Consider the following 144,179-nt stretch of genomic DNA (forward strand, 5'->3'; position numbering starts at 1 on the left):
AGTCAAGTCAAGTTTATCAAGTCAAGTCAAGTTTATTCGTCACATACACATACAAGATGTGCAGTGAAATGAAAAGTGGCAATGCTCGCGGACTTTGTGCAAAAAGACAAACAAAGAAACAACCAAACAAACTACAAACAGAATCACATATAACCCTCCTATATGTATCTCCTGGGCAACATTTAGTCTTGACCTTCTGTATTAATTAGGCACAGATCATGGAAACTGGCCTTGTGCCTTTTAGACAAGAGGGATATGGGCCAGACGTAGGCAAATGGGCCAAGTTTAGATGGGACATAATCTGTGGAATTCATTGCCACAGACGGCTGTGGAGGACAAGTCAATTAATATTTTTTAGGTGGAGATTTACAGATTCTTGATTAGTACGGGGGTCAGGGGGTTATGGGGCAGAGGCAATGGGATGAGGTTGAGAGGGAAAGATAGATCAGCCATGATTGAATGGCTTAGACTTTGGGCTGAGTGGACTAATTGGAGAGGACGGGACGCGGTAAACACATGACGGGTAAGATCAGACAGTGTGATGCTTGCAGGATGTCGGAGGACAGGGACACGGATGGAGCCTCTGGCTGCTAAAACTGTGGCAAGTTTGTCCAGGTTCAGCTCCTGAAGGACCGTGTGGGGCACTGGAAAAACAGCTTGATGACCTCAGGGCCATCCGGGAAAACGAGAGTTTCCTGGACAGGACCTACAGTGAGTTTGTCACGCCAAGGATACGGGAAGAACGAAGGTGTGTGACGGAGAGAAAGGGTGGAAATCGTGGAGTGCAGAAGACCCAGTTGGCCGTGCCTAATGAAACCAGGTAAGCCCCCTTGGGAACTGTCCGGGGAGACAATGTTTTCAGTCCGAGCGGCGGACACGTCGGTGGCTCCAATCCTGGAGATGGGACTCGACCGGCAAGACCGACGTTGGGCAGAGCCCTAGTGGTCGGTGACTCCATTGTCCGAGGTGCGGACTGGAGATTATGTGGCGGCATGCAAGACGCGAGGATGGTCTGTTGCCTCCCTGGTGCCAGGGTTCAAGATGTCACAAACCGAATTCAGAACATCCTCGAGAGGAAAGGTGAACAGCCGGCAGTAGTTGTGCACGTAGGCACGAATGACATCGGGAAGAAGAGGAAGGAGAGCCAGTAGATGTAATGTACCTGGACTTTCAGAAAGCATTTGATAAGGTCCCACACAAGAGATTAGTCGGCAAAATTAGGGAACATGGTATTGGGAGTAGAGTTCTGACATGGATAGAAAATTGGTTGGCAGACAGGAAACAAAGAGTAGGGATTAATGGGTCCCTTTCAGAGTGGCTGGCAGTGACTAGTGGGGTACCGCAAGTCTCGGTGCTGGGACCGCAGCTATTTACAATATACATCAATAATTTAGATGAAGGGATTCAAAGTAACATTAGCAAATTTGACTATGACACACAGTTGGGTGACAGTGTGAACTGTGAGGAGGATGCTATGAGAATGCAGGGTGACTTGGACAGGTTGGTGAGTGGGCAGATGCATGACAGATGCAGTTTAATGAGGATAAATGTGAGGTTATCCACTTTGGTAGAAAAAACAGGAAGGCAGAATATTTTCTAAATGGTGTCAAGTTGGGAAAAGACGAAGTACAACGGGATCTGGGGGTCCTTGTTCATCAGTCAATGAAAGTAAGCATGCAGGTACAGCAGGCAATGAAGAAAGCGAATGGCGTGTTGGCCTTCATAACAGGAGGAGTGGTGTATAGGAGCAAAGAGGTCCTTCTGCAGTTGTATAGAGCCCTAGTGAGACCACACCTGAAGTATTGTGTGCAGTTTTGGCCCCCTAATTTGAGGAAGGACATTCTTGCTAATGAGGCAGTGCAGCATAGGTTTACCAGGTTAGTTCCAGGGATGGCGGGACTGTGATATGCTGAGAGAATGGAGCGGCTGGGCTTGTATGCTCTGGAGTTTAGAAAGATGAGAGGGAATCTTTTTGAAACAAGAGTTCAAGAGTTCAAGAGACATTTATCATCACATGCACCAATTGGTACAGTGAGATTTGAATTACCATACAGCCATACGAATAAAAAAAACACAACACACGATAGAATTTAACATGAACAACCCCTCAACGTTTCCCATGGTGAGGGAAGGCAATCAAGTTCAGTCATCTTCCTCTTGTTCACCCGTGGTCGGGTCCTTCAGGCCCTCTCGCCGGGATGATCGGAGCTCTGGCGTCAGAACGGAGAACACTCTCAGCGGCTTGGAGTATCCGAATCGGCCACTTGCTACCGGAGACCGTGGCTCTCGAAGTCCACAGGCCGAGCTGGGCGGAGATTCAATGCTGGCGACCCCGGCAAGAGATCCCCAAGACTCTGCGATGTTAAAGTCAGCACCGCGCGCGGCTGGAAGCTCTGCAAACCACAGCTCCACGGGCCGAAAAAGTCAAAAGTCACCAACCTGAACGACTACCGTCCGGTTGCCCTCACTCCAATACCCATGAAGTGCTTTGAAAGGCTGGTCCTCTCCCACATCAAATCCAGCATCTCTGCCTCACTGGACTCGCATCAATTTGCATACAGGGCAAATAGATCCACAGAGGATGCCATCTCTCTGGCTCTTCACACTGTCCTGACTCACCTGGAAAGATAGGGCACGTACGTGAGGATGCTCTTCATAGACTATAGCTCTGCCTTCAACACAGTCATCCCCACCAAGCTCACCACCAAACTCCACCAGCTAGGCCTCAGCTCGCCGATATGCGACTGGATCCAGAATTATCTGACGGAACGACCGCAGGCAGTGAGACTGGGGCCGCACCTGTCCTCCACTAACACCCTGAGCACCGGCACACCATGTACTGAGCCCCATGCTCTACTCCCTCTTCACACACGACTGTGTTCCTGCATTCGACACCAACACCATCGTCAAGTTTGCAGACGACACAACGGTGATCGGGCTGTTCACCAATGGTGATGAAACATACTACAGAGAGGAGGTGCAGAACCTGGCGGACTGGTGCTCACGTAATGGTGGATGTTAATATGTGTTTATTGTTGTTTTTTATTGTATTGTATGTATGACTGCAGGCACGAAATTTCGTTCAGACTTCGGTCTGAATGACAATAAAGGCTATCTGTATCTGTATCTGTATCTGTAACAACTTGTCCCTAAGCACCTCCAAGACCAAGGAGCTGATTATCGACTTCAGGAGGACACATAATGGGGAATACGCCCCAAACACTATCAACGGGGACAGTGTGGAGAGAGTGTCCAGCTATAGGTTTCTGGGCACACACATTTCAGAGGACCTCACATGGTTCACCAACACCGCTGCGCTGGTCAGGAAGGCACAGCAATGACTGTTCTTCCTGAGAACATTGAAAAAGACTAGTCTGCCCCAACAGCTGCTGACAACCTTCTACCGCTGCACGACAGAGAGCATACTAACGTATGGCATCTCTGTGTGGTATCTCAGCTGCACGGAGGCGGAGAGGAGAGCTCTTCAGCACGTCGTCCACAGAGGGCAGAAGATTATTGGGACACAGCTATCTGCCTTGGAGGGCATCTACTACACACGGTGCCTCAGGAAGGCCGTCAGCGTCCACAACGACTCCTCACACCCTTGTATTAGACTGTTCGAACTCCTACCTTCCGGCAGACGTTACAAGGCCCTCTACACCCGCACCTCCAGACTCAGGAACAGCTTCATCTCCAGAGCTATAGCTGCTCTGAACCGGCCCTGCTGAGTGCCCCCCACCCCCATGAACTGTCTCCCTCGGATGGTCACGTCGCACATCGACCCGGCACAGACATATTTGCACTTTAGACTGTTTTACTGTTTTACTGTTCTTTTTATAAATCATGTTTCTCGGGGTATGTAAATCTAAATTTTATTTAAATTTTATGAGTTGGAAGCTGCATACCAAATCGCGTTCATAGTTCCCTGAAGGTGGAATCTCATGTAGATAGGGTGGTAAAGAAAGCTTTTGGTGTGCTAGCCTTTATAAATCAGAGCATTGAGTATAGAAGTTGGGATGTAATGTTAAAATTGTACAAGGCATTGGTGATACAAATTCTGGAGTATGGTGTACAATTTTGGTCGCCTAATTATAGGAAGGATGTCAACAAAATAGAGAGAGTACAGAGGAGATTTACTAGAGTTACAGAGAAAGGTTCAATAAGTTAGGTCTTTATTCTCTGGAGTGCAGAAGGTTAAGGACTTGATAGAGGTCTTTAAAATGATGAGAGGGATAGACAGAGTTGACACGGACAAGCTTTTCCCATTGAGAGTAGGGAAGTTTCAAACAAGAGGACATGACTTCAGAATTGAGGGACAGAAGTTTAGGGGTAACATGAGGGGGAACTTCTTTACTCAGAGAGTGGTAGCTGTGTGGAATGAGCTTCCAGTGGAAGTGGTGGAGGCAGGTTCGATTTTATCATTTAAAAATAAATTGGATAGGTATATGGATGGGAAAGGAATGGAGGGTTATGGTCTGAGTGCAGGTAGATGGGACTAGGGGAAAATAATTGTTCGGCACGGACTTGTAGGGCCGAGATGGCCTGTTTCCGTGCTTTAATTGTTATATGGTTATATGTGCAATGACAATAAAATATATTAATATAATTATTATTATTATGATTATTATTATTATTATTATTATTAAACAGCGGTCCAACACTCGGGAGCTCCACATGGCGATCCCCGGTAAGGCATCGTCCCGCTCCGCGATGGAATCTAGTGCTGCGCTGCTGCTGAAGCTCTGGCTGGTCTCCGGTAAGAAAGGCTGCACCAATCCAGTTGGTAGGCCGCGAGGAGGGGGCGAAGTTGCGACTAGGAGAAAAGACGCATCCTCGACCAGGAAGTGACTAACAAACCGGTTTCCCCTCTTCCCCCTCCCCCATAAAAAAGACTAAAAGACCTCCAAAAACATACTTTTACACACTCAAAATAACAAAAAGGATGAAAGGACTGACAGCTGCTGGCGAGGCTGCCGCATGCGGTGCCACCCAATGACGAACATATAAGAATATTAAGGGTTTGGACACGCTAGTGGCAGGAACCGATGTTGGGCTGGTCCAGAACCTGGAGCCACAGTTTAAGAATAAGGGGTAAGCCATTTAGAACAGAGACGAGGAAACACTTTTTCACACAGAGAGTTGTGAGTCTGTGGAATTCTCTGCCTCAGAGGGCAGTGGAGGCCAGTTCTCTGGATACTTTCCAGAGAGAGCTAGATAGGGCTCTTAAAGATAGCGGGGCAGGGGATATGGGGAGAAGGCAGGAATGGGGTACTGATTGGGGATGATCAGCCATGATCACATTGAATGGCGGTGCTGGCTGGAAGGACTAAATGGCCTACTCCTGCACCTATTGTCTATTGTCTATTGTCTTAATTCTGCTGTTAGAACTTATGAACCAGGCATGATGACCAAAATACCCCATCTAAGCTTGTCCTATTTGCCTTTTTCTGGTCCATATGCCTCTACATTTGAAAGACACAAGGTGGTGCAGTGGTAGAGTTGCAGCCTCATAGTGCCAGAGACCCAGGTTCGATTCCGACTACAGGTGCTGTCTGTACGGACTTTGTACGTTTTCCCTGTAATCATGTGGATTTCCTCCGGGTGTTCCGGCTCCCTCCCACATTTCAAAGACATGCAGGTTTGTAGGTTAATTTGCTTATTTAAACTGTCTCCAGTATGCAGGATAGAACTAGTGTGCGGGGATCGCTGGTCAGCGTGGACCCGATGGGCCGAAAGGCCTGTTTCCATGCTGTGTCTCAAAACTAAACTAAACTAAGCTACAACTGCAGGTGCCGGAATCTTGAGTAAAACACAAAGTGCTGAAGGAACTCAGCGGACCAGGCAGCATCTGAAGAGGGAATGGACAGATATGTTTTCAGTCTGAATAAAGATCCTGATCTAAAATGTCACCTGTTCACAGAGTTCCTCCAGCATTTTGTGTTTTGCTCCCTCTAAACCTTTCCAATCCATGTACCTGTCCCAATGTCTCTTAACTGTTGCTATGGTACCTGGCTTAACTACTCACCCTAGTATCATACGAGGTTTACAGTCATCCTGTTGAGTTCCGCTATCTGTATAACTCGTTACCACCTATCCCTCAGCCAATCATGGATCATTGTGGGCTCCACATTTCCTTCATCATCATTGCTATTTGCATATCTTCCATTCATTTGTCCTAAGTACCATCTATATCTCTTGTCCCCCTTTCCCCGACTCTGAGTCTGAAGAGGGTCTCGACCCAAAAAGTCACCTATTCCTTTTCTCCAGAGATGCTGCCTGAGTTACTCCTGCTTTTTGTGTCTGTCAACTGCTTCCTCTGCAGCTTGTTCCATACACCCACCACCCTGTGTGTGAAAAGGTTGTCCCTCAGGTTGCTATTAAATCTTTCCCCCCTCACCTTCAACCCATGTCCTCAGGTTCTGCAGATGCTGGTTTACACTGAAGATAGACACAAAATGCTGGAGTAACTCAGCGGGACAGGCAGCATCTCTGGAGAGATGACTGGATGACATTTCGGGTCGAGACCCTTCCTCAGACTGAGAGTTAGGGGAGAGGGAGACATAGAGATATGGAAGGGTCAGGTGTGAAAACGAGAGATAAAAGGGGACGATGTTCAAGGAAATGTAGAATGGTTCATTGTTAGCTGAGGGGAAGGTGACAACAAGGCATACAATCAGTAAAATATAACCGGCAGGGCAGTGAAGCTAGTCAGAGAACTTGGATGGAGAGGGACAGAGAGAGAGGGAAAGCAAGGGTTATTTAAAGTTAGATCTCTCGTTTTCACACCTTACCCTTCCATATTTCCGTGTCTCCCTCTCCCCTGACCCTCAGTTTGAAGAAAGGTCTTGATCCAAAATGTCACCTATCCCTTCTCTCCAGAGATGCTGCCTGTCCCGCTGAGTCACTCCGGCATTTTGTGTCTAAACTCTGGTTTTTAATTCTCTTCCAGATGGCGGTCAGCTGGAGAATTCTCTATTATTTCTGCCTCTTCCCTGACAATGAGTGGTGATTACAACTATTGACTCTCTTGACTCTTGATTGACCCAATTATGTAGAGCGGAGAGCAGCAATTTGACCAGCCTATCATCTGCGCACTAATTGCAACGCGGGGACAGAGGGGTACAAATCATTATCTCACCGCGGAGAGGCATGAAGATCACGCGGGACACAATGACAGCTGCAGGATGCTGCAGGGAGTGGGATCAGAATAATCTGCCCCAAAACCTGGCAACAACAGGACAACAATCTCTCCTCTCATGGGACCACATAAATCAACTTATATAGGGAGGGTAGACACAAAGTGCTGGAGTAACACAATGGGTCAGGCAGCATCTCCGGAGAACATGTATAGGTGATGTTGCAGGTCTGAACCCTTCTTCATTGGTTCAAAAGTGACAGGAGCAGAATTAGGCCATTTGGCCCATCAAGTCTACACCATTCAATCACAGCTGATCTATCTTTCCCTCTCAACCCCATTCTCCTGCCTTTTCCCCATAACCCCTGACACTCTTAATAATCAAGAATCTATCTATCTCTGCCTAAAAAATATCCATTGACGGCCACCACAGCCTTCTGTGACAATGAATTCACTGTACTGAGGTACAGTGAAAACCTTTGTTGTGTGTTAACCAGTTAGTGGAAAGACAGTACATGATTGAAATTGACATCCACGTTTAGTGCATGACAAAGCCAGCAAAGACCGATCAAAGATAGTCCAAGGGTCTCCAATGAAGACTTTGGGTTCTGGGCATGTACTCGCTGGAGTTTAGAAGGATGAGGGGGGCAAAACTTGTTGAATAGTGAAAGACCTGGATAGAGTGGATGTGTAGAGGATGTTACTCTACACTAGTGGGAGAGTCTAGGACCAGAGGTTATATCCTCAGATTAAAAGGATGTTCCTTTAGAAAGAAGATGGGAAGAAATTTATTTAGAGAGAGGGTGGTGAAGATGTGGAATTCATTGCCATAGACGGCTGTGGAGGTCAAGTCACTGGGTATTTTAAGGTGGAGATTAACACATTTTTGATTAGTACGGGTGTCAGGAGTTATGGGCAGAAGGCAGGAGAATGGGGTTAAGAGGAAAAGATAGGTCCGCCATGATTGAATGGCGGAGTAGATGATGGACCAAATGGCCTTGGTCTGATTCTAGCACTTACGAACTTATAACATAGAACTAATGTGAATGGGTGATCAATTGTCAGTGTGGACTTGGTGGGCTAAATGGCTGTTGCCATGCTGTCTCTCTAAACTAAACTAAAGACCCTGGGGCCGGTTTGAGTCCTTGTCCTATAATGTGGTGAGAAACCTGTTTTGTTACTTCTCTTGCTGAAGAGACTGCATGACACTTTCCGTGGCTTAGTGTACTGAAGATCGGACTCAGGTTGGTAATTGTATCCCCCAGGAGGAGGGATCATTTCAATTAAAGATGTGTTGCTACGTGCAGTTAAACATAAACCATTCTCCCCCCCCCCCCACTCCCCCATGAATTCACATCTGGATTGAGTGCCCCGGTTACTTTGAACACAGAGTGTTTCTGTAATCACGCTGGCTCTTACTTCCTTCCTTCCTTCCTTCCTTCCTTATTTACTGTTACTTACTCAGTTACTTACTGACTAACTGACTGACTTAAGGGCCTGTACCACTTTGTGATTTTTTCGTCGACTGCCTGCATAATTGACTGACGTATCAGGTCTCCGAAAGATCTGTGGCGTGATGCGGTGGTGACGCGGCGGTGACACGGCGTGGAGACCTTTATTTTGTCGCCGCTGGATTTTGAAACGTTCAAAATCTTTTGGCGACCCTGATATGACGCCGGCAGTCGCCGAAAAAATCACCAAGTGGGACAGGCCCTTTACTTACAGGAGATGCGGAGGCCGAGGAGCCTGAAGCTTTTGACCATCTCTACAGCAGCTCTGGTGATGAGGAGAAATCTGTGTTCACCCTCTCATGTCCTTCGGTTAACGATCAACGCTTTTTGGCTTGCTGAAGTTTTGGCTAATTGGCCTCTGTAAATTGTCTCTTGTGTGTAGGGATTTGAATGGAAAGTTGGATAACACAGAAGAAGTATGAAGGGGTGATAAGATGGTCGGCATGGACTTGGTGGGACAAAGGGTCTGTTTCCATGCTGTAGTTAACCTCATTATGGTCTATGCTACAGCTGGTGATCACTGAGGCAGGTCACTTTACTTTTCTTTGGGACTGAACTGATGGAGGTTTCCTTGAAGCAGGTAGAGTACAGCAGACAAGAAACACAAGGAACCGCAGATGCTGGTTTACGAGAAAAGACACACAGTGCTGGAGTAACTCAGCCGGTCAGGCATCATCGTTGGAGAACATGGACAGGTGACGTTTTGTGTTGTGACCCTTCTAAAAGTAGGTTGAAGTGAGAGCATAGAGTCATAGAGTAATACAGTGTGTGAACAGGCCCTTAGGCCCAACCTGCCCACACTGACCAACATGTCCCACCTATACCAGTCCCACCTGCCTACATTTGGCTCATATCCCTCTAAACCTTCCCTAACCATGTACTTGTCTAAATGTTCCTTAAATGAGAAGTTGGGGGAGATGTCAGTGAAGGCAGCAGAAGGTGGAATTTAGCTTTCTATCCCAGATTCAGGAGCAGTTTCTTCCCAGCTGTTATCAGGCAACTGAACCATCCTACCACAACCAGGGAGCAGTGCTGAACTACTATCTACCTCATTGGAGATACACGGACTATCTTTGATTGGACTTTACTGGCTTTATCTTGGACTAAGCCTCGTTATTCCCTTTATCATACACCTGTACACTATGGATGGCTCGATTGTAATCATGTATTGTCTTTCCGCTGACTGGTTAACACGCAACAAAAGCTTTTCACTGTACCTGAGTACATGTGACAATAAACTAAACTCAACTAAACTCAACCATATTGCTGGCATTGAAGGGACGGTGACGGAGGTGGTGAATGCTAAAGTTAGCACAAACCCAGAGGAGGCAGCGAGTCTCACTGATTAGCTCTTCAGAGGCATTTAAGCAGTCAAGTGGCTTCTATTCCATGCCTTCCTTTGACATCAGAGACCTGTAATCACCATCACCAAGGGCGGAGATTAATCTTCCCCCCCCCCCTCCAACCAGTCAGGGACTGAGAAAAAACAGTTCCAAGTGCTGGCGATGACCCAGGCTGGTCTCAGTAGCTGGAAGATCAGCAGAGCTGAGCCCATGGATGCTCCAACAATGAGCAGGATGAAGCACACAGCTCTTTTCCAAATCTTTTCCCTCTTCCTCGTGGTGAGTAGCATCCTCCTTACACATCGCTGCTAATCCACTGGTTACCCTCGGACTATCCGTGATCGGACTTTACTGGCTTTACCTTGCCCTAAACGTTTTTTCCCTTATCCTATATCTGTACACTATAAATAGCTCGATTGTAATCATGTATTGTCTTTTCGCTGACTGGTTAGCACGCAACAAAAGGGTTGTAGGGTGGATCAGTGGTAGAGTAGCTGTTTTACAGCGCTTACAGCACCATTCCCAGATTCGATCCCGACTACAGGTGCAGTCTATATGGAGTTTGTACGTTCTCCCTGTGACCACGTGGGTTTTTTCTGAGATCTTCGGTTTCCTCCCACACTCCAAAGACGTACAGGTTTGTAGATTAATTGGCTTGGTATACATGTAAATTGTCCGTAGAGTGTGTAGGATAGTGTTAATGTGCAGGGATCGCTGGTTGGTGCGGACCCAGTGGGCTGAAGGGTCTGTTTCCGTGCTGTATCTCAAAAGCAAACTAAACTAAACTAAAAAACTGAACAATAGCTTTTCACTGTACCTCGGTACACGTGACAATAAACTTAACTGAACTGAAGTGAACAATCACCTCTCGGACCTGCCGAGAGAAGTCCTGCTTGGATCAGCCAGGGTCTTATTTCCCAAGCACCTGCTGGCAGCGAAAGGCTGGGAATTTTGAATCGTTCTCCCCTTGACCGCGTGGGTTTTCTCCGAGATTTTCGGAATCCTTCCACACTCTAAAGACATACAGGCTTGTAGGTTAATTGGCTTGGTATAAAATGTAAATTGTCCCTAGTGTGTGCAGGACAGCGTAGGTGTGGACGCGGTGGGCCGAAGGGCCTGTTTCCGTGCTCTATTTCTAAGCTAAACTAAAACTGTAGATGCTGGTTTCCAATAAAAGACACAAAATTCTGGAGTAACTCAGCGGGCCAGGCAGCATCTCTGGAGAACATGGATAGGTGACAGTTAGGGTCGGGATCCTCCAGAAATGGTTCAGATATAGATTGAAATAACTGGAGAGTGTGGCTGATAGATAGTCCTCTAAAAAGGGTAGGGGAATCACGAACCAGAGGACATAGGTTTAAGGAGACATTGGCACTATTTCATAGTAACCTGAGGAGCAACTTTTTCACTCTAAGGGTGGTAAGAGTATGGGACGAGCTGGCAGAGGAGGTAGATGAGGCAGGTTGTATGATAGCATTTAAAAGACGCTTGGACAGTCAAATGGATAGGAAAGATTTAGAGGGATAAGGGCCTAGGGGGACTAGATTTTGGTCGTCATGGACGAGTTGGACCGAAGGGACTGATTCCGTGCTGTATGACTTACAACATGACTTGACAAATGAAATCAGAAAATGCTGGGAGCACTCGGCAGGTCGAGCAGTATCTGTGGAAAGGAGAACCGAGGTAAAGTTTTCAGTTGAAGACTCTTTGTTAAATCCAGGAAGGGTCTTTGATCTGAGATATTAACTGTATCCGGCGGTGCAATGGAAACTGTGATGCAGACATCGAGAGGGCAAGGTTGTTAGTTGAGGGAGACAGGGACCGGGGTAATTGTCTTTCTTTGCTGGGTTCTCAGTGTTGATTGAACTTGGAGCCTGGCTTTGAGGCATGTTGACCTCAATTTTGATCTCAGGGATATAAATTGCACGGTCGATCATTCTTCAATGCTGACTGGCTTAGTTTTAACTCAATTAACATATTGTTTAGTTTAGTTTAGTTTAGTTCAGTTCAGTTCAGTTTAGTTTAGTTTAGTTTATTGTCACATGTACTGAGGTTCATCCAGATGTTTCCAATAAAGATAAGAATGAAGGGTTGACTGCTGATGTAATCGAGTTGGTTAGGGGACGGGATCTAGTGATTAATGAGAATGTCTTTCCGGGGGGGGGGTAAAAAACAAGGGAATCTTAAATCCAGCAAAGGACACAAAGTGCCGGAGTAAAGCAGTGGGTCAAGAAGCATCTCTGGAGAACATGGATAGGTGACATTTTGGGTCGAGACCCTTCTTTAGATGGAAGTCCGAAATTTCAGCTAGTCTGAAGAAGGGTCTCGACCTGATACGCCACCTATCAATCTTCTCCAGAGATGCCGCCTGGCCCACTGAGTTAGTTTAGTTTTAGAGATACAGCACTGAAGCAGGCCCTTTGGCCCCCTAAGTCTACATCGACCAGCGATCCCCGCTCGCACTATTCTGCACACAGTTACTCCAGCACTTCCATCTTAAAATTAGAGGCAGGTTATTTAGGGAAGTGTCAGGAAGCTTTCGTTCACACAGAGGGCATCGGGAATCTGTAGCCCCCTTGACCAAACTGCTTTTGTGGATGGGGTCCATTGACCCCATGCTGTGATTTATATCTGAGATAATGGTTTCAGAACTCAACTGGGCAGATGAGGTAAATTGAGAAATAATTGAACTTAAGAGTGGAACTGCCCCAAGGGGCTGAACATAGAAACATAGAAACATAGAAATTAGGTGCAGGAGTAGGCCATTCGACCCTTCGAGCCTGCACCGCCATTCAATATGATCATGGCTGATCATCCAACTCAGTATCCCGTACCTGCCTTCTCTCCATACCCTCTGATCCCCTTAGCCACAAGGGCCACATCTAACTCCCTCTTAAATATAGCCAATGAACTGGCCTCGACTACCCTCTGTGGCAGGGAGTTCCAGAGATTCACCACTCTCTGTGTGAAAAAAGTTCTCCTCATCTCGGTTTTAAAGGATTTCCCCCTTATCCTTAAGCTGTGACCCCTTGTCCTGGACTTCCCCAACATCGGGAGCAATGTTCCTGCATCTAGCCTGTCCAACCCCTTAAGAATTTTGTAAGTTTCTATAAGATCCCCTCTCAATCTCCTAAATTCTAGAGAGTATAAACCAAGTCTATCCAGTCTTTCTTCATAAGACAGTCCTGACATCCCAGGAATCAGTCTGGTGAACCTTCTCTGCACTCCCTCTATGGCAATAATGTCCTTCCTCAGATTTGGAGACCAAAACTGTACGCAATACTATAGAACATAGAACAGTACAGCACAGGAACAGGCCATTCAACCCACGGTCCCCACTGAATATGATGACAAGTTAACCTAATTGCATCTGCCTGCCCATGATCCATATCCCTGTATTGCCCACATATCCATTTGCCCATCCAAAAGTCTCATTAATGGCACTATCTTATCTGCTTCCACCACCACCCCCAGCAGCGTGTACCAGGCACCACCACCCTCTGTGTAAAATAACTTGCCCGCACAACTCTGTTGAACTTTTTCCCTCTGACTTAAACCTCTGCACTCTAGCCTTTGACATTTCCATATTGTGAAAAAGGTTCTGATTGTCTACCCTATCTATGCTTCTGCTAATGTTCTTCATTTTGCCAAGTCTCCTCTCAACCTCTGGCATTCTGGAGAAAACAATCCAAATTTGTCCATCCTCTCCTTGTAGCTAGTAACTCAGCGGGACAGGCAGCATCTCTGGAGAGAAGGAATGGGTGATGTTTCGGATCGAGACCCTTCAGAATGAGAGTCAGGGGAGAGAGAAACTAGAGATATAGAGATGTGAAAGCAGACGATGATGAAGGAAATATAGAATGCTTCATTATTGGCTGAGGGAAGATGATAACAAGGTTAAGGGGGGACTTGATAGTGGTCTTTAAAATTATGAGAGGGATAGACAGAGTTGACGTGGATAAGCTTTTTCCATTGAGAATAGGGAAGATTCAAACAAGAGGACATGATTTGAGCATTAAGGGACAGAAGTTTAGGGGTAACATGAGGGGGAACGTCTTTACTCAGAGAATGGTGGCTGTGTGGAATGAGCTTCGAGTGGAGATGGTGGAGGCAGGTTCGATTTTATCATTTAAAAATAAATTGGATAGGTATATGGACGGGAAAGGAATGGAGGGTTATGGTCTGAGTGCAGGTAGATGGGACTAGGGGAGAATAAGTGTTCGGACAATATGGACTAGAAGGGCCGAGATGGCCTGGTTCCATGCTGTAATTGTTATATGGTTATATGGTTATACAATTAGTAAAATTAATCAGGAGGACAGTGAAACTAGTCGGAGAACTTGGGTGGGGAGGGACTGAGAGAGAAAGCAAGGGTTACTTGAAGTTAGAGAAAACAATATTCATACTGCTGGGTTATAAGCTGCCCAAGTAAAATATGAGGTGCTGTTCCTCCAATTTGTGTGTGACCTCACTCTGACAGTGGAGGAGGCCCAGAACTGAAAGCATCCCAACACGTATGAACAGAAAGCATCCTACATGTATGTTGTCATGTGTCTGGCTGAGGTGATGGGTCTGTCTGTAATCTCCCTCCCAAGGTTGTACACGGCTGGCATGACCTGGACAACAGTGAATATGACTGCTGGCCCATGAAGAATCCTGATGAGCAGAACATGATTGACTGTGCTGGTAAGGCCTGTACGCGATAAGGTATATTGATGTAACGCAGTAGAGGGTGGCACGGTGGCGCAGTGGGAAGTGCCGCTGCCTCACAGCTACAGACACACGGCTTCGATCCTGACCTCGAGAGCTGCCAATGTTTGCACATTCTCCCTGTGACCGCGTGGGCTTCCTCCAGGTGCTCTGGTTTCCTCCCACATCCCAAAGATTAGATTAATTGTAGATTAATTGGCCCTCTGTAAATTGCCTCTAGTGCATGGGGTATGGGTGAGAAAGTCAGATATCATAGAACTATCATATATCTATACACTGTAAATGGCTCGATTGTAATCATGTATTGTCTTTCCGCTGACTGGTTAGCACGTAACAAAACCTTTTCACTGTACCTCGGTACATGTGACAATAAACTAAACTGAACTGAACTGAACAAATGTGAACAGGTGATCTATGGTCAGTGTGGACTCGGCGGGTCGAAGGGCTTGTTTCCATTCTGTATATCTAAACTAAACTAAACTAAACTAAACTAAACTAAACTAAACTAAACTAAACTAAACTAAACTAAACTAAACAAAACATATATTGGAATACAGTGGAAAGCTTTGTTTTGAATGCAACATAGAACAGCATAGCACAAGAACAGGCCCTTCAACCCATCATGTCTACATTCACCATATCGCCAAGACCAACAACTGCCTGAACATAATCCATATCCCTCAAATTCAGCATATTCCAGAAACCAAACGTTTCTTAAACGCCACTATCGTATTTACTTCCACCACCACCCATGGCAATACATTCCTGGCACCAATTACTTTCTGTGCAAAAAAACATGCCCAACACATCTCTTTGTTACATCCCTCTGATCTTAAAGTTTTCTAGAATTTGATTTATCAATCCTGGAAAAAAGGTTCTGACTACCCCTTTCTATTTTTCTCATAATTATCATAATTCTGATATACCCCAAATACTCTCCCCAATCTCTAGAGTTCCAGAGAAAATAATTCAAATCTGTAGGTAATACCCCTGAATCCAGGCATTATTCTGGTAAACAGACGATAATTAAAATGCTGGAGTAACTCACCGGGACAGGCAGCATTTCTGGAGAGAAGGAATGGGTGACGTTTCGGGTCGAGACCCTTCTTCAAACTAGTCAGGTGAAAGGGAAATGAGAGATGTGGACAATGATGTGGAGAGATATAGAACAAATGAATGAAAGATATGTAAAAATGTAACAATGATAAAGGAAACAGGCCATTATTAGCTGTTTGCTGGGTGAAAACGGGAATCTGGTGCATCTTGGGTGGGGGAGGGATGGAGATAGAGGGAATGCATAGCAAGCTATACTCGAAATGCTCTTCAATCAGATTAGATAATACTATGCAAAACTACAAATGTTCTTACTTGAAGTTAGAAATATCAATATTCACACCACTGGTAAGCTGCCCAAACAAAATATGAGATGCTGTTCCTCCTATTTGCGATTAGCCTCACTCTGACAATGGAGGAGGCCTGGGACAGAAAGGTCAGTGTGGGAATGGGAAGGGGAATTAAAATGTTTGGCAACCGGGACATCAGACTGAGCGAAGGTGTTCAGCGAAACGATCACCCAGTCTAAATCAGGTCTCGCCGATATATAAGAGTCCACATCTTGAACAGTGGATACAGTAGATAAGGTTGGAGGAGGTGCAAGTGCACCTCTGCCTTACCTGAAAGGACTGTCGGGGTCCTCCATCCTCATCTACTGCATCCGTTGTTCAAGATGTGGACGCTTATACATCGGCGAGACCAAAGGTAGACTGGGCAATCAACATGCTGAACACCTTCTCTCTAAATCACTACCAATATCTCTTGTTTCCCTTTCCACTGACTAGTCTATAGAAGGAACTGAATATAATTCTGGTAAACTTCCACCGCATTCTTTCCAAAGCCTCCACATCCTCCCTTTAACGGAACGATGAGAACGCAAGCAATACTCAAAATGCTCTTCAATCAGATTTGATAATCTATACTATTACTAAAACTCTCATCCTGACCACTTCCTGTCTGCGTTGTAATTAAATTTGCGCAAAAACGATCTCCCATAGAGCCATGATTTTTGGCCACCTTACTCACCATTCTCCTCTGCTGCAAGTCAAATAAGTTTTGTTCCGATCAGTAAAATAGTACAAAAGATATGAAGGTTTAAAAATCGTAAAAACAGCCCCTGCCGGAACCCACTGTCAATAACGCGGCTAGGAGATTAAAAAGCTGAAGGGGCGCAGAGCGTGCAGCCCGCGGGAAGCGTGCAGAGAGGGAGCAGTTTACGGTCAGCTTCTGCGGAGACCAGCATGACCAGCTGCTGAGTTGAACCAGATGCCTCCGGGTGATGCCGGAGTGGGACCGGGATCTACTGCGTGTGGCTGAAACCTGAAGGTGCGCGGTGAGCAGAGTGTGAGCCCCCCCTCCCCACACCCTCCTTCCCCCTTTCCCCTACTTCCCTTTCCCCACAGCCCTCCCCTTTCCCTACATGCTTCCTTTCCCCACACCCACCTTCCCCCTCACCCACCCCCTCTTCCCCACACCCCCTTCCCCACAGCCCCCCTTCCCCACACCCCCTCCCCCTCACCCCCCCACACCCCACACACACCCCCCTCCCCCATCCCTCCCACATCCCCCCACACACCTCGCCCCCACACTCCCCCTCCCCCACACCACCTCCCCTGAGTGAAATATTGCGTTGGGAGAAGGGGTTGCGTTGGGGGAACAGGTGAGTGGTGGAATATTGCGTTGGGGAATGGGTTGTGTTGGGGGGGACGAGACCTCCCATGTGACTGGGTCCCAACGGTTCCCAGCTTTGAAGAACATTTAGAAAAGGTGCTATACTTGCAGCTACTAATTTCACTCAACCATCCTACCAAAAACTGGAGAGCAGTCCTGCACTACTATCTACCTCATTGGTGACCCTTGGACTATCTTTGATCAGACTTTATTGGCTTTACCTTGCACTAAACGTTATTCATGTTATTTCCTTTATGCTGTATCTGTACACTGTGGACGTCAAGACTGTAATCATGTATTGTCTTTCCGCTGGCTGGTTAGCATGCAACAAAAGCTTTTCACTGTATCTTGGTACACGTGACAAATACTAGACTGGAACTGAACTGATACTGATTGTAATGGGACGACTACTCCGGCATGCAATACACATGATTGAATGATTGATCAGCCATGATCGAATGGTGGAGTAGGCTCGATGGGCCAAATGGCCTAAATCTGCTCCTGGAACTTACGAAATGACAATCAGATTAGATAATACTATAAATAAATACAATCAAGTCAAAAGTACGATATAGGAAAGGGATACACAGAATATAGTTCTTGGCGTTGTAGAAGATTTAGAAAATGTGCTGTACTAACAGCTACTAATCTCACTGTGATTTCTGTCCATGTTCTTCCAGGATTGGAGATGAGTTGGGTAGTTAGACCACCGGAGAAGGTGCGGAGTGGAGAGGAGTTTAACGTCACCTACGCTGTCAGTGCATCCAATGCCTTCTATGAAATGGCTGTGAAAAATGGTATCCTGAAGCACAGGTGAGGAAGAAGCTAGAACATAGAACAATAGAACATGTGTGGCACAGTGGCGCAGCGGGTAGAGCTGCTGCCTCACAACGTCAGAGACCCACAGTGCCCGGTTCGATGCTGACCTCGGCTGCTATCTGTGTGTTGTCTTTGCATATTCTCCCTGTGACTGCATGCTCCGGTTTCTTCCCACATCCCAAAGACGTGCGGGTTTGTACGTTAATTGGCCCTCTGTAAATTGCCCCTGGTGTGTAGGGAGTGGATGAGAAAGTGGGATAACATAGAACCAGTGTGAAGGGGTGATCGATGGTCGGCACAGACTAGGTGGGACAAAGGGTTTGTTTCCATGCAGTATCTCTAAAGTAAACTTCATTATGGTCAATGTTAGAGCTACAGGGCGGTGGGCACTGAGATAGGTCACTTTACCTTTCTCGGGGACTAGAGTGACAGAAGTTTCTTTGAAACAGATGGGCTACAGTAAACTGGAAACACTAGGAACTGCAGATGTTGGATTACAATAAAAGGCGCAAAGTGCTGGAGTAAGTCAGTGGGTCAGGCAGCATCTCTGGTGAACATAGATAGGTGGTGTTTTGTGTTGGGACCCTTGTAGACTACGGATGAAGTGAGATCACAGAGTCATAGAGTCATGCAGTGTGGAAACAGGGAGTGGATGAGAAAGTGGGATAACATAGTAGTAGTGTGAACGAGTGATCAATGGTTCGTGGGCCGAAGGGCCTGCTTCCATGCTGTATCTTTCAAAACATTTTTAAAATGTCTGCTTTTTCGCTTTGATGCAGCAACGCCAGCGAGGCCAAACGGTTCTGTGAAGAAAACGAGTGCCCATCTGAGTGGAAACACGCGACAGAAAGCAATTGTTGCATTTACCACGCCAACATCCACTCCTGCCCAATGGCATTCATGGTGGGTGGCTCTTTATACACTCTCACCATTATTCACTGGACATCCGTACCCCCCTTCTGTCTCCGTGAACCCCTCCAGCCCTACGTTCCCTCAAAACTAAGATGGAAAGTGTGCACACAAACCAACCTCCCTTCCATTGACTCCATCTACACCTCACGCGCCCTCAGCAAGGCCAGCAGCATAATCCAGGACCTGTCTCGCCCCGGTCACTCCCACTTCTCACCTCTCCCATCCGGCGAAAGGTAAAGCAGTGTGACAACGCACACCTCCAGATTCTGGAACAGTTGCTTCCCAGCTCTTATCAGGCAACTGAAACATCCTATCACCAACTGGAGAGTGGTCCTGAACTACTATCTACCTCATTGGAGACCCTCGGATTATCTTTGATCGGACTTTACTGGATTTATCTTGCTCTAAACACTATTTACATTATTCCCTTTATCATGTATCATCTTAAAAGAGAGTTAGATGGAGTACTTGGGCCTAGCGGAATCAAAGTGTATGAGGAGAAGGCTTATTGATAGGGGATGATCAGCCATGATCACAATGAATGGCGGTGCTGGCTCAAAGAGCCGAATGGCCTCCTCCTGCACCTATTTTCTTTGTTTCTATGTTTGAGTTGATTGAGTCTTGTTTATTGTCACATACCGAGGCACAGAGAAAAACTTTTGATGTTTGCTAACTAGACAGTGCTAACTAGACAGTGGTAAGACTATACCTGGTTGCAATAGAGCCATCCACAGAGTACAAATACATAGAAACATAGAAGAGTCAAGAGTCAAGAGGTGTTTTGTCGTCATATGTCCTTTTATTTCTTTTCATTTTTCTGAATTTTTGTTATATTATTTATTATAATTACATATTCTGTTGTGCTGCAGCAAGTAAGAATTTCATTGTTTTAACTGGGACATATGACGCAGAACGCAGCCGCCCGACTCATCACCCACACCAAATCCTGGCATTACATCACTCCAGTCCTCAAACCACTTCACTGGCTTCCCATCTCCCACCGGATCACCTACAAAATCCTGGTCCTCACCTACAAAGCCCTCCACCATCTGGCCCCCCCATATCTCACTGACCTCCTCTCCCCCTACCAACCCTCACGGTCCCTCAGATCCACATCAGCCGGTCTCCTCTCCATCCACAAATCCAACCTCCGCAGTTTTGGGGACAGAGCCTTCTCCAGGGCAGCTCCCAGGCTCTGGAACTCACTCCCCCAACTGATCCGCAATTCCGTGTCCCTCACCATCTTCCAGTCCCGCCTCAAGATCCATCTCTTCACCTCTGCCTATCCTTAGCCCCACGTCCCCCTCCCTTTTCATCTGTGCTTGAATTGCCTCATATTGTGTTTTGAATTGAATTCTGTCTTTAATTTGTATACTAGTCATGTCTCTACTATATATTTCATTCCACTTACATGTTTTTCCTCTACTTGCTAAATTTTTGTAAGGTGTCCTTGAGACTCTTGAAACGCGCCCATAAATAAAATTTATTATTATTTTTATTATTATATGACAATAAAACACTCTTGACTTGACTCTTCTACATTTCTATGTATCTGTACTCTGTGGATGGCTCTATTGCAACCAAGAATCGTCTTACCGCTGTTTAGTTAAAATGCAATAAACGTTTCTCTCTGTACCTTGGTATATGTGACAATAAACTAGACTCAATCAACTCAACTCAGAAGATTTACAAGGATACAGGGGCTTGAGGGCGTCAGCTATAGGAAGAGGTTGGGCAGGCTGAGGCTTTATTCCTTGGAGCGCAGGAGGCTGAGAGGTGATCTCATAGAGGTGTATAAAATCATGAGGGGGATAAATAGAATGAATGCACAGAGTCTTTTACCCAGGGTAATCAAGAACCAGAGGGCATTGGTTCAAGGTGAGAGGGGAAATATTTAATTGGAACCTGAGGGGAAACGTTTTCATACAGAGAGGCGAGCACTGTATATGGACCGAGCTGCCAAAGGGGGCAGTTGAGGCAGTTTGAAAAGACATTAAAGGATTGAAAGGTTTAGTGGGAGATGGACCACATGCAGGCAAGTGGGACTAGTGTAGATGGGGCAATTTGGTCAGCATGGGCAAGCTGGGCTGAAGGGCTTGTTTCCATGCTAACTGACTCCATGAGATTCCTGCCTTTGTCCATTACCAGCCTCTGTCTCCATCCCTTCAACACTGGTAACAATCTTCTGTTCCTGACCACTCCACTATCTTCTAGCATTGCCCCCAACCCTGACCCTGTGACCCAGAGCTGTAGATGTAGCCCGGTCCATCACACAGACCAGAACTTAGCTTCAATCCCTAGTGTTCTCTGTTTCAGAAAAAAGGTGGAATCTGTGGCCCCTGGGTTCCAGATGATGGGAAACTAATGACCCACACCGTGTCGCAAGCTGGGAAGATGTCCCACCAGAACTGGACAACTAAGGTACAATCTCAGGACCGCTTGGGTTGGTAATTTGACCCAAGTAGTTGCCTTGCAACAGTCTGTCTTGTCCTTTTCTTCTTTGTTGTTTTTGAGTATGTGTTAAATGTATGTTTTAGTGGTCTTAAGCTTTGTTTTATGTGGGTGGTGGGGGGGTGTTGGGGGAAACTTTTTTAAATCTCTTACGTCATTGGAGATGCGATTTTGTTTCCGTATCGTATCTCCGTCCGCACTGTGGCCTAACATCGAGGAGCTGGATGTCTCTTGCTGGGGATCGAACTCGGGAGCTCCAACCGCAGGAGCCTGCGGTCTTTAAAATTGTGGAGCTCGCGGTCCCTGGTTGGGGACCGACTTCAGGAGCTCCAGGCCGTAGGAGCTTCGACCGCCCCGATCGCCGGAACTTTGACCGCCCCGACGTGGGGGCTTCAACTGCCCTGACCGCGGGAGAATAAAGAGTGAAGATTAGATTTTATTGCCTTCCATCACAGTGAGGAATGTGGGGAATCCATTGTGGCGGATGTTTATGTTATCTTTTATGCAGTTGTGTGTCTTGTTGCTTTTTTTAGTATGGCTGTATGGTAAATCGAGTATCACTGTACCTTAATTGGTACACGTGACAATAAAATACTCTTTTAACCCTTTGATCCACATTGTGTGGCTTTGCTAAGATCGTAGACCAGGCAGAGGCTTGATGCAACTGACTCAACTCCTTTCTGCTTCCAGGTTGTGCTGGTCCAGACTGGGGTGACTTCAATGATTGCACACGTCAAGGTGGGACGAATGCACGGGGCCTTGGAGGCAAAGACAAATGTGCAGAGCGCACAAGGTAACAAGCTCTTTGCTACTACTGGGGCATTCCTGGGCTGTTTCACGCTTGTAAGTGGAAGTTTTATCTTAGACACACCTGCACTTGCACTTGCACTTGCACTTGCACACATACACACACAATTATACACACATGCACATACACACGCACGCACGCACACACAAAAACACACATGCATTTCCACTAGTGGATGAGTCCAGGACCAGAGGGCACAGACTCAGAATAAAAAGACGTACCTTTAGAATGGAGACGAGGAGGACTTTCTTTAGTCAGAGGGTAGTGAGTGTGTGGAATTCATTGCCACAGATGGTGGAGGCCAAATCATTGTGTATTTTAAAAAGCGAGATTGATAGCTTCTTGATTAGTAAGGGCATCAAAGGTTATGAAGAGAAGACAGGAGATTGGGGCTGAGAGGGAAAACTAATCATTATTGTATCATTGTGTTAAACCTCCTCTGAACCCTCTCCAAGCCTTCATATCCTCCCTGCAATGGGGCGGTCAGAACTGTATGCAATATTCCAAATATTCCTATAACCAAAGTTTTATAGAGCTGCACCATGACTTCATTGACATCATTGGTGACCTTCAGATTATTTTTGATCGGACTTTACTGCCTTTGCCTTGCACTAAATGGTATTCCCTTATCACGTATGAATGAATGAATGAATTAATAAGTTTATTGGCCAAGTATTCACATACAAGGAATTTGCCTTGGTGCTCCACTCGCAAGTAACAACACGACATATAGTAAACCATTAAGGATAAAACATAAAACATTAAGAATAAAACATTATAGTTTAAACATGTGAATTTAATAAAATACCAGAGCAAAAGGAGACTACAGACCTTTGGTTATCGAGTAGAGCCAGTGCTTGTGGAGAAAAAGCTGTTTTTATGGCTGGTTGTGGCGGCTGACAGTCCGGAGTCGCCTTCCAGAGGTAAGTGATTCAAAGAGTTTGTGGCCAGGGTGAGAGGGGTCAGAGATGATCTTGCCAGCTCGCTTCCTGGCCCTTGCAGTGTACAGCTCCACAATGTAGGGAAGGTTGCAGCCAACAACCTTCTCAACTGATCGAACGAATCGCTGCAGCCTCTGGATGTCGTTCTTGGTGGCTGAGCCAAACCAGACCATGATGGAGAAGGTGAGGACAGACTCTATGATGGCAGTATAGAATTGGACCATCATTGCCTATGGCAGATAGCGTTACCTCAGCTGTCGCATGAAGTACATCCTCTGTTGGGGAGAAAATAGGAGTAGGCCATTCAGCACTTTGAGCCAGCACTGCCATTCAATATGCTATTGAGGGAGTGCAGCATAGGTTCACACGGTTAATTCCCGGGATGGCAGGACTGTCAAATGCTGAGAGAATGAAGCAGCTGGGCTTGTACACTCTGGAGATTAAAAGGATTAGAGGGTATCTTATTGAAATATAAGATTGTTAAGGGTTTGGACACGCTGGAGGCAGGAAACATGTTCCCGATGTTGGGGGAGTCCAGAACCAGGGGCCACAGTTTAAGAATAAGGGGTAAGCCATTTAGAACGGAGACGAGGAAAACTTTTTCTCACAAAGAGTTGTGAGTCTGTGGAATTCTCTGTCTCAGAGGGCGGTGGAGGTAGGTTCTCTGGATGCTTTCAAGAGAGAGCTGGATAGGGCTCTTAAAGATAGCGAGTCGGGGGATATGGGGAAAAGGCGCTGACTGGGGATGATCAGCCATGATCACATTGAATGGCGGTGCTGGCTCGAAGGGCCGAATGGCCTACTCCTGCACCTTTTGTCTATTGTCTATTGTTTATTGTCTAATATGATCATGGCCGATCATCCAAAATCAGTACCTTGTTCCTGCTTTTGCCCTATATCCCTTGATGCTGTTAGCTCTAAGAGCTGTATCTAACTCTCTCTTGAATATATCCAGTGAATTGGCCTCCACTGCCTTCTGTGGCAGAGAATTCCACAGATTCACAACTCTCCGGGTGAAAATGTTTTTCCTCATCTCAGTCCTAAATGGCCTGCCCCTTATTCTTAAACTGTGACCCCTGGTTCTGAACTCCACCAACATTGGGAAATGTTTTCATGCATCTAGCCTAACTCTGCACTGTAAATGGCTTGAATGTAATTATGTATTGTCTTTCAGCTGACAGGTTAACACGCAACATAATCTTTCCACTGTACCTCGGTACAAGTGACAATAAACTAAACTGAACTGAGCTTCTTGTCGGTGTTGGTGAAGGGGGAGTGGGTCTCCAAGGGGCAGATTGTAACCTGTGTTTTCTGTTTCCCATTTGACCTCAGTGTGCGATGATGGTGTATGTGACGTGGATGAGCGGTGTGACACTTGCCCGGCTGACTGTGGACCGTGCCCCATGACCATCGGCATCAAAGCTGCCATCGGCCTCCCAATTGCCCTCTTCAGCACTGGGTTCATCCTCACAGTGGTGGTAGGTGGACTCCATCCCCCGACCCACTCTTCAGTCAATCACTGGCTCAGTGATGAGATCGTTGACCTCTTGTCTAGAAAGGAACTGCAGATGCTGGTTTACACCGAAGAAGGACACAAAATTCTGGAGTAACTCACCGGGACAGGCAGCATCTCTGGAGAGAAGGAATGGGTAACGGATTCGGGTCGAGACTCTTCTTCAGACTGAGAGTCAGGGGAGATGGAGACACAGGGATAAGGAAGAGTAAGGCATTGAAAGCGAGATATCAAAGGGGATGTAGTTCAAGGAAAATGTAGAATAGATCATTGTTAGCTGGGAGATGGTGACAACGAAGCATACAGAGATAAAATGTAATCAGGGGAACAGTCATTCTGGTCGGAGAACTAGGAAGGGGAAGGGATAGAGGGAGAAGGAAAACAAGGGTTACTTGAAGTTAGAGAACTTGACTTCTTTTTTGTGATCTTTTTATTTTATGTTCTATTGAGTGACGAGTTTACAAACCTGAAGATCAGCATAAAAAGCTGGTCAGGCAGCATCGCTGGAGAAAAGAAATAAGCAATGTCCTCAGTCTGATGAAGGGTTTTGGCCAAAAACGTCACCAATTCCTTTTCTCCAGAGATGCTGCCTGATCCACCGAGTTATTTCAGTGTTTTGTGACTATTTTTGGTTTGGTTAAATCAGCATCTGTGGTTCCTTTCCTATACATGTTTGCAAACCTATAGTGTTGCTGCAAGTGCAAATTTCATTGTTCTGTTTCGGTACTTAAGACTATAAAATACTCGAGTTGACTTGAGCTGCCTGAGGTGATCATTGAGTTATAGAATCATAGATTCATACAACACAAAAACAGACCCTTCGGCTCATCTCGTCCATGCCGACCAAGATATTCCATCCCATCTACCCAAGTATGGTCCATATTTCACTAAACATTTCCTATCCATGTACCTGTCCAAATGTATTTTCAATTCTGTTATAGCACCTGCCACAACTATCTCCTCTGGCACCTTGTTCTATACACCCACCATTATTTGTGTCAAAAAGTTACCCCTCATATTCCTACTAAATCCTATGTCCTCTGGTTCTCGATTCCCCTTCTCTGGGCAAGAGATACTGTGCGTCATTCCGATCTATTCCTCTCATGATTTTATACACCTCTATAAAATCAGTCCTCATGCTCCTGGGCTCCAAGGAATAGTGTCCCAGCCTACTCAACCACTCCGTATAGCTCAGACCCTTGAGTCTTGGAAACATCCTTGTAAATCTTCTCTGTATCATTTCCAGCTTGACAACATCTTTCCAATAACATGGTGCCCAGAACTGAACACAATACACTAAACGTGGCCTAACCAAAGTCTTATATGACTGCAACATGACCTCCCAACTTCTATACGCAATACTCTGACTGATGAAGGCCAATGTCCCAAAAGCCTTTTTGACCATCCCATCTACCTGTGATGCCACCTTCAGGAACTATGTACCTGCACTCCTAGATTCCACTGCTCTACTCTGCTCCCCAGAGCCCAGCCTGTATAGGTCCTGCCCATGCTAGACTTCCAAAAATGCAACACCTCCAAAACTCTGCTTTTATGTCCTATGATCTTATGGTCTGATGAACTGGTTGAGCAATATTTTTTTGTTTCCTCTGGGTATGTGAGTACTCAGGAAAATGACAATAAAGATATACTGATACTGAACTGCACTTTTCGGACAAATGTATCTCAATGAGCCCCTTGGCGATTATCCCTTTACCCCGTTCTTCTCAACTCTGCGAATGCCTGTGCTTTCAGTGGCTGCAATACCAGAAGCGGAAGATGCTGTGGGATGAGAGCTGGATCATCAACCTGAAGGAGATCAGCACAGGTACCTGAGCCCATTCACAATGCCTCACATACGTTCTCCACTTGTGTTCCCCCTTTTCTCACCTCATGTCCCAACCGTCCCATTTCAGGCAGCAAGTTCCCTCCGGGAATCGGCAGTACCGTGACCATCCAACAAGCCAACGGCACCTCCGTCCCAAGTCTCCATGACGACTCGGCCAGTGGATACATTGACAGCCCAGACAACAAGCAGGGCTTCATACAAAGCGGAATCTAGTAAGTCCAGCCTCTGGTTTTAATGCAAGGTGCACATTTTATTGAACCTTATTTTGGTTTATTAATGTTATCTATTGTGTACAGTTGTGCTATGTTGTTATGCTGCTACAAGAAAGAAAATCATTGATCCATTTTGATACCTATGATGATTAAACACTCTTGACTTGACTCTTGACAATATGGGCAATCATGATTCAGTCTCCACATGTGTAAGTTAAACACACGTGGAATATCTGTGGAATTATTTCCAGTAGAAGGCTGTGGAAACGATCAATGGATATTAATAAGGCAGAGATGGATACTTGAGGTTACCTTGATTAGTATGAGGATATGGCAGGAGAATTGGGTTGAGGGAAAGATAGATCAGCCATGATTGAATGTCGATGGGTCGATAGACTCGATGGGTCTCCTCGCTCTCCCCCCCTCCCCCCCTTCTCCCCTTCTCCCTCTCCCCTATGAATTCCCTCACCCTCTCGCACTAGTCTGGGATTGCCTTAATCCAAAAGTTGGATGGTTATGTAGCGCCATTTACTGGTGCCCTCCCCAATTCTCAATTTACTCAATAGCTAGTTAGTTAGATAACCATGTAGCTGGGTAACCTGCTAGCCAGATAGCTAGATAGGTAGATTGATAAGGCAAGGCAAGGCAAGGCAACTTTATTTATATAGCACATTTCATACACGAGGCAGACGCAAAGTGCTTCACATAAAAACATGTCATACAATAAATGAAATAATAAAATGAAATAAAATAGAAGAACTAAAAGAAAAGAAAAGCAAAATTAAAAATGCATTATAAAAAGTGCAAAAGTTAAAAGTGCAATGTAGTTAAGATTTAGCTGAAAGCTAAAGTAAACATAAAAGTTTTCAGTCTTTTTTAAAAGTGGTCAAAGTTGAGGCAAGTCTTAACTAACTAAGATCTTAACTAGATCTTAACTAGATCGATAGCTATAGATCTAGATTGTTGATGGTTAGTTGGATTGCTAATCAGCAGGTTAGATAGCCTGGTTGTTTGTTAGCTAGATCAACAGTTCTATGTGGTAGTGTACTGTCTCTCTCTCACTTGAAAGAGTGAACTAGATAGATCTTGCGAACTAGATCTTGCAAACTAGATCTTGCGAACTAGATGCAATTAACAGAGGGCCAATAAACCTACATCTTTGGTGTTTCTCTTTCTTCTAGTGACGGTCGGACAGTGGCCATCAAAAGGATACGGAAGAAAACCTTTACCCTCTCAAAGATCGTCCGCAAGGAAGTGAAGCAAGTGAGGTATGGCACACACCAGGGAATTTAGCAATCCTTCAGATTCCTATTAAATATTTTCCCCTACACCTTGAACCTATGTCTTCTGGTTGTCGATTACCCTACTCTGGGCAAAAGTCACTGTGCATCTACCCGATCTATTCGTCTCCTGATTTTGTATACTACTATAAGATCTCCCCTCATCCTCCTGCGCTCCACGGAATAGAGACCCAGCCTACTCAACCTCTCCCTATAGTTCACACCCTCTAGTCCTGGCAACATCCTCGTATGCCTTTTCTGAACCCTTTCAAGCTTCACAATTTCTTTCCTATAACTTTTCAAAAGTCTTTTTGACCTTATGTATCTGCGACTCGACCTTCAAGGAACCATGCACCTGTACTAGATCCCTCTGTTCTACAACACGACCCAGAGGGCTACCATTTATATTTGACGTCCCAAAATGCAACACCTCACACTTTTCTGTATTAAAATTTATCAACTATTGCTCCACCCACCTGGCAAATCAGTCCTGATCCTGCTGCAATTGTTCATAACCATCTTCACTATCTGCAAAACCACTAACTTGTGTATCATCAGCAAACTTGCTAATCTTGCCCTGTGTGTTCTCATCCAAATCATTGATGTAGATGACAAACAGTAATGGGCCCAGCACTGAACCCTGAGGCACACCACTAGTCACAGGCATCCAGTCCGACATGCAACGTTCCACCACTACCCTCTGCTTCCTTCCATGGAGCCAATTTGCTATCCATTCAGCTATCTCTGCTTGGATTCAATGCGATCTAACCTTCCAGAGCAGCCTACCATGCAGAACCTTGTTGAACGCCTTACTGAAGTCCATGTACACAACGTCTACAGCTCTGCCCTCATCAACCTTTTTGGTCATGTCTTCAAAAAAATCAATCAGATTTGTGACACACGACTTCCCACGTACAAAACCATGCTGACTATCCCTAATCAGCCATTGCCCATCCAAATGTCTGTATAACCTAGCCCTCAGTATACTCTCCAGTAACTTCCCAACTACAGATGTTAAGCTCACCGCCTATAGTTCCCAGCATTTTCCCTGCAGCCCTTCTTGAAAAGAGGCATAATATTTGCCACCCTCCAGCACCGCTCCTGTATTTAAGGATGACTCGTAAATGTCAACCAGTGATCCCACAATTTCCTCTCTAGTTTCCCGCAATGTCCTCGGATATATCTGATCAGGCCCTGGAGATTTGTCTACCTTCAAACATGACAGTGCCTTTAGTATTTATTTGACGGTAACACTGACTGCTCTCAAGGCACTTCCATTGACTGCCCAAAATTCTTCCGTCCTACTGTCTTTCTCCTTGGTAAATACAGAGGAGAAATACTTATTTAGGACCTTGCCCATCTCCTGTGGCTCCTCACAGATGTGACCACTTTGATTCCTGAGAGGTCCCACTCTCTCTCTAGTTACCCTTTACCCCCTTACGTATTTATAAAATCTTTTGGGATTGTCCTTAATGCTACCCGCCAGAGCTATCTCCTGGTCCCTTTTTGCCCATTCTGAATTCCTTTTTCAATAAACTCCTTAGTTCCTGAAACTCCTCCAGGGATGCACTTGATCCCAGCTGCCTATACCTGTCCATGCTTCCTCCTTGTTTTTGACTAACGTCTCAATTTCCTTCATCTGCCAAGCTTCCTTAAATTTGCATGCTTTGCCCTTCACTCTAACGGGGATGTACAACTCCTGACTTTCTTCAGTACACTCTTAAAAACATCCCACTTGGCTGATGTTCCTTTCCCCTCAAATAACCTGCTCCAGTCTACTTGAGTGAGACTTTCTCTCATACCCTTTAGTTGACTTTACCCCAGTTGAGCATTTGAACACGTGGACCCTCTCCATCTCTATCCATAATTGCACCCCATCTAAACCCTTCACACTATGTTTTTCCCAGTCTATATTGGGATAGTTGAAATCCAAGTTCAAGTTCAAGTTACATTTATTGTCACATGCACCAATCGGTACCGTGAGATTTGAGTTGCCATCCAGTTGCCATACGAATAAAAAGAACACAATACACGATAGAGTTTAACATAAACATCCCCATGTTTCCCACCGTGAGGGAAGGCAATAAAGTTCAGTCAATCCTCAACTACAACAATCTTATTTGAAATGCAGCTGTCTGCAATCTCCTGGCACATTTGTTTCCCGTTGACTATTCAGGGGTCTGTAGTACACCCCCAACAATTGATCATCCCTTTCTTGTTCCTCAGCTCCACCCATATAGCCTCACTAGCTAAACTGTCCATAATGTCACCTCTGAACATAGCCGTGACATCCTCCTTAACCAACAATGCAACGCCTCCTCCTCTTTTTTCCCTCACCCCTGTCTCGCCTGAAGCTCCCATACCCCGGAACTGAGTTGCTAGTCCTGTCCCTCTGTTAACCAGGTTTCAGTCATGGCTGCAACGTCCCAGTCGCTCGTACCTATCCATGCCCAAAGCTCATCTGCCTTACCCATCAGGCCCCTTGCATTAAAATACGTGTAGTTTAAACCAACCCTCCTTCCTCATTCTCCTATCGTCCACGAACCTTTCCCAAACCATACCATCCTCTAGCCTCTCACGTGCCTCTGGCCTGCACGAGATTCACCACCCCTGCCAATCTAAACCCTCATGTTGAAGAATACTTGAAGAATCTAGTTTTATTAATCTCTAAAAACTGTGTATGTTATCAACATTGATAGAATCTATCAAGACCATCGAGACTATCTCTCCCAGCTAAAACAGTTATTGAAAATAACTCTACATCCTCGTGCACTTTGATTTCTATTGTTTGAACATTGAAGCTTCTAAGCTTAACAGGTTCTTCCCAGTGGCCATCAGGCTCCTAACCCAGCCTACGATAGAGTCACAGAGTCATGCAGCATGGAAACAGGCCCCTCAGCCCAACTTGTTCAAACCAGAACCATGCTCCATCTCAGCACAGTCATGGCCGCTTGTATTTTGGTGGCACTATGTACTTCAGTTTGCTAGGAAATGGATGAAGAGCTGGAGGTGAGAAAAGACCAGGTCCATGGCCGGCAACAGATGACCTCAGGCAAGGTAAAGTGAATTAAACTAAAGTGTGCAGCAAAATGGTTGCTGAGTTTATGTTTGGTCTCGCTGATGTACAGGATCCACAGATGCTGCTCAATCTGCTGGGTGTTTCCTGCACTCTGTTTGCTTTGCACCATGACACGAGTTGTGATGAGGATGTAGGTCGGTTAATGGACCATGCGGGGCTCAGAACTCAAAGCTGCTCTGTGATAAATATTGCACATTCCATTTGTTGCTTGCACTGTTCTACTACTGCTATATACGTACTGTATCTGAGATGCTTATCTAAGATGTATCTAAATGCTTAGGTGCAGTGATACTTGTACTGAACTGTATATAAATGAATTTCACTGTACCTCGGCACATGTGACAAATTAAGTACCATACTATTTCTCATTGTTCCAGGGAGCTGGATCATCCAAACCTGTGCAAGTTTATTGGCGGCACCGTGGAGGTCCCCAACGTTACCATTGTCACCGAGTATTGTCCTAAAGGCAGCCTGTTTGATGTCCTCTACAACGATGACATTCCCTTGAACTGGGGGTTCAGGTAAAACCCTTCATCAACTTCTTCCCCTCATCAGTTCTTGAGTCAAGGGAGAAGAATTTGGCCATTCGACTGATCGAGTCGACTACGCCATTCAATCATGGCTGATCTATCATTCCCACTCAATCCCACAACCCCTCACCCTGCCTTCGCCCCATAACCTGAGACGACCTTACTAATCAAGAACCTGTCAAATTCTGCTTTAAAAATACCCAATGACTTGGCCTCCACAGCCATCTGAGGCAATGAATTCCACAGATTCACCACCCTCTGACTAATGACATTCCTCCTCATATCCTTTTTAAAGGTACATCCTATCATTTTGAGACTATGCACTCACATCCTAGACACTCCCACTAATGGAAACATATATCCTCTGTCTCCCTCTGTTTTTAGGCTTCTGATGGTCCTTCCATAAGCTAGGGTTCTGTTTGATTCACATATAGACCATTGCGAACTTTGGACTTTGTCTCTGGAACTGATGCGCTACAATACTGAGAGCTATATTCTGCACTCTGTATCTTCCACTTAGCTCTAACTGTGGTACTTGAGTTTGACAATTATATTTATGTATGGTATTGGTATGTCTGGTCTGTTTGGATAGCATGCAAAACAAAGCTTTCCACCGTGCCTCGGTACACATGACTATAATAAACCTAAACCTACACCAACATTACCTTCCCTCCAAGCCTCTACCTTATACTTCTCTTTCTCCTCAAAGTTCTCCTCAAAGTTCTCCTCATGGTGGGAAACTTGGACACTCTTTCCTACCCTCCCTCCCTCCACTCCTCACCCTCAACACACCTCTCGTCCACTATCCCCATCACCAATATCTCTTTCCCCTGAGACAACCTGTTGGTCCATCTCTTGCTCACATTGCTAAAGGCAACGTACGTGGTCTCAAGGCACAACGTTTATATAGGTGGGGGGGCTTTGAACAGCTTTCTCTCTCTGTTGATACTACTGTATGACTGTGCATCCTTATTATTGCTTCAGATTGTCCTTTGCCACTGATATTGCACGTGGCATGGCCTACCTTCACCACCACAAGATCTACCATGGGAGACTGCAGTCAACCAACTGTGTCATCGACGATCGATGGGTGTGCAAGATCGCAGGTAACCTCAGCGCGTATGTGTCCCTGGCATCTCACCGTCCTTACCACCTGGAGACATAGAGCAGAACAAACAAACCAACCTCCCTTCCATTGACCCCATCTGTATCTCACGCTGCCTCGGCAAGGCCAGCAGCATAATCAAGGACCAGTCTCACCCTGCCCACTCCCTCTTCTCCCCTCTCCAATCGGGCAAAAGGTATAGAAGTGTGAAAATGCACACCTCCAGATTCTGGGACAGTTTCTTCCCATCTGTTATCAGGCAACTGAACCATCCTACCAACAACTGGAGAGCAGTCCTGAACTACTATCTACCTCATTGGAGACCCCCGGACTATCTTTGATCAGACTTCACTGAAGTCCTTCTTGCACTAAACGTAATTCATGTTATTCCCTTTATCTTGTATCTGTACACTGTGGGTGGCTCGATTGTAATCATGTATTGTCTTTCCACTGACTGGTTAGTACGCAACAAAAGCTTTTAACTATACCTCGGTACATGTGACAATAACCTCAACTCAACTCAACTCAACCCAAAAGAAATGGTGCCTTTAGCCTACTTAATCCGTGCTGACCAAAGTTGGCAATTTGGTCTAACATGGAATAAAAAGGAACTGCTGATGCTGGTTTACACCAAAGATAGGCACAAAATGCTGGAGTATCTCAGCGGGTCAGGCAGCATCTCTGGGGGAAATGGATTGGTGACATTTCGGATCTGAAGAAGAGGTTCGACCGGAAACGTCGCCTATCTATGGTCTCCAGAGATGCTGTCTGACCTGCATCTAGTATTATGTGTCTATCTTTGGCAAATTGGGTCATTCCAATTTACCTGCTTTAAAAGGCCATCAATTATACCAGTGCCCAAGAAGAGTAAGGTGATGTGCCTCAATGACTATCGACCAGAGACACTAACATCTGTAGTGATGAAGTGTTTTGAGAGGTTGATTATGACGCATATCAACTCCTACCTCATCAAGAACCTCGACCCACTGCAGTTCGCTTACTGCCACAACAGATCAATGGTGGATGCAATCTCACTGGCTCGCCACTCCGCTCTGGACCACTTGGACAACAAAAACTCATATGTCAGGCTGTTATTCATTGACTACAGCTCGGCGTTTAAAACCATCATCCCCTCCAAGCTGGTTACCAAGCTGTCAGATCTGGGTCTCTGCGTATCCCTCTGCAATTGGATCCTCAACTTCCTTATCCACAGATCACAGTCTGTCTGTATTGGTGGAAATGTGTCATCCTCGATAACAATCAGCATGGTAGCACCTCAAGACTGCGTGCTCAGCCCCCTGCTGTACTCACTCTATACTCATGACTGTGTAGCCGGACATAGTGTGAACTACATCATCAAGTTCGCCGACGACACCACTGTTGTGGAACGAATCAGTGATGGTGATGAGTCAGAGTATAGAAGTGAGATCAACCAATTGACCAAATGGTGCCAGCACAATAACCTGGCTCTTAACACCAGCAAAACCAAGGAACTGATTGTGGACTTTGGAAGGGGTAGGATAGGGACCCACGATCCCGTTTATATCAACGGGACGATGGTGGAAAGGGTCAAGAACTTCAAATTCCTGGGCGTGCATATTTCCAAAGATCTTTCCTGGTCACAGCACACTGATGCAATTATAAAGAAAGCACATCAGCGCCTCTACTTCCTGAGAAGATTACAGAGAGTCAATATGCCAAAGAGGACTCTCTCGGACCTCAACAGGTGCACAGTAGAGAGCATGCTGACTGGTTGCATCGTGGCTTGGTTCAGCAACTCAAGTGTCCAGGAGCAGAAAAGAATGCAGAAAGTTGTGACCACTGCCCAGTCCATCATTGGCTCTGACCTCCCACCATCGAATAGATCTATTGCAGTCACTGCCTCAAAAAGGCGGCCAACTTCATCAAGGAGCCACACCTGGCCACACACTCATCTCTCTGCTGCCATCAGATAGAAGGTACAGGAGCCTGAAATCTGTTACATCCAGGTTCAGGAACAGCTCTTCCCCACAGCCATCAGGCTATTAAACTCATCATCAAACAAACTCTGAACTAAAACAGCCTATTGCACTTTATCTGTTTATTTATGTGTATATATATGGTCTATGCTGCATTGACACACTGAACTGTTCTGTATTTATGCTTACAATACTCTGTTGTGCAGCAGCAAGCAAGAATTTCATTGTCCTATCTGGGACACACTACAATAAACTCACTTGACGATATCCCTCCAACCCCTCTTTATCTGTATATCTGTGAAAATGTCCTTTAAACTTTATAGTTCACATCTGCCTTATCAACTCACGCGGTGATCTGTTTTTTTGTGTAGATCATGGGCTAGCAGTCTATAGGAGGGATGATTTCGAAGACTTGACCGATGCCTTTATTCCAAGAGCAAGCCGCATTCACTGTGCTCCCGAGGTGATTGCAGGGATCTCATCGAACATGTGCCCAACAGTGGATGTTTACAGGTGAGACCTCTGTAGCTTCAACTCCTTTTCCCATTGCAAAAACCAAAGTAGGCTGAAGAAAGCTGGAAGAGAGGTGAAGGTGGGACAAAGCTTGGCAAGTTATAGGTGGATATATGTGAGGGGGGAGGGGGGAGGGGGGGGGGGGGTATTGGTAGATTGGTGGAGTAAGCGTAGATGCTGAAAACATGAGATAAAAAATAAATACTGGAAACATTCAGAAGGCCAGGGAGCATCTTTAAAGAGAGAATCAGAAATGACGATACATCAAATTAGAAAATATTGGAGACACAAGAAACTACAGATGCAAAAAGCAAGAGTTTAGTTTTTAGTTTTTAGTTCAGTTTACTTTAGTTTTTAGTTCAATTTTGTTTAGTTTAGTTTAATTTAGTTTAGTTTAGTTTAATTTAATGGAACAGCATGGAAACAGGCCTCCAGCCTGCTGTCCACACCGACCATCAATCACAGTTCACTGTAGTCCTACATTATCCCACTTTCTGATCAACTTCCTACACACCAGGGGCAATTTACAGAGGGTCAATTAATCTGCAAACACACACGTCCTTGGGATTTGGGTGGAAACCAGAGCACATGGCAGAAACCCACTCGGCCACAGGGAGATCGTGCAAACTGCTCATGGACAACATTCAAGGTCAGGATCGAACTTGGGTCTGTGGCGCTGTGAGGCAGCAGCTCTACCCGCTGCGCCAGTGTTTTGGAGGAACTCAGTTTGTCAGGCATATGTGGGGGGAATGGACAGGCAGACACAAGAAACTAGTCTAGATTCGTAGTGTAGATGGGGCACCTTGGTCAACATGGGGAAGTTGGGCAGAAGGGCCTGTTTTCGTGCTGTACAACTCTATTAACTGCAGATGCTGTATCTTGAGCACTGATTGTAGAATTTCCAGCACAGATGCTGCCTGAACCACTGAGGTCATCTTGCACTTTGTCTTTTGGAAATGACTGGTGTTTCCCAATAGACTCAGTCTGTAAAACCAAGATAGAGCTGATGCCTTCTTCATTGGTGGAAGGGTGTTCATTATTTATAAGACCTAGATTGTTTGATTGCAGCATAAATTGTATTTGTTTTTATGTTGTTAGTCATACAGCACAGAAACAGGCCCTTCAGCCTATTTTATCCATGCTGACCAAGATGGCCTATATACACTAGTCCCATTTATTACATGACCATAAGCTAGCAACCTTCTAAAAAACTCAGTATTGTCTCTGTATTTCTAGCTTCTCCATAATACTGCTTGAAATCGCAACACGGAGTGACCCACTGCCGGTACGTACAATACTTTCTTGATTATCAATTTTAAAGCAAAGTCACGTGAGTGACTACATGAAGAGCCCACCAGCCCGCATGCGCGTCAATATGTCAACGCATGGTGTGAGAATAGGAGCAGTTCGAAACTGCTCTGGCAAGTAAGGGATTTTTGTTTCAGGAACGGGTCGCTGGTCCGAAGATAGGTGCAGCGGGCCCGGAGAAGCTGGCACAGCCTGTGCAGTTGCCGCCGTGGAGGCTCCTTAAGGGGCTGGCGGCGGGAATTAATCGGCTGATGGCTCGGCCGGTGCAGTGACATTCACAGGATTCTCCAGTCAGATGCCTGTGGAAGCAACACCTGGCTCAGGGTTGTGTTATATATCTCCCGCTCAGAAGAGGGGAAGCAATACCTGGCTCAGGTTTGCGTTACAATATCTCCCGCTCAGAAGAGGGGAAGCAACACCTGGTTCAGGATTGCGTTATTTTATCTCCCGCTCACTAGAGGGGAGTACTGGAGATTATTACATAAGTAACTCCGACTATGGGGATGTCGTCAAGGAATTCGAATCCCCTGAACTTATGGGGGATATGCTGCAGTTTAATCATATGAAGGAGTTCCGGCTCTTGTCACATAATTTGGAATCCCTTCGGGGATAGGAGATCCACTGGAGGAGATCTGGCGAAGAGCATCAGTGATTTAACTCCTCATCAGCTAAGGAGGTATGTGTTGGATATGGCTGGGAAATATACCAGTCCAGATGAACTGCCAGACTTTGGATGTTCCAAAAGTCAATCTCACCATTTGGGATATCTCAGTGGTGATACGTGGGCAAGAATTAAAATTTCAGTGTATCCAAAGACTATTAACTGATGTCATTTCGGCCTTTGCAAGGGCAGTAGATAGGTTCAGCTCTCGATAGTGCAGAAGATGCTTTAGCACTTCTATGTAATACGCAGTTGGAGCTAAATTGCCTTCGCAAAATGCTATAAGGCCTGAGGTAATTCCCCCAAAATTGCTCATTCATGCAGGGCCAGTAACATGCAGCCTGCAATGTATCTCTTCGGAGAGGACTGATGTTAGCAAGTTTAAGACTTGCATGGAGAAATTTAGGCGACTGCGGGGGTGGTAGAACCATCCTATATGGGTAGGGCACCAGTATCTCGGCGGGCATATCACCTATATATATAAACTAACAGCTGGAATCGCTGCTCTGAGGCTGGTTGGAACACCAGTCCTACTTAATTCAGATCTAGCCAGAGGCCTTTATTAGGCCCAGGGCCAACGCACTCACCTTGGTGAAGAGAATGTGTTGAGCTCTCGTCGACTGAGATAGGTCGTTCCAGGCAGAGGACTGCGTCAGCAATTCCTGGTTTAGGGTTGCATTATGATATTTTCCACTCTGAGGTTGACTCTGACTGTGAGGAGTCGACAAGGAACTCGTGTTCCCACACCAAGCGGCTGCTACGCTTCAATTCTAGTCGCATAAGGATCTGATGTATGTTCTGATCCAGTCAGACACTGGAGGTTGTAGGTTAATGCCATCAGTTAAGGCAAAATATAAGTCGAAAGGCTTTAACCTCAGAAAGTTTTGAGACTTCTCAGGGAAGGATTCACCTTGTACAAGGTCAGTAGAGGGTCTTCTGTGTTATACGCAGTCTAAGCTCAATTCGGCTAGGATGGTATAGGCCTAAGGCCTATCCAATTTATGCTAAAATTTCTCAAGAGTAAGAGGATACCGCTCCACAGTGGCTGGTTGGAGCACCAGGCCTACTCTTCTATCAAAGCCTGCTTTTACCCGCAGGTTCAGCGCTCACTATGGTTGCTGTGCTCTCTTCATACTCAGTATTGTCCCCAGCGGGTCATGATGTATGTGCAAAGGGACAGAGCAAAGTCTAGGATCAGCTGACTTAGTCTTCTGTCTGATGCCAAGGATCTTCTTGGTGGATTTTATAACAAGTGCTTTCTCAGAAACTGCCTTGATCTCATCTTCAGTCATCGTCTTCTCATGGACAGCAAAGCAACATTGAGCTGAAGGTGGTTTGAGTATGCAAATGTTATTACATTAATCACATGAGAACTGCTGTCGATATTTAAGTCAGGGTTCGACAAACAGGTGGGGACAGATAACCTCTGGAATTTTTCCAGTTTACAAATCACAACCAATTATAAGATTCATTTTCTGGTTGATCATTCCTCTGCGGCAAGAGAAGCCAAAAATTCTGTCCTTATGGGCAATAGAGGAAACTATGGCTATCCAAGTGGAAACAGTGACATCTCACAAAGGATGAGTAGTCTGCCCAAAAACAAGAGGGGTATATTTCTAATATTTTCTCAAGGTTGAAGAAAAGTGGAGCATGCCAAATCAGGTGATGATTTGGCTAGTCTGATCATGTGTTTGGTTAACCAGTTTAAGATGGATAATTGTCTTTCAGCAATTTAGCTGATTCAGAGGATTTAGGGCCTCAATCGATCTTGAAGGTGCATACTTTTCCATATCTATAAGGCACAGGGATATCTGGTGTTTTTGACTACAAAGCCAGTGGTGGAAATTTTAGGCTCTAGCTAGAGGTTGTCTTCAGGCCTAGGCTATTTACAAAGATTCTAAAGCTAATGCTGCCCTACTCAGATCAAAAGGGCATTGTGTCATGGAGTTTATAGATGACATGCTTTTGTAGCTGATAAGACCCAGGGATTTTATCAGTATATGGCTCTTACGATATTAAAGATGAGGCAACATGAATTTTAATAGTGTCAATTTGGCCTACTCATTCAGGGTGTCTATTGTAAAAGGTGGCTGAAAGAAGGTCCTATTTACTTGAAGTCACGAGTGATGGCTAGTTCAGCCTATTTCTCGTGCAGCTAGCCCTGCACGGTTGTATGGAAAGTTTGTGAAGAAGACACATGTGAGATACTTTTAAACAGAAGTAGCAGAGGTTTGTGGTTCTTTCAGTTTGGGCTTAGAGAAGTGATTATGTTATCGCACAATTGACACTGCTCGTGCTGCTTTGTCCTTCTTTCTCATACTATGTGGGACAATAAATGATTGGTTATTCACCCACTGTTGACTAACGTTATGCAAGGTGCATTTTATATGAACATTCTAAAACCTAGACTCATAGTAGTGTGGAATGTGTATCAGTAAAAATTATTATGCAGATATTCATCTACTGTATTCCTAATGGTAGCAGTATCTTTTAAGTTAAGTATGCTTTTAGCAACTGATTTCAGCACAAAGAACACAGTATTTACTCAATCTCAAGCTCGGTCTCTGGGTTATAACTGACATGGGGGTAGCTTGTTCTGGGAATGATCTCATAAAGCAAAACGGGCACGGTTGGGTACAATTTGGAGTTGACAGCATACCTACCAGATCGGAGATTGTGGGTGTTATTATGTATACAGGTACACGGCGCTTACTAGTACCTATGAGATGAAGGATAGTTTCTTCATTGTTATTTAATAATTTTCTCAAGAGATGGCTGGTGCAGACTATCTCAACATGAATATAGTGTAAGCTGCTAATAGCGGGTGTGAATTCAAATAATTTCAAGTCTCACTCTTCCAAGGGGGCTGGCTCATTAGCAGCCAATAGAATGGATATTCTCATTTGATCATCTTGCAACAGCAGGAGGCTTACATAGTGCACTTTCAGAAGTTATAACATTTGGTTGAATATGTCTCGATGATTGCAGATAGAATTCTGAACAGTGTTGCATTAGCTATTGTCTAACTCAAAGCCAATTGGGACCGTGGTCCAATTATGGGCAAGGGACATGTATGTAAGTTAGCATCATGTTGTTAATAACCCATGTCTTTTCTACCATTTATGGTTTATCTGTTTAAGTGTTTCACACACAGATTGGTTCACTGGATGAAACCACAAAGCTTCGAAGGCTTCACGTAGTCACTCGCGTGACTTCAATATAAAATAGAAAGATTAAATGAGAACTTACCGTTTGAAGTTTGATCTTTATTTCATGAGAAGTTGAAGTGAGGGACTACATGTCCTCCACTCCCAACCCTGAATCTCATAAAGATCACATGGTAAGTCAAGGATTATTAATCTTTCTATAGTTTAAGTTCGTGCAAGTGGTCTGTGGTTTCATACAGTTGCTCTGAAGATTGACGCGCATGCGGGCTGGCGGGCTCTTCATGTAGTCCCTCACTTCTCATAAAATAAAGATCAAACTTCAAACGGTAAGTTCTCGTTTAATCTTTCTATTTGATGTTACAATTCATGTACTAATTTAATTTAATTTAGTTTAATTAAGTTTATTGTCACATGTACCGAGGCACAGTGAAAAGTTTTTGCTGTATGCTAACCAGTCAGCAGAAAGACAATACATGATTGCAATCGAGCCATTTACAGAGTATAAGTGCATGATAAGGGAATAACGTTTAGTGCAAGGTAAAGCCAGCAAGGTCTGATCAAGGATAGTCCAAGGATCACCAATGAGGTAGATAGTTCAAGGATCACCAATGAGGTAGATAGTTCGGACCTGCTCCCTGGTTGTGGTAGGATAGTTCAGTTGCCTGATAACAGCTGTCCCTGAATCTGCAGGTGCGCGTTCACACAGCGTACAGATACAGGATAAAGGGAATAAGAAGAGCGGAGTTAAATTAAGAAATGCTATTGGAGTAAAGGTTTAAAAGAGTGGATTGTGATCATGAATATAATGCGTGATTGCAGATCCACTTCTGTGACTAGCACACAAAGAGTCGCCCGGCTTAGTTTATTATTGTCACTGGTACCGAGGTACAGTGAAAAGCTCTCTTGTTGCATGCTATCCTGTTGCTATTGTCTGTTAGCACGCAACAATAGCTTTTCACTGTACCTCGGTACATTGAAGGGTGTAGTGGGGACCTCATTGAAACTTACCGAATAATGTAAGGTCTGGATAAAGTGGATGTGGAGAGGATGTTTTCACTAGTGAGAGAATCTAGAACAAGAGAGCACAGCCTCAGAATAAAGGGACATAACTTTAGAAAGGAGATATGGAGGAATTAATTTAGTCGGTGGTAAATCTGTGGAATTCATTGCCATAGAAGACTGTGGAGGCCAAGTCAATGGATATTTTGAAGGCAGAGATTGATAGCTAGATTAGTATGGGTGTTTGAAGTTATGGGGAGAAGGCAGGAGAATGGGGTTGAGAGGGAAAGATAAATCAGACTCGATTGAATGGCATTGAATTGAATTGATAGAATTGAGGGGTCGAAAGGCCTAATTCTTCTCTCATAATTTATCAACTTATGAAATTAAACTCAAACTAATCAAACTAAACTCAAACTCAAACTATCCAATCAGCAAAAAAACTACACATGATTAATCAAGCCGTCCACAGTGTACAGATACATGATAAAGGGAATAACATTTATAGCAAGATAAAGTACAGTAAAGTCCAATTAAAGATAGTTTGAGGGTCTCCAATGAGGTATATGGTAAGTCAGGACTGCCCTCTAGTTGTTGACAGGATAATTCAGTTGCCTGATAACAGCTGGGAAGATGATCCCACACCAATTTGTGTTTTCCCTTTCTGTGTCAAGGACAATGTTGACCTGGCCAAGGTGGAGTTGACCTGGCGACCCAGTCTTCCCGAAATATACACCAGCAAGTCCGACAACGATTGTCCCAGCCAGGAAGAGTACGCTGAGGTAACTCATCAGAATTTTGGAACTAGGTCTTCTGCACACTTGCCTTCATCGGTGGTGTATAAGAGTTGGGGCACCATGCCATGATTGTCCAAAACATTAGGTAAATTGCACTTGGAGCACAGTGAGCAGTTCTGGTCGCCACACTATAGGAAGGATGTGACAGGGTGCAGAGGAGATTCATCAGGATAGGACACAAAGTGCTGGAGTGACTCAACGGGTCAGGCAGCATCTCTGGAGAACATGGATAGGTGACTTTATGGGTCAGGAACCTTCTTCAGACTGATATATCTGGATATATACTTTCCCTACACTCACGGAAACCTTATTTAAGGAATCCATTGTGGGGTTGTGCCAGCTTTTACTAACAAGGTCAGGACCCTTCTTCAGATTGATTGTGATGTGCAGGGGTGGGGGGGGGGGTGAGAAGGAGAGGTGGGGGCAAGTCAAAGCCTGGCAAGTGATGGGTGGATACAGTTGAGAGTTTTTTCGATTGCCAGAAGTTGGACAAAGAGTAAAACTTAAAATTAAAAACATGCAAGATAGGGTTAGAAGGGGCATGACATGTGAAGTCAGAGGAAGGAATATAGGTGGAAGGGGGAAAGAGTAAGGGGAGAGGGAGAAATGGGTGTTTATTCAGGTGTAGTACAGAGAAGAGGGGAGAGGGGGTGTGTTCCTCCAACATTCCTGAGAAAACAAGTCAAGTTTGTCCAAATTCCCCATACAGATATTACCCTCTATTCAGGTGGCATTCTGGAAAACCTCATACATTCTCTCCAAAGCCTCCACATCCTTGCTGCAATGGGACGACCAAACCTGCATGAAATACTAAAGGTTTATCGAACTGCAAGATGACTTCCTGACTATTACAATCAATGCTTCGCCCAATGAAGTTAAGCCTTGTTTACCAGTCAGTCAACTTGTGCTGCCACTTTCAGGCAGATGTGAACTTGGACCCCAGGATCCCTCACCAAGATAAATGATTTGGTTCTGCTTCAATTTCCGGTTCCACCAAGATGCATAGAAACATAGAAAATAGGTGCAGGACGAGGCCATTCGACCCTTCGAGCCAGCACCGCCATTCATTGTGATCATGGCTGATCGTCCCCTATCAATAACCCGTGCCTGACTTCTCCCCATATCCCTTGACTCCACTAGCCCCTAGAGCTCTAACTAGCTCTCTCTTAAACAGCAGTACAGAATGCTACAGGAGATTCTTTGTCCCTGTGGCTATCAAACTGTACAACTCCTCCCCTACTGTCGTGGGGTAGACCGACTCTCCCCCCCACCCCCCCACCCCCATCCCCCCCTTCCCCTTCACCCCCTCCCCAATCTATGCACATCCCCAATCCTTTCCACTCATCACTTTAATTTCATGTTTCATGTATCTTGTGTTTTATGATTGTTGGCAGACCAATTTCCCTCCTGGGATAAATACATTTATATCGTTTGGTATCATATTATATCGTAGGTTCTTGAATGCCAAAGTTAATTTGACAAATTCTTCAAAAACCCACAGAGTGATGAGAAAAGAGAAAGAAGCCAGGGACTAATTGGAGCTCACACGAAGAACTAGCATTGACTCAATGGGCTGAATGGCCTCTTTCTGTCTTGGGTCATTGTAAGATTCTATGGGACAATCCCAAAAAGTATTCATTTGATTTTAAAGGCTATTATGTAGGTATGTTGCAAAGCCTACCTGAAGCGTTGCTGAAATCTGTCGCTGCGGGTGTGCGCGATTTTGGCGCCGTTTAGAGGGGGGCGGGTTTAAAACGCGATTTTCTCTAGGCTGTTCAAATCGAAGATGTTCAGCCTAGTTAATTATTAACGAAAAATTGCTGGAAGACCCCGTCGCAAAAGCTATTATTAGTTTTAAAGGCCTCGTATAATAGTTATAGTAGTTTAAAAATCAATCTCTAAACCCGCGACCACCGGCAGCTGTCAGGGTCGCATAGAGCAAATAATAGAAGGTATGCTGCTTATTTTTACATTAAAAAGGGCTTCTTAAGATCCCTTTATACAAAGTTTAATATTGCGAGAAGCTCATTTTGGGCCCATTATATCCCGCAGTATTTTTCTGGGCATTTGAGGGCACAAATCTACCGCAATGTGAACGTTCTAAACCAGCGCGTTCACAGGATCCCACTAGAAAGCTGATTTAAAATGGACTTTAATTTACAGCAATTGAACACTAAATTCCTTCCATTTGGCCTATAAATTAATGTAAATGACATTTAAAAATCATGTTTTATTGTGTTATTTATGAATATTATTTGGACACTTAGGCTATTTAAAAATGTTAATCATTTATTAAGAAATGGATAGATGTTTAGATCTAGTAATTGAAGTTTGAAATTAGCTACACTTGGGTAACTAACTAATGATATGCTTTAATTTCAGGTCATCCAAGTAAGATTATTTTATATTTGTTTCAGAATGGTTCAATCTACGATAACTGAAAATTTCATTCAGTTCTCTTAATTTTTAAGAAGGTTATGGGCTTTTGACTGTCCACGATCACAGCTTTTTTGTTATGTCCATAGAAAATCAATAGGGAACAAGATGCTAATTTCCGAGTATGAAAATGGCCATAACTTTTTAAATACTTGAGATATGAAAGTGAATTAGGTGTCAAATTAAACTTCTTTTTATGTGTTTATCTGATGGGATAAATTACAGACTTGATTTTTTAAATCTCAAAATTTTGTAACATTGCTACATTATGATATATTTTTCTATTTTCTTTTTCAAAGTTGATAAAGAAGTGTTGGGCTCATAATTCTCTCCTGCGGCCAACGTTTGAACAAATTAAGAAGATGCTTGAGAAGATGAACCCCAATAAAGTCAGCCCGGTGGATATGATGATGACCTTGGTAAGAACCTTGGATGTTGCATCCTTCTCCTGTGGGTATGTCAGGTGATAGGAGCAGAGCCCATCAAGTCTGCTCCTCCATTCAATCGTGGCAAATCTATCCTCCCTCCTAACCCCATTGTAAAGCCTTCTCCCCATAACCCCTGACACCCGTACTAATCAAGAAACTATCTATCTCTGCCTTCAAAATATACATTGTCTTGGCCTCCACAGAATTCATGGCAAAGAATTCCACAGATTCACCACCCTCTGACTAAAGTAATTCCTCCTCATCTTCTTAAAGGTGCGTCCTTTTATTCTGATAAAAGGACATCCACTCTATCCAGGCCTTTCATTATTCGGCAAGTTTCCATGAGATACCCCCTCATCCTCCTAAAGGATGAGCAATCCTTCTGGTTGATCTTGTGTGGGCCAATAGCTACTTAGCTGGGATCATGGACCAGTCTCATAGGACCACAACATCCTTCACTCGGTCACAGGATCTCCAATGGATCCCACCCCCAAAACACTCCTGACTGACAGCTAACAAAGCCCCGCTCCAGCTATGCAGACTGTCAATGGACTTTAATTGTTAAAACATATTGAAACAAAGAATTGCTTTGGTAGTTTAAGCTAAGATTGACACAACGTGCCGGCGTAACTCAACAGGTCAGACGACATCTCTGGAGAAAAAGGATGGATCCTGACCCAAATCTTCACCTATCCACTTTCTCCAGAGATGCTGCCCGACCTGCTGAGTTACTCCAGCACTTTGTGTCTATCTTAAGTTTTAATTACTTCTGACTTTCAGAGTTCTTTAAAAAAATATGAAAATTGGTTATACTAGGGACTGCAGATGCGGGTTTAAAAAAAAAAGGCACAAAGTGCTGGAGTGACTCAGCAGGTCTGGCAGCATCACTGGCGAACATGAAAAGGTGACATTTCGGTTTGAGAATTGTCTTCAGACTGATTATACTGCGGAGGGAGGTGGAAGAGAGGTAGGGGGCAAGACAAAGCCAGGTAATTGTTTAGATTTGTTTCGAGATACACCATGGCAACAGGCCTTTCAACCCACCATTATAATCTGTTCACACTTGGTCTATATTATCCCACTTTCTCCCTGCACACTATGGCCAATTACAGAGACCACAACCCCGCATGTCTTTGGGGTGTGAGAAACAGAAGAGGCAAATTCCACTTCAGGGAGGGTCATGAGGCTATGAAACTCTCATGTTCAAAGGAAGGTGGAATCAGAGGCTGTGAATGGTGTAAAAACGCAATGAGATAGATTCTTGATTGGCAACAGAGGGAAAGGTTACCAATGTAGCTGGGGTTGAGGCATTGAGGTTGTAATTGAGGTTGCTTGAGGGGCCGAGTGGCCTAGTCCTGCTCCCATTTCACATCATGGAGTCATCGAGTTGTACAGCTCGGAAACAGGCCCTTTGGCTCATGTTCGCCTTCACAAGTGTGCATGAAGGAATTGCAGATGCTGATTTAAACCAAAGATAGACACACAATGCTGGAGTAACTCAGCGGGACAGACGTGCTGCCTGTCCCGCTGAGTTACTCCAGCATTTTGTGTCTATCTTCACCTTCACAAATCTGGATGAGCAAGACTTAGATGTAATTTTAATTCTGAGATTCAAGAGTTTTACCCCACGCTTGGGATCAAATTCTGTCTGTGAGGCGTTGTTAATGTCGCCGACTGGCTCCTGTGTTGCAATCAGCTCACAGTGGGTGGTGGGGGCCTGGAACGCGTTGCCAGGTGTGGTATTGGAGGCAGATACGATAGTGGTGTTTAAAAGGCTTTTAGATAGGCACATGGATATGCAGGGAATGGAGGGATATAGATCATGTGCAGGCAGAGGAGATCAGTTTAACTTGGCATCAAGTTTGGTACTGACATTGTGGGCCGAAGGGCCTGTTCCTGTGCTATACTGTTCTATGTTCTTTATTCTATGTTCTATGTTATGTTCCGTGTTCTGTGTTCCATGTTCCATGTTCTGTGTTCGATGTTCCATGTTCTAGGTTCTACGTTCTGTTCTATGTCCTATGTTGTATGTTCTGTTCCATGTTCCATGTTCAATGTTCCATGACCTTACCCTTTGTTCCAGATGGAAAAGTACAGCAAGCACCTGGAACTCATCGTTTCCGAGAGGACTCAGGATCTACTCCAGGAGAAGCAGAAGACGGACTCGCTGCTGTACAGTGAGGAAGCTCAGTCTCACAGCACGGACACAGGCCCTTTGGCACAAGTCGCCCATGACGACCAACATGCCCCATCTACACTAGTCCCAAGGCCTGCATTTGACCCATATCCTTCTATCCTATCCATATACCTGTTCAAGTAATGTTTAAATGTCGTTATAGTTCATGCCTCAACTACCACCTACGGCAGTTCCATACACCCACCATCCTCTGTGATAAAGTCACCCCTCAGAGTCCTATTAAATCTTTCCCCTCTCACCTTAAACATATACCTTCTAGTCCTTGATTCCCCTACCCTGGGTAAAATATACTGTGCCTTCAACCTATCTATTCCCCCACACTGGGTAGAATACACTGTATATTCACCCTATCTATTCCCCTAACCTGGGTAAGCGACTCTGTGCATCCACTCTATCTATTGCTTTACCCTGGGTGAAAGACTGCATTTACCCCATGAATTCTCTTAGCCTGGGTAAAAGACTCTGCATTCACACTGCCTGTTCCCCTACACTGGCTAAAATACTGTACATTCACCAAACCTATCCCCATACCCTGAGTAAAAGTGTGCATTCACCCAACTCTGCATTCACTCAATCTATTCCCCTACCCAGGGTAGAACACTCATTCATCCTCAGTGTGCATTCATCCTAATAGACTCTGTTTTCATTGTTCGCCCGGGACTTTGGGACTGTCTGTAATTTGCTGGGACGTTGGGATTGCCAGTAACCTGACTTGGTGTGCTGTTTTCAGGCATGTTACCCAGAGCTGTGGCCGACAACCTCCGCCAGGGGATTTCTTCGGAGGCGCAGAGTTACGCCAACGCCACCGTCTATTTCAGGCAGGTTGTCCGTGCGGATTGCGGTCGTGGCGATGGGAATGTGTTTGTCGGAATCGCTTTAGCCGCTGCTTCAGTGGGCTGTGGGAGCTGCTGCTTCTGAACCTTTGGTGAAACCGGGGGAGAAAATTAAAGACCGATCCAGCCAGGGTCAAACAATTCTGCACGGGAAGTTTACAACGTAGCTCTCCCCCCTTGCCCCTTACTCCACCCCAGTTGTTGACCACAGTTCCCCACATGGTATCGTTCTTGAGATCACACCTGCTCTGGACAACAATGAGCCTACCAGGCACCACTCTGCCAGAGGTCATTTGTTGCCAGCCCTTATTGGTCCTGTTCCCACGCTGTACCTCTAAAATACACTAAAAGCACATGGACAGAACGTGATCCTGAGTGTGTGGGTTAAAGCTCTGGTGGGTGATGGTGATAACGGCGGTGTCTGCTCTCCACAGTGACATTGTTGGCTTCACCCAGCTGTCCAGCGCCAGCACTCCGTACCAAGTGGTGGACTTCCTCAACCGCCTTTACACCACCTTCGACGACATCATCGACAACCATGACGTCTACAAGGTGGAGACCATTGGAGATGCCTGTGAGTGGACTGCATAATCTGATCAAATGGTTAATGGGCCAATGGGTCAATAGGCCAGTGGGTCAATGGATCAATGGTTCAGTGGTTCAAGGGATCATGGTCCTTTATTACCACGTGTACCAAGACACAGTGAAATCCCTTATTGCACACAGCTCAGTGAGATTATTGCCATACATAAGTACAATCCCTGATAAGCACCGAATGCATAGAAACATCCACTGTGTCCATTTGCAAGAGTGGCCCGGTTTTGGCGCCATTCCACAGTCCCAGCTGCAGTTGGCCATAAATGCACGTTGCAGCCGTCGCCTCGTCCCGCAAACCGTCGTCTCTCTGCTTGTCCGGCCACCTTCAACCCTCGTGCCCTGGGGGTGCCTCCCGCAGCCGATCTTGAGGGCGCAGAAGGTAATAATCCCCATTGGGACGACAGATGGCACAATGGGCTAAGTGTTCGGCTGGCGACCGGAAGGTGGCCGGTTCGAATCCCGCTTGGAGTGCATACTGTCGTTGTGTCCTTGGGCAAGACACTTCACCCACCTTTGCCTGTGTGTGAATGTGTGTGAATGTGTGTGAGTGATTGGTGTTGGTCGGAGGGGCCGTAGGCGCAGAATGGCAGCCACGCTTCCGTCAGTCTGCCCCAGGGCAGCTGTGGCTCCACCACCGAGTGTGACTGAGGAGTGAATGAATAATGCGATGTAAAGCGCCTTGAGTATTAGAAAGGCGCTATATAAATCCCATCTATTATTATTATTATTATTATTCTTACTGGCCCTTTGTCCGGCGTCTGTCGCCGTCACCGACTTCCTCCACCCTCCTCTCTGGTTCCCAGTTCCTGGTCTTCAGAGCCGAGCAGGAGATGAGGCTCGGATGAGGGGATTGGCAGTGGCCCACGGCCTGTTGGGAACCTCTGCCATGTGCGCCCTCCAGGAAATTGATTGCCATCATTTTCTGTCTTTGGGCTTTGCCCTTGGTAAAGAACGGTCCAGTGGTGCAGCGGGTAGAGCCGCTGCCTCACAGCAACAGAGACTCGGGTTTGATCCTGACCTTGGGTACTGTCTGAGCAGAGTTTGTCCTTTTCCCTCTGTGAGCGTGTGGGTTTCCTCTGGGAGCTCCAGTTTCCTCCAAAGGATGTGGGGGTTTCAAGGTTAATCGGCCCTCTGTAAATTGCCCCAGTGTGTAGGGAGTGGATGAGAAAGTGGGATATCATAGCACAAGTGTAAGCCGGTGATCAATGGTCGGCATGGATTCAATGGGCCGAAGGACCTGCTTCTGTGCTGTATCTTTCAATCTTTCAGGTCGATAAGGTGGTCTAAAAGGCTTTCGGCACTTAGGCCTTCATCAGTCAGAGTATTGAGTATAGAAGATGGGAGGTCATGTTGCAGTTATATAAGACGTTGGTGAGACCGCATTTAGAATATTGTGTTCAGTTCTGGGCACCATGTTATAGGAAAGATATTGTCAAGCTTGAAAGGGTTCAGAAAAGATTTACAAGGATGTTGCCAGGACTGGAGGGTGTGAGCTATAGGAAGAGGTTGAGCAGACTGGGTCTCTATTCCATGGAGCGCATGAGGATGAGGGTGATCTTAATCATGTACAAAATCATGAGAGGAATGGATTGTGTAGATACACAGAGTCTCTACACAAGGGGAATCACAAGAGATGCTACCTGACCTGTTCTTACTCCAGCACTTTGTGTCTAGAGGACATAGGTTCAAGGTGAAGGGGAAGATTTAATAGGAATCCGAGGGGTAACTTTTTCACACAAAGGGTGATGAGTGTATGGAACAAGCTGCCAGAGGAGGTAGTTGAGGCTGTGATTATCCCATTGTTTAAAAAACAATTAGACAGGTACATGGATAGGACAGATAGGTTTGAAGGAATATGGACCAAGCACAGGCATGTGGGACTAATGTAGCTGAGACATTGTTGGCGTGTGTGGGCGAGCTGGGCCGAAGGGCCTGTTTTCACACTGCATCACTCTATGACTATGACTCAATCAAAATGTGCCTTCAATCAAATGATATAATGTTATAAGAAACAACTGCAGATGCTGGCTTATATCAAAGATAGACACAAAGTGCTGGAGTAAGAACAGGTCAGGTAGCATCTCTTGTGAAGATGGATAGGTGACCTTTTGGGTCTGAAGAAGGGCCTCGACCCGAAACGTCACCTATCCGAGCTCTCCAGAAGATGTTGTCCTGACCCGTTGAGTTACTCCAGCACTTGGTGTAGATCTTCAATAAAATTATGCCAGGCAAAATGCAAAATGCCGGTAGATCAGTGTCGGTACGTAGATGGAGGAAGGTTACGGTGGCCTGGAGTTGATGGCTTTGTCTTGTCTACCTCTCTCCGCAGACATGGTGGTTTCGGGGGTGCCCAACGAGAACGGGCTGAACCATGTGGCCGAGATTGCCAGCATGGCCCTGGACCTGGTCTCCGTCTGCAAGTCCTTCGTCATCCCACACAAGCCTGACGTCAGGCTGAAGATCCGTGCTGGAATTCACTCAGGTAACGGGACCGGTGCAGGGGTGAACCTTCATCCCAACTTGCCTACACCAGCCAACATGCCCCAGCTACACTGGTCCCACCTGCCTGCGCTTGGCCCACATCCCTCTAAATCTGCCCGATCCATGTACCTGTCTAAATATTTCTTAAACATCGCGTTTGTACCTGCCTCAACTACCTCCTCCGGCAGCTCATTCCATACACCCACAGCCTTTTGTGTGCACTGGGATTTGCACCCAGATCATAACCCATCACTAACTCACTCCATCCTAAACCCGAAGATAGACACAAAAAGCTTAAGTAACTCAGCGGGACAGGCAGCATCTCAGAGGAGAAGGAATGGGTGACGTTTCAGATCAAGAGCCTTCTTCAGTCCTTAACCCATTGCTGAAACAACCTGACCACAACTCATCACTAACTCACCCTGACCTTAACCCATTGCTAACTCATCCTCACCATAACCCACTGCTAACTCATCATAACTATAACCTGTCATGAACTTGCCTAACTATAACCCACTCAACTATATCCCTAATTCAATATAATTTTGATGGGTTATTACCCTAACCCATTCCTTATTCACCCTAACACTAGACCTGATACTAATGTACCCTAATCCTTAATGCACCAAATTCCAGCTCTAGTCCTAGCACAAATGCCATCCAAAAATGCACCTTGACAGTAACTCCATCTTTATGCATTGCTAAAGAACCCTAGTCCTAAGCTTGACAAAAATGCTTGACTCAACGGGTGAGGCAGCATCTATGGAGCGAGGGGAATAGGCAACGTTTCAGGTTGAGACCCTTCTTCAGACTGATGTGAGGGTGGGGGGGGGGGGGCAGAAAAAAGAAAGGAAGAGGCGGAGACAGTGACATTGACTTCTCTAATTTCAGGTAGGCCCTGCTTTCTCCTCCCCTTCCCAGCTCTCCCTCAGCCCACTGTCTTCGCCACTTTGTTTCTTCTTCCCGCTCCCCCCATCCTCACATCAGTCTGAAGAAGGGTCTCGACCCTAAACGTTGCCTATTTCCTTCGCTCCATAGACGCTGCCTCACCCACTGAGTTTCTACGGCATTTGTCTACCTTCGATTTTCCAGCATCTGCAGTTTCTTCTTAAACAACTAGTCCTAAGCTTAATGTGATTACTCTACCCCAACCCCAGTCACTAACTCCAGTTCTAATGCACCACGACCCTCACACACACCCTCAGCCCCTTCCCACATGCACACAAACCCTGAACCTATTTACAATGCATCCAATACCTAATCATAGAAACATAGAAAATAGGTGAAGAAGTAGGCCATTCGGCCCTTCGAGCCTGCACCGCCATTCGATATGAACATGGCTGATCATCCAACTTAGTATCCCATCCCTGCCTTCTCTCCATACCACCTGATCCCTTTAGCCACAAGGGCCACATCTAACTCCCTCTTAAATATAGCCAATGAACTGGCCTCAACTACTTTCTGTGGCAGAGAATTCCATAGATTCACCACTCTCTGTGTAAAAAATGATTTTCTCATCTCGGTCCTAAAAGACTTCCCTCTCATCCTTAAACTGTGACCCCTAGTTCTGGACTTCCCCAACATCGGGAATAATCTTCCTGCATCTAGCCTGTCCAACCCCTTAAGAATTTTGTAAGTTTCTATAAGATCCCCCCTCAATCTTCTGAATTCCAATGTGTACAAGCCGAGTCTATCCAGTCTTTCTTCATATGAAAGTTCTGCCATCCCAGGAATCAGTCTGGTGAACCTTCTCTGTACTCCCTCTATGGCAAGAATGTCTTTCCTCAGATTAGGAGACCAAAACTGTACGCGATACTCCAGGTGTGGTCTCACCAAGACCCTGTACAACTGCAGTAGAACCTCCCTGCTCTTATACTCAAATCCTTTTGCTATGAATGCTAACATACCATTTGCTTTCTTCACTGCCTGCTGCACCTGCATTCCTACTTTCAATGACTGGTGTACCATGACACCCAGGTCTCGTTGCATCTCCCCTTTTCCTAATCGGCCACCATTCAGATAATAGTCTACTATCCTGTTTTTGCCTCCAAAGTGGATAACCTCACATTTATCCACATTATACTGCATCTGCCATGCATTTGCCCACTCACCCAACCTATCCAAGTCACCTTGCAGCCTCCTAGCATCCTCCTTGCATCTAACACTGCCCCCCAGCTTTGTGTCATCCGCAAACTTGGAGATGTTGCATTCAATTCCCTCATCCAGATCATTAATATATATTGTAAATAGCTGGGGTACCAGCACTGAGCCTTGTTGTACCCCACTAGTCACTGCCTGCCATTCTGAAAAGGACCCATTTACTCCTACTCTTTGCTTCCTGTCTGCTAGCCAGTTCTCTATCCACATCCTAATCGGATTACATTGGTAATCCTAACCCAACGAGCCATAATCCTCGAAATAACTCTATCTGCCTGGAACCCCACAGAAACTGCAAAGACCAAAGCTCCCGCACAATGCCATGCTAACATTGAACCCAAAACCAGGCCAAGTTATAAAACACGATCCGTCACAAAGTCACCATGAACCCCTCTAGCATTACAACCACAAAGGAGGCTCGATGGGCCTAATGGCCTAATTCTGCTCTTATAACTATTGAACTACAATGAATCCCCCCAAATTTCCAAAGCGCCCTGAACCCCCTTAAAGTATCCCAAATATTTTGCATTGGGACCATTGTTTAGACTGTTTGTGGTACTGGGGAGAGAGGTGGGGGCAGGCCAAAGCTTAGCAAGTGATAGGTGGATACTGAATATGCCACGAGCTATATGTATAGACATTAAAATTGTATTGAGATTGCGTACGGTTTTTGTTTTGTTCATATATTTTATTAAGAATATTTGAAATAAAGAAATCTTTCATCTTTTTGCCTTTTAATGATTTTGTAAGGTCCTGTTGTGGCCGGTGTGGTTGGAACCAAGATGCCTCGATATTGTTTATTTGGAGACACGGTGAACACTGCGTCAAGAATGGAGTCAACCAGTGAAGGTAGGTTCTCTAGTGAGACACACGCTCATCAGGACAGGTTCAATGACAATGGTTTATTATTATCACATGTGCAGATGTAAAGTGAAATAATTTTCTTGCATACGGTTCAGTAAAGTATCTCCATACCTAAGCACAATCCCTAATTAGTGCAAAAGTGTATAGAAATATTCCACTGAGACCGCATGCAAGAGTCGCCAGGTTTTTGCGCCATTTTCAAGTTCATGTTCTCGGAACAGAATTAGGCCATTTAGCCCATCAAGTCTATTCCGCCATTGAATCATGGGTGATCTATCTCCCGCTCAACTCCATTCTCCTGCCCTCTCCCCATAATCCTCACACCCATACTAATCACAAATATCCATTGACATGGCCTCCACAGCCATCTGTGGCAATGAATTCCACAGATACACCACTATCTGTCCAGTCCGATCCGTGCACTCGGTCTCAAGTCCCAGGCTGCTGCAGGGTCTCCAGCTGTCTCCTCCATCCAGATCATCCAGCGAACCATCGTCCCTCTCCTCACCTGGCCCCGTTCAGCCCTCGTGCCCAGGGGGTGCCTCCCGCAGCCAACCTTGAGGGCACGGAAGGTAAGATGCTGGTTCGTAACACTCGTTCGAGACTTTGCTCCTCGTGCCCGCCATTGCCGACTCCCTCCGTCCTCCTCTCCATTGTCCAGTAGCCAGATAAGCAGGAGCCGGGTCCTTCCTCTGGCCACATGTCCTGCCCATGGATGTTCTGGCTGCTTAAGGAGTATATTCCCAAAACAGGCATGTATCAAACTTTGGTTGGGATCCATTTTGAGTATTGCGTGCAATTCTGGTTGGTCCATTACAGGAAAGATGTGGAGGCTCTGGAGAGGGTGCAGAGGATGTTTACCTGGACAAGAGAGTATTAGCTATACAGAAAGGGCAGATAAAACCAAGCATAAAACAAACATTTTTCAACAAAACCATAACAGGGTGAGGTTAAGCAGTGCGTCATTGTATAGTGGTGAGTGTGCAGATATCAGGAAGGTTAATGTTTGAGAGACCGCGATCTGAACCGTGAGATCAAGCGAAGGTAAGGTCATGTTAAGACTCAACATTTTCAAGAACTTTGGAACTTGAAGGATGCAAGATGATGCTGGAAACATGGCGAGTCCCGTGCACTGCCTCAGTGTGATCTACGATTCTTACACTCAAAGGTTCAATTGTTCTTTATTCTCACGTATGCACAGCACAGTGAAATTCTGTTGCACAATGCACAAATGCACAGTCACCATATTTTGGCGCCGTTTACAAAGAACAACTCTTCTAAACGAAGGAAACTCTGACCGTGGGGCCCTGCCTCAGTTCTTCTGTGGAAGTGTTGGCCTGAAGGATTGGGCTTAGATCTCTGAGGTGGGACTTGAACTCATAACCACATTCATCAACAGCTACAGTCTTCCCAACTCCCTCGATAGCACAAGATAATCGGACAGTAATTGTGCAACGTAGACTCACCAGGTTAATTCCCGGAATGGCAGGACTGACATATGTTGAAACAATGGATTGACTGGGCTTATATTCACTGGAATTTAGGATGAGAGGGGATCTTATAGAAACACAGAAACATAGAAAATAGGTGCAGGAGTAGGCCATCGGCCCTTCGAGCCTGCACTGCCATTCAATATGATCATGGCTGATCATCCAACTCAGTATCCCATCCCTGCCTTCTCTCCATATCCCCTGATCCCTTTAGCCACAAGGGCCACATCTAACTCCCTCTTAAATATAGCCAATGAACTGGCCTCAACTACCTTCTGTGACAGAGAATTCCCCAGATTCACCACTCTCTGTGTAAAAAATGATATAGAAACATATAACATTTATTAAGGGATTGGACTGGCTGGATGCAGGAAAAATGTCCAGAACGAGGGGTCAAATTTTAAGAATAAGGGGCAGGCCATTTAGGACTGAGATAAGGAAAAACCTTTTCACCTAGAGAATTGTGAATCTGCGGAATTCTCTGCCACAGAAGGCAGTGGGGGCTAATTCACTGGATGTTTTCAAGAGAGAGTTAGAGATAGCTCTTAGGGCTAACGGAATCAGGGGATATGGGGAGAAAGCAGGAACAGGGTACTGATTCTGGATGATTAGCCATGATCATATTGAATAGCGGTGCTGGCTCAAAGGGCCGAATGGCCTACTCCTGCACCTCCTAGGGGATAGTATTATTCGGGGGGTAGATAAGGTTCTCTGCGGCCAGCAGAACATGTCCCGAAGGCTGTGTTGCCTACCCGGTGCTAGGGTTAAGGATATCTCTGCGATGCTGGAGAGAAATTTGCAGAGGGAGGGGGAGGATCCAGTGGTCGTGGTCCATGTGGGGACCAATGACATAGGAAGGACGAGGAAGGAGGATCTGCTGAAGGAGTTTGAGCAGTTAGGGAATAAATTAAAAAGCAGAACCTCGAGGGTACTGATCTACGGATTGCTACCTGAGCCACGGGCCAAATCGGCGAGGGTACGTAAAATTAAAAAGCTAAATGCGTGGCTCAAAGACTGGTGTGGGAATAATGGGTTTGGTTTCTTGGGCCACTGGCACCAGTACTGGGACAGGGGGGATCTGTTCTGTAAGGACGGACTTCACCTGAACGGTGCTGGGACTGGGGTCCTGGCAAATCATATAACTAGGGCAGTAGAGAGGTCTTTAAACTAAGTAGCGGGGGGGAGGTATCAAGGGGGGTAATAACGGCAGGGGTAGAGGAAATAGAGCAGGGTATCAGTGGGGAAGCGGAAATTAAAAATGTGACAGGAGACAGAATTTGTGAAGATAAAGATCTAGATGTAAAAGGGGCAAAAACGGAAAGGAAGGGTAGTAAAAATCATCTGAAAGTGCTTTATCTAAATGCACGGAGTATTCGTAATAAGATAAATGAATTATCGGTGCAATTAAGTATATATAGTTATGATATCGTGGCCATTACGGAGACATGGCTGCAAGGAGATCAGGACTGGGAGTTAAATATAGAGGGGTACTCGACAATTAGGAAAGATAGACAGGAAAGAAAGGGAGGAGGGGTGGCCCTTTTAATAAGGGAGGGAATAACGGCAATAGAGAGGAAGGATATTGCGTTGAAGGATCAGGATAGTGAAACAGCTTGGGTACAGATAGAGAATAATAAGGGGAAAAAAAACACTAGTGGGTGTAATTTATAGACCTCCAAATAGCTGTGACGCTGTTAGTCAGAACATAAATCTGCAAATAGTTGACGCATGTAAAAAGGGAACTGCTGTAATCATGGGGGACTTCAATTTTCATATTAATTGGGCAAACCAAACTGGGCAGGGTAGACTAGAGGAAGAGTTTATAGAATGTATTAGAGACGGGTTCCTAGAACAGTATGTCACCGAACCGACAAGGGGGGAGGCAATCTTGGATCTGGTCCTGTGTAATGAAGCAGGATTAATTAAAAATGTCATAGTTAGGGACTCGTTGGGAACAAGTGACCACAATATGGTCGAATTCCATATTCAAATAGAAGGGGAGCAGGTTGAAACTCAGGCTAGGGTGCTTAGTCTAAATAAGGGGGATTATGAAGGTATGAGGACTGAGCTGATCAAAGTTGACTGGGATAGCAGACTCAAGAATAAGACGGTACATGAGCAGTGGTGTACGTTTAAGGGTATACTGTATAACCTTCAAGAAAAATTTATTCCTATGAAGAAAAAAAGGGGTAAGGGTAAGAACAGTCAGCCATGGCTCAGTAAAACTATAAAGGATAGTATTCGGCTGAAGGCAAGGGCATATAAGGTAGCCAGAGATAGTGGGAGGGTAGAGGATTGGGAAGCATTTAAAGGTCAGCAAAAAATAACTAAGAGATTAATTAAGACGGGGAAAATAGACTATGAAAGGAATTTAGCGAACAACATAAAAACTAATAGTAAGAGTTTTTATAGCTATATAAAAAGAAAAAGGGTGGCTAAGGTGAACGTTGGTCCATTGGAGGGTGAGACTGGAGAGTTGTTGGTGGGGAACATGGAAATGGCAAAGGCATTAAACGAGTATTTTGTATCAGTCTTCACCATAGAAGACACAAAAAATATTCCAACGCTGGATAAACAGGGGGCGGTAGGAATGGCGGAGCTAAATACTATTAAGATCACCAAGGAGGTGGTATTAGGGAAATTAATGAGACTGAAGGAGGATAAATCCCCTGGGCCTGATGGATTACATCCAAGGGTCTTGAGGGAGATAGCGGTGGGGATTGTGGATGCATTGGTGATAATTTTCCAAAACTCCCTGGAGGCAGGAACGGTCCCAGTGGATTGGAAAATGGCCAATGTAACACCTATATTTAAAAAAGGAAGTAAACAGAAGGCGGGTAACTATAGACCGGTTAGTCTAACATCGGTGGTGGGTAAAATGTTAGAGACAATTATTAAAGAAACACTAACGGGGCACTTGGATAAACATGACTTCATCGGACAGAACCAGCATGGTTTTGTGAAGGGGAAGTCCTGTTTAACGAATCTGCTCGAATTCTTTGAGGAAGTAACAACCCGGGTGGATAAAGGGGAACCGGTGGATGTGGTATACTTGGACTTCCAAAAGGCTTTTGACAAGGTGCCACATAAGAGACTATTGCTAAAAATAAAAAATTATGGGATTGGGGGTAATATATTAGCATGGGTAGAGGATTGGCTAACAAATAGGAAGCAGAGAGTGGGGATAAATGGTTCATACTCGGGATGGCAACCGGTAACTAGCGGGGTTCCGCAAGGGTCGGTGCTGGGACCCCAGTTGTTCACAATTTATATAAATGATTTGGAGGAGGGAACCAAGTGTAATATATCAAAATTTGCGGACGATACAAAAATGGGAGGAAAAGTAGGGGATGAGGAGGATAGGAAGAGTCTGCAAAAGGATATAGATAAGCTAGGTGAGTGGGCAACAACTTGGCAGATGAAATTTAATACTAATAAATGTGAAGTCATTCACTTTGGGAAAAAAAATGATAGGGCAAGTTATTTTCTAAATGAGGAGGAGCTGCGTTGTAATGCAACGCAAAGGGATCTAGGGGTATTAGTACATGAATCACTAAAAGTTAGTATGCAGGTGCAGCAAGCAATCAGGAAGGCCAATGGAGTTTTGGCCTTTATTGCTAGGGGGATTGAGTATAAAAACACGGAGGTCTTGCTGCAGCTGTACACAGTATTAGTGAGACCACATTTGGAATACTGTGTACAGTTCTGGGGTCCATACTTAAGAAAGGATGTACTAGCCCTGGAGGCAGTGCAGCGAAGGTTTACAAGATTAATTCCTGCAATGAGGGGATTGACATATGAGGAAAGGTTAAGTAGGCTGGAACTCTACTCTTTGGAGTTTAGAAGAATGAGAGGCGATCTCATTGAAACATATAAGATCGTGAGGGGCCTTGATCGGGTGGATGCACCGAGGATGTTCCCAATGATCGGGGAAACTAGAACTAGGGGACATAGTTGCAGAATAAGGGGGGGCTCTTTTAAAACTGAGATGAGGAAGAACTTCTTCACCCAGAGGGTGGTTAATTTATGGAATTCACTGCCCCAGGGAGCAGTGGAAGCAGAAACTTTAAATATATTTAAGACTAAAATAGATGGTTTTTTAGCTGCCAAGGGGATAAGGGGCTACGGGGAGAGGGCAGGGATATGGACCTAGGTATGGTTAGTATAGTAAGACCTGAGTGATCTCCTGGACAAGTGTCGATCGCCTGGATTGGGGTCGGAGAGGAATTTCCCGGATTTTTTTCCCGAATTGGACCTGGGTTTTTATCCGGTTTTTTGCCTCCCCCAGGAGATCGCGAGGTTCTTGGGGTGGAGAGGGGTGATAGCGGTATAAAGGGGAGGGTAGTGTCTTGTGTTCTGTGTCTTGTGTCTACTGTTTGTGGGTAAGTGTGTCTGTTTAGTGTTCAGCCATGAGCGAATGGCGGTGCGGGCTCGACGGACCTGGTGGTCTACTCTCGCACCTACTTTCTATGTTTCTATGTTTCTATTATTGCCCTAGAGGGAGTGCAGAGAAGGTTCACCAGACTGATTCCTGGGATGTCAGGACTGTCTTATGAAGAAAGACTGGATAGACTTGGTTTATACTCTCTAGAATTTAGGAGATTGAGAGGGGATCTTATAGAAACTTATAAAATTCTTAAGGGTTTGGACAGGCTAGATGCAGGAAGATTGCTCCCGATGTTGGGGAAGTCCAGGACAAGTGGTCACAGCTTAAGGATAAGGGGGAAATCCTTTAAAACCGAGATGAGAAGAACTTTTTTCACACATAGAGTGGTGAATCTCTGGAACTCTCTGCCACAGAGGGTAGTCGAGGCCAGTTCATTGGCTATATTTAAGAGGGAGTTAGATGTGGCCCTTGTGGCTAAGGGGATCAGAGGGTATGGAGAGAAGGCAGGTACGGGATACTGAGTTGGATGATCAGCTATGATCATATTGAATGGTGGTGCAGGCTCGAAGGGCCGAATGGCCTACTCCTGCACCTAATTTCTATGTTTCTATGTTTCTATGTAATACAAGGGGTATTGGGGGATTCGGGATGGGAGTTGATCGTAAGGAGGAGAAGAAAGGAGCAGGGTGGTTCTTTTCCAGCTTTCTCCCCCAACTCCATCAGAAGGGTCCTGACCCAAAACTTCATCAGTCCAATCCATCCACAGAGGCTACCTGATCTATTGAGTTCTTCCAGCACTTTGTTTATTGGTCAAGATTCCAACATCTGCAGTTCCTTGTGTCTCCATTGGATTGTACACGTATAAATATGATTTCTAATTTCATGAATGTTGATGGTTGCAAATTTTCCTTTCCAGCACTCAAAATTCAATGTAGCTCCAGCTCGTCAGAACTGCTGAAGGAAATTGGTGGTTATCTCCTAACCTGCCGCGGCCCGCAGATCGTGAAGGTACAGTCAACTGGTCACCGCATTAATATTTCTATTAAATTATTCCATACACTATTTATTCCATAGGTTCATGTTCATAAGCTCCAGGAGCAGAATTAGGTCTTTTGGCACATCGAGTCTTTACCGCCATTCAATCATGACTGATCTATCTACTCCGTTTAGTTTATTGTCATGTGTACCGAGGTACAGTGAAAAGCTTTTGTTGCCTGATAACCAGTCAGCAGAAAGCTCCTAAACCCATTCTCCTGCCTTCTCCCCGTAAACCCTGACACCCGTACTAATCAAGAAACTATCTATCTCTGCCTTAAAAATATCCATTGACTTGACCCCCACAGCCTTCTGTGGTACAGGTGCACAACCTTTTATCCGAAAGCCTTGGGACCAGACACTTTTCGTAATTCAGAATTTGTCGGTCTTCAGAATGGAATTTTTTTAGCGTAGATTTTAATGGCTGGCTCAGTGGTGGAGTGCTCGGCTCATATCCGCAAGGTCACGAGTTTGCGCCTTGATCCTGGCAGTTACTCGATCGCGAGTTTGAGTCTTCAATGTCGTTTTTTCTTGCAGAATAAATGTTTGTATGAAATACAGTGTAGGAGAGGTGTACTGACTGTGTGGGCAGAACTTTGGAAGTGATTGCCCACCAGTCTAAAAAGCCGCTGTGTCTCCCTGTCCCTGGGATAGCAGGGGGCGATCAAACAGCACAATACCCCCCTCCCCCTCCAACTCCAGAGGAATCCGCTCCCCTATGGGCCGCTACCAAAGATCATAGAGGAGCTCCTCTATGATCTTTGGCCGCTACAGCGACAAGTGGCAGTTCGCCCACAGCCCGAGCTGCGCCCCCTCATCCGCCACCCCAAGAACAAGACGTACCTTGCACACCATCAGCTTCTGCCCCTACGTGTTCCTCTGGAGTTGGAGCGGGGCTGGGCTGGAGTTGCTGCTGGCTGTGGGTCTCTGGGATCTCCGTGCTTGCAGTGGGCCTGGGGGTCGGTGGGCGGCGGTGGGAGCTGTGGACCTACGGACCTACCTCCGTGGAGCTAGCCAGCTTCGGAGCGTGGAGAGTTGCGGGGGCGAGCTGCTGCGACCCGACTCCGGTGGATGGTGACACCGGGAGCTCGCGGGTCTCCGGTGGGAGACTGCTTTGCGGGGCACCGGCAGCGGCGACTTCTCCCGCCCGAATTACGGGGTTGAGAGCAAACATCATAGAGGTTGAGAGTGACCTGGAGGGGGGCCTTACAACGCCCGGCGCGGCTGTCAATTGCCGCGGACTTGCTAGCGCCCGCCGGGGGCTCCAACATCAAGACCCGGGGCAGGGCCCTACATCTCCCGGCGTGGCTTTGAGTGGCCGCTCCCCGATGGGCCCCTACGACGCCCCGAGCTGCGCCCCGTCATCCGCAACCCAGGTTCCTCTGTAGTTGGAGTGGGGCTGGGCTGGGCTGCTGTTGGCTGTGGGTCTCTGGGATCTCCGTGCTTGCGGTGGGCCTGGTGGTCGGTGTCTAATTGGTCCTGACACGGTCCTGCTGCAATCGCCGACGTGAAGACAGTGCAAAGCCCCCGCGCCGGTGCAATGGGTGGGGAGCTGGCGAGGGGAGGGAAGGGGTCACACACATGGCCGGGAAGCAGAGGGGTGTAGGTGGGGTGATACTGAAGCGAGCGACAATCTGCTGCTGCCTGCCCCGCTGAGTTAAAAAGTTCCCACGCAAGACTCACGAAACACTGTATATCGTGAGTCCACCGTGGGAACTTTTTAACTCAGCGGGCAGGCAGCAGCATATTGTCAATTATTAACCCTCCCGCGCAATATACCCTCACCTTCTCTTTTATGAATGGGGATTTAGTTCCCCTTTCTTCGAGGACCGACCGGAGGTTCCGCTGTCACCTCTGCGGGCCGCCCTCGGTGAACGTTTTCAAGGACCTTTCTTCAAGGACCGAAAAAATGGCCGCTATTCGGAGGTTTTCGTTATTTGGATCTTCGGATAAAAGGTTGTGCACCTGTAATAAATTCCATAGATTCACTTCCCTCTGACTAAAGAAATTCCTCATCTCCTTTCTAAAGGAACGTCCTTTAATTCTGAGACCATGACCTCTGGTCTTAGGCAATCCCACTAGTGGAAACATCCTCTTCACATCCACTCTATCCATGTTCTGGCTTTGGTAAGGGCTTGAAATGTGCCCATCACAAGTCATCAGCATACTTTAAAGTAGTTGTCCAGTCACTCTACACCTCCATCCCCCACCAGGATGGCCTCAAAGCCCTCCGGTTCTTCCTCGACCAGAGGAGCAACCTATACCCAGCCACTGACACCCTCCTCTGCCTAGCGGAGTTGGTCCTCACCCTCAACAACTTTACGTTTGACTCCTCCCATTTCCTCCAAACACAAGGCATAGCAATGGGCACACGCATGGGCCCCAGCTACGCCTGCCTCTTTGTCGGGTACGTTGAACATAGAAACATAGAAACATAGAAATTAGGTGCAGGAGTAGGCCATTCGGCCCTTCGAGCCTGCACCACCATTCAATATGATCATGGCTGATCATCCAACTCAGTATCCCGTACCTGCCTTCTCTCCATACCCTCTGATCCCCTTAGCCACAAGGGCCACATCTAACTCCCTCTTAAATATAGCCAATGAACTGGCCTCGACTACCCTCTGTGGCAGGGAGTTCCAGAGATTCACCACTCTTTGTGTGAAAAAAGTTCTTCTCATCTCGGTTTTAAAGGATTTCCCCCTTATCCTTAAGCTGTGACCCCTTGTCCTGGACTTCCCCAACATCGGGAGCAATCTTCCTGCATCTAGCCTGTCCAACCCCTTAAGAATTTTGTAAGTAATCCTTGTTCAATACGTACCAGGGCCCCATCCCCGACCTCTACCTCCGTTACATTGACGACTGCTTTGGGGCCACCTCCTGCACCCACACACAACTGACTGACTTCATCCACTTCACCACCAACTTCCATCCGGCACTCCAATACACCTGGACCATTTCCGACACTTCCCTACCATTCCTTGACCTCACCATCTCCATCGCAGGGGACAGACTTCTGACCGACATACACTACAAACCAACTGACTCACATGGCTATCTGGACTACACGTCTTCCCACCCTTCCCCCTGAAAAGACTCCATCCCCTACTCCAAATTCCTCCGCCTACGCCGCATCTGCTCCCAGGATGAGACGTTCCACACCAGGGCATCGGAAATGTCCTCGTTCTTCAGGGAACGGGGATTCCCCTCCACCACCATTGATGAGGCTCGCACCAGGGTCTCATCCATACCCCGCAACACTGCTCTCTATCACCATCCCCGCACTCACAACAAGGGCAGAGTCCCCCTAGTCCTCACCTTTCACCCCACCAGCCGGCAAATACAACAAATAATCCTCCGCCATTTCCGCCACCTCCAACGTGACCCCACCACTCGCCACATCTTCCCATCTCCCCCCATGTCTGCCTTCCGCAAAGACCGCTCCCTCCGCAACTCCCTTGTCAATTCTTCCGTTCCCTCCCGTACCACCCCCTCCCCGGGCACTTTCCGTTGCAACCGCAAGTAAATGCAACACCTGTCCCTTCACCTCCCCCCTCGACTCCATTCAAGGACCCAAGCAGTCATTCCAGGTGCGACAAAGGTTCACCTGTATCTCCTCCAACCTCATCTACTGCATCCGCTGCTCTAGATGTCAGCTGATTTACATCGGGGAGACTAAGCGGAGGTTGGGCGATCGTTTCGCCGAACACCTCCGCTCAGTCCGCAATAACCTACCTGAACTCCCGGTGGCTCAGCACTTCAACTCCTCCTCCCATTCCCAATCCGACCTCTCTGTCCTGGGTCTCCTCCATTGCCAGAGTGAGCAACACCGGAAATTGGAGGAACAGCACCTCATATTCCGCCTGGGTTGCTTGCGTCCGGATGGCATGAACGTTGAATTCTCCCAGTTTTGCTAGCCCTTGCTGTCTCCTCCCCTTCCTTAACCCTCAAGCTGTCTCCTCCCATCCCCCCCGCCCTCGGGCTCCTTCTCCTCCCTTTTTCCTTCCTTCTCCCCCCCACCCCCCATCAGTCTGAAGAAGGGTTTCGGCCCGAAACGTCGCCTATTTCCTTCGCTCCATAGATGCTGCTGCACCCACTGAGTTTCTCCAGCATTTTTGTGTACCATCAGCATACTTTAGTTTAGTTTATTATTATCACATGTGCCGAGGTACAGGGAAAAAGTTTTTTTGTTGAGCTATCCAGTTAGCAAAATGGCTATACATGATTAGAATCGGGCCGTCCACTGTGTACAGATACAGGATGAAGCAAATAACCTTTTGTGCAAGATAAAGTCCAGTAAAATCTGTTGAAGGTAGTCCGAGGTTAGATGGGAGCTCAGGACAGCTCTTTAGTTGGTGATAGAATGGATAGGTTACCTGATAGCTGGGAAGAAACTGTTCCTGAATCTGGAGGTGTGTGTTTTCACATTTCTGTACCTCATGCATGATGGGGGGGAAGAGGGAGTGACCGGGGTGAGACCAGTCCTTGATTATGCTACTGGCCTTGCCGAAGCAGCTTGAAGTGTAGATTGAGTCAATGGAAGGGAGTTTGCTGTGTGATGGTCTGGGCTGCGTCCACAACTCTCTGCAGTTTCTTGCGGACTTGGATGGAGTTGTTCCCAAACTAAGTTAGAGCTGTTCCCACTTTATTTAGGTGGTACAGTGCTAGGTTACTGGACTTGCAACCAGAGGCCCAGCCCATCTCTGGAGGCATGAGTTCAATCCCATAATGGTGGCCTGGAATTTCAACATAGAACATAGAAGAAGCTTAAAAATCGATAGAAAGTAATGGAATAATTCAGCAGGTTGGGCAACATGCTTAGAGAACATGGAGAGGTGACGTTTTGGGTTGTGACCCTTCAACAACATTTAAAAAATATTTGGACAGGTACATGGATAGAAAAGGTTTAGAGGAATATGGGCAAGGCACGGGCAAATGGGACCAGCTGCAGAAAATGGTTAGCATGGACAAGATGGGCCGAGGGGCCTGTTTTGGTGCTGTATGACTATGGTTTCAGTGGGAGACTCCAGACCTGCCAATGGTAGCTGCTGCACAATTATATTTTGCACAACAGCAGCAAGGGATGGACAAGAAATGCCCACCATCCCTGGCATTTCCATAGCCTGTGAATGAATGCAATATCCTCTAGGTGGAATCAAGAGAGAAATCCTCAAAGGGGAAGTGGATTTGCTTTGAGTTTATTTAACTTACGAGTAGAGACCAGTTTCTGAAACACGCAAATCCCTGGCTCAGATTGCATGGATTTGGTGGGCCGAAGAGCCTGTTTTCATGCTGTACCTCTTTGACTTTCTATTACCGAGACTACATGCTATGCTTTTCCTTACAGGGAAAGGGCGAGATGATCACCTGGTGGCTTGATGGGAAGGAAGGTGATGGATCAGAGTGAGTCATGGTGCCAGGAAGGGCAAAACCAGTCGAGCATTCGATCCCGACCAAAGGCAGCCGTTTCTTCTGAAATTCGTCAAGTTCAGACTCCAGACGGCATTGGATATCCCATTGAATGTTTCATAACCACATCCTTGTATGTAGTTTGTGCTGGTTTGTTTAGGCGTTCCCCACTTTTGGTGTTTGTTAGATTTTAAGCTTTAGGCTTTAGATATACAGACTTTTCACCGAGTCCATGCCGACAGCGATCACCCCGCACTATCCTACACTTGAGAGACAATTAACAATTTTACTGTAGCTAATTAACCTACAAACCTGTACATCTTTGGAGTGTAGGAGGAAACCGGAGCACCCGGAGAAAACCCAAGCGGTCACAGGGAGAACGTATAAACTCCATACAGTCAGCACCTGTAGTCAGGATCAAACCCTGGTCTCTGGTGCTGTGAGGCAGCAACTCTACCGTTGCGGCACCGTGTTGCCCCAATGTTGTTCATAGCCTTTGTGTCGTCCCATCTCCTCAACACGTCAACAGGGAAGGAGCCGAGACAGTCCCTTAAACTATGAAAGCCCCTTGAAAAAGTAATTCAAAATCAGTGGCACAGTCTTGGTGGCACTGTTCCAACAACTTACACTTCCAATGTTTATCAAACCTGCACTCAGCGTGAGATAGATACATGTTCCGGTTTAGGCTTATTATGTCAAGTGTACCGAGGTACAGTGAGAAGCTTTGTTTTGCATGCTATCCAAACAGATTGGATAATACCATACAATCAAGTCTAGTTCAGGTACAATAAGCTATTCCCATTAATACCAAACACATATTGCATATTGCACAACAGATAAACAGTAGGTAGAGCAAAGGGGAAGATGAAGAGTGCAGAATATAGTTCTCAGCACTGTAGCGCACCAGTTCCAGAGACAAAATCCAATGTCCGCAATGGGGTGAATCTGATGGAGGAAAGAAGCACGATGCTAATATAGGCGATCAAAACATCCATCACACAGACCAGACTCCACCATTGACTCCATCTACACTTCACGTTGCCTCAGGAAAGCAGCCAACATAATCAAAGACTTGACCCACCCCGGTCATTCTTTCTTCTTCCTGCTTCCATTGGGGACAAGGTACTGAAGCTTGAAAGTGCACACCACCAGACACAGGAACAGCTTCTTCCTGTTCTGAACAGTCCTTCCATAAGCTAGGGCACTTTTCAATGCACTGTCCCATGCTGTCTAGTTTTAGAATCCTCTCTCTCTTCCTGAATAGGTGTTGAAGCAGAATCTTTAAACAGTTTGAAGGGCAAGGTGGGAGAAAAACAGTGAGTGTTCACTTTATACATGTCCCTCATGATCTTGTACACTTCAATAAGCTCACCCACTGTGTGGAGTTTGCACATTCTCCCTGTGACCACAAGGGTTGTTTCCTCTGGGTGCTCCGGTTTCCTCCCACATTCCAAAAACATGCAGCTTTGTAGGTTAATTGGCTTTTGTAAATTGTCCCGTGTGTAGGATAGTGCCAGTGTACAGGGTAATCATTGGTCGGTGTGGACTCGTTTGGCCGACAGGTCTGTTTCCATACCATATCTCTAAAACTAAAACACCCCTCAGCCTCCTACACTCCAAAGAAAAAAGTCACAGCCTGTCGAACCTCCCACTACAACTTAAATCTGCAAGCCCAGGTAACATCCTAGTGAAACTCCTGCATACATCACACCCATTCCCTGTGGAAAGAGGTTTTTCCAGAACTCGGCTCCTGATCAGATGTATTGAGAACTGCATATTTCCGATCCAGATTCATAGGTTCATGTTCATAAGTGATAGCAGAATTGGGCCATTTGACCCATCAAGTCTACTCCACCATTCAATCATGTCTGATCTATATTTTCCTCTCAACCCCTTTCTCCTGCCTTCTCCCCCAAACCCCTGACACATGTACTAATCAAGGATCTATCTCTGCCTTAAAAATATCTATTGACTTGGCTTCCACAGATTCACCACCATCTGACTAAAGAAACTCCTACTCATCTCCTACTGAAAGGAATGTTCTTTAACTGGTCCTTGACTCTCCCCATTTGATCTGTTATTTTCACACCTTATCCTTCCATATCTCTATGTCTCCCTATCCCCTCTCTCAGTTTGAAGAAGGGTAATGACTCGTAACGTCACCCATTCCTTCTCTCCAGGGATGCTGCCTGTCCCACTGAGTTATCTTCGAGAAAAAAAATCACCTTTATTTTGCTGCATTGAGTAATGTATCCAAAATAAATAATCAGTAAAGGATGTCTTTTGGTTTCTGCCATTCGGCTTGATGTTCATAATTCTACAAGAATGACTCACCGCTTGACCTTGACCCAATACTGATGATGGGGTCACTTGAGTTGCAATTTATCTCATAACTATCAAATGTCAATGCCTTTAGATTTAAATCTAAATGTGCAATATGTTTCCTTGTGTTTCGTGAGAAACCAAATGCTGAAGTAATTCAATTAATCAGGCAGCACCTGTGGGGGGAAGGATGTGATGTTTTGGGTCAGGACCCTTCTTCAGACTAAACATCCCTTTTCAGTCTGAAGAAGGGTCCTGACCCAAAACATCGCCTGTCTATTCCCACCACAGATGTTTTGGGTCAGGACCATTCCATATAACAATTACATATAACAATTACAGCACGGAAACAGGCCATCTCGACCCCTCTAGTCCGTGCCATTCTTCATAGATGTTCTCCCAGATGTGCTCCCCAGATGCTTGGGTCCAGTCTGAAGAAGGGTCTTGAGTCTGAAGATCGGGTCCCGACCCAAGACCTCACCTACCGATTCCCTCTACAGATGCTGCCTGATGCGATGAGTTCCTCCAGCACTTTGTGTGTTACTCAGGATTCCAGCATCTGCAGTTTCTTGTACCTCCCTGTGTCGGTGATTAGGTTTGTGAGTGTATTGTGAATGTACGTGACCATACATGGATAGTGTGTTCGTCAGTAAATCACAAGCAGTGAACGTGTCTCAGTCCCGTGGTGTAGAGAGTGGCCACGGCTACCAACATCCCACACATTTATCATCACGAGGACTTAGTAAACCCGCAGAGTTACTATCGCCGTCAACGCTGTACTTAGCAATGCGTATAATAAAAGATGATGCTGAAAATATGAGTAGGAATTATTTGCAAGTTTCTTGCCTGCTTTAAAACTTCGGACTTCTCTTCTCAAAACGGTTCTGGAGGCTGTCACTGTGTCTACTCTACACAGGGAGTTTCGGTCATGAAGGTAATCAAGGGATATAGGCTCGCAGCATAATCAAGGACGAGTCCAACCCCTCTCCCATCGGGAAAAAGGTACAGAAGTGTGAAGATGCACACCTCCAGATTCAGGGACAGTTTCTTCCCAGCTGTTATTAGGCAACTGAACCATCCTACCCCAACCAGAGGGCAGTCCTGAACCACTATCTATCTCATTGGGGTGGGAGATTGCAACCATCACGTGGTCCGCCCTGTTTCAACGAATGCAATCAACCTGGCGTTCACAATCAAATAAGATCAAATAGACCAAGTTGTCCTACAACTTTAGGCTGTGCATGCCATATTCAAGAAGAAGAAGTTATCTCTCATTGATGACCCTCAGACTATGTTTGATTGGACTTTGCTGGCTTTACCTTGCACTAAAAATAATTCCCTTATTATGTATCTATACACTGTAAATTGCTCGATTGTAATCATATATTGTCTTTCCGCTGACTGGATAGCAGACATGGCCTCCAGATGGCCTAATGCTGAGAGAATGGCCTCCAGGTGGCCTAATTCTACTACTATCACATCATGACCTTATGACCTAATTAAATGTGGGAACCTTCTTCCTCCATCGCCCCACAGTCCCTGTGCCCCTGTCAATAAACTCAACTTTGACCCTTCATTCCTCTATCACCTGGAGGAGTTGAATCCGACTGTTGCTCAATGAAGCAGCTCCTCGGCGGATCCCTGCGACCTGTTGAACAAGTTGGCTTGACACCGCCTTGCCTCCCGCCCTGATGCAAGCGCGTGTGTGTGTGTGTGTGGGCGAAGCTACCTACAATGACCCAGCCCACACTTCCTCAAGCTCACCCAGTCCCGGCATGCAGACTACACACACACACGGGGTGTATTCAGAAGGCATCAAAGGGCGACCATAGCCTCACACGCCGGCCCTCGCCCCGCACCGTCTCGCACCGGCCGCGGGTGAAGAAGCGACCTCCTATCTCTCCAGGTGAGTTACCTCCGCGCTGCACCTCACCTTCCCAAGGTCATTTTAACTCGGAATACCGCCGTCCTTTTCTCCCAATCTCTGCCCGTGTCCCAGGAGTTAACTAACTGTGTGCCCCTGGGGAAATCTTCTAAAGGCAGCCGAGTCCCCCATACCTTAACTCCAACTTGCTATGAGCTGTCTATTTTATTAGTGACAGGGGATATACTCAGTTTCAGGTCGGTACCTTCTTCAGACTGATAAAGTGGGGGGTGAGAGAAAACTGGAGAAGAGTCACCCTCTTTCTTTCCCCCTTCCTACACACATCTTCCACCCCTCCCATCCCAAGTACCTATCTCCTATTTAATCTCCCCCCCCCCCTCATTCCTGTTCCTCAGTACACTCATCTCCCACCCACCAGTCTCCCATTTTCCTTTAATCCCTCTCCTCCTCTCCCCTCCACACTCTCATCTCCCACCCCTTCCATCCTTGTCCCATATTTCCCTTTTATGTGCATGAGTAGTGTGCATGTTTGTGTGGCTGTGCGCAAGTGTATATGTGTTTGTATGTATATTATGTGTGTGTTTTTGTTTGTATGTCTTGTCTGTATGCATTTATGTGTCTCAATGTATTGACGTGTACGTGTGTTTTGTGTGTCTGTATTTAAATATGAGTGAGTGTGTTTTGTGTGTGTCTGTATTTGAGTATGTGTGTTTTTGTGTGTGTGTGTGTCTGTATGTATTGATGTGTATGTGTCTGTATTTGAGTGTGTGTGTTTTTGTCTGTATTTGAGTATATGTGTGTGTTTTTGTGTATGTGTGTGTATTTGAGTGTGTGTGTCTGTATGTGAGTGTATGTGTGTGTGTGTGTTTCCAATGGTTCAAAGCTGTTTTATTATCACGTGCAAAGTGGAAACGCACGGTGTAATTCCTGTCTTACAAACAGTCCAGTATAGTATCACTATACCATCCCCAGTAAGTGATTGTACAGAAATAGTCTACTGATCCCGCATGCAAGAGGCACCATGTTTAGGTGCGATGTATGTGGGGAAGGGGCAGAATTGTTGATGTTTCTGTCAAGACCCTGCATCAAGATGTTATGTGCTTGCTTAGTCTCCCAATCCAGGTCCTACAAGTGCCTTGGAAGTCTTTGCCCTGTGCTGTAGGCATAAGGTGAATGTTTTATGGCTTCTTGGACAATTTACTTTCCTCCAGAAGTTTCAGTTCAGTCTGAGTTTAGTTCATTGTCACATGTACTGAGGTACAGTGAAATGCTTTTGTCGTGTGCTGACCAGTTAACGGAAAGACAATACATGATTGCAATCGAGTCATTTACAGTGTATAGATGATACATGATATGGGAATAATGTTTAGTGCTAGGTAAAGCTAGTAAAGTCCGATCAAAGATAGTCTGAGGGTCACCAATGTGGTAGATAGTTTAGATAGTAGAAGTAGATAGACAGTTTGCCTTTTGTCTCTGGATTCCAGCATCTGCATCTTCTTGTGTCGTCCTCACTCTGTATCAATGTAACTATAGATCATAAGGTCATAAGTGATAGGAGCAGAATTAGGCCATTAGGCCCATCAAGTCTATTCCACTATTCAATCATGGCTGATCCATCGTTGCCTCCTAACCCTATTCTCCTGCCTTCTCCGCATAACCCTTGACACCAGTAGAGATGGAGGTTGCAATCATCAGAGTGTAGCTATGAGTTTCTCCTTACCCATCACTATATTCCACTCTATGAGTTGCTCCTCTGATCCTAACCATCAACTCAAGGCTAATCCAAGATCATCCACAGCCATGGCTTCTGGTGGCCCCCCATCACCTTTCCCAGACTACAGCGAGCTCATGGCTAAACTAACAGGATGGTTGGCTTAATGTATGAGGAGTGTCTGAAGGCTCTGGGCCTCTACTCACGGGAGTTTAAAAGGATAAGGGGTGATCTCATCGAAACCTACTGAATAATAAAAAGCCTGGATAGAGTTGATGTGGAGAGAATGTTTCCACTTGTGGGAGAGTCTGGGACGAGAGGGCACAGCCTCAGAATAAAAGGACGTACATTCAGAATGGAGTTGAGGAGGAATCTCTTTATCCAGAGGGTGTGAATCTGTGGATTTCATTGCCACAGATTGCCGTGGAGGCCGACATTGTGCATTTTTAGAGCAGAGAGTGGTAGATTCTTGATTAATAAGTGTCACAAGTTACGGGGAGAAGGCAGGAGATTGGGGTTGAGAGGGATAGCCACGATTGAATGGTGGAGTGGACTTGATGGGCTATATGACCCATTTCAGCTCCTAGGGTGTAATTTTGCAGGAACATCACACCAGGTATGATTATCCTCAATTACAAAGTCTCCGTCTGATCTAACACCTTCTTCCTCCCCTGCCCCAGAGCAATACAGTCCAAACACATCTTGCACGCACTTCCCACCTCTGCCTATCTGTGTCAGTCATTATATTACGGTGTCATAATTTGATTAAAATTACAGGTGATTACTTCAATTACAATGGAGTTATATTTTAAGTGAGAAACTGCAGTTTCGATAGTGACATTTCAGGTGGGGAAATTTTAAATTCCCACGAGCTCTAGACTGCACTTTTTGCAGGTTGTTTCCTTGTTATTAACTGTGATAATTGCACTCTGTTGCTGATGAAATGCCAGCAAATAAGTAGACCTTGCGAAATATTGGAGTTTTGACTGGAACAACTTTGTTCATACATTGTCGTTGTTCACGTGACTTTTAATGCAACAGTTGTTCAACCAGTTTCCAAATACTTTGAGTCTGAATCCAGATATTTTGGAGGTCTGGTTGTTTTGTGTACTTCATTGTTGTCGATAGGGGCAAAGAAGAAAATAGGTTTTAGAGTCATAGGGTCAAGAGCTAAGTGTTTTATATTTGTGTTTAGTTTAGTTTAGAGATACAGCACAGAAACAGGCCCTTCAGCCCACTGGATCCCCATACACTAACATTATCCTACACACACTAGAGACAATTTACTATTATACCAAGCCAATTAACCTAAAAACCTGTACGTCTTTGGCGTGTGGGAGGAAACCGAAGCACCCGGAGAGAACCCAGGCAGGTCACGGGGAGAAGGTACTAATTCCGTACAGACCGCACCCGTAGTCAGGATCGAACCCGGGTCTCTGGCGCTGTATGGCAGAAACTTTATCGCTGTGCCCCAAAACGGATCAATGAAATTCTTACGTGCAGCAGCACAAGAGATTTATAAACACAGTACTCAATAGAAAATATAATAAACAATGTTTGTTCACGCTTGATGCCTTAGTAAACTGATCTTATCTGCCTGTATTTGATCCATCTAAGGAAGTAGAGGCGTTGATGGGCTTTCTCTATCCTGTGATAAATCAATCATCATGAGCACAGAAAAAATGTTCTTTGGTGAAAGTCATCTGTACCGATCACATTGCCCTCTCTCAGCTGGACACCTGCCCACGTTTGCTCCAAATCACTCTACACCATTCCTATCCATGTGCTTGCGCATTCAGGCCATTCAGCCAATGAAATCTACTCTGCCATTCAATCATGGCTGATCCATTGTTCCCTCTCAACCCCATTCTCCTGCCTTCACCCCATAATGTGACACCCTTACTAATCAAAAATCTACTAATCTGTGCTTTAAAAATAACAAATGTCCCCTCCTCCACGTCTTCTGTGGCAATGAATTCCACAGATCCATCACCCTCTGACTAAAGAAATTCCTCCTCATCTCCATTCTAAAGGTACGTCCTTTTATTCTGAAGCTGTGCCCTCTGGTTGTTAATAAAGAGAAATGTGAGGTGTTGTATTTTGGGAAGTCTAACATGGGCATGCCCACACCATGAATGGTAGGCCTCTGGGGAGTGTTGTAAAGCAGAGGGATTTAGGAGTGCAGGTGCATGGGTCCTTGAAGGTGGACTCACAGGTAGATAGGGTGGTCAAAAAGGCATTTGGCACATTGGCCATCATCAGTCAGAGTATTGAGTGGGGAAGTTGGGAGGTCATGTTACAGTTGTATAAGACTTTGGTGAGGCCACATTTAGAGTATTGTGTTCAGTTCTGCGCACCATGTTATAGGAAAGATGTCAAGCTGCAAAGGGTACAGAGAAGATTTGCGAGGATGATGCCAGGACTAGAGGGTCAGCTATAGGGGGAGGTTGAGTAGGCTGGGACTCAGAGTGCAGGATAATGAGGGTGATCTTATTGGGGTGAATAAAATTACAAGGAATAGATCGGGTGGTGTGAGTTTGTAGGGTAATTAGGTTATCTAAATTGCCCCTAGTGTGTGGGAAGTGGATACAAACTAGTGTACGGATGTTCGTTGATCGGCGTGGACTCAGTGGGCTGAAGGCAACAGTTTCCATGCTGTATTACTAAACTAAACTAAATATACCCATCTTTAACCAAAAGTTTAGCATAGATAGGCCATCTTGGTGAGCAAGGATGAGTTCGGCCGAAGCTCCTGTTTCCGTGATGTCAAGTCAAGTCAAGTGAGTTTATTGTCATGTGTCCCTGATAGGACTATCAAATTCTTGCTTTGCTTCAGCACAACAGGACATAGTAGGCATTGACTACAAAACAGATCAGTGTGTCCATATACCATTATATAAATATATACACACATGAATAAATAAACTGATAAAGTGCAAATAACAGATAACGGGCTATTAATGTTCAGAGTTTTGTCTGAGCCAAGTTTAATAGCCTGATGGCTGTGGGGAAGTAGCCATTCCTGAACCTGGTCATTGCAGTCTTCAGGCTCCTGTACCTTCTACCTGAAGATAGCAGGGAGATGAGTGTGTGGCCAGGATGGTGTGGGTCCTTGATGATACTGCCAGCCTTTTTGAGGCATGTATAACTCTATGCTCCACGACTCTATGTATCGAACCCCAAGGCTGATCTGCACTGAGCACCATGAATCAGATTGCATACCAACACTGTTAAACAATCATGCTCAATACCACTGGATTAGGAATTTCCTGCTGATTTAGTTTAGTTTCATTTAGAGATACAGCATGGAAACAGGCACTTCGGCCCACCGAGTCCGAGCCGACCAGCAATCCCCGCACACTAACACTATCCTACACCCACTAGCGACAATTTACATTTATACCAAGCCAATTATCCTACAAATCTGTATGCCTTTGGAGCGTGGGAGGAAACCGGAGCACCCGGAGAAAACGCACGTAGGTCACAGGGAAAAAGTACAAACTCCATGCAGTCAGCACCCGCATTCAGGATCGAACCTGGGTCTCTGGCGCTGTGAGGCACTAGCTCTACCGCTGTGCCACGGTTTGGCTCTGGGATCAGGGAATTTCATGGGATACTCCCCACAGACGAAGGCAAGCAAAACATGCAATAAATAAGATCGCAGGCATGAGAACACTCTATCCAAACAGCAGCCTCATCAAATAACCAGTCCATTGCTCACTCCAAGCACGTTGCTCCAAGTTCATGACGAGTCTGGATCCTGGCCATATGGAAGCACCAGAAACTGCAGATGTTAGAAGCATGACCAAGATACAAAGTGCTGGAGGAACTCAGCAGGTCAGGCAGCATCTGAAAACATCTGGAGAGAGGTCTCCACCTGAAATATTGCCTATCCGTTCCTTCCACAGATGCTGCCTGACCCATTGAGCTCTTCCAGCACTTTGTGCGGAGAGGCGACATTTTGGGTCAGGTCCCCTCTTCAGGCTGATATATCGGGTTATTGGGACTTAATCCTTCGAGTGCAGGAGACTGAGGGGTGAGGGGCCAAAGCTCCTGTTTCTGTGCTGTACAACTCTATGACTCCGTAGAAGTGTATACAATCATGAGAATAGATAGCGTGAATGCAAAGTCTTTTACCCAAAGTAAGGGAATCAAGATGCAGATAACATAGGTTTAAGTTGAGAGACGATAGATTTAATAGATCCCGAGAGGCAACTTTTCCACTTAGATGGTGGTGATTTAACGGAATGAGCTGCCACAGGAGGTAGTTGAAAAAAGTCCAATGACAATATTTAAGACGTTTAGGTTTATTTTTGTCATGTGTGCCAAGATCAGATATTATGTGATAATACTATATAATCAATTCAAACCCAAATACAATACTGTAGATGGAGCATGGGGAAGATACAGAGTGCAGGATATACTTCTCAGCATTGTAACGTATCAGTTCCAGAGACAAAGTCCAATGTCCACAATGGGGTAGAGGTGAATTGGACAGTACCTTAGCTTATTGAAGGACCGTTCAGAAGCCTGATAACAGAGGGGAAGAAGCTGTTCCTGGGTCAGGTGGTGCACGCTTTCAAGCTTCTGTATCTTTTCCCAGATGGGAGTGGGGAGAAAAAGGAATGACCAGGGTGGGACAAGTTAATGGACATTTGGACAGGCAATTAAATGTAGAAACAATGAACTGCAGATTCTGGCATATGAAAAAAAGATGCAGAGTACTGGAGTAATTCAGCTGGTCAGGCATCATCTCTGGAGAAGTTACAATCTGATTGCAATTCTTGTTCACAGATAACCACCTCAGTAAGAAAGATGTCCACCTGCCACTATAACGAGTCCATGGAGTTCTTTTACAGCCTGAGCCGGACTGCCGGCCAAGAGGACAGCTCGAAGACTGCCTATTACATTGCATTGGTGATTGGCGCCATATGCATTCTGCTCATCTTCCTGAGCAATGCCTCCATCATCTTGGTGATTGTGCTCAACAGACAGTTCCACTTCCCCTTCTACTACCTGCTGGCCAACCTGGCAGCGTCCGACGTCTTTGCCAGCCTGGCTTACATCTTCCTCTTGCTCCACACGGGCAAGCTGGCCAGGATGATGTCGGTGCAGCTCTACTTCCTCCGCCAGGCGCTGCTGGACGTCAGTCTGAGCGCGTCCATCTACAACCTGCTGGTCATCGCTATCGAGCGCTACTGCTCCGTCATCAAGATGCAGCTGCACAGCAACCTGTCCAAGCGCCGGGTCTTCTGCCTCATCCTCGGCATCTGGATGGTGGCCATCCTCATGACCGCCATCCCCAACATGGGCTGGAACTGCATCTGCAACATTAGCACCTGCTCAACACTGGCACCCATCTACAGCCGCAGCTTCCTGACCTTCTGGTCCTCCCTGAACCTCCTCACGCTCTGCATCATTGTGTTGATGTACGTGCGACTCTACCTCTATGTGAGGAATAAAACATCCAAGATATCATCCCACACCACCGGTTCCATCAAACGCAGGAAATTGCCAATGAAGTTGGTGAAGACCATTGTAACTGTGCTCGGTAAGTCATTTAGTCATTCAAACTTTATCATCTCGTAAGCAGAATCTATTAGGCTCGTGCACCGCCTAGAATCCTGAAGCATTAATGGAATGAGTTGCCAGCGGAGGTGGGTGAGGCAAGTGCAACAACATCATATATCGATAGATACATTGATGGGACAGGTTTAGAGGGATATGGGTCAAAACGAGCAATTGGAACCAAGTCAAGAGTGTTTTATTGTCATATGTCCCAGATTGAACAATGACATTCTTACTTGCAACAGCACAACAGAATATGTAAAGGTAGACAAAAATGCTGGAGAAACTCAGCAGGTGAGGCAGCATCTATGGAGCGAAGGAATAGGTGACGTTTCGGGTCGAGACCCTTCTTCAAAATCTGAAGACGTAGAGTGAAGGAATAGGTGACGTTTCGGGTTGAGACGATAGACAATAGATAATTTCACACTTATTTCACAGACAATTGACAATAGACACACTTTTTCACACAGAGTTGTGAGTCTGTGGAATTCTCTGCCTCAGAGGGCGGTGGAGGCAGGTTCTCTGGATACTTTCAATGGAGAGCTAGATAGGGCTCTGAAAGATAGCGGAGTCAGGGAGAAGGCAGGAACGGGGTACTGATTGGGGATGATCAGCCATGATCACATTGAATGACGGTGCTGGCTCGAAGGGCCGAATGACATTATTCAAAGTCCAAAGTCCGTTCGGTCCGCGTGCTCGATATACTGGAGCAGTTCCCACGAACAGACATCTCTCTCCCCTCTTCGCCCGGCCATCTTTGTGTCCTTGAAGCCGACCTTGATGCCGCTGGAGGGATCACCCTCCTACCGGCCCACTCCTAGAGTCCGCCATCTCCTGCTGCATCCCGGTTACGCCAACGGACAAGCCTTCGGGTGGGTTCCCAATCCCATTGACAGACGGACCTTCGAGTGAGCCCCCTAGGAATAGGTGAATGTACTTCCAGTCGTTCTGATGAAGTTCAGAGCAACCTCCGTTTGCAATTTGCTATGGGCGAAGTCTATGGTGTACAGGGCAGGCAATTCAAGTCATACAAGAGGTCCAGGTACAAGCTCAAAGGTGAAGAGACAATTCTGGACAATAGTGGAATGACAGATGGGCGTTGGATGGCTGTGGCAGGGCTTGCAGGCTACAAGGTTTAATTTTGTTCATTATTGTCACATGTATCGAGATACATTGTTGTGTGCTATCCAGTCAGCGAAAAGATTACACGTGATAACAATTAAGCTGTACATAGTGTACAAATACAGGTTAGAGTAAGAAAGACCGTCGGTGAAATAAAGATTTAAAAGAGTGGGCTTGGTTTGTAATCAATGATTGCAGATCCACTTCAGGGCCCAGCACGCAGAGTCGCTTGGCTTTGGCAGATCCTCCAAGTAGTACGGATTTTCCGTATTTCGTACGGAAATGCGATAAGAATACTGAAGTACGATTTTGCGTTGTTAAATACGGATTTTTAAAAAATCCGACCATAGATAATCGTAACAACGAGTCACTACTGTACCAGCCGAGGAACAACCGAGATCGGCCCGACTTCCTGTTTCATTAACATACCACTCGCCATTGCAAAAGTAATAACCTGGTGAAATTGACAAGATCTTGCTGCTTAAAAAATGCAAGGATATAAAAAGTCATAATGTACCTCGAAAAATTATAGCAGATTAAATCTATTAGTATTTTAAATTTCAAGATCTGGATGATTATTTTTGTAAGCGTTGATCTACCACGATGCTCGGGGTTAAGAAGCAGGAATCTCTCTATCTCTCGTTCTTTCTCGCTCTCTCTCTCCTTCTCTCCCTCTGTGCTGTATTTCTCTATCTTTCGCTTTCCCTCTCCCTCTCGCTCTCCCCCTCTCCCCCTCACTCTAACTCCCTCACTCCCTCTCACCTCAGCATTCCCGGAATCATTTGGCGTTTTGCAAAGACAACTGCATCTGCAGTTCCTTCCTATAGGAGAAGAAACTGGCCGGAAACAACTCCTAATCCATTCCCTCCACAGATGCCGCCTAGCCTGCTGAGTTCCTCCAGCACTCTGTGTGTTTTATTTAACTCTGAAATTGAAGATAGACACAAAAGCTGGAGTATCTCAGCGGGACAGGCAGCGACTCTGGAGAAAAGGAAAGGGTAAAGTTTCGGGTCAAGACCCTTCTTCAGACAATCACAAGTACTATCACCGATGAAAGTTCAGTTCAGTCTGAAGAAGGGCCTCGACCAGAAACATCACCCATTCCTTCTCTCCAGAGTCGCTGCCTGTTCCACTCCAGGTTTAAACAGAGCGCTGTCAGTTTAACGTATGGGAATTTAAACAAAGAGCTGTCGGCTGCAGCGCTATGGGTTCTAAATGCAGCGATACTGGCTGGACCGCTATGGGCTTTAAATATAGCGCTATGGGCTTTACACATAGCGCTATGGCCACAGCGCTATGGGTCACAGCGGGAAAATTCTCGTATAGCAATGAGTTTGGAATTCTCTTTCTCAGTGGAAGTTGAGCTTTTGATTATTTTTCAGGTAGTGGTAGAATTCTGGATAAGCCTAGTGGTGAAAGGTTACCAGTGGGATTGCAGTTACATTGGGATTGGCCTTGATTTTACAGAACCATGTGTGGGCTCAAGGGGCAGAGAGGAAGCGGTGGAGAGAGGGGGAGAGGGAGGGGTGGAGAGAGGGGAGGGAGAAGGAGAGGGAGAAGGAGAGAGGGAGAAGGAGAGGGGGAGAGGGAGGAGAGAGGGAGAAGGAGAGAGGGAGGGAGAGACAAACGGAGGGAAGGAGGGAAAGGGGGAGGGAGGGAGGGAGAGAGAGCAGAGACTGAGACACGAGAGCAGGTTGAAAAAACGAAGACAACGAAAGGTGTTGGAGGCAATGAAAACTGCCTTGCATAACACACTAGAAGTGAGTAATAGAAGCAGGCAGACACGGTGTAGTTACATAAATCTGTTTTGCCTTGTTCTTCTTTGTATTCTTAACGTGTGCCCATAAAAAACCCAACAACAAATAGCACGCAGGAAACATTTTGAAAATTTCACGTAATTTCCAGGAAATTAGCGTTTTGAATGAATATTTTGATAAAAGGGCGAAGCAAAAAGTAGCACGTGCTCTGGAAAGGCTTATCATAAAATAATTGATCGGAAGGGTGTGATTTTCAGCCAGGACGCCTGTTTCATTCAGTCAGTGAGCTGTAGATGTAAATGTGGACGCCATGACGGTAATTGCGAGCAAATTAAGATGGCGCAAAAAATTACCCGACGTACTACGGCTTTGATCTTTGGTTGGGGCTTAACAGGCGCACGCGCGCGTTACGTACCACGTGCCTGGTGGATGTGAAGCTGTTGCAAGTCAAGGGATGAGGCGCGACAAGATCAGAAAGAATATGGATTAAAAATGCAAAACGGCTTCTACATCATCATCTGGTGCTAAAAGCAGGAAGTAGCCATTCAAACAGCAGTATACAAAGAGATGGCAATGAATGCACTGTAAAGTAAGGTGTGTAGAAAACATTTCAATTGGTAGCAGTTATGCATTCTTGTATTCTTACATGGGTATGACCGCACATTTAAAAAAACATTTTTTTCAGCTAAATGGCACCGCATAAAAATAGGGATTTCCTCAGCAAAATACTGATTTTCAGCTACTAGAACAATGAAATACTCTGACAAAACTTGGCAGCTCTGCAATGGTGCCATCTTGCCTACGCGCCATTATTTCCCAGAGACCTCTGTCATTTTGCACAATTTGAAAGGAGAACAATGCCAGACCAATACGGCTCTCCTCAGACCCGACCGTCTCTCAGGCCGAACGTCAGAGCATCCTTCAAGATGGTGAATCCAAGCATCCTTCAAGATGGTGAATCCAAGCAAAGTGTCCGGAACAGACGGTGTACCTGGCAGCTGAAGACCCGTGTGGACCAACTGGCCAGACTATTCAAGGCAACTGCAACCTCTCGGTGGCGCAGTGGTAGAGTTGCTGCCTCACAGTGCCAGAGACTCGAGTTTGATCCTGACTACGCGTGTTGTCTTCCTGTGACCTGCGTGGGTTTTCTCCAGGTGCTCCGGTTTCCTCCCTCACTCCAAAGATATACAGATATACTAGTGTGTGCAGGATAGTGTTAGTGTGTGAGGATCACTGGTTGGCACAGACTCGGTGGGCCGAAGGGCCTGTTTCCGTTCTGTATCTCTAAACTAAAACTAAACTCCTGCTTCTGCAGCCTGAGGTTCCCACCTCTTTCAAAGGGCTTGTAGCATATGCAAGGTGAGCATTGTGATCGGCTTCAATGACTACTGTCTGGCAGCACTTACTGTACATCCACCATATGAAGTGCTTCGAGAGGTTGGTTATGGCCTGATTCAACACTTGCCTCAGAAATGACCTGATTCACTACAATAAGCGAGTTCGGTATTCCGACTGCGCATGCTTAGGTCATAGGTCACTCGCGATAAACATTCTCGGCAGCTGTGCTGCTGCATTTGTGCAGGCCTGCGTTTCGACTGTGGTCGGGTCCGGATCTCTAGCGCTGCGGGCGCTGTTGTGTTGCTACTGGGCCGTTCCCGTCCCCTCCCAGGTGTCCCGTCCCTGTCAGGGTGGCACTGGGCTGGCGTGGCAACCCCGGGCTTGCAGTCGGCACGGGGGGAGGCGCTGGCTCCAGCTTGGCTCTGCCTGTCCTGCCATGTTGGCCGGCACCCCTGGACTGGTGGGGCGCTGGCCCGGATCCGTGGCAACCCCGGGCTTGCAGCCGGCATGGGGAGCACTGGCTCGGCTCAGCTCGGCTCTTCTCCAGCTCCCAGGGGGCCTGTTCCCTGGCGGGTCGGGGACCATCAGCTGCGCCTCTCGCCTTGTCCAGTGGCTATCGGTTGGCCCTCTCGGTGCCGGTGGGGACCGAGCTTCGGTCATCGGCGGGGATACACATGGGGTGACGTGGTGGCTCGGCGGGTCAGGGAACATTTCTGGAAAAGGGTCTCCCATTCCTTTTCTCCGGGGATGCTGCCTGTCTCGCTGAGTTGCTGCAGCGTTTTGTGTGTGTCCGTTGATGGCTGATGCTCAGCTTTCGCCGGCGCCGGGGGGTTGGATTGTACCCAACCTCTGAAAAACAACAATGTCAACACACTAGTAATTAGTGTGACACATGGTATGTTGCCAGAATGCTGAAGTATTAAATACAAGGATGTCTTGCTACAACTGAATCGAGGACCAGAGGACATAGGTTTAAGGTGAAGGGGAAAAGATTTAATAGGCATCTAAGGGGTAACTTTTTTACACAAAGGGTGGTGGGTGTATGGAACAAGCTGCCAGAGGAGGTACTTGAAGCCAGGACTTATCCCAACGTTTAAGAAACAGTTGGACAAGTACATGGGTAGGACAGATTTGGAGGGATATGGACCAAATGCAGGCAGGTGGGACTAGTACTATGTTATCGCACTTTCTCACCCACTCTCAAGTTGGGCTGAAGGGCCTGTTTCTACACTATCACTCTATGACTCTATAACTGCACAGGGTGTTGATAAGAAAAGTTCCCAACACTGAAGCTGGACACGTCCTATTCCGGTTAAGGACAGCTAGTTAAAACTACCATGACTAATTGTCATAATGTTGCACAGCAACAGAAACCCTTCAGCCCACCGTGTCCAAACACCCTTCATACCAATCACAGCCCTTGATCCATAGTCATCCCTGCCTTGGAAATCCAGGTTCCAGTCTAACTTAGCACCTGGACCAGTGTAGCACAGGAACAGTCCCAGCATTCTTCTCAGCATTGTAGCGCATCAGCTCCAGAGACAAAGTCCAATATCTGGCAGTGTGTTCCAGGCAACCACCACCCTCTGTAAAAAAAAATGCCCCACGTATATCCTTTAAATTTTGCCCCTCTTGCTTTCAAGCTATGCCCTCTAGTCTTTGATATTTCCACCCTGGGAGAAAGGTTCTGTCTGTCTATCCTAGACAAATCTCTAGATGTGCATCAAATGTGGTGAGAGTCTACCTCCACCAGCCCCTCATGTCTCCATCCACTGGATGAAGAAAAATGTATTCCTCTAAACGTGCAAATTAGGGCAGCGCAGTGCCACAGTGGTAGAATTGTTGCCTTATGGCGCCAGAGACCCGGTTTGATCCTGACTACAGGTACTGTCTGTATGGAGTATGTATGTTTTCTTTGTGACCACGTGGGTTTTCTCCGGGTGCTCCAGTTTCCTCCCACACTCCTAAGCGTGCAGCTTTGTAGGTTAATCGGCTTTGGTAGAATTGTAAAATTGTCCCTAGTGTGTAGGATGTTGTTAGTGTATGGGGTGATCGCAGCTCTGTGCGGACTCGATAAGCCGGACATAAAGACAAGGCGTAATAAAAATAAACTGCAAAGATAGGCACAAAATGCTGGAGTAACTCAGCGGGTCAGGCAGCATCTCTGGAGAAAACAGACAGGTAACATTTTGGGTTGGGACCTTTCTTCAGACAAGACAAATGGACAAGGTGATGTTTCTAGAGTGGGCGAGTTGGTGAGTGGGCAAATGCATGGCAGATGCAGTATAATGTGGATAAATGTGAGGTTATCCACTTTGGTGGCAAAAACAGGAAGTAGACTATTATCTGAATGGTGGCCGATTAGGAAAAGGGGAGATGCAACGAGACCTGGGTGTCATGGTACACCAGTCATTGAAAGTAGGCATGCAGGTGCAGCAGGCAGTGAAGAAAGCGAATGGTATGTTAGCATTCATAGCAAAAGGATTTGAGTATAGGAGCAGGGAGGTTCTACTGCAGTTGCACAGGGTCTTGGTGAGACCACACCTGGAGTATTGCGTACAGTTTTGGTCTCCTAATCTGAGGAAGGACAGTCTTGCCATAGAGGGAGTACAGAGAAGGTTCACCAGACTGATTCCTGGGATGTCGACTTGGAGAAGGTTCACCAGACTGATTCCTGGGATGTCGACTTTCATATGAAGAAAGACTGGATAGACTCGGCTTGTACTCGCTAGAATTTAGAAGATTGAGGGGGGAATCTTATAGAAACGTACAAAATTATTAAGGGGTTAGACAGCTAGATGCAGGAAGATTGTTCCCGATGTTGGGGAAGTCCAGAACAAGGGGTCACAGTTTAAGGATAAGGGGGAAATCTTTTAGGACCGAGATGAGAAAAACCTTTTTCACACAGAGAGTGGTGAATCTCTGGAATTCTCTGCCACAGAATTTAGTTGAGGCCAGTTCATTGGCTATATTTAAGAGGGCGTTAGATGTGGCCCTTGTGGCTAAAGGGATCAGGGGGTATGGAGAGGAGGCAGGTACAGGATACTGAGTTGGATGATCAGCCATGATCATATTGAATGGCGGTGCAGGCTCGAAGGGCTGAATGGCCTACTCCTGCACCTATTTTCTATGTTTCTATGTTTACCTGACCTTTCCCTGAGGCTCACTTTGATATTCTGCATTTTTCAGTATTTTTAGGTATTTGCTGTTCTTCCTTCTCGTTGACCTCTTTGCCAAGCCTCCCGCCTGCCTCAGTGTCCTGGTGAGTCACCACAGACTATTACAGCCTGCGGTATCTTCCAACCTTGTTCATTCCCCTCAGCATCAGAGGGTGCAGGTGTCACCATGCATCACTAGCCCTGGCCAGACACACCCTTGATAATTGCAGGCCTCAACAGGCCACAGTCCTCACACAACAAATTCCTCATTGTCCTCCTCACTGACTCTCCTTTCTTTACCGAAGACCCACCAAACTGGTTCTGCTCCTCTATTTCACAACCTCTCTCCACACGTGACCCAGTCAAAATTCCACACAGAGAGTTGGTTGAGCTCCCATTCTAGATGTAAGGGGAAGTATTCAATTAATGGCATGAACCTTAACAATATTGATATACGGAGGAATCTTGGGGGTCCATGTCCATAACTCTCTGAAACCTGCAACACAGGTAAATAAAGAAGACATATGTTATGCTAGCTTTCATAGGTTAGGGCATAAGGAGTATAAGCGTCAGAAAGTTATGATGGAGCTTTACAGGACTTTGGTTAGGCTGCATTTGGAGTATTGCATGCAGTTCTAGTCGCCTCATTACAGGATGAATGTGGAGGCTTTGGAAAGGGTGCTGAGGAGGTTTACCAGGATGCCTGGAATAGGTATTAGCTACAGGAAGAGGTTGGACAGGCTTGGATTGTTTTCTCTGGATCTTTTAAGGTTGCGGGGAGACCTGATTGCAGTATAGAAAATTAGAAGAGAGATGGGTAGGGTAGACAGAACCTTTTTCCCAGGATGGAAAATTCCAATACTAGACAGCATAGCTTTAAGATGAGAGAGGAAAGTTTAAAGGGAATGTGCTGGGAATGTTTTTTACATATAGGGTGGTGAGTGACTGCTCACCACCAGGAATGCACTGTTGGTGGTGGGGGCAGATACGATTGTGGTGTTTAAGAGATTTTTAGATAGGCTCATGGATATGCCAGGAAAGGTGGGGTGTGTTTCTGACGTGGGAAGAAACTAAAACTCCCGGAGGAAACCCACATGGTTACGGGGAGAAAATGCAAACTCCATACAGATAGCACCCAAGGTCAAAAACTGTGAATAACTTGTTTAAAATCTTTAATGTAATAACAAAAGAACTGCAGATGCTAGTTTATACCAAAAATAGATACAAAGTGCTGGAGTAACTCAGTGGGTCAGGCAGCACCTCTGGGGGAAATGGATAGGTGACGTTTCATAAAGGATAGGAGTAGAAATAGGCCACTCAGCCATCAAGTCTACTCCTCCATTCAATCATGGCTGATTTATCTCTCCCTGCTAACCCCATTCCCCTGCCTTCTCCCCATAATCTCTGACACATGTACTAATCAAGAATCTATCTATCTCTGCCTTATAAATATCAACTGGTGGCCTCTACAGCCTTCTGTGGCAAATAATTTTACAGACTCACCACCCTCTGACTAAAGAAATTTCTCCTCATCTCCTTCCTAAAATAACGTTTTTTTAATTCTGAGGCTACGACCTCAAGTCCTAGATTCTCCCACTAAAGGAAACATCCTCTCCACATCCACTCTATCCAAGCCTTTCCCTATTCTGTATGTTTCAATGAGGTCCCCCCTCATTCTTCTAAACTCCAGTGAGTTCAGGCCCAGTGTTGACAAATGCTCATCATATGTTAACCTACTCATTCCTGGGATCATTCTTGTAAACCTCCATTGGACCGTCTCCTGAGCTAGCACGTCCTTCCTCAGATATGCTGCACAAAATTGCTCACAATATTCCAAATGCGGCCTTCCATGAGCCATGTAGAGCCTCAGCATTACATCCCTGTTTTTGTATACAAGCCCTCTTGAAATAAATGCTCGCATTGAGTTTGCTTTCTTTACTACTGATTCGACTTGCAGATTAACTTTTTGGGAATCCTGCACCAGCACTCCAAAGTCCCTTTGCACTTCCGATTTCTGGATTCTCACCCCATTTAGAAAATAGTCTACACCTTTATTCTTACTACCAAAATGCATGACTCCACACTTTGCTACACTATATTCCATAAACGACTTCTCTGCCCACTCTCCCAACTTGTCCAAGTCCTTCTACAAAGTCCTTGCTTTCTCTACACTACCTGCCCATCCACCTATTTTCATATCATTCGCAAACCTGGCCACAAAGCCTTCAATCCCCTCGACCAAATCATTAATATACAACTTGAAGAGTAGCGGCCCCAGCACTGACCCTTGCGGAACTCCACTAATCACTGGAAAAGTTTCGGTTCAAGACTCTTCTTCAGACTCACTTTGATGTATCTGGACATAAAGGTGCCCCACACTCACGTAAACCTTATTTAATGAAATCCATTGTGCGGTTGCGCCAGCTTTTACTGACACCAAGTTGTAGAGTCAAACAGCATAGAAGCAGGCCCCTCAGCCCAACTCATCCATGCTGACAAAGATGCCCCATCGAAAGGTCTCACCTGCCAATATCCCTTTAAAACGTTCCAAAACCATGTAGCTGACCAAATCTCTTCTAAATGTTGTTATTGTACCTGCCTCAACTACCTTCTCTTTCAGCTAATTCCATATACCCACCACACCTCATGTCCCTATTAAATCTTTCCCCATACACCTCCAATGAAGCTTCCAAGACGGCGCAGTTTTGGTCTCCAAATTTGAGGAAGGACATTCTTGCTATTGAGGGAGTGCAGTGTAGGTTCACAAGGTTAATTCCCGGGATGGCGGAATTGTCATATGTCGATAGAATGGAGAGACTGGGCTTGTATACACTGGAATTTAGAAGGATGAGAGGGTATCTTATAAAAACATATAAGATTATTAAGGGATTGGACAGGCTAGAGGCAGGAAACATGTTCCCAATGTTGGGGGAGTCCAGAACCAGGGACAACACTTTAGGAATAAGGGGTAGCCCATTTAGAACAGAGATGAGAAAAAACATTTTCACCCAGAGAGTTGTGAATCTGTGGAATTCTCTGCCTCAGAAGGCAGTGGAGGCCAATTCTCTGGATGCTTTCAAGAGAGAGTTAGATAGAGCTCTTAAGATAGCGGAGTCAAGGGATATGGGGGAAGGCAGGAACGGGTACTGACTGTAGATGATCAGCTATGATCACAGTGAATGGCGGTGCTTGCTCGAAGGGCTGAATGGCCTACTCCTGCATCTATTGTTTATTATCTATATCTATTGTCTATTGCTGGTTGCAGAAGTGGATCTGCTATCATTCATTGAAATCTCTCCTCTCTTTTAAATCTTAATTTGAACAGCAGCAATTCTTACACTACTGAATGTTTTACCCTGTATCTGTACACTATGTATAGCTTGATTGTAATCATGTGTTGTCTTTCCGCTGACTGGATAGCATGCAACAAAAAAGCTTTTCAATGTACCTCAGTTCACGTGACTATAATAAACTAAACTAAACTAAGTGAAGCTGTGGACCAGTGCCATGGTAGTTTAGAGATACAGCGCGGAAACAGGCCTTTCGGCCTACTCAGTCCGCGCCAACCAGCGACCCCTACATATTAACACTATCCTACACACACTGGGGACAATCTTTACATTTACCAAGCCAATTAACCTACAAACCCGTACGTCTTTGAAGTGTGGGAGGAAACCGAAGATCTCGTAGAAAGCCCATGCAGGTTATGGGGAGAATGTAAAAACTCAGTGCAGTCACAGCACCCATAGTCGGGATCGCACCCATAGTCAGGATCGAACCCGGGTCTCCAACGCTGCAGGTGCTGTAAGGCAGCAATTCGACCACTGCGCTACAGTGCCATCCTAATCTGCTCAACCACACTCTTCCACCGATGCTTTTGTATTCAACAACATATTTACAAGGATGTTGCCAGGACTCGAGGGCCTGAGCTATAGGGAGAAGTTGAGCAGTCTAGGACGCTATTCCTTATTTTTAAACTGTGGCCTCTGGTTCTGGACTCCCCCAACGTCGGGAACATGTTTCCTGCCTCTAGCGTGTCCAATCCTTTAATAATCTTATATGTTTCAATAAGATACCCCCTCATCCTTCTAAATTCCAGAGTGTACAAGCCCAGTGGCTCCATTCTTTCAACGTATGGCAGTCCCGCCATCCCGGGAATTAACCTCGTGAACCTACGCTGCACTCCCTCAATAGCAAGAATAAGCGATAGCAAGTGACGTTAGAATGTTTTGTGCCTTCTTCCTTAAGGGCTTATTACAAGGTTATTAATTAGCTCTTTCTCGTTGCACAAAATTGAATCTAAAATAACCTGGTCTTCAACATATTGATCTTGAAAACAATCTTCTTATACTTGGAACATAGAAAATGGAACAGTACAGCACAGGAACAGGCCCGTCAACCCGCAGTGCCAGTGCCGAATATAATGCCAAGTAAAACTAATCTCCTCTTCGTGCCAATGATCCATATCCCTCCATATCCATGTGCCTATGTAAAGGCCTCTTAAACTTCACCATCACGTCTGCCTCCACCAGCAGCACTTCCCTTGTCAGTGCACTCACCGCTCTCTGTATAAAACACTTGCCCCACACATCTCCTTTAAACCTTTCCCCTCTCACTTTACAGAAATGCATAGTCTTTGCCATTTCCTCTCTGGTAAAAAGGTTCTGACTGTCTAATATATCTATGCCTCTCATAATTTTATAAACTTATATAAGGTCTCCCTTTAACCTCCAATGTTCCAGATAAAACAATCCAACCTCTCCTTATAGCAAATATACTCTAATTCCTGCAGCAGTCTGGTGAACTTCTGCACCCTCTCTAAAGCCTCCCATCTTCCTCTAATTGGGCGACCACAATCTCATACATTCCATAAATGTGTTCCCTCCCTTAAGATTGTCGATTTGTCTTGTCCTTCCTATACACAGATTAAAGTTTCTCACACCATTTCTTTAGGAAAGAGATGAGGAGGAATGTCTTTAGTCACAGGGTGCTGAATCTGTGGAATTCATTGCCACAGAAAGCTGTGGAGGTCAAGTCAATGGATATTTTTTAGGCAGAGATAGACAGATTCCTCATTAGTACGGGTGTCAGGAGGGGAACGGAGTTAGGAGGAAGAGATAGATCAGCGATTATTGAACGGCGGAATAGACTTAATGGGCCAAATGGCCTATTTCTGCTCCTATCACCTATGAACATATGAATTTATGAACAACAAGCAACTATAATTCCCAGATTAAATCAGTCCAAAAAAGACACTAAATTGTAGGATGAGTAGTTGTCCTGTCATGAAAATCTATGCCCTTTGAAGTAGAAAAGTATGAGGAATGATCTTACTGATATCTACATCAGGTTTAGGTTTATTATTGTCATGTATACTCAGGTACAATGGAAATCTTTTACGAGAACAGCAGAAATTGTGCCTAGTTGCATTGTAAGTGGTGCCATCTCTACCCACGCGATCTCTTCCGCCAGGGCTCTCAATGAACTGGCACCCCTGCAGCAATGACCTTGTATCAACCTCCACAGAGGCACCATATTAAGCATCCTATCGGGATGCATCACAGCTTGGTTTGTCAGCAGCTCTGCTCAAAACCGCAAGAAACTTCAGCAAGTTGTAGCCCAGTCCATCACACAGACCAGACTCCCCCCCCCCCCCCCTCCATCACACTGCCATGGGAAAGCAGCCAACATAATCAAGGACTGAAGAAGGATCCCGATCCGAAACATCATCTGTCCATTCCTTCCACAGATGTTGCCTGACTTGCTGAATTACTCCAGCACTTTACGTTTCACTCAAAGTTTTAGCATCTGCAGCTCCATGTGTTACTATAATCAAGGATCACTGACTTCTCAGTTATTCCTTCTTCTTCCTTCTCCCATCTGGCAGAAGATACAAAAGCTTGAAAGCACATGCACCAGATTCAGGAATAGATTCTTCCCCGCTGTTATCAGACTATTGAACAGACTTCTCACAAGCAAATTCCCAATCTTCCAATCTACTTCAATGCAGCCCTTGCAGTCTTTTTAACCTCTCTCCAGTTTTATTATCCACCTGATTAATTTAACTGTTTGTACGCCTCATTGTCACCTTTTCCATAGCTAACACCGAACCATTCTACATTTCCTTGATCGTCTGCTTTGATCTGTTATTTTCACAACTTACCCTTCCATATCACTAGTTTCCCTCTCCCTGACCCTCAATCTGAAGAAGAGTCTCGCCCCGAAACGTCACCCATTCTTTCTCTCCAGACATGCTGCCTGTATGTTGAGTTACTCCAGCATTTTGTGTCTATCTTTTTCTGTAGCTGTTTATTTTCTCTTTTCCAGTACCTGTTGGCCTCACGTATCGCATGACTTACTTGGAAAGCACACAAACAAAGCTTTATCTCGGTACACGTGACGATAATAAGCTGGTACCAGTGTAGGGAGAATGTGCAGCCATGTGCCAGGTAACTTTGGCTCTGCTCCTGTATCCAGGAAAAGGTTGAATTTGGCTTTGATGTCCCTCTTTCACAACACTCCAGGCATTCCTTCCTTCAATTCTCCCTAACATCTCTTCCCTTTGAAACCCACAGCAACAGTAACGATGGAAACATAGTCTGAAGGCTCCAGATTTGAAAAACAAAAGTGGGAGTGTGCTGTAGATTTTTCTTATAATTTATCAGCCATGCCGTGAAAAATCATGAAACTGAATGCTCATTGATTGATAGTGTGGAAACAGGCACTTCGGCCCAACTTGCCCACACCGGCCAACATGTCCCAGTTACACTAATCCCACTGCCTGTGCTTGGTCCATATCCCTCCAAACCTGTCCTATCCACGTACCTACCTAACTGTTTTTTAACCATTGGGATAGTCCCTGCCACAACTACCTCCTCTCGCCGCTTGATCCATACACCCACCACCATTTGTATGAAAAAGTTAATCTTCAGATTCCTATTAAATCTTTTCCCCTTCACCTTAAACCTGTCTCTGGTCCTCGATTCACCTACTCCGGGCAAGAGACTCTTGTGCAGCTACCTGATTTCATTCCTCTCATGATTTTGTACACCTCTATAAGATCACCCCCCATCCTCTTGCGCTCCAAGGAATAGCATCCTAGCCTCCTCAACCTCTAAATCATTAGAAATGATTGAGGGAATGTTTGGGGACCAACAGTTATATGATTCACTGCCTGGTTCTCTATCCAACGTTGCTGCCTGTCCCGCTGAGTTACTCCAGCATTTTGTGTCTGTCTTCGGTGTAAACCAGCATCTGCAGTTCCTTCGGTACACAAAATTGCTGGGGAAACTCAGCGGGTGCAGCAGCATCTATGGAGCGAAGGAAATAGGCGACGTTTCGGGCCGAAACCCTTCTTCAGACTGATGGGGGGTGGGGGGGGGAAAGAAAGAAGGAAAAGGGGAGGAGGAGGAGGAGCCCGAGGGCAGGCGGATGGGAGGGTGGGAGGAGACAGCTAGAGGGTTAAGGAAGGGGAGGAGACAGCAAGGGGACTGCAGTTCCTTCCTACACATTTGGTCTGCCCCACTGCAAAATCTCCTCAAGGTATGCCTGCTTTGAAGAAGATCTCCGCTCTCCGACGAGAGTTCTACCCTTTCATGTCTCTGTGTCTCCCTCTCCTCTGACTCTCAGTCTGAAGAAAAGTCACCCATTCGTCACCCGAAACGTCACCCATTCTTTCTATCCAGAGAAGCTGCCCGACCCGTTGCGTTGCTCCAGCATTTTGTGTAATCCAGCATCTATAGTTCCTTCCTTCACGAAACATCTCGGCAGACGGACCAGTTTTAGTCGGCCCCCGCACCTCCAGCAGGGAGGCTCCAGCTCACAGGTTGGGACTGGCCCAGTGACGATCCACACACACACTGCCAACTCCCCACGTTGTGTGCAGAGCATGTTTGAGAGAATCTAGCATGTTATTGTCAACAGGTAAAACTGCCCGGAGCAGGATCGGGCAAGCTCACAAGGAGATATAACTGCCAAAACAATCCAAAATGGGTGGAGCACAGTAAATTCCTGGAAAATGCCACAATTTACAAAAAAACAAGATTATATCATCTGAAGGATCAAAGTGCGAGTTTTTTAAATAAATGAGAAATGCAGGAGAGGTAGAAGTGGGCTCAGAAAGGCAGCCAGCATCATCAAGGAACCACACCACCCTGGCCACCCTCTCACTTCACTTCCGCCATCGGGAAGAAGGTACAGGAGGCTGAAAACTTTCATAGAAACATAGAAAATAGGTGCAGGAGTAGGCCATTCGGCCCTTCGAGCCTGCACCGCCAATCAATATGATCATGGCTGATCATCCAACTCAGTATCCTGTACCTACCCTCTCTCCATACCCCCTGATCCCTCTAGCCACAAGATTCAGGTTCAGGAGCAGTTTCTGCCCAGCAACAATCTGGCTCATGAACTCTGAACTGTCTTGGTTACGCGAGGGACTTTGTATATTTTGTATATTTTTCACTAATATTGGTTTGTTTTTAAGTTGTTGAACCGTGGGTGGGGCAGTACTGAGGGAGGACTGCACTGTGGGAGGGGATAGTTTAATTTAGTTTAGTTTTTGTCACGTGTACTGAGGTTCGATCCTGACTACGGGTGCTGTCTGTACGCAGTTTTTATGTTCTCCCCGTGACCTGCGTGAGTTTTCTCTGAGATCTTCGGTTTCCTCCCACACTCCAAAGACAGACAGGTTTGTAGGTGAATTGGCTTGGAGTAAATGTAAAATTGTTCCTAGTATGTAGGATAGTGTTAATGTATGTGGACCGCTGGTCGACGCGGACTCGGTGGGCCCAAGGGCCTGTTTCCATGCTGTGTCCCAAAACTAAAGTAAATCACTTATGAACTTAAGCTGTAATGGGGATGGGATTCCACAGGTTGCGCTAACACTTACACTGTCTCTGTGTTCCAGGTACGTTCATCATTTGTTGGACTCCGGGGCTGGTCCTCATTCTTCTGGACGGCTTCCACTGCACTCACTGCAGCCTGGAGAGCTTGAAGAAATGGTTCCTGCTGCTGGCTTTGTTGAATTCCCTCATCAACCCCATCATTTACTCCTACAAGGACCAGGAGATCTGGAAGAGCATTAAAAGACTGTTGTGCCAAGGCTGTGTGCGGACTTCTAACGCAGCCCACGATAATTTAAACACGAGCTCACACAGGCAAAGCACCGTGTCTGAAATTAGTGGGCCGGGTTTCAAGGCCTACGGACATCAAGTCACCACTCGGGAGACTGGCAATGCATCCAGTCTACCTAGCCCAGGAATTGCTAAACTGCCACTGAGCTAATTTGAGGAAAGGACGTATGAAATTCTGTAAGCTTCTCACTGCCTTTTGGGTGATGCAATAATTGGGGCTCCATGGGTGTATATTGGTCTGAGCTCCTAACTGAATCTCACTTGCTCTAAATCATCCACTGAGCAAGCAAAGATTTCCCCTTAAAAATAAAGACTTCTTGGTTTTAATATTTTTGTACCGAGAATTTCACATTCAATGGTCCTTTATTGTCACGTGTGTGCTGCACAGTGAAATTCTTGCATCCGTCGCCATAATATTGGCGCCATTCCCAAAAGAGAAAGTCTGGTCCGCATGCAGGACGTACTGGAGCGCCCGATCCCGGTAAGCCCCAGGCTCTTGGAGGGCCCCTTCCGTCGCCCTCGACCGGCTTGGCCCGCCGTCCGAAGTCCCTCTCCTTGCACGACTGTCTCTGTGTCCGAGGAGGCTCCTCCTGCAGCGACCTTGATGGCACTGGAAGCAATACACCGGTCCCTCTCCAACCGGCCCACTCCTCGCGTCCATAGTCACCAGCCGCTCCCTCCTCCTCCACTCCCCAGCCTTCGAAGCCGAGCTTGGCGTCTTCTGACCTTCCCTTGCAGACAGCGGCCCATGGTGGCAAACCAGAACAGCCGCTGCACTAGGCCGCGGGCGGCTGCTGGGTCTATCATTGAAGGAAGGCAAACGCAATGCTAGCATTTATTTCGAGAGGATTGAAAACCAAAACAGGGATCTAATGCTGATGCTTTATAAGGCGCTGGTCAGGCCCATTTGGAGTATTGTGAGCAATTCTGGGCTCCATATCTGTGGAAGGATGTGCTGGTGCTGGAGGATCCAGAGTAGGTTTATGAGAATGATCCCAGGAATGAGTGGGTTAACATATGATGAGCGTTTGAAGGCGTGGGCCTGTGCTCGCTAGAGTTTAGAAGGATGAGGGGGGGGGGGGGACCCTAATTGTAACAACAAATAGTGAAAGGCCTGGATAGAGTGGATGTGGAGGATGTTTTCATTAGTGGGAGAGTCTAGGACCAGGGGTCATAGCTTCAGAATGAAAGAATGTTCATTTAGGAAAGAGATAAGGAGGGATTTCTTTAATCAGAGGGTGGCGAATCTGTGGAATGCATTGGCACAGAAGGCTTTGGAGGCCAAGTCAGTGGATATTTTTAAGGCAGAGATAGATAGATTATTTATTAATACGGGTGTCAGGAGTTATGGGGAGAAGGCAGAAGAATGGGGTTAGGACGGAGAGATAGATCAGCCACGATTGAAATGCGGAGTAGACGATGCACAGAATGGCCTAATTCTGCTCCTATCTCTTATGTCTTTTGTGACTTTTGTGTGTACAGGAAGGAAATTGAGAACCTCGGAGTACAGGAAGGAGATTGAGACAACAACTTCTCTCTCAATGTCAGCAAGGCAAAGGAGACATAGGAGATAGTGATCGACTTCAGGAAGCGACATATGACAATAAAACACTCTTGACTTGACTCTTGACTGTTGACCAAGAGAAGTTGTTGATGATATTAACCATCTCTACTTCGGCACCGTCAATGCAAACTGGATATGTGACGGTGCCGAAGTAGAGATGGTTAATATCATCAACAACTTCTCTTGGTCAAGAGTCAAGAGTCAAGTCAAGAGTGTTTTATTGTCATATGTCCCAAATAGGACAATGAAATTCTTACTTGCTGCCGCACAACAGAATATGTAAACATAGTACATAACGGGAGAAAAAAAGTTCAGTGTGTATATATACACAAACACATACTAAATACATAAGCAAATATAGTGCAATAATAATAATAATCTGTTGTAGTTCAGAGCTTATTTGTGGTTGTGTTTAATAGCCTGATGGCTGTAGGGAAGAGGCTGTTCCTGAACCTGGACGTTACAGTTTTCAGGCTCCTGAACCTTCTTCCCAATGGCAATGGTGAAATGAGTGTGTGGCCAGGATGGTGTGGGTCCTTGATGATGTTGGAAGCATTTTTGAGGCAGTGACTTCGATAGTTCCCTTCGATGGTGGGGAGGTCAGAGGACTGGGCAGAGATCACAACTTTTTACTATCTTTTCCGCTCCTGGACGTTCAAGTTGCTGAACCAGGCCATGATGCAGCCAGTCAGTATGCTCTCTGCCATGCACCTGTAGAAATTCAAGAGAATCCTCTTTGACATACCGAATCTCCGTAATCTTCTCAGGAAGTAGAGGCGCTGATGTGCCTTCTTTATAATTGCATCAGTGTGCTGTGTCCAGGAAAGATCTTCGGAAATATGCATGCCCAGGAATCATTCCATTGATATAAACAGGGTTGTGGGTCCTCATTCTTCCCCTTCCAAAGTCCACAATCAGTTCCTTGGTTTTGCTGGTGTTGAGAGCCACATTGTTGTGCTGGCACCATTTGGTCAGTCTGTCGATCTCACTTCTATACTATGACCTATCACCATCTGTGATTCGTCCCACAACAGTGGTGTCATCGGCGAACTTGATGAAGGAGCTCGCACTATACCTGGCTACACAGTCACGAGTATAGTGTGAGTAAAGCAGAGGGCTGAGCAGGCAGCCTTAAGGTGCACCCATACTAATTGTTTCTGAGGATGAAGTATTTCTGCCAATTCGAACAGACTGTGGTCTGTGGATGAGGAAGTCAAGGATCCCATTGCAGAGGGACGTGCAGCCACCCAGTTCCATGAGCTTGGTAACCAGCTTTGAGGGGATGATGGTATTGAACGCAGAGCTGTAGTCTATAAACAACAGCCTGACATAAGTGTTTTTATTGTCCAAGGGGTCCAATGTGAGTGGAAAGCCAGTGAGATCGCATCCTCCGTTGACCTGTTGTGGCATTAGGCAAACTGTAGTGGGTTGAGGCTCTTGTCGAGGTAGGAGTTGATATGCACCATAACCAACCTTTCAAAGCACTTCATCACCACAGACGTTAGTGCCACTGGTCAATAGTCATTGAGTCACATAACCTTACTCTTCTTGGGCACGGGTATTATTGATGCCCTCTTAAAGCAGGTGGGAACCTCAGACCTCAGAAGCAGTTGAAAGCGTCTGCAAAACCTCCAGCCAGTTGGTCTGCACAGGTTTTGAGAACTCGACCAGGTATACCATCAGGTCCAAGCGCTTTCCGAGGGTTCACCGCCCTAAAGGATCTTCGGACATCAGCCTCTGTGACTGACTGTAATACCATCAGGGCGAATGGGGGCTCGGGAAGGCACATCAGTGTTTTCCCTATCGAAGCGTGCGGAGAACGCATTGAGCTCGTCAGGGAGTGATGCTTCGCTGTCGTTTGAGCTACCTCCTGATTCTGCCTTCTAGGAGGTGATGGCATTCAAGCCCTGCCACAGTTGCCAAACATCCGTCTCATCCTCTTGGCCTTTTTGATGGCCTTGTCAAGGTCGTTTCTGGACTTCTTATAAACTTCTGCATAGCCAGACCTGAATGCCCAGGATCTGGTCTTAAGCAGAATGTGGATCTCATGGTTCATCCAAGGCTTCTGGTTAGGAAACACTCGGAAGGTTTTTGTTGGAACAGTCCTCCACACATTTCCTTATGAAGTCTGTAACGACTCTGGAGAATTCATTCAGGTCCATTGCCGAGTCCTTGAACATTGCCCAGTCTACGGACTCCAAGCAGTCCTGTAGTTGTTCCTCTTCTCCCCCCCCCCCCCCCCCCCCCCCCCCCCCCCCCCCGACCAGCTCTGTACAGTCCTCACCTCTGGGGGTGCTCTCTTCAGTTGCTGCCTGTATGCAGGAAGAAGCAGCACTGCTGAATGGTCGGATTTCCTGAAGTGAGGGCGAGGGATAGAATAGAGCGATCGGCGTCTTTGATGGTTGTATAGCAGTGGTCAAGGGTGTTTAATCCCCAGGTGCTGCAGGAGACATGGTGATGGTAGTTTGGGAGTGATTTTTCAGGTTGGCTTTGTTTAAGTCCCCGGCTATGGTGTTAAATGCTTTGGTGTAGGATATCTGGTGCTTGTTGACCACGGCGTGCAGCTCCTGGAGTGCGTGACGGATGTCTGCCTGGGGTGGGATATAGACTGCAGTCAGGGTGATGGAGGTGAATTCCCTTGGGAGGTATGTGGCGGCACTTCACTGCCAGGTGTTCCAGGTGCAGAGAGCAGGAGTTAGACAGAATTGCCACATCTGAGCAGAGTGTGGGGTGAGCAGAGTGCAAGCTGCGTCTGCGGTGACCACAACCACAGCCGCCACACCCCTCCCTCTCCCCCCTGCCCACACAAGCCTCTCCCTCCCCCACACACCACCCCCCTCCCCCACACCCCTCTCCCCCACACCTCCCCTCCCCCACATTCCCTCCCTCCATCCCCACCCCCACACTCCTCACACCTCCCCTCCTTACCCACACCTCCCCCTCCCCCACACCCCCGCACATCACCCTACAATTTTTCGCCACCTTACTCGCAATTTTCCTGTGCTGCAAATGCACCAAGTTTTGTTCCGATCGGTAATATACTTTTAAACTTATTATGGTTTAAAAATCTCCGCAGTCAGTCACCGGCTGCGGCCCACCTCCCTGCCGGCGCCCACCTTCCTGCCTACTAGCGCGCCATCCGTGCCGGGGATCCCGAGGCCTGGCAGCTGAGTCTGGCTCTGAGGGCTCCGACGGCTGCTGCCCCTCTGGGGCACGCAAAAGGGAGAGGAGAAGACAAGACAAGACAAGACAAGACAAGACAAGAGACATTTATTGTCACACGCACCAATTGGTACAGTGAAAATTGAGGAGAGGCAAACTCGAGATCCTGGGGAGGTGAGGAGGGAGAGTGGGGGGATTGAGGGAGAGGAGGAGGTAGGCAGGGAGAGAAAGGGGAAAGGGGGGAGGTGAGGAGGGATGCTGGAGGAGGATGGGGGGTAGAGGGAGAGGTGGGGGAAGGGAGGGGAGGGGAGAGGAGTTATGGAGGCGGAGAGGGAGTGACTGAGGGTAGGGGAAAGGGAGGGATTGGGGGAGGGTAGGAGAGGGGAAAGAAGAGGGAGGAGGTGAGGAGGGAAAGTGGGGGAGGAGGGGGAATAGAGGGCTCCTCCAAGCACACTGAGTTTTGTTCCGATCGGTGAAATAGTAGTAAAGTTAGGAAGGTTGAAAAAATCGTGAGAACAGCAGATTGGTCTTCTCGCCTGTCAGTCACCATGAAGGTAACGCCCCTTCCGGTACCCGCAGAGAATAAAGTCCTGGAGGCGGGGCTGAGTCTGTGTGCAGGCAGAGAACAAGTTGAACCGAAAGTCTCTGAGTGAAGTCGGAGTGGGACCGAGAGCTGTGCATGATGCCAATAGCTGAAGGCGCAGGGTGAGCAGAGTGCCTGTGAGCAGAGAACCCACACCCTCACTCTCACATGCACAAACTCCCCATCCCCCACAACTCCCTCCCCGCACACCCCTTCCTCCCCAGCACACACCTTCCTCCCCCACACACACCTTCCTCCCCCACACACACCTTCCTCTCCCACACACCCCCTCCTCTCCCACACACCCCCTCCTTCCCCACACCCCCTCCTTCCCCACACACCCCCTCCTTCCCCACACACCCCCTCCTTCCCCACACCCCCTCCTTCCCCACACCCCCCTCTCCCCCACATCCACAAACCTGCCCCATGAGGGGTGTGAGGGGGATGAGTGGAGTGTGGGGCAGGGGGGGAGTGTGGAACCAGGCCCTCCATGTAATTAAGTTGGACCTAATAGGTCCCACTTAGTCTAGTATACTATGAAAAGACTCATTTTGTATGTATGTAGGTGTGTATCCGTGTGTGCATTTGTGTTTTTCTAGCTTTGTCAAATCGCTACATGCTAGAGTCAACATTTTTACTGATTATAGAAACATAGAAACATAGAAATTAGGTGCAGGAGTAGGCCATTCGGCCCTTCGAGCCTGCACCCCCATTCAATATGATCATGGCTGATCATCCAACTCAGTATCCCGTACCTGCCTTCTCTCCATACCCTCTGATCCCCTTAGCCACAAGGGCCACATCTAACTCCCTCTTAAATATAGCCAATGAACTGGCCTCGACTACCCTCTGTGGCAGAGAGTTCCAGAGATTCACCACTCTCTGTGTGAAAAAAGTTCTTCTCATCTCGGCTTTAAAGGATTTACCCCTTATCCTTAAGCTGTGACCCCTTGTCCTGGACTTCCCCAACATCGGGAGCAATCTTCCTGCATCTAGCCTGTCCAACCCCTTAAGAATTTTGTAAGTTTCTATAAGATCCCCTCTCAATCTCCTAAATTCTAGAGAGTATAAACCAAGTCTATCCAGTCTTTCTTCATAAGACAGTCCTGACATCCCAGGAATCAGTCTGGTGAACCTTCTCTGCACTCCCTCTATGGCAATAATGTCCTTCCTCAGATTTGGAGACCAAAACTGTACGCAATACTCCAGGTGTGGTCTCACCAAGACCCTGTACAACTGCAGTAGAACCTCCCTGCTCCTATACTCAAATCCTTTTGCTATGAAAGCTAACATACCATTCGCTTTCTTCACTGCCTGCTGCACCTGCATGCCCACTTTCAATGACTGGTGTACCATGACACCCAGGTCTCGCTGCATCTCCCCTTTTCCTAGTCGGCCACCATTTAGATAATAGTCTGCTTTCCTGTTTTTGCCACCAAAATGGATAACCTCACATTTATCCACATTATACTGCATCTGCCAAACATTTTCCCACTCACCCAGCGTATCCAAGTCACCTTGCAGTCTCCTAGCATCCTCCTCACAGCTAACACTGCCCCCCAGCTTAGTGTCATCTGCAAACTTGGAGATATTGCCTTCAATTCCCTCATCTAGATCATTAATATATATTGTAAATAGCTGGGGTCCCAGCACTGAGCCTTGCGGTACCCCACTAGTCACTGCCTGCCATTGTGAAAAGGATCCGTTTACTCCTACTCTTTGCTTCCTGTTTGCCAGCCAGTTCTCTATCCACATCAATACTGAACCCCCAATGCCGTGTGCTTTAAGTTTGTATACTAATCTCTTATGTGGGACCTTGTCGAAAGCTTTCTGGAAGTCCAGATACACCACATCCACTGGTTCTCCCCTATCCACGCTACTAGTTACATCCTCGAAAAATTCTATAAGATTCGTCAGACATGATTTACCTTTTGTATATCCATGCTGACTTTGTCCAATGATTTCACCACTTTCCAAATGTGCTGCTATCCCATCTTTAATAACTGACTCTAGCAGTTTCCCCACTACCGATGTTAGACTAACTGGTCTGTAATTCCCCGTTTACTCTCTCCCTCCCTTCTTAAAAAGTGGGGTTACGTTTGCTACCCGCCAATCCTCAGGAACTACTCCAGAATCTAAAGAGTTTTGAAAGATTATTACTAATGCATCCACTATTTCTGGAGCTACTTCCTTAAGTACTCTGGGATGCAGCCTATCTGGCCCTGGGGATTTATCGACCTTTAATCCATTCAATTTACCCAACACCACTTCCCGGCTAACCTGGATTTCACTCAATTCCTCCAACTCCTTTGACCCGCGGTCCCCTGCTATTTCCAGCAGATTATTTATGTCTTCCTTAGTGAAGACGGAACCAAAGTAGTTATTCAATTGGTCCGCCATATCCTTGTTCCCCATGATCAACTCACCTGTTTCTGACTGCAAGGGACCTACATTTGTTTTAACTAATCTCTTTCTTTTCACATATCTATAAAAACTTTTGCAGTCAGTTTTTATGTTCCCTGCCAGTTTTCTTTCATAATCTATTTTTCCTTTCCTAATTAAGCCCTTTGTCCTCCTCTGCTGGTCTCTGAATTTCTCCCAGTCCTCCGGTATGCTGCTTTTTCTGGCTAATTTGTACGCATCATCCTTCGCTTTGATACTATCCCTGATTTCCCTTGTTATCCACGGATGCACTACCTTCCCTGATTTATTCTTTTGCCAAACTGGGATGAACAATTTTTGTAGTTCATCCATGCAGTCTTTAAATGTCTTCCATTGCATATCCACCGTCAACCCTTTTAGAATTAATTGCCAGTCAATCTTGGCCAATTCACGTCTCATACCCTCAAAGTTACCTTTCTTTAAGTTCAGAACCATTGTTTCTGAATTAACAATGTCACTCTCCATCCTAATGAAGAACTCAACCATATTATGGTCACTCTTGCCCAAGGGGGCACGTACAACAAGACTGCTAACTAACCCTTCCTCATTACTCAATACCCAGTCTAAAATATCCTGCTCTCTCGTTGGTTCCTCTACATGTTGATTTAGATAACTATCCCGCATACATTCCAAGAAAACCTTCTTCCTCAGCACCCCTGCCAATTTGATTCACCCAATCTATATGTAGATTGAAGTCACCCATTATAACTATTATTATTATATATCATTATAATTATTACTCACATTATCCTGGTCGACGCAATAAACAGATTCCCTTCACATTCCATGCTATATTCAAAAGTTATTCACCATTAAAGTTTTTAAAAAAAACCCCGAAACTGCCTTTCAAACAGCAGCGGTAGGCCACGGCAGCGGTGGCGATGGCAGCGGCAAGGCTAGGCAGGGGTAAGCAGTGGCAGCGATAGGCCATGGCAGCGGCAAGCCATGGCAGCGGTAGACCATGACACTGATACGCCACGGCAGCACAGGCCACAGCAGCGGTACCAGTGCGGAGGCAGGCCACGGCAGTGTCCCCCCGCTTGATGCCGGTGCCGTCCCCCTCCCCTGGCTGCAGGTTGCTCCCCGCCAGCCCCCGCATGAAGCCGTCCCCATCCCCCTTCTGCAGAACGCTCCCACCGGCCCCCGCCTGAAGGCGTCCCCCTCCCCCGGCTACAGAACGCACGCTGCCGGACCCCGCCTGATGCCGTCCCCGTCCCCAGCTGCAGTCTATTTGGTACACAACGCCCGTACTAACCCAAGAAATGTACATTCAGCCGACAATGTCCTACTAGCTTTCCGGAAACCAGTCCCTCTGGCCCACAACAGTCCCTCTGCCCGCCGACAGCCCCCGCCTGAAACCGTCCTCCTCCCCTGGCTGCAGGACACTCCCCCCTCCCACACCGGCCCCTGACAGACCCCGCCTGAAGCCATCCCCCTCCCCCGGCTGCAGGACGCTCCCCCCTCCACAGGCCCCGACAGCCCCCGCCTGAAGTTATGCATGAGTGGTGGAATATTGCATTGGGGGACCAGGCAACCCGTGTGTGATTGGGACCCAATGGGTCCCACTTAGTCTCGTTCATAACTAAAACTATGATCTTGTGCTCTTCTGGTTTTGTGTTTTTTTCTATTTGCGCCAAAATGGCACGCGATAGCAGTATGATTTTTCGCCACCTTACTCACCATTCTCCTTCTCTACAAGGGCCACAAGCTTTGCTCCGATCGATGGTATATTAAAAAAGTTATTACGACTAAAAATGTTAAAAGCCGCGCATGCTCAGATTGGTCTCCTCTCCTGTCGGTCGCTGGGATGGAGCCACCCCTTCCTGCACCATCGCTGCATTGATTGGCCGGGTCCACTGTCAGTCACGCGTCACCCATCTGTCTCGGCGAGGATATAAAGCTGAAGGAGCGGAATGAGCATCATTAAAGCTCTGCCGGCTGGAGGTGTGTCTGCAGGTGCTTCCATGGTGCCGAGCAGGTGAGCGGCTGAGTCCACTTCACGGCCTCCGTGGTGCCCAGCCGCGGGAACCATCGGCTGCTTCGTCCATCCCGGGCTGCTACCCACGAGGCCCGGGCCGGGGTACTACTATGCGGCATTCAAAGAGGCATCGAGACCACGGCAGTGAGGCCTCACGACGATGACGCGGCGGCGGCAGTGGGGCCTTACCAAATTTCAAAATCCGCGGAGAAATGTATTTCTTCCTCTTTTTTTTGTTTTTCCCTGTCTCATGTCTGGTGGGGGACGAGGGGGGATGGTGGGAGAGGAGGGAAGTGCAGGAGGTGTGGACGGATAGTGGTGGGGATAGGGGGAGGCGAGGAGTCGGGATAGAGGGATAGGAGTGGGGTAGGGAGAGAAGAGGAGTTATGGAGGGAGGGAGTGACTGACGGTAGGGGAAAAAGAGGGTGGGAGGGATTGGGGGAGGAGGAGAGGGGAAAGAACCTGGGGAGTTGAGAAGGGAGAGAGCAGGGGGATTGAGGGAGAGGAGGGAGTAGGGAGGAGAAGGGGGAAAGTGGGGGAGGTGGGGAGGGAGAGTGCGGGAGGAGGGGGAATAGAGCAAGAGGAGGTAGGGAGTGTGCAATAGAGGGCGAGGAGGGCAGTGGGGAAGGTGAGCATGGATAGTGGGGGTGATAGGGGGGGTGAAGAGTGAGGGAGGTGGGGGATAGAGGGATACCAGGCAGGTAGAGAGGGTAGAGCAGTTAGGAGGGAGGGATGGAGTGACTAAGGGTAGGAAAAGGTGAGGGATGAAGAGGTGAAGGATGAAGAGGTCAGGGACGGATTGGGGAAGGGGAGGAGGAGTGGGGAAAGAAGAGGGAAGGTGAAAAGGAAGGGGACGGAGTGCTGGGGGATGAGGGGAAATGAACTGCGCGTGCGCAGTTGGGGGCGATGCGTGAGTGGTAGAATATTGCATTGGGGGAACGGGTTGCTGCAGATTATATAGGCATGGATTAATATAGTTAATCTCCACTACACACTCCAACTGGAGGCGTGGGTTCGAATCACACTTTTGACACGATGTAAACAAGACATTCACACGATATGTAATCCAAGATCATCTTTAATCGTTATGCAAACTATAGCAGCACAGTAGATCGTTAGTTGTCAGAGCATCCTGACTGCTTCCAGAACTGAACAGTGTAGGAAGTGGGTGTTAATATAAATGGTACAGTAAGGTGGGGTTAGTGATGCTAACCATGACAATTGGTTGACATGCATAAACCAATCTACAACTTTGTAATGGATTGCATTCAGACTTGGTGTCAGAGTGCTTGAACTATTTCTCCAGCTTCTTTTGCCTGAGTTTATTTTAGTTTTTTTTTGTGCCACAGATTCTGTTTCTTGCCATGGCTGGGTCTTTTCGCAAACCCGATCCTTTGGTATTCTACGGCGACCTCACAAAACATTGGCACATCTTCGAGGTGGAATTTGGAGTTTTCATTTGTGTAGCCCACCTTAATGCTACCCCCGAGGTAAAGGCCTCCATCTACCTCAATGTGGCTGGAACTGAAGCCACTCTGCGGGCACAAGACTTCCATTACACCCCAGTGCAACTTGATCAGGCAGGCCATGTTGTAGTCCACGCAGAGTCTATTGACGACCCTGTCTGCCTCCTCCGAAGGTTCCAGCAGTCGTGCCAATTACGCACCAACGTGATGATGGAGCACCACAGATTCTTTTCTTGCAGCTAAAGAGAGGATGAGACAGTCGAATCCTGTATTCCTTTGCTGAAGAGCATCGCTGGTAGATGTCAATTTGGCGACCTATGTGACAATCTCATCCGTGGCAGACTCGTATGGCATCCTGAATGACAAGGTGAGAAATGAACTGCTCCGGGATGAGGAGCTCACCCTAGAAAAGGCTGAACGTACCTGTCGGGTTGCAGAACTAACTGATAACCATACCATGTTGTACTTCCGGTGGCGCTGGTGCCAGCAGCTTATGTTTTTTTAAATGTCTTTATGTGGGGGAAGAGGGCACGGTAAGGGGGATACCGTCCTTCGGTTGCTTCCTGGAGAGGACACGACTATTATTCGAGTCGCGTCCTCACCCCCACAGCGGTTTACCTACTGGATTGGCGTGGCCTTTCCTGCCGGGATCGACCAGAGCTCCAGCAGCGGCGGGACAGCGCTGTAACATGCCTTACCGGGGATCGCCGTCTGGAGCCCGGAGTGCTGGACCTACTGCACCGACATCATGGAGCTGATCAACAACGCGGGGTCCTGCGACTCCGCCCGGCTCGGCCTGCGGACTCGGGCGCTGCGGACTCCGGCTGCGGGTGGCGGCTGATCAGGAGGTCCGGGCCGCTGAGGAGGAGGATGTTCACCGTCGGGGATCGGCGTCGGCGTTCCACCAGCCCGGCGTGAGGGCCTGAACATCGGGCCGCCCGGTGCGGCGACTGCGGGTGCTCGGAAGGCCCAGACCACGGATGAACATCTGGGAAGATCGGAGGGGAGGCTGGCTGGACTATGGTGCCTTCCTCACCTTGGTGCCATTGTGTTATGTTGTGTCGTGGACTTTCTGTGTTTGTGCTTTTCTTTTTTTTAAATTCAATTTTATTTTTAATATGTTTTATTATTTATTATTTATTTATTTTTATGATACTGCCTGTAAGGAAAATTCATTTTGTTGTCTCTAATTGAGACAATGACAATAAATTTGAATACAATACAATACAATACAAATCCCTGGGGCCGGGATTTTGCCTACAATGTTCATGTATTCTATACATCTCCACACCAGCCACCAACTGCGCCAGGGAGGGTTACTGACAATATGGATCATAACTGCATTAATTGTGGCAGCTCACACAAGAGATTTTGTGATGAATGCCCCGCTTACGGAAAAATTTGCCATTATTGTAAGAAAGGAAACCACTTCATTCGATGCTGCCGCGCTCGTGGGAACAGAGTTCAGCCATACCAAATTCTTCATACACTTGAGCCCGTGCTTTCCGATGAGGCCCTAGTGGGCATATTGGCACCTGCTGCACCAGTATCGTATGAGCTGCAGGAAGACAGCCATAACATACATTCCTTAACGGATCCGTTGTGTAAATACAAGGATCCCATGGCACCGCTCAACACATCAACAATGCCAAGGTCGTTGCGAAGATAGACACTGGTGCTCGCTGTAACGTCCTTTCCCTATCTGACTGAAATGCCTTGATATGGGCCTGGTCATCTTTGGTAAAGCTGTGCACCAGCTGTCCACCATCCAGAGCCCTACTCAACAACTACTCTCACAGTACAAGGAACTTTTTGACAATAAACTTGGCAAGCTCCCTACCAAGTACACTATACACTATAACCTGAGGTCGCACCAGTCATTCGTTCTCCCCACTGAATCCCGCACGCAATGAGGGACCATGTCAAAAACAAACTGGACAGAATGGAAGCTTTGGGCGTGATTGCCCGTCAATGACCCATCTGCCTGGGTTTCCACCATGGTCGCAGCCACCAAGAAGAATAAAGACAAAATAAGTATTTGTATAAACCCCAAGGACTTAAACACTGCCATCAAACATCCACACAACCAATGCGGACAGTGGAAGAAGTTACAGCACACCTGGGAAAAGCCATGGTATTTTCAGTCTGAGATACAAACAGCTCATTCTGGCAGATTCCGTTAGACCACGGATCGTCCATGCATTGGATCCCCTTTCGGAAGTTATTTTTTTAACGCATGGCATTTGGCATCCTGGCAAGGTTCGGCAACTTGAGCGTCCAGGAGCGGAAAAGAATGCAGAAATTTGTGACCACTGCCCAGTCCATCATCGGCTCTGACCTCCCCACCATCGAAGGGATCTATGCGTTATAATTGTGGACAACATCCTGGTCGCCGGGCACGATGTCCTGGAACAGGATTCTAATCTAAAACTCATCCTTGATCGTGCCAGAGAGGTAAACCTCAAACTCAACCCGCTCAAGTGCAGGTTTCGAGTCAACTAAGTGAAGTACATGGATCATATATTCACCAGCAACGGCCTCAAGCCGGACCCGCTCAAGACCATTGCTATCAGCGAGATGCCGGCACCCACAGACGTAACTGCTCTGCAACGATTTCTAGGCATGGTCAAGCAGCCTGTCACCCTAACTTGCGATTCCTCCAAGTACAGGCTGGGTGCTGCCTGCCTACAAGACGATAGTAAGGGTCCCTGACCTGCTGCCTATGCCTCCCATACCATGTCTGACACAGAACAGCGCTACGCTCAAATTGAAAAGGAACTGCTAGTCGTAACTTTAACTTGCAAGAAATTCAAGGACTTTATCTTTGACAACCCAGTCACAATTGAGAACGACCACCAGCCCCTGGTCAACATCCTGAGCAAACCAATACAAGCGGCCCATGCGCGCTTACAATGCATGCTGATGGAACTACAAAGGCATGACATAAAACTGATTAACAAACGCGGATAGGACATGTATTTAGCCGACACCCTGTCACGGGCACCGCGCATCACCTGCGAGAAGCATCTGTCAGACGACAATAGGTATGTGGTCATGATGGTCTCTTACCTTCCACCTGCGTGTTTAAAAGGTCTTGCAGTACAAATGGCTGCAGACAAAATGCTACAGTCGCTCTCCACTGTCATCCGTCATGGTTGGCCAGACAAACAATACCAGCTGCCTCCCCCAATCCGCCCATTCTACCCGGTTCGCAATGAACTAGTTCTCCAGGACAACATTGTGGTGAAGGGACATAAGGCAGTTATTCCACAATCTCTGTGCGCCAAATATTTCGAGGCCGTCCACAGGGGCCACCCCGGGGCGGAAGCAAATAAATTTTGTTTGAACTTAGGTTCAAATGACAATAAACGGTATTGTATTGTGTTGTTGTATCCAACAGGCTAAGAGTATGTTTTTTCTGGCCTGGAAAGGCCGATTTTGTGCATGACAAGGTCAAAGTTTGCAACAGCCTAGCTCTGCACCAGCCCTAACAACCGCTTCTCTCACACCCTACACTGGACTTACTCTGGCCCACACTTGTAAATGACATTTTCGAGTGGCATGACAAACACTACCTGGTACTAGTCGATTCATACTCGGGGTGGTTCGAGATCGATTTGCTCAATAGTCCAACGTCTGCCATGGTCATCCAGAAACTTACGCACCACTTCGCTGTCCCCGGGGCACCGATCCAGCTGCTCTCTGATAATGGCAGTCAATTCTCCAGTCAACTCTTCAGGGATTTCGCTAAACGCTGGGATTTCCACCACATTACCAGCAGCCCCGAATACCCGCAGTCCAACGGCCTGGTTGAACCCGTGGTAAGAGGCGGCAAACAATTAATGGAACGATCACACAGGGCCAGCTCCGATGTCTTTCTCGACTTGCTTAACCTGCAGAACATCTCCCGTGACCCGATTCTGGGATCTGCTGCCCAGCGTCTCATGTTAAGGCAGACTCGCACTACTCTACCTATGGCCAAGCAGATGCTACAGCCACAAGTTTGCACGCCAGGACCAGTTCAATTACAGCTCCAGCAGCGCAGAGATATCCAGAAGAAAGATTACAACAAGACCAGCACTCCGCTCGTGCCACTTACCAAAGGACAAATCGTCCGTTTGCAGTCGCCCAAAGGCTATGACCGCCTGGGTGTTGTTCTGGCCTCCACCGTGGAGCCACGCTCCTACTTGGCCCGTGTTGACAACGGCATCTACAGACGCAACCACCAGCACCTCCGCCCGGTTAATGAGCCAGCATCTCCACGTCAATACCCTGACCAACCGGCCGCGACCCGTTCACGGTCCAAAGATGTTGCTCCCGTCGTTCCATGGCCGCTGACAGACCCAAACCCAATTGCTTCACCGGCCGCCTCACCAGTCCAGCTGCTGCCATTACAGTCCCCGCTTTCGCCCACAACGCTGGTAAGACCACTGTCTTCTCTTGTTCAATCTCCAGTGAAGGAGATGAGGAGTACTACTGTACATGTACAGGACATGTCTGCAAGCCGAACCCACAAATTGGAAAATTCACCGGCTATGTCTGAACTATGGACTTTATTTTTACAGGTTTGCATGATGTATAAGTAAAGTGCACTCACTAAAACTGCTGTTTCACAATATATTCCCCAAGTGTTTGTATTATCATGCATTGCTTCTTTAAGAGGAAGGATGTAGATTAACTATATTAATCTATGCCCGGTATGGCCCGGATGCAAGATGGCGCCTGCCCGCGGCGACTTTTGCGGAGCTCCGGAAAATAAAAGGCTAAGCTCATCAGCGCCTCTACTTCCTGTGAAGATTACGGAGAGTCGGATTGTCAAGGAAGACTCTCTCTAACTTCTACTGGTGCACAGTCGAGAGCATGCTGACCGGTTGCATCGTGGCTTGGTTCGGCAATTTGAGCGCCCTGGAGAGGAAAAGACTACAAAAAGTAGTAAACACTGCCCAGTCCATCATCGGCTCTGACCTTCCTTCCATCGAGAGGATTTATCGCAGTCGCTGCCTCAAAAAGGCTGGCAGTATCATCAAAAACCCACACCATCCTGGCCACACACTCATCTCCCTGCTACCTTCAGGTAGAAGGTACAGGAGCCTGAAGACTGCAACAACCAGGTTCAGGAATAGCTACTTCCCCTCAGCCATCAGGCTATTAAACCCGGCTCGGACAAAACTCTGATTATTAGCAACCACTTTCTGTTATTTGCACTACCAGTTTATTTATTCATGTGTGTATATATTTATATCATGGTATATGGACACATTTATCTGTTTTGTAGTAAATGCCTACTATTTTCTGTGTGCTTAAGCAAAGCAAGAATTTCATTGTCCTATACAGGGACACATGACAATAAACTCACTTGAACTTGAACTTGAACTATGCCGATATAATCTCAACTACAAGTATTATGCATGCCACATATTCCACCTAGTAATCCAGTCCGGGTTTTGGGTTTGCTGTTGGCAGCCGGTCATTTTTGGTTGCTGCCGTCAGAACAAAGTTGATTTTGAAATGCACGGCTGTGTATGATTGTCTCTCTACTTTATCTATATTACTAAAAGTCTGATCTTGACCGCTTTTGGCCCACTGTGCTGCGATTTCCGGGAGAACGCCACCACCTATGGCCATCATTTTTGGCCACCTTGCTCAGAGCCCCCCCCCCCCCCTCCACCTTCCTGGACCAGAGGATTTTTCCAATTGATGACAAATCAGAGAGATATTAATGTTTTTAATAAATTCACCATTCTCTCTGCTGCCCCTGCTGGAGGGAGGGAGGGACTATAAAACCAGGAAGTGGTGTGCCTCACTCAGTCTCTGCAAGATGGATGAAGCCAAAGGGTCACGTCTCTCTGAGCTCTGAATAACACTGAACACATGTCTACTCAACTGTGAGTCCCCTTAATGTGGTTTGAAAATGAAAATAGGGTTTGTTTGAAGTAAAAAGACACTGCATGCAAATGGTTGTTTGGGTGCTTTGGCTTGAAGTTAAAAGGCACTACTTACTGCAAATGAAGGCTTGGGTGCTTTGGCTTGGTTAAAAGGCACTACTTCCAGCAAATGGTAGCTTGGGTGCTTTGGCTTGAAGTTGAAAGGCACTACTTACTGCAAATGGTGGCTTGGGTGCTTTGGCTTGAAGTTGAAAGGCACTACCTACTGCAAATGGTGGCTTGGGTGCTTTGGCTTAAAGTTAAAAGGCACTACTTACTGCAAATGGTGACTTGGGTGCTTTGGCTTGAAGTTGAAAGGCACTACCTACTGCAAACGGTGGCTTGGGTGCTTTGGATTGAAGTTGAAAGGCACTTACTGCAAATGGTGGCTTGGGTGCTTTGGCTTGAAGTTGAAAGGCACTACATACTGCAAATGGTGGCTTGGGTGCTTTGGCTTGAAGTTGAAAGGCACTAATTACTGCAAATGGTGGCTTGGGTACTTTGGCTTGAAGTTCAAAGACACTACTTACTGCAAATGGCGGCTTGGGTGCTTTGGCTTGAAGCTGAAAGGCACTACTTACTGCAAATGGTGGCTTGGGTGCTTTGGCGTGACGTTGAATGGCACTACTTACTGCAAATGGCGGCAGGTGCTTTGGCTTGAAGTTGAAAGGCACTAATTGCAAATGGTGGCTTGGGTGCTTTGGCTTGAACTTAAAAGGCACTCCTGCAAATGCACTTACTTCCTGTTTGCACTTTATATTGATTTTAGATAAAACGCTACCACTTACGGCTGTGATTTTTGGCCATCTTACTCAGTCCCCCTCTGCTCAGCAGGTGCAGAGAATTCTTCCCATCAATGAAAAATAAAAGTGTTATTAGTGTTTAAATAATGTTGAGAATCTCTCTCCTGTCAATCACGCCATGAAGGCCACACCTTTTTTGGTGGGAGGGGGAGGGGTTATTAAACCCGGAAGTGTGGGTGTGGCTCCGTCTCTGCATGATGGGGGAGGGAGAGGTCACGACTCTGTCTCAGCTTCCAATACATCGAAGTCTCTCACCCTGAGCACAGGATCGCCCCAGGGTTGCGTCCTCAGCCCCCTATTGTACTCCCTGTACACACATGACTGTGTGGCTAGGTCCTGCTCCAACTCGATAATCAAGTTTGCTGATGACACTGTGGTGGTGGGCATGATCTCAGACAACAATGAGAAGGCCTACCGGGAGGAGGTGGCTGATCTGGCACTCTGGTGTCAGGACAACAGCCTCCTCTTGAACATCAAAAAAACTAAGGAGCTGATCGTGGACTTTAGGAGGGCACATCATCCGAGGACGTACACACCATTGAGGATAAATGGGGATACTGTGGATAGGGTGAGCTGTTTTAAATATCTGGGAGTCCACATCTCTGAGGATATGACATGGACATCACACGTCGCAGCACTCGTGAGTAAGGCAAGGCAGCGCCTTTACCACCTCAGGCAATTGAGGAAATTCAGAGTGTCTCTGAGGATCCTCCAGTGCTTCTACTCAGCGGCTGTGGAAAGCATCTTGTCCGGAAATATTACCATCTGGTTTGGGAATTGCTCTGCCCAGGACAAGAAGGCTCTGCAGAGAGTAGTGCGTTCGGCCGAACGCACTATGGGAACTTCACTCGCCCTCCTGCAGGAACTGTACATCAGGAGGTGCAACTCCAGAGCCAATAAAATAATGGGAGACCCCTTCCACCCCTGCAACGGACTGTTCCAGCTGCTACGGTCAGGCAAACGCCTCCGTTGCCATGCTGTGAGAACGAAGAGGTTGAGAAGGAGTTTCTTCCCAGAGGCCATTCGGACTGTAAACTCCTATCTCACCAGGGACCTTTACTGAACCTTTCTCCCACAATATTTGATATGAAAAAGAATATGTGATTCTGTTTGTAGTTTGTTTGGTTGTTTATTTGTTTGTCTTTTTGCACAAAGTCCGCGAGCATTGCCACTTTTCATTTCACTGCACATCTTGTATGTGTATGTGATGAATAAACTTGACTTAACTTGACTTGACTTGACTTGACTTGACGAGGTGTGAATCAACTGAACACACTGAATGTCTACTGAACTGTGAGTTTGGTGTTTTGTGTGGATATGCTGGTTTCACCCTGCATGAAATGGTATGAAGCTGCATTTTAATTTAGTGGCCTTGCACCCTGCTTGAAATGGAATGAAACTGCACATGAATTTGGTGGCCTTGCACCCTGCTTGAAGTGGAATGAAACAGCTTGAATTTGGTGGCCTTGCACCCTGCTTGAAGTGGTTGGAAACTACATTTGGATTCGGTGGCCTTGCACCCTGCTTGAAGTGGTAGGAAAGGACCCCTCTCACCCTAACCATGGACTGTTTGCCCTCCTCCCATCAGGGATGCAGTACAGGAGCCTCAGGTCTCGCACAAGCAGGCTGAGGAACAGCTTTTTCAACAACACCATTACACTGCTGAACTCAGAGTCCCGTCACTAGCTATCTCTAGACTCTCCCATTTGTATACAGCTATTTGCCTATGTACCAGTTTTAATTCATCCACAATCCACACATTGTTAACCAGTATTTTTATTTTTTATTGTATGCTTATTTTGTATTTTTATTTTTACTTCTACTATCTTGCACTATGACTATGACCAGACACTAAACTGCATTTCGTTGTACCTATAAAGTTGAATTGAATTGAATTGAATTGAAACTGCACTTGAATTTGGTGGCCTTGCACCCTGCTCAAAGTGGTAAGGAACTGCACTTGAATTTGGTGGCCTTGCACCCTGCTTGAAATGGTAAGAAAATGGATTTGAATTTGGTGGCCTTGCACCCATCTTGAAATGGAATTTCAAGGAATAGCCATGAGTCAACTGCTAGCCCACCAGCCGTGAGTGAGCTGCCAGCAGATCAGGCTTGAGGGACTGAACTGCCACTCCAAGAATCCATACCAGCGCTCCAGAAAGCCCCCCCCACTAGCCACCAATATTGGAATTGGTGGAGAGGTGGAATATTGCGTCGGGGGACCAGCCCTCCCATGTGAACATGGGACCCAACGGGTCCCATTTAGTCTAGTATCTTAATAAAAGACCGATGGTTCACTCTTGACTTTGTAATGGATTGCATGCAAACAGTTGTGTTGGGTGAGTGGTGGAATATTGCGTTGGGGGAGCAGAATCTTTCTAAAACTGTCCCATCAATGTACCTGTCCAAATATCTTTTAAATGTTGTTATAGTACCTGCCTCAACTACTTCCTCTGGCAACATATTTCACCACCCACTGTGATCCTCAGGTTCCGATTAAATCTGATCCGATTAAATCTTGCCCTTCTCACCTTACCTAAAGCTATAAAGCAAGTATTTAAAGCAATTTCCAGCATTTTGCTTTGAGTCAAGTGGGTTTAATATTTGTATGTACCAGCAAAGGAACAATTAAATTTTATTCCGAAGTCTCGTTACGCGACTAATTGAAGAACCCGCCACTACGCATGTGCCTCAATACGTCGACGCATGGCGCAAGACAACACGTTTGAATTCGGAATCGGAAATTGACATTGGAAATTTCCCTGAAATACACCATCAGAGCTTAAAACAGTCGAAGGTAAGATTTTCACAGGAACTGTGCTTGTTTGTTTCGATGCTGGTTTAGTTCCCAAAATGAAAAAGCTGAAAAACACGAGGAAACGTGCGGCTGAAAATTCTGCGGGGCATGATGGCAACGAGCGAGGTCAGTGGCCGTCAGTATCGAGCTCAGAGATGCTGGCGGCACGGCCTGCACAGCAACCTCCACGAAAGCACCGAAAGGGAGCAGCCTGTCGACCAAGTCAAAACTGGCAAAGACTGTCCAAGAGGACACTACTCGGCAGGGGTGTACTGCCTCAACATCCAATGATGGTCCAATTATATCTAACTGTCGACTCACAAAACTGGAATAAATATAGTATCTTTTCGGAGAAGATTTGAGCGAGCAAGTAAAAAACCTGCAAGAGAAATACAAGGCTGCCGGGGGTGTGGTACAGACACCCTCTGTGGGTAAGTCTTGCGACTACCGGCATGCATATCATCCCTACCAAGCTAGTGGCAGAAACCGCTACACTGAGGCTGGTTGGAGCACCAGGGCTACACAACCTAGACAGAGCCAGAGGCCTTTTTTAAGCGCAGGTTCACAGCGCCCACCATGGAGGCAGCGTGTTCCACACACTCAATCTCGACCCCCAGCAGGCCACAATGCCAGAGCCAAAGGGAGGGGACAGGACAAAAACTAGAGTCAGTAGACGCTACCGGTCAACCACCTAAGCCAGTTGCGGTAGGTGAATGTAATTCCTACAGCTGCATGAAATGTGCTGAGGATTTTCAAGTCGGAGGAAGATTGAGCCTGTTCAAAAGCACGTGGGAAAAAGTAACCACTTACCCTTTCATTTTACACCATAAATGGCTATAAGATTGAGTTTCTGTCTGACCAGTTTCCTCCATGGCAAGAAAAGCCCAATTTCCCATACAATCGGTCTGCAGAGGGTGTTGCCGGGGTGTCGCCTGTATGTTCGTCAGTAGTCTCCTCAGTTGCCCAAAGAGTACTAGCGTCTTTCTGTTCGCAGCTGGATTTTCAACTTATAGACATTTTTCAGTGACCTACAACGACCTACGACCTATGCCTAAAAGGTTGCGTAGGCTGGACAGGCCCATAAGGCTCTACCTAATGGGTTGAGTACAGCCCCTAGGCTATTTACAAAGATCCTAAAGCTAGTGTTTGCTTTACTCAGAATTGAAGGGCATATTGTTGTGGGATTTAAAGATGACATACTCATTATGGGAAAGACAAAATGTGACATAGACTTAGCTGTTTCAGCAACCAAGACGATCTCGGATTTGGTATTCATCCAGGAAAGTCCATGCTCGAGCCGACAAAAACTATCGCATATCTAGGATTTGTCATAAACTCTTCAGATATGTCTGTGACCCTATCCACAGATATGAAACTGAATATTGTAGATGCATGCAAAGCCTTACTTAAAAATAAGAAGTTACTATACGGCAGGTTGTGAGGGTGATAGGCAAGCTGGTAGCTGCCTTCCCAGATACACAAAATGGGGCCATGCATTATAGAAGCCTGGATCGTGAGAAGGTTTTTGCCCTAAAATTGAATAAGGGACATTTTGATAGATGCATGAGGCTGACGATAGAGTCGATATCAGAGTTACTGTGGTGGATTGAGCACACACACGAGTGTAAAGGTTTCATTGTACCTGGTGAACCCACAATGACATTATAAAGTGATGCTAGTAGACATGGCTGGGGTGCAACTGGCACCAATACTAGAAGTGGCGGTAGGTGGAAAGAGGACGAGTTGAGGCATGGCCAAAAGTATGGCATCAACCTTTTGTAAATGCTAGCAGCATTCCATGCATTGAGAACGTATTGTGGGAATGACCATGATATGCATATCAGGTTACAATTGGGAGCTCATGTTGTCGACCTCCCCGTGGTGAGCCCTGTCTACTGACCTCTGTCAGGCGAACGACAACAAACAGAGACAGCAGCAGCGCCGCAGCTTGGTGCCAACCCAGAGCATGCGTCCTTTTTAGGGTGGGCACCAAGGGATGTCGAACCGGATGGCATCATCCTGCTGCAGACTTCTGCTGCCTCAAACGCAAGAAGAAGAAGATTACAATTGGACAACACAACAGCAGTAACGTATGTAAACCATATGAGTGGCTCTAAGTTTCAATCATGTGATGCACTGGCAACGTCCATTTGGGCGTGGTCTATAGAGAGGAGAATATGGGTGTCAGCTGCAGACCAGGTAGATACAACATTGAAGCAGACACCAGGTCAAGAAAATTCAATGAACGAACAGAATGGCTGTTGAATCAATCAGTGCTGAAGGTAAAATCTCGATATGGAACACCTGAGGTTGATCTGTTTGCTTCAAGACATAATAATCAAGTACCAAGATATATAGCCTGGCAACCAGTCCCAGCGGCAGAGGGAAGGGATGCGTTTTCTTAGAACTGGGGAGGATTAGCATTTTATGCTTTTCCCCCCATTGTGCCTTATCGGAAGATGCCTGCAAAATATAATTCAAGACAAGGCAACAGGAATTATAATAGTAACAAATTGGCCTACTCAGCCATGGTTCCATTATTAAAAGGACTGCTGAAAGAAGCTCCTATGATTGCTCACACACACAAACAGTTGTTAGTTCAACTTGTCACTCGTGCGCCTCACTCACCGCATGATTGTATCGATTTATTAATTTGCTGGATTTAAGGAGAGCCTTCGAGCAAATAGGAATATCCAGCAGGACAGTTGATGTGATCACTGCAGCATGCCAAGTTGGCACAAGAAGGCAGTATATAACCTACATAAAACAGTGGGAAATGTTTTGTGATGATACACATGTGAACTACTTTGAAGCAGTAGTAGCAGATGTTTTGGGATTTCTTTCAGTATTCTTTTATGAGAAATGACCAAGTTATAGCGCAATTAAAACTCCTCGCAGTGCCTTATCATCGTATCTAGTGCTTGGAGTAGGACAACAAATGATTGCCACTCACACACTGGTGACAAAGTTTATAAAAGGTGTCTTTAATATGAACCCTCCAAAGCCTAGATAAAAAGAAGTCTGGAATGTAAAATCAGTATTAAGGTGTCTACGTAAATTAGCACCAGCTGCATCGTTAACGTTGGAGCAGCTCACTCATAAATTAGTGATGCTTATGGCACTTACTTCAACACAAAGAGCTCAGTCTTTACACAAACTTCGCCTGGATAACTCTGTCGTATCTGACAAGAAGGTAGTATTTTATGTGAATGAACTCATAAAGCAGAGCAAGTCAGGCACGGCTGGGTACGTTGGAACTGGCAACATAACCACCAGATTGGAGATTGTGTGTTGTTAAATACGTCAAAAGGTACATTGAGGTTACTAAGAACCTACGATATGATGAAAAAGCTTTCTTCATAGTTTTATAAAAAGCCACACAAGAGTGTCGGTACAAACTATTTCAAGATAAATAAAGTGTACGCTGTTGAAAGCGGGAGTGAATGCAGATATTTTCAAGTCGCACTCCACCAGGGCTGCAGCCACGTCGGTAGCCTCTTGATGACATTCTTGCAACAGCAGGATGGTCAGATGAACGCACATTTTGGAAGTTTAATAATAAATAGCTTAAAAGGTCTGGACAATTTGCGGATAGAATTCTGGACAGTGCTACATGAGCTATTTGTCTGTAACTCCAAGGTAATGGGACTGCGGTCCTGTTAAAGCCAATGTACATGTATGTAGTTTTATGAACATGTGTTGATGGCCTATGACACATCTACCATCTATGGTTTATCTGTATAGATTGGTTTACTGCTTGAAACCCTAGAGCTTTGAAGGCTTCACGTAGTCTCGTAATGAGACTTCGAAATAAAATATAAGGATTAAACAAGAACTTACCATTTGTAGTTTGATCTTTATTTTCTGAGAAGTTGGAGTGAGCACCTACGTGCCCTCCACTCCCAACCCTGAATTTCATAAATAACATTTGGTAAGTCAAGGGATATTAATCTTTCTATAGTTTGAATCTGGTTCAAGTGGACTGTGGTTTCATACAGTTGCTCTGAAGATTGAGGTGCATGCGTACAGGTGGGTTCTTCACGTAATCTCTCACTCCAATACAAGGGATACTGAGTTGGATGATCAGCCATGATCATATTGAATGGCGGTGCAGGCTCGAAGGGCCGAATGGCCTACTCCTGCACCTAATTTCTATGTTTCTATGTTCTATGTTTCCAACTTCTCATAAAATAAAGATCAATCTACAAACGGTAAATTCTTGTTTAATCTTTCTGTTATTACATCCCATTTACATAATAACACACAAATGATTAGTGATACAAGACAGCATTAAAATTATAGACAAAATTGTAGTGACAGATTTTACATCATTTCAAGGATTTAGTCCTCGATAGTCACTATAATTGAAGACCGTGGATCAGAAGGCAATCTATATGCATCCACAAGCTCTCCACGAGGCATTCAACGCCATCGAAAGATAAATCTTCCGAAAACTGTCTCTTGATTAATAGTTTCTTTATTGTGGTAGTACAAACAGTAAGAAAATCCTAAAAGCTTCTTCTTGTATAAGTATATTTCAATCATACTCGTGGTCATGCTCGTGCATGATCAAAAACGATGTCTCTTCCCCGATCTTCATTGAACTAAACTAAACTCCTACGGAGTCTGCGCCAGAATCCCAGTCACGACCATGCCCCAGACTATGTATAAATCCCACCCACAAAATTACAGACAGGCAGATAAAATTTAAATGTAACTGGTTATAGTTATAACATACCGAGTGAAGCTAAATGACTACGGCATACCGGCTCCTAATGTTCTGAGTATATAACGAGGCAATTACCAATAGACATTAAAAAAGGAGTTATAAAAGCTTAACATATATCAAAAACTGTAGATTTTTGTAGCAAATTGCAAAGAAAGACACAAAGTGATTGTGTAACTCATTGGGTCAGGCAGTATCCTTGGAAAACATGGATACACGATGTTTTAGGTCATGTCCCTTTTTCAGACTGATTGTAGTAGGGGGTAGAAATCTGGTTGAAAGGTGAGGGCTGGACAAATCCTGCCAAGTGATAGGTGGTGATAGCAGGTGAGGGGAATTTGGGGTTCCATTGGCAAATGTGCGGTCAAAAATCAGAAATGAAATGTCAAAAGGCCATGAGATAATAAGACAAGAGGAATGAATTGTGAAGCCAGAGGAAATGATATATAGGTGGAAGGAGACAGGGGGAAGGGGACTGTACATATGCACAGATGTAACATGCCAGATCTGGACTCATAAACAAAGGAAAAGGTAAATTAGTTTCACTGGGTTATAAGAATTTAGGTGAGGGGAAGATTATGCAATTTGAAATAACTGCAATTATAAAGCCTCTTGAAGTTGTAAATCTTCTTGTGCAAACCTATAAGTACACATGGCTTTCATTAAAGGGAAGTTTGCTTGATGGATCAAACATTACACAGCTGACCAGATCCATGCTTCTTACATTTCTCTTGCTCACTAATACTTGCAGCTTAGAATTATGGCCTTAAGTGCTCTGCACTATCCTCAGGGAGGGCACAGAGCATTCCACATTGCCTCAGTCTGCATCAAGGTCCAGGCATTACTACCGTAGTTAAGGAAATTTGCAGCCCACACACCAATGCCGCGCAGTTTGAGCCTCTTCAAGATGGTTGACTTCATTGAAATGCTCTCTGGATCGTCATACCAGACCTCGTGGTAGGTTTTGCCGACCTGTTGTAAAACCAGAGATTTACACAGATTAGAAGACAAGGTTGGGCCAATGTACATTCCCATGCACAATGCTGAGATTGTTTATCAGAACTTTTCAAGACACATCAAGCCTGCAAAGAAGTGGTTAGATTCAGCAAAAAAAAGGCAAGTCAGGTGGCACCGCTGGTAGAGCTGCGTCCTCCCAGGTTTGGAGGGCTATGAGCCAAATGTGGGCAAATTGGACTAGCTTAGATTAGCCATCTTTCTCGGCATGGACGAGTTGGGCCGAAGGGCCTGCTTCTGTGCTGTATGATATTAACCTATTTGGCACCGGAGATATTTCCTTTTCCTCTCCCCATTCTTTCCCCAACTTCTCAACTACACAAAACTAACATGTTTTTTAGCAGTTTTCACAAAGGATCTTTGGACTGAAACATTAACTCATTTTTCCTTGGGCGGCACAGTGCGTAGCAGCACAGTTGCAGCCTTCCAGCGCCAGAGACCGAGTTTGATCCTGACTACAGGTGCTTGTTTGGAGTTTGTACCTTCTTGCTGTGACCTGCATGGATTTTCTCCGGGATCACCGGTTTCCTCCCTCATTACAAAGACATACAGGTTTGTAGGTTAATTGGCTTGGCATAATTGTAAATCTGTCCATAGCATGTGTAGGATAGTGTGAGTATCCAGGGATCACTGGTCGGCCAGACTTGATTGGTCAAAGGACCTGTTTCCGCACTGTATCTCTAAACTAAACGTTCACAGATGCTGCCTGACCTCCTGAGAGTTTTCCAGCATTTTGTTTCCAGTTAAGTTTAGAGGTATAGCATGCAAACGGGCCCTAGAGCCCACTGAAGATAGAGTCACAAAATGCTGGAGTAACTCAGTGGGACAGGCAGCATCTCAGCCACTCCAATCCAGGTGGTAGGCCGCGAGGAGGGGGACGAGGACGCGACTCGGAGAATAGTTGCATCCTTGCCAGGAAGCGACTGAGAAGCGGATTCCCCCTTACCCTATCCCTCTCACCCACAGAGAAAAGCTAAAGAATCCCCCCAAAAATGTTAAGACAAACTAAAATTAAAAAAAGATAGAAAAAAACTGTAGGCAGAGGCTACCTTCAATGCGGCACCCCTTGTGGACAGGTATAGCATATAAGCGGGCCCTACAGCTCACTGAAGATAGAGACACAAAATGCTGGAGTAACTCAGTGGGACAGGCAGCATCTCTGGATAGAAGAAATGGGTGACGTTTCCGGTCGAGACCCTTCTTCAGACTGAAGATGGGTTTCCACCCGAAATGGGTCTAACCCATTCCTACTATCCAAAGATACTACCTGTCCCGCTGAGGTACTCCAGCATTTTGTGTCTATCTTTGGTGTAATCCAGTATCTGCAGTTCCTTCCGACACCCCATTGAGTTCACGCAGACCATCGAACTCCCGTTCATACTAATTCTATGTTATCCCAGTTTCTGATCAACTCCTTACGCACTAGCGGCAATTTACAGAGAGCCAATTAACCTACAAACCCATAAGTCATTGAGATGTGGGAGGCAACCGGAGCAATTGAAGGAAACCCACGTGGTCACGGGGAGAATGTGTAAATTCCACACAGATAGCATCCAAGATCAGGATTGAAACCTTGGCTGTAGCACAGTGAGGCAGCAGCTCTACCAGCTGTGCCACTGTACTCATTCATTAAAGGAAATAAGTTAGACACATAGAAACATAGAAAATAGTTGCAGTAGGTCATTCGCCCCTTCGAGCCTGCACCGCCATTCAATATGATCATGGCTAATCATCCAACTCAGTAACCCATACCTGCCTTCTCTCCATACCCCCTGATCCCCTTAGCCACAAGTACCACATCTAACTCCCTCTTAAATATAGCCAATGAACAGGCCTCAACTACCTTCTGTGGCAGAGAATTCCAGAGATTTACCACTATCTGTGTGAAAAATGTTTTTCTCATCTCGGTCCTACAAGACTTCCCCCTTATCCTTAAACTGTGACCCCTTGTTCTGGACTTATCCAAAATCGGGAACAATCTTCCTGCATCTAGCCTGTCCAACCCCTTAAGAATTTTGTAAATTTCTATAAGATCCCCCCTCAATCTACTAAATTCTAGCGAGTACAAGCCGAGTTTATCCAATCTTTCTTCATATGAAAGTCCTGACATCCCAGGAATCAGTCTGTTGTACCTTCTCTGTACTCCCTCTATGGCAAGAATATCTTTCCTCAGATTAGGAGACCAAAACTGTACGCAATACTCCAGGTGTGTTCTCACCAAGACCCTGTACAACTCCAGTAGAACCTCCCTGCTCCTATACTCAAATCCTTTTGCTATGAATGCTAACATACATTCGTTTTCTTCACTGCCTGCTGCACCTGCATGCCACTTTCAATGACTGGTGTACCATGACACCCAGGTCTCGTTGCATCTCCCCTTTTCCTAATCGGCCACCATTCAGATAATAGTCTACTTTCCTGTTTTTGCCATCAAAGTAGATAACCTCCACAAGTCACCTTGCAGCCGCCTAGCATCCTCCTCACAGCTAACACTGCCCCCCAGCTTCGTGTCATCCGCAAACTTGGAGATGTTGCATTCAATTCCCTCGTCCAAATCATTAATATATTAATTATTTAACTTAAGGTCACATCAGAGAAATTAGAAAAGATAGAATTGAAGGCACTGGATGAGAATTTATAAATATCTTACAACTAGATAGAAAATTTAATAACACAAATATCCAAGTTTTAGAATGTAGTTGAGGACTTGCCAGCAAAACATTACCCAGGCAACCAATGTTCAAATGCTTAACTTCATAAAATTCACATGGGTAAATACTGACATTTCACTTTAGGTGGGCACGAGGAACTGCAGATTTTATATCAAAGTCACGTGTGACTACGTGAAGAGCCCGACAGCCCGCATATGCGTCAATACGTCAACGCATGGCGCGAGAATCTGAGCAGTTCGAAACTGCTCCGACAGGTACGAGAAAATTTTTTTTTCAGGAACGGGCCGCTGCTCCGAAAATAGTGGCAGCGGTCCCGGAGAAGCTGGCACAGTTTGTGCAGCTGCCGCCGTGGAGGCTCCGTGGAGCTGGCGGGATTAAAATAGCAGCGGCCGGCGTGGCTGGGATAGCGAACGCTGTGGAGGCTCCGTGAGAGCTGGCATTACAAAAATAGCAGCTGCCGGCTAAGGCCCGGACAGCAACCGCTGTACAGGCTCTGTAAGGAGCTGATGGCTATAAATAGCGCAAACGCCGCGGAAGCTCATCAGGAGCTGGCGGTTTTTTTAAATAGCAGCTGCCGGCTCGACCGGGACAGCGGCTGCCATGGCAGAATGGAGCTCCACTGGAGCAGCGGCTGTTCGGAACATCTGACGGGCCATGCCTGTACAGATTGGAGCTCCGAAAGGGAGTCAGCCAGAGGCCTGAGGAGGCAACACCTGGTTCAGGGTTGCGTTCTATTTCCTCCCCTAAGAAACTCCGTAGAGGCTCCAGTAGGGAGCAAGGACTTGGAGTCACTAGCAGGCACAATTTGTCTAGTAAGTTAAATAAATAAATAAACAAACAAACAAATATATAAAGAAAAAATAAATGGATGAATAAATAAATAAAATGGAAAAAGGAAATGTGTTCCTAGCTCAGGAGACATTTACAGGCTGTGTCAGTCAGATGCCTGTGGGAGCAACACCTGGCTCAGGGTTGCGTTATAATATTTCTCGCTCAGAAGAGGGGAGTGTTGGAGTTTCTTACAGAGGTGACCAACTATGTGGATATCAATAAGGAAATCGAATCCCTGAACTAATGGGGATATGCTTCATTTTTAATCATATGAAGGAGCTACCGGCTCTTTTAACATATTTGCCATCCCTTTGGGGATAGGAGATTCACTGGAGGGAGATCTGGCTAAAAGTATCCGGGAATTATGCCAGTCCAGATAACTACCAGATTTTGGATGTTTCCATACGTCAATTTCATTAGTTGGAATATCCCAGTGATGATATGTAGGCAAAGAAATTATGTCAGCAAGTCCAAAATCGCTCTGGAGTCATTTCAGCCTTTTACAAGTCAGTAGATGGGTCTCAACTCTTGGAAGTGCAGGAAATTGCATTATCACTTCTCTGTAATACTCAGTTGGGGCTATTGCCTTCGCAAAATTCTATAAGGCATAAAATAATTCCCAAAATGGCTCAATTTTACAGGGCCAGTAACATGCAGCCTGCATAGTACCTCTTCAGAGAGGACTTATGTAGCAAGTTGAAAACTTGCAGGGGGAATTTAAGGTGGTTGCGGGGTGGAGTACCATTCTAGGTGGTTAAAGGTCCAGTATTCCGGTGGGTTTGCACCCTGTATTCAAGGAGCAGGAAGCGCCGTTGAAGCTCCGGTAGGAGCAGTCGGGAGTCACTAGCTGGCCTTGCAAGAACAGCTTGTTGAACCAGGTTTGCAGTAATGGCAGGCGTGACCTGTCCAGTCAGCCCTCTAAGGCTCTGAAGGAGCAGCTGGCCAAAGGAGCAGCCTGTCGATCCAGGCTGGGAGAAACTGGCAATGCGACCTGCACAGTCAGCTCCAGCAAAGGCTTCAATAAAGGCAGAAGGCCACAGGAGTAGCCTGTCGAGGCAGGCTCGGAGTTATGGCAGGCATGGCCTGTTCAGTGAGGCTCCGAAGGAGCAGAAGGGGTCGAAGGAGCGGCCTGTCTAACCAGGCTGGGAATAACTGGTAGCGTGCCCTGCACAGTAAAGCTCCAGCAAGGCTCTAAGAGGCTGTAGGCTGAAGAAGTAGTCTGTCCCATTCGGCTTAGAAATGCTGGCAGGCGTGCCTTGCACAGCAATATCGCTTTTGAGCTCCGGAAACGAGCTGTTTGCAAGCGTGGGGCTGATGATGTCGTCAGACAGGGTCTGCAATGGAACTTCCCTGAAGCTCCAACAAGCAGGTCGACACGGTTCAGAGACGCTGGCAGGTAAGATCTCTTTATTAACCTCCGTAAACTCCGAAATGGAGCGGACTGTCGGCCCGGGTTTGGATTTACTGGCAGCATGGGCTGTCTAGTATCTTTCACTGGCTCCGGAGAAGATCAGGTTGATGCAGAGACATTGGCAGGGTGCCTTGCATAGTAACCTCTGTAAGTTCCAAGTAGGAGCAGCTTGGCTACCCTGGTTCAAGGTAGTCCATCTTGGAACTGGCTGGTCATAAGAGTCATATTGACCAGGGGAGCACTGCCTCAACATCTGTGATTGAGGTTATCAGGCTGCTCAGTAGAGTGAAGTAGTTGAAGTTTCCCTCAACACATGTTTAATTTTTTCAGCTCAGTTAGTCGAGTTGCCAGTTCGTTGGAAACATCATTGCCATCCTTTCTGGGGCAGGTAGCTACCGGCAGGAAGCCGGTCTGGCATGTAGCATTTTTTATCTGACCTGCAGATTCATGTTGTGAATAAAAAATGTATATATAATAATCTGTAGGCTCTCAATACCAGTATTCCTGATTGAGTGGTTGGTCGAAGAGATTGTGTTGCACACACTGGCGACTGAGACAGGTGGTTTCAGTCAGAGGACTGTGGAGCAATTCCTGGTTCAGGCTTGCATTATGCTATTTTCCACTCTGAGGAAGAACGCTGAGGATTCGTGGTGACTCTGACAGTCAAGAGTTGACTGGCAACTAGTATTCCCACATCAGGTGGATGCTGTGTTTCAGCTCTAGTCATAAGGTTCAGATTATATGTTATAAGAAAAATAAATGAATAAATAGATAAATGCATCTTCCGTGGCAAGAGAAGCCAAAATTTTCCGTCCGTACGGTCAATAGAGGAAACGATGGTTCCAAGTGGAATCAGAGACATCTCACAAAGGATGAGTAGTCTGCACAAGAACAAGAGGGGTATATTTCTGATATTTCTCAAGATTGATCTATACACGAGAGGCACAGATATATCTGGTGTTTTTATAACAAAGCCAGCGGTGGAAAGTTTAGGATCTACCTAGCGGTTGTCTTCAGGCCTGGGCTATTTACAAAATTCTAAAGCTAATGCTGCCCTACTCAGGTCAAAAGGGCATTGTGTCATCGGGTTTATAGATGACATGCAAAATTTGTAGCTGATAAGACTCAGGGGTTTTATTAGTAGATGCCTCTTACGATATTAAGGATGAGGCAATATGAAATTTAATAGTGCCAACTTCGCCTATTCATTCAGGGTGTCCATGATAAAGGCGGCTGAAAGAAGCTCCTATTTACTCAAAGTCACGAGTGATGGCTGGTGCAGCTTTTTTCTCGGGCAGCTAGCTCTGCACGATTGTATGGGAAGTTTGTGAACAAGACATGTGAGCTACTTTTAAACAGAAGTAACAGAGGTTTGTGTTTCTTTCAGTTTGGGCTTAGAGAAGCGATTATGTTATAGCACAATTGACACTGCTTGTGCTGCTTTGTCATTCTCTACAGTCCCATAAGTGGGACAATAAATGATTGGTTAGTCACCCGCTGTTGGCTAATGCTATGCAAGGTGTCTTTTTGTATGACCGCTCTAAAAGCCTACTCATAGTAGTGTGGAATATCAGTAAATTATTATGCAGATATTCATCTACTGTATTCCTAATGCATAAAGCAAAATGGGCATGGTTGCGTGCAATTTGGAGTTGACAGCATACCCACCAGACGGAGATTGGGGGTGTTATTATGCATACAGGTACACTGAGCTTGCTAGTACCTATGAGATGAAGGATAGTTTCTGCATTGTTATTTAATAGTTTTCTCAAGAATTGCTGATGGCTCATTAGCAGCCAATAGAATGGATATTTCCTTTTGATCATACAGCAGGAGGCTTACATAGTGCACTTTCAGAAGTTATAAAATTTGGTTGAATATGCCTGGATGTTTGCAGATAGAATTCTGAACAGTGTTGCATGGGTTATTGTCTAACTCAAAGCCAATTGGGACTGGTCCGATTAAGAGCAATGGCCATGTATGCAAGTTAGCATCATGGTATTAATAACCCATGTTTACTACCATTTATGGTTTATCTGTTTAAGTGTTTCACACACAGATTGGGTTACTGCATGAAACCACAGAGCTTTGAAGGCTTCACATAGTCACTCATGTGACTTCGATATAAAATAGAAAGATTAACTGAAAACTTACCGTTTGAAGTTGGATCTTTATTTCATGAGAAGTTGAAGTGAGGGATTACGTGCCCTCCAGTCCCAACCCTGATTCTCATAAAGATCATCCGGTAAGTCTAGGGTCGTTAATCTTTCTATAGATTAAGTCCGTACAACTGGTCTGTGGTTTCATACAGTTGCTATGAAGATTGACGCGCATGCGGGCTGGCTGGCTCTTCACGTAATCCCTCACTTCAACTTCTCATAAAATAAAGATCAAACTTCAAACGTTAAGTTTTCGTTTAATCTTTCTATTTTGGTTAACAAAAAAAAAACTGGAGTAACTCAACGGGCCAGGGACGTTCTTTGGAGAACATAAAGAGACTACATTTCAGATTGGCTTCTATCTAAGAGACTGTGAAATCGATACATACTAAGAGACTGTGAAATCGACAGAAGGATGTAGGGCTGGGTGTTTATGCGTGCTATGTTTATGATATTTATTTTAGTTGTTTATCTTTTTAAAATATTTTACCTTGTATGTATCGTTAGCTTTTAGAAATGTTTGAATGGTGCACTGACTGGCTGACATTTTACAATTTCGTTGTACATGGTTCATGTTACAATGACAATAAAGAAACTATTCTACTATTCTATTCTATCTTCAGGCTGATTATGGGTGCAGGACAAAGCCTGGGAAGTGACAGGAGGATAAAAGTGAGTGTGGTTTAATTGGCAGAAGGGATGAAGGTTGAAAGAGACTGGTGGAGAAATGTATGTAAAATATATTATGATGAAACGTACAGAGGTATGCAGACACAACAAACTGCAGGTGCTGATTTATAAAAAATAACACAAAATGCTGGAGTAGCTCAGTGTGGGTCAGGCAACATCTTTGGAGAACATGGATAGGTGACGTTTCGTGCCGGGACCCTTTGTTCTGAAGTTACTCCGGCACTTTGTGTCTTTATTTTCCCAATTGGCGCTTGTCTTACCAGATAGACAAAATAAGGGTTATGCAAATCATCATCCCAGATTCTGCCCGTGATGGACTTTGATAGAAGCTGCATGATATCTTTAAAGGTAATGGAAGATACAGAATGTTTATTACAGGCTGTTTTGTTGTCAGAATGATGTTCCAATTCGCAAAAGCCTGCCTGAAAAACACAAAAACAAAAAAATTAAAGTAGACAAAAATGCTGGAGAAACTCAGCGGGTGAGGCAGCATCTATGGAGCAAAGGAAATAGGCAACATTTCAGGTCAAAACATTTCTTTAACAAAAAAAATAATTTTTACTCATGAACCAGCTGCTCCAATGATATAGAAACATAGAAGTATAGACATAGAAATATAGAAAATAGGTGCAGGAGTAGGCCATTCGGCCCTTCGAGCCTGCACCGCCATTCAATAAGATCATGGCTGATCATCCAACTCAGTATCCTGTACCTGCCTTCTCTCCATACCCCCTGACCCCTTTAGCCACCAGGGCCGCATCTAACCCTCTTAAATATAGCCAATGAACTGGCCTCAACTACCTTCTGTGGCAGAGAATAGTAAGATTAAATGAGAATTTACCAGTTTGAAGTTTAATCTGTATTTTATGAGGAGTTACGATGAGGGATTACGTGAAGAACCCGTCCAGCATGCATGCGCGACATACTTCAAAGCAGCGGTGTGGAATCACAGAAAGACACAATAATTGAAATAAATATAGTAAAGAAAAGGAGAGCTTAAATAGCAGTTGATCTCTATTATTGAGGGTGGGAGCGGAGGGCACGTAATCCCTCATCGTAACTCCTCATAAAATACAGATCAAACTTCAAACTGGTAAGTTCTCGTTTAATCTTACTATTTTACTTCGGAGTCACGTGAGTGACTACGTGAAGATTTTTAAAGCTCTGTGATTTCAAACCGTGTAACAGTTCATACTTCACTCACTGCCGAAGTCGTTCGAGGGAGGAAGTATGTTATCGTAATCGTTATCGGAATCTGTTTGTAAAAACAATAATGGTGTTTATTAAACAATAACAAAAAACAAATTGCTCCCCCGGGCTAAATTATATATTTGCAGATTCTAATATTTTTTCTGCAAATGATGCAGGTTCTGCCAACGGCTTATTATAAAAAGTTTGAAAAGTTCTTTCCCCAGACCACCCCGCTGTAGCCAGGATGTGGTCCATTGATACGTCCATTCTCTTAGCCGCCGACGTGGATGCTGCCCTGGTGGAGTGAGATTTATACATGTTAGTATTTATACCAGCGGCTTTCAGCACCTGCTTGAGCCATCTTGAAATGGTTTGGCTCGTTACCCGACCATAAGGTTTCTTGTGGCTGACCCATAAGGCTTTTTCTCTCCCTCGAGGGATTCTAGTTGTGTCAATATAGTTCAGTAAGTGGGTCATGGCACATAACCATGGTACTGGTGGGTAAGCCCGGAATTCCATGACTGGGTTTGATGTTCCTGGCTTGCTCTGTTTGACCAGCCCCTGGATAGTAAATGAGACATGGTCTGGTGTTACAACCATGTTGTCCAATCGTAATAGGTGAAGTGACTGGACTCTTTGTGCTGACACAAGTGCCATTAGCATGATCGTCTTCAGAGTTAATTGTTCCAGGGTGAGGGACCTAGCTGGTGACCATCCCCTAAGGTATGTCAGGACCACACTGACATCCCAGATTTAGGTGTACCTAGATCTGGGGCGGATTGGAGTTAAATATCCCTCTCATGAGCTTGATCACCAGCGGGTGGGATCCCATGGCCTGTTATCCTGGTGCCTGAAGTAAATAGGCTGACAGAGCACTTCTGGCTGTATTAATGGCGCTGTAGCTGAGTCCTTCATTGTGGTGAAGGCCTGCCAGGAACTCCAGTACATTGGTTACAGTTGTAGTTGAGTATGTGGTTCCTGTGTCCGAACAGTATTTTTCCCACTTCTTGATACTTCACAAGTATTTTTTCCTTGTGGATACACGGTGGGATGCTGTTATGGTGTTGATGGTGTTTTCTGACAATCCCAGGCCCAGCAGAGGCCTTTTCAAAATCTGCAACCCAGGAGTTTAATTTTATCGTGGCATGGGTGGCTTATGCCAGATACTGGGTGAGTTAGAAATTCTGGGCTACTGGGGAAAGTCATTAGGGTCTTGACGACCATGTTGAGGAGCACTGGGAACCATGGCTGTGTAGGCCAGTCGGGTACTATCAAAATACCTGAAGCAGAGTCCATTTGTATTTTTCCTAGTACCCGACTGATGAGGCAAAAGGGAGGAAATGCATAAAAGAAGAATTTTACCCAGTCCAGCGCGAACGCATCTACCGCTGCTGCCTCAGGGTCTGGTTCCCAAGCGACATACAGAGGAACCCGGTGATTTAGTCTGGATGCAAATAGATCGATATCTGGCGTGCCATATTGCTTTGTAATTTTAGCAAATACTTTGGGATTTAACATCCATTCGGTGTTATCATTGAATTTGCGTGACCTGGTGTCTACCATTGTATTTAGCTTACCTGGTAGCTATGTTGCTGATAGCCAAATATTTCTGTCGACACACCATTCCCAGATTCGGTTGACCAATTTGTCACATAATATCGATTTTATGCTGCCCATATGGTTAATATAGGCCACCACCGTGGTATTATCTATTTGTAAACGAACATGCATATTTGTGATGCATATTTGTTGAATATGCTTTGAATCCATAAAATGCACCCAACATTTCTAGATAATTTATGCCCAGTGTAAGTAGTAACGATGACTCTAGGTTAGTCCATCTACCACCTGTGCTGGATATGGAATTAGTTGCTTCCCAGCCTTGAGTACTGGAATCTGTTTGAATAATTAATGTTGGGTTAATGATGATGATAGGGCTGGAACTATGCCAAATGTTTTCTACCCACCACTGTAACTGATATTGCTTCAGTGGGTAATTTCATGACTCGGTCAAAGTGACCAGCATGTCGTTTTACTGACTGCACTTTCGCTCTTTGTAAGTTTTGATAGTGCAGAGGTTCAAATTGTATAGCTGGAAATGCTGCTACCATCTTTCCAATTACTCTTGCCACTTGTCGAATGGTTGGTCGATCGTTGACCATTAAATTGTTACATGTTTAAGGAAAAGGATTTGAGTATAGGAGCAGGGAGGTTCTACTGCAGTTGTACAGGGTCTTGGTGAGACCACACCTGGAGTATTGCGTACAGTTTTGGTCTCCAAATCTGAGGAAGGACATTATTGCCATAGAGGGAGTGCAGAGAAGGTTCACCAGACTGATTCCTGGGATGTCAGGACTGTCTTAGGAGATTGAGAGGTATCTTATAGAAACTTATAAAATTCTTAAGGGGTTGGACAGGCTAGATGCAGGAAGATTGCTCCCGATGTTGGGGAAGTCCAGGACAAGGGGTCACAGCTTAAGGATAAGGGGGAAATCCTTTAAAACCGAGATGAGAAGAACTTTTTTCACACAGAGAGTGGTGAATCTCTGGAACTCTCTGCCACAGAGCGTAGTCGAGGCCAGTTCATTGGCTATATTTAAGAGGGAGTTAGATGTGGCCCTTGTGGCTGGGGGGATCAGAGGGTATGGAGAGAAGGCAGGTACGGGATACTGAGTTGGATGATCAGCCATGATCATATTGAATGGCGGTGCAGGCTCGAAGGGCCGAATGGCCTACTCCTGCAACTAATTTCTATGTTTCTATGTTTGTGCCAATTCTGCTGCTTTGTCTTTTGGCAAAGTTACAGACATGTGGACTGAGTTAATTGTGAATCCCAGATAGTCCATGGTTGTGGATGGCATCAACTTAGATTTATCTGGTTGTAAGACAAATCACAAGGTTTCAAACAATTGTTTGGTAGCTGACACAACTGATTTAGCCAATTTCATAGTTTTGCCTACTATTTTGGACTTCCAGAAGGCTTTCGACAAGGTCCCACATAAGAGATTAGTATACAAACTTAAAGCACACGGCATTGGGGGTTCAGTATTGATGTGGATAGAGAACTGGCAGGCAAACAGGAAGCAAAGAGTAGGAGTAAACGGGTCCTTTTCACAATGGCAGGCAGTGACTATTGGGGTACCGCAAGGCTCAGTGCTGGGACCCCAGCTATTTACAATATATATTAATGATCTGGATGAGGGAATTGAAGCAAATATCTCCAAGTTTGCGGATGACACTAAGCTCGGGGGCAGTGTTAGCTGTGAGGAGGATGCTAGGAGACTGCAAGGTGACTTGGATAGGCTGGATGAGTGGGCAAATGTTTGGCAGATGCAGTATAATGTGGATAAATGTGAGGTTATCCATTTTGGTGGCAAAAACAGGAAAGCAGACTATTATCTAAATGGTGGCTGACTAGGAAAAGGGGAGATGCAGCGAGACCTGGGTGTCATGGTACACCAGTCATTGAAAGTAGGCATGCAGGTGCAGCAGGCAGTGAAGAAAGCAAATGGTATGTTCGCTTTCATAGCAAAAGGATTTGAGTATAGGAGCAGGGAGGTTCTACTGCAGTTGAACAGGTCTTGGTGCGACCACACCTGGAGTATTGCGTACAGTTTTGGTTTGTGCTCTCTAGAATTTAGGAGATTGAGAGGGGATCTTATCAAAACTTATAAAATTCTTAAGGGGTTGGACAGGCTAGATGCAGGAAGATTGCTCCCGATGTTGGGGAAGTCCAGGACAAGGGGTCACAGCTTAAGGATAAGGGGGAAATCCTTTAAAACCGAGATGAGAAGAACTTTTTTCACACAGAGAGTGGTGAATCTCTGGAACTCTCTGCCACAGAGGGTAGTCGAGGCCAGTTCATTGGCTATATTTAAGAGGGAGTTAGATGTGGCCCTTGTGGCTGGGGGGATCAGAGGGTATGGAGAGAAGGCAGGTACGGGATACTGAGTTGGATGATCAGCCATGATCATATTGAATGGCGGTGCAGGCTCGAAATGGCCGAATGGCCTACTCCTGCACCTAATTTCTATGTTTCTATGTTTCTATTAAGATATCATCAAGATATGCCATGACAATATGTTTTTGTTTTCTTAATATTGCCAAGGCTGGTTTTAGTATCTTGGTGAATAATCTTGGGGCTGATGTTAACCCATTAGGCGACGCTTAAAACTGCCATAGTTGCCCCATCCAGGTAAATTTCAGGTATCTGCGATGATCCTTTTGAATGGGTACTGAATAGTAAGCATCTTTAAGGTCGATGCTTGCTATGAAGTTACAAACGTTTCCATAAGTCAATGATGATGCGACGTCCACCATCCTTTTTAGTTTTAGTGAATATATTAGAGACAAATTCCAAGGGTTCATGTTTGGTTTTTTCAATTATACCCTTTGTAATTAGCCTCACCAGTTCAGCTTGTCCCTCTCGTTTTTCTTTAACTGAGAGGGAAAAGACCCTTTTGGGTGTATGCTGAACTGGTGGCATGTTTTCTTGAGTAAATTCTATTTTGTATCCACGAATGCTGTTGAGTATATATTTGTCATTCGTGATAGACCTCCATGCTTGCACAAACAGGTGTAATCTCCCCCCTGTTAGTATAGAACCCCCACTTTTTATATGCTGGTAGGAACCAGACCCACCTACCTCCATGGTTACGGTGTTTCTTTGTCGGACAATGTGTTTTCTGATGTGTTGTCTGATGTGTTGCTGGTTGGGGGTGGCGCATTTTCCATGAGGTCTGCTCTGGGCCCTGGCCTAAAAAAGGCTTCTGGTGGTAATGTGCGGACCCCGAGCTTTCACCAGTCCCATGGGGTTGACGTCAACTGGTGGACGCGGTGGGGTACTGCCACTTGGGTTTTGTGGGTTTGCTCTCATGAGGCCAAATGTTTTGGACTCCTCCTCCATGTCCTTTACTTTTTTGGAGAGGTCCTTGACGAAGAGCAGGATTTCTGGCTCTGTGGCCGGCGTTTTGCACAAACCCGCGAATTTCGGGTTGAGGGCAGGTCTTATTATCTCCTTACGGAGGTTGTTGATTTCGAATTGGGTATTGCACAGCAGTGCCAGTGTATCCTGCTGATTCGTGGTCATTTTCACCCCATCCATGGAACGAGCATAGGAAGTGATGGCTGACGTCAGGAGCCTGAGGATCCGCTGTAGTTTTAATTCTTGGTTGCGGATGTTTGGCCCAACATGCCCCCAGATTTGGCTATTGACGGCCGGCACGTTGAGCGAGGCGCAATTCTCTGGGGCCGAATACAGCTCTAGGGCCTCATTAACTACCTGCTCTTGTAGGGGCTTGAAGGACAGGTAATTAATGCTGGCCGCCAGTTTTGGCTCTAATGGCCATCCTGCTCATGGAGCTGCCACGTAGCGGTCTACCACACCCAGCAGCTCTTCCTGGTCCTGTACCCCAAGCATACTCCCGACATCTTCGGCCAGTGGCCCCTCTTCTTGACCAGCCCAGCCCTGGTCGCCAAAGCTGCCCTCGGTTGAGGGGGAAGCGATGGCCAGTGCGTTGTGAGGCACTGTGGTGGGAGTGCCTGAACTCCCTTTGCGAGACTGCTCCATCTCCCGAAGCAAGTCTCGCTGGAGCATTTGCTCCATGAGCCGCTCCATGCGGCTCAGGCGGCTGTCTCTGCCCCGCACGGGCGGTGAGACGTCCCCGTCCGAGGAGTCGGATACCACTGGCCTTCCGTGCTGATTTACATCCAGCCCGCTGCTCAGGCTGCGCTAGCGGGACTGGGCTCGGCACGGTGTCGGGGATGGCGGACCGCAGGGTTTGCGGTCCTACTGCCTCTTGCCCCCCCACTGATGGAACACTCGTCTGTTGGAGCACGGGGGGCGGACTTCTTGGCTTGTCTTGTTTTGCTTATATTCCTGGTGAGACAAAACAAAACAACTTCTTTTTGGGAAAAAACGACCTCAGAATAAACCCCTATCAGTCTGAAGAAGGGTTTTGGCCCGAAACGTTACCTATTTCCTTCGCTCCATAGATGCTGCTGCACCCGCTGAGTTTCTCCAGCATTTTTGTGTACCTCAGAATAAACTGTACTCCCGTTCATCGCTGTTGCACTGCGTGAACGCTCATGTCGCGTATGCGTGCTGGACAGGTTATTCACGTAGTCACTTACGTGACTCCGAAGTAAAATTCCACAGATTCACCACTCTCCGTGTAAAAAAAGATTTTCTCATCTCGGTTCTAAAAGACTTCCCTCTTATCCTTAAACAGTGACGCCTTGTTTTGGACTTCCCCAACATCGGTAAAAATCTTCCTGCATCTAGCCTGTCCATCCCTTTAAGAATTTTGTAAGTTTCTATAAGATCCCCTCTTAATCTTCTAAATTCGAGCGTGTACAAGCCGAGTCTATCCAGTCTTTCTTCATATGAAAGTCCTGCCATCCCAGGAATCAGTCTGGTGAACCTTCTCTGTACTCCCTCTATGGCAAGAATGTCTTTCCTCAGATTAGGAGACCAAAACTGTGCGCAATACTCAAGGTGTGGTCTCACCAAGACCCTGTACAACTGCAGTAGAACTTCCCTGCTCTTATACTCAAATCCTTTCGCTCTGAATGCTAACAAACCATTCGCTTTCTTCACTGCCTGCTGCACCTGCATGCCTACTTTCAATGACTGGTGTACCATGACACCCATGTCTCGTTGCATCTCCCCTTTTCCTAATCGTCTACCATTCAGATAATAGACTACTTTCCTGTTTTTGCCACCAAAGTGGATAACCTCACATTTATCCACATTATACTGCATCTGCCATGCATTTCCCCACTCACCCAACCTATCCAAATCACCTTGCAGCCTCCTAGCATCCTCCTCACAGCTAACACTGCCCCCCAGCTTTGTGTCATCCGCAAACTTGGAGATGTTGCATTCAATTCCCTCATCCAGATCATTAATATATATTGCAAATAGCTGGGGTCCCAGCACTGAGCCTTGCGGTACCCCACTAGTCACTGCCTGCCATTCTGAAAAGGACCCGTTTACTCCGACTCTTTGCTTCCTGTCTGCCAGCCAGTTCTCTATCCACATCAATGCTGAACCCCCAATACCGTGTGCTTTAAGTTTGTATACTAATCTCTTATGTGGGACCTTGTCGAAAGCCTTCTGAAAGTCCAGATATAACACATCCACTGGTTCTCCTCTATGAAAGGAACAAATACTATGTCTGGTATTCTTCTGTTTGTTTTTTTTAATCTTCAAATTAGGGTCCAAGATCCAATTGATTTATCGAAAGATCCAGATCCCTGGCCCACCAAGTTCATGCTGACCTTCAATCAACTGTTCACACTATTTCAATGTTTTCACTTTCTCATCCACTCCCTACACCCTATGGGCCATGGATTAACCTCCAAACCCGCACGTCTTTGAAATGTAGGAGGAAACCAGAGCACCCAGAGTAGGTATGTTACAAAACTTACCTTCAATGGCGCTGTAATTCTGCCACTGGCCGTGTGCGCGAATTTGGCGCATTTGAGGGGGGGGGGGAGGGCGGGGTTAAAACTGAGTTTTTTTCCCCGACCTGGTCCTGAATTATATTTGTTGGAGTGCAAGATTTTGCTAAAGAATCGTTCCTACGGCCGTTCTGTGTGTTTTTAAAAAAAAATTCACCCGACAAGTTAATCGCTGGAATGATTTTAAAAGCAGCAATGGAGATGAAAAAGCAATAGGGAACAAGATGCCAATTTCCGAGTATGAAAATGGCCATAACTTTTTTTAATACTGAAGATATGAATGTGAATTAGGTGTCAAATTAAATTTCTTTTTTATGCTTTATCTGATGGGATAAATTAAAGACTTGATTTTTAAAATCTCAAAATTTTGTAACATTGCTACCCAGAGGAAATCCACATGGCCACCAGGAGAATGTGCAAACTCCACACAGACAGCACTAGATATCAGGATAAATCCCGGGTCACTAACACTGGAAGGCAGCGGCTCTATCCATTGCACTACTGGAATTGACAAGATAGTTCTGTTGAGAGAGATTTGTTGGGAAATGGCAATAAAGGGTGGGGAACCAAGAAAAACAAGTGGGATTTTCATTCAGCATGTGAATGGAGTCCTCTCCTGGACTGCAACCTTGACGTGGATGACAGACTTGTGTACTCCAGTGATCCTGAGAGCTATGCCGGATGGGATTTCATATCCCTGGCAGATTCAACCAAACCGGACAGGTCTCAGGCAAGGAGGCAGACAAAGTACTCCCTGGTCCTCCAGGTTGGGGGTTGGGCATGGGGTTAACTACCCCACACTGGAAAAAAGTGTGAGTTACAGAAAATTTGACGAATGAAAACCAAACCACACACTTGTTGAAGAAGGTGTCCGAGCGATGGGGAACATGCAGCTACCCAGCCAAACCCGCAAGGGCGCTGGGAAGCTGACACATATTCTGAAGCCAAAGAAATCCATCCTTGTGGGGACATGAAACATCCGAATCATGTTCCAGGCTGGCAAGACAGCCACAATTGCCAACAAAATGGTGCGCTACAATCTCTTAGTCCTGGGTTTGGCTGAAACAAGATGGACACAGTCAGGGAAGTTCAAATTGGTCAGTGGGCAGTCCATTATCTACTCCAGACAAGAAGAGGAGGGAGCTAAGCATACAGAGGGAGTGGCCATCATGATGATGAAGGACGCCAGAAAGGCTATAACGACATGGGAATCCATCAGCTCTCGCCTCATCTCCGCAACCTTCAAAACAAAATGGAGTTGGATTGGATGCACCCTCAGGAAACCTGCCACAAACATCACCCGGCAAGCCCTGAAAGGAAAAAGGAAAAGAGGTTGCCCCAGGAACAGCTGGAGAAGAGATGTCCAGACGGAAATGTCTGAGAGTGGGCTCAAATGGGGAGATCTCAAAAGAAATGCCAACAATCGAGTGAGGTGGAGGACATTTGTCAATGGCCTATGCTCCCTAGAGGTGCAAAGGGCTTGAGAAGAAGAAGAGGAAGACGTGAATGGAGTGATAGGGTTAGAATGAAGGATGCTGAAGTAAATGGTAGACAGTGACCTGCCCATTATTGAAGGAACCTACAGGATGCTTGGATTGTTGGATTGAACTTTGGATTGTTTTCACTGGAACGCCAGAGGTTGGGGGCAGCACGGTGGCGCAGCAGTAGAGTTGCTGCCTTAAATGGGCTAGAGACCCGGTTTCGATCCAGACTACGGGTGCTGTTTGTACGGAGTTTGTATATTCACCCTGTGTGGGTTTTCTCTGGCTGTTCCAGTTTCCTCCCACACTCAAAAGACATACAGGTATGGAGCATGAGGGAGGAGCTAGTCAAAGTTGACTGAAAGATACCCCAGCAGGCATGACAGTGGAACTACAATGGCAAACCTGTACGTCTGTTTAAACAGCCACATACGATAACTAAAAAGGCAATATGGGGAGAAAAGATGAGGTACGAAGGTAAGCTGGCCAAGAATATAAAGGAGGATAGTAAAAGCTTCTTTAGTTATGTGAAGAGTAAAAAATTAGTTAAGACAAAAGTTTTGAACCTTGAAGACTGAAACAGATGAATTTATTATTGGGAACAATGAAATGGCAGACGAGTTGAACAGGATCCGTCTTCACTAAGGAAGACACATACAATCGCCCTGATGTACTTGTGGCCAGAGGATCTAGGGTGACGGAGGAACTGAAGGAAATTCACATTAGGCAGGAAATGGGGTTGAGTAGACTGATGGGACTGATGGGACTGCAGGCTGATGAATCCCCAGGGCCTGATGGTCTGCATCCCAGGGTACTTAAGTGGCTCTTGAAATTGTGGACGCATTGGTGATCATTTTCCAATTTTCTATAGATTCAGGATCAATTCCTGTGGATGGAGAGTAGCTAATGTTATCTCACATTTTAAGAAAGGTGGAAGTGAGAAATCAGGGTGTTATAGACCAGTTAGCCTGACATCGGTGGTGGGGACAATGCTGGAGTCAATTATAAAAGATGAAATAGCGGCACATTTGGATAGCAGTAAAAGGATCAGTCCAAGTCAGCATGGATTTAGGAAGGGGAAAGCTTCTGAAATGTTTTGGGGATATGATTAGGAAAATGGACAAGGAAGAGCCAGTGGATGTAGTGTACCTGGACTTTCAAAAATAATTTGATATGGTACAACATTCGAGATTAGTGGACAAAATTGGGTCACATGGTATTTGGGGTCGGGTATTGGCTTGGATAGTAAGATGGTTGGCAGTCAGGAAACAAAGAGTAGGGATAAACAGGTCCCTTTCAGAATGGCAGGCAGTGACTAGTGGGGTACCGCAAGGCTCGGTGCTGGGACCGCACCTATTGATGGTGGCGCTGCCTTAGCAGCTGCGGCTCGCCTGCAGTCTGTCTGTTTTTTTTCTTTTTCGTGTTGTTCTTTTGTCCTGTTTTAGTTGTCCATAGCGACCCGACCTCGGAGCAGGCAGCGGCTGCAGCGACCCGACCCCGGAGCGGGCAGCGGCAGTGGCAACCCGAACTCGGAGCGGGCAGAGGCAGTGGCAACCCGAACTCGGAGCGGGCAGAGGCAGCGGCAGTAGCGATCCGACCTCGGAGGATCGGCCGCTGGCCTGGTGGACGACATCGTCGGGAGCTCGCAGGTCCCAGGTTGGTGACCTGTTCTCCGGAGCTCCCGCGACAACAGCTGCGTCCTCTGGACTGGAGGGCCGCTGCTTCGGCGGCTTCGACCACCCCGGGCCGCGAGGTTGAACCGGCCCGTTCGCGGAGCTTGTATTCAGCCGCGGGACTGACATTACTTACCATCACCCGTCGGGGTCACAACATCCGAAGCCTGGATCGCCTCGGCGCAGAGGGAGTATAAGAAGGGAAGAGACAAAGACTTAAGACTTTTGCCTTCCATCACAGTGAGGAGTATTCAACTCACTGTGGTGGATGTTAATTTGTGTTTTTTATGTGTTTTTGTCATTTTTTAGTATATGTAGGACTGCAAGGCAATGAAATTTCGTTCAGACCGCAAGTACTGAATGACAATAAAGGCTACTTTGACTTTGACTTACAATATATGTTAATGATTTAGATGACGGGATTAAAAGTAACATTAGCAAATTTGCAGATGACACAAAGCTGGGTGGCAGTGTAATCTGTGAGAGGGATGCTATGAGGATGCAGGGTGACCTGGACAGGTTGGGTGAGTAGGCAGATGTATGGCAGATGCAGTTTAATGTGGATAAATGGAAGGTTATCCACTTTGGTGGCAAAAACAGGAAGGCAGTTTATTATCTGAATGGTGTCATTGGGATAAGGGGGAGAACAACAAGATCTGGGGGTCCTTGTTCATCAGTCCCTTGAGTATAGGAGCAAAGAGGTCCTTCTGTAGTTGTACAGGGCCCTAGTCAGACCACACCTGGAGTATTGTGTGCAGTTTTGGTCTCCAAATTTGCAGAAGGACATTCTTTGTAGGTTCACAAGGTTAATTCCTGGGATGACAGGACTGTCATATGTTGCTAGAATTGAGCGGCTGGGCTTGTATACCTTGTAATTTAGAAGAATGAGAGGGGATCTTATTGAAACATATAAGATTATTAAGTTTTGGACACACTAGAGGCAGGAAACATGTTCCTAATGTTGGGGGAGTCCAGAACCAGGAGCCACAGTTTAAGAATAAGGGGTAAACCATTTAGAACAGAGATGAGGGGAAAAAAATGTTCACACAGAGGGTTGCGAATCTGTGGAATTCTCTGCCTCAGAAGGCAGTGGAGGCCAATTCTCTCGATGCTTTCAATAGTTAGATAGAGCTCTTAAAGATAGCGGTCAGGGGATATGGGGAGAAGGCAGGAACAGGGTACTGATTGTGGATGATCAACCATGATCATATTGAATAGCGGTGCTGGTTCGATGGGCCAAATGGCCTACTCCTGAAACTATTGTGCATTGTCTATAGTTAATTGGCTTCGTTAAAATTGAAAATTGTCCCTCGTGTGTGAAGGAAAGTGCTAGTGTGCAGAGATTGGTAGTCGGTGCAGACTCTCTGAAGGGCCTGTTACTGCGCTGCTTCTCTGAACTAAACAAAATCTCATAATATATAAAATTATGGGAGGCATAGATAGGGTAGATGGATGGATATACCAAAGACGAGAGGGCATTAGACTTTAGAGATACAGAGTGGAAAGGCCTCTCGGTGCACAGAGACTGCACTGACCAGTGATCTCCTGTACACAAGGGACACATTACCATTTTACTGAACCTAAAACCCTGTACGTCTTTGGAGCGTGGGAGAAAACCCGACCACCCGGATAAAACCAATTGGTCGCAGTGGGAACATACAAACTCCATACAGACAGCACCTATAGTTAGTATCAAACCCAGGCCTCTGGCACTGTAAGGCAGCAGCATAACAGGTCTGTAAACACAGTCCTCAGTAGATATTAGAATAAACAAACAAAATAAAATAAAAATTTCAATAGAAAATAAACGATATAGTTGCAAACAAAACACAAGCCTGAAGTCCCGAGCAATCAAGGCAGTTTGGAGATAATTTAAGTATTCGCCGACATACAAAATCTCCTCAATATTCTAAGGAAGTAGAGGCGTTGATAGTAAGATTAAACGAGAACTTACCAGTTTGAAGTTTGATCTTTATTTTATGAGGAGTTACGATGAGGGATTATGTGAAGAGCCCGCCAGCCCGCATGCGTGTCAATCTTCAAAGCAGCGGCGTGAAATCACAGATAACATTTATTGAACTGAATATAGTAAGATTCGAGAAACTAGAACTACCAGCTGACCTTTATGAGAGAGGGTTGGGAGTGGAGGGCACGTAATCTTACTATTTTACTTCGGAGTCACGTGAATGACTACATGAAGATTTCAAAGCTCTGTGATTTCATGCCGTGGACACGAGTCCATGCATCAATTGACCAGGGATGAGTGAAGTTTAATAAAGCATGACATGGATTTAAACATGCTGATGCTTTTTAATGACAAAATGATAATCATAGTAATCCCACTCATCCAGGAGGAATTATAACATAGAAACTAAAAATAGAGTTGTCAAATACCCCCGGTCTGGCAATGGGTTGTTATAACACATTTGGAAATTCGCTTGTTTGACCATCCTGCAGCCTCTAGGATGTGGTCCAGCAAAATATCCATAACCCTCGCTGCTGATGTTGTTGCAGCCCTGGTGGAGTGAGATTTGAAAACATCAGTGTTCACTCCTGCACAAGCCAAAACCCGTTTTAATCACCTGGGGATGGTCTATACTGATATCTACATATGAGGTTTTTTTTTTTTTTTTTTTATTTTTTATTTTTTTTTTTATTAGAAGTACGGTAAATTACAATAACACACAACACATATATCTTAATACATTTTTTGTACCGCTTCATTTTTTTTTTTTTTAAAGCTTTAAGAAAAAGATAGAAGTAAGGAAAGTAAAGAAGGTGCGCAAGAGTTGTGAAGTGCAGAAGAGTGTTGGGAAAAGAAAGCCCCTTAGAAAAGAAGTTAGAGAAGGAAGTAAAGTAAGAAAGTAGACCCTAGAAAAGAAAGAAAAAGAAAGTAAGGACAATCGCTCTATTATAACATTAAACTCCGCAGAAAGACTACCAACCAAGTCTGTTTTTGTTGTTTTATCTCCCAATGCCAGGTCCTGATACCATTTATTTATTTATTTATTTATTTTAAATTACTATTGCACCTCATGCTTGTAATAGGTCCATAAACGTAGACCACGTCTTTTGGAATTGGTTTGCTTTATCTGCTAAGAGGAATCTCATCTCTTCCAGATGTAATGTTTCAAACATATTTGATATCCACATTTTTATTGTTGGTGTGGGCGCATTTTTCCAGAATTTAAGTATGAGCTTTTTTCCCATTATTAGCCCGTAATTGAGTAAATTCTTCTGATACACGTTTAATTCAGGGATATCTTCCGATATCCCAAAAATGATCCATTCTGGTTTTGGTACCAGTTTTATTTTAATTAATTTTGAAAAAATATCAAATATTCCATGCCAGAATTTTTGGATTTTTGTACAAAAAATAAAAGAATGCGCTATGGTAGCTTCTTGACACAGACATTTATCACAGATTGGTGCATATGAGGTTTTTTGTAACTAACAAACATTGCTAGTTAAGAGCATCTAAGGCTCTAGGTGACATAATGTACTGTTATAGATGTGTGAC

General features: G+C 46.0%; 2 protein-coding genes across 3 annotated transcripts; both read left to right on the top strand.

Moving 5' to 3' along the window:
• The first annotated feature begins 10,151 nt into the window (after window positions 1-10,151).
• Window positions 10,152-66,785, top strand: LOC116977417 (atrial natriuretic peptide receptor 2-like). Its single transcript, XM_033027846.1, has 24 exons — window positions 10,152-10,268; window positions 14,585-14,675; window positions 18,104-18,236; window positions 18,848-18,859; window positions 19,022-19,145; window positions 21,471-21,575; window positions 22,296-22,398; window positions 24,687-24,832; window positions 26,620-26,692; window positions 26,781-26,925; window positions 28,107-28,193; window positions 31,662-31,805; window positions 32,799-32,920; window positions 35,249-35,390; window positions 36,627-36,675; window positions 42,200-42,307; window positions 45,058-45,177; window positions 47,270-47,363; window positions 48,114-48,201; window positions 48,651-48,790; window positions 51,143-51,295; window positions 54,202-54,300; window positions 61,109-61,200; window positions 66,575-66,785. The coding sequence occupies exons 1-24, from the start codon at window positions 10,152-10,154 to the stop codon at window positions 66,632-66,634; spliced, it is 2,547 nt and encodes an 848-aa protein (XP_032883737.1). The 3' UTR covers window positions 66,635-66,785.
• A 4,034-nt stretch (window positions 66,786-70,819) lies between these two features.
• On the top strand, window positions 70,820-94,955 carry lpar3 (lysophosphatidic acid receptor 3). Of its 2 annotated transcripts, XM_033029087.1 has the most exons (4): window positions 70,820-70,864; window positions 77,349-78,105; window positions 85,529-85,601; window positions 94,403-94,955. In XM_033029087.1, exons 2-4 carry the CDS (start codon window positions 77,370-77,372, stop codon window positions 94,578-94,580), a joined length of 987 nt encoding a protein of 328 aa, XP_032884978.1. In that variant the 5' UTR covers window positions 70,820-70,864; window positions 77,349-77,369; the 3' UTR covers window positions 94,581-94,955. The 2 variants fall into 2 exon arrangements, with proteins under 2 accessions (XP_032884978.1, XP_032884977.1); XM_033029086.1 differs by lacking the exon at window positions 85,529-85,601.
• The last annotated feature ends 49,224 nt before the right edge of the window (window positions 94,956-144,179 follow it).

Source organism: Amblyraja radiata, chromosome 10 (genome assembly GCF_010909765.2).
Source record: "Amblyraja radiata isolate CabotCenter1 chromosome 10, sAmbRad1.1.pri, whole genome shotgun sequence".
In the NCBI taxonomy this organism is placed as follows: Eukaryota; Metazoa; Chordata; class Chondrichthyes; order Rajiformes; family Rajidae; genus Amblyraja; species Amblyraja radiata.

What these genes read in the sequence shown, in the direction of transcription:
- LOC116977417 (XM_033027846.1), top strand. Translation starts at nt 10,152, where the DNA reads ATGACCCAGGCTGGTCTCAGTAGCTGGAAGATCAGCAGAGCTGAGCCC. An exon ending in ACCAGAACTGGACAACTAAG is followed by an intron (nt 21,576 to 22,295) that starts GTACAATCTCAG and finishes TTCTGCTTCCAG; the next exon opens with GTTGTGCTGGTCCAGACTGG. An exon ending in CCTGAAGGAGATCAGCACAG is followed by an intron (nt 26,693 to 26,780) that starts GTACCTGAGCCC and finishes GTCCCATTTCAG; the next exon opens with GCAGCAAGTTCCCTCCGGGA.
- lpar3 (XM_033029086.1), top strand. Translation starts at nt 77,370, where the DNA reads ATGTCCACCTGCCACTATAACGAGTCCATGGAGTTCTTTTACAGCCTG. An exon ending in GACCATTGTAACTGTGCTCG is followed by an intron (nt 78,106 to 94,402) that starts GTAAGTCATTTA and finishes TCTGTGTTCCAG; the next exon opens with GTACGTTCATCATTTGTTGG.